The sequence below is a fragment of the Colossoma macropomum genome, unplaced genomic scaffold (genome assembly GCF_904425465.1).
Source record: "Colossoma macropomum unplaced genomic scaffold, Colossoma_macropomum, whole genome shotgun sequence".
NCBI lineage: Eukaryota > Metazoa > Chordata > Actinopteri > Characiformes > Serrasalmidae > Colossoma > Colossoma macropomum.
In genome coordinates this window covers 41,208,542-41,352,720 of record NW_023494787.1, presented here as the reverse complement: position 1 = coordinate 41,352,720, position 144,179 = coordinate 41,208,542, and the positions used below count along the sequence as shown (strand labels likewise).

Genomic DNA, 144,179 nt, shown 5'->3' with positions numbered 1-144,179 from the left:
CCAAAAAAGTTACACTTCGGACTAGTCTGTCCATAGGATATCATTCCAAAAGGTTTAGGGTTTGCCCGGGTGCCATTTTTGTGCATATGAGATTAGCACTGACACCTTTTCTGGTTAGCAGCATTTTCTGCCTTGCTGCTCTTCCATGAATGCTACTTTTACCAAGTTACTTTCTTATTGTGGAGTCATGAGGACGGCCCATAGCTGAGGATAGAGAGAACTGCAATTCCTTGGATGTTCTCCTGAATGTTTCGTGACCTCCCCAGTGTTTGGCCTCTGTACCTTTGGGGACATTTTGGCAGGCTGGCCACTTCTAAGAGAGCTCATCAATGTTCTTAAGGTTTTTGCAGATAATGTCACCGTGGTTCGCTGTGTGCTAGAACCTTAGAAATGGTTGTGTTACACATTCCAGACTGATATATTTCAACTTTGGACTCTTTGTTTCCTGATATCTTTTGGAGTTCTATTGATTGCAAAAATACTGTGGTGCATCCATCACTCTGACGGTAAGCTTGTAAGGCTGGCTGTGTTCAGTCAGCTGACTCTCATCATCAGTTACATTTGGTTAATTTGTTGCTTGAGTAACTAAGGGGTCAATTACTTTTTCACACGGGTGATTCGCTTTGCTCCTTTAATAAATGAAATAATAATTCATAAAGTGTGCTTTGTTTTTAATATTGTTCTCTTTACTGAATATTAGACAAATATTTTTTATTCTAAAAATATTCACTGTGACAAATACGCAGTAATATAGAAGATAAGGAAGGGGGTCAATACTTTTTCACAGTACTATATGTTTTGAATGTCATCATCTCAAAATTCCATTGTAAAATGGAAGTGACAAAGTCTCAAAGCAGCAGTAGACCATGCAAACTTACAGAGCAGGGCCACTGAATGCTGAAGCACGTAGTGTGAAAAAATCACCTGTCCTTTGTTGCATCACTAATCCAAACTGACTCTGACAGCAATATCAGCAGAAGAGCTGTGCAGCGAAAGGCTGAGCAGCTTCTCACAAGGTTAAGATCACTATGCGCAATGCCAAGTGCCAGCTGGAGTGGTGTAAAGCCGCCAGTGGGCTATGGAACAGTAGAAAAATGTTCTCTGGAGTCATGAATCATGCTAAAGTTTGGTGGAGGAGGGATAATGGTCTGGGGCTGTTTTTCAGGTTTTGGTCCCCTTGGTTCCAGTGAAGAGTAATGTTAATGCTGCAGTAAACAAACACATTTTCAACTATTATATGCTTCCTACCTTGTGGCAGAGGTTTGGCGAAGGCCTTTTCCTGTTCCAGCATGACTGTGCCGCTGTGCACAAAGTGAGGTCCATGAAGACATGTTTTGATGAGTTTGGTGTGGAGGAACTCCAGTGGCCAACACAGAGCCCTGAGCACAACCCCACTGAACTTTGGGATAAACTGTAATGTCAATTGTCAGCCAGGCATTCTCATCCAACATCAGTGTCTGACCTCACAAATGCTCTTTTGACTGAATGGGCACAAATTCCCACAGACACACTCCAAAATCTTATGGAAAGCTTTCCAGAAGAGTAAAGGCTGTTATAGCTGCAAAGGTGGGACCAACTCTATATTAATGTGCATGATTTTGTAAAGGTGTGATGTGATGGTCAGGTGTCCCCATACTTTTGGCCATATAGTGTAGTACTGTATCCTGGTATGTTCTGGATTTAATACAACGCTTTCAAACATAATCGTCAATCTGTAATCTTTCTGAAGTACTACTATATTATTTAGAGTGGAAGTACATCATTTTCAGGCCCTTCCAGTGCACAACTTGAATTCTGCCATATTTGACTTTGGCATAAACACAGATTGGAGCACACTTGCACTGGAGGCCAGAATCCAACACATGGCAAGTGTTCTAGTTTGAACATAAGTACACTTATTGGAGCACAGTCAAAGCTCTGCAGGCCTTCACCACGTGCAAGCTCTTGTTTCACCAATGGAAGAAAATAGACCAATCAAATGGGATGAGCAGGTTGAAAAATGTAATTAAAGTGCAGTATGGCCCCCTCGTTTAATTAAATCACCTTTTAGATACTCACATTTCTTCTTTTAATAGCTCCCTCCTTCTCTGCTCCATATTCAATTTTGACCTGCTGAGTTTGCCCCCACCATTCTCTTTAACCCACTCACACGCGAGCTATTAATTCTGACTTTTGAGACACTACATTTTTTTTTTACGTTCTTCTATTTTTCTTTGCCCATATTCGAGGAAATCTTATGAGCTATTAATAATATTATGAGTGTAGAACAGCCTGTACTGCCTTCTTCTTTTTGGTGTAATGTGGATGTGACATGACATGAGGAAGAAGGTTTCTGATCTTGCCTTATGCTCAAATGAAACATATTTTTTTAAATTTTAAAGATAACAAAATTCATCAAATTTTCCTCTTCTGTTTTTCTTTCTTCTCTTCATTTTTTTTTAACATAGTCATGTCCAATTCCCACCAATTAGCTGGGTCTCCCCATCACACAAACCTACCGAGTTGGGAGGGTGAGGACTGGCTGGCGCAATATCATTGAACAGCTCAGTCTGCTTGGAGTAGAATGCTAACAGCTAATTCTGTAACATCAATGGACACTGGCATTAGCTAGCATCATACTGATTTTCTTAAAGTGAATGTGCTAGCTCTTTCAGAGCACAGTTCTGATTGGTAAGCAGTTACTATTGATTCATTTAATCAGCGTAACAATAAAACACGACTGACATGTGACTTCAAAAATGTAGTTTGTGAGGAAAATGACAAAAATCTACAAAAATTCATCATCTCAAACCGCTTAATCGAGATAAGATCGTGATAGCATTTGGGAGAGCAGAGAATCCCAGATGACCTTGTCCCCCACAACTTCCTCCAGCTCATTCCGAGGCACCAAGCCGCTCCCAGGCCAACTTGGAGATATAATCCCTCTAGTGGGTTCTAGATGGCCCTGGGGTCTCGTCCCAATAGGCCATGCCTGGTAAACCCCCACCGGGAGGTGTCCAGGGGGCATCCTGATCAGATGCCCGAACCACCTCAGCTGGCTCCTCTCAATGTGGAGGAGTGGCAGCTCTACTTTGAGCTCATCCCGGATGACCGAGCTCCTCACCCTATCAAGTAGAGTGTAGCCCACCACCCTGCGAGGAAAGCTTATTTCCGCCGTTTATTTGCGTGATCTCATTCTTTCGGTCATTGCCCACAACTCATGACCATAGTTGAGGATTGGGATGTAGACCAACCAGTAAACAGAGAGCTCTGCTTAATGGCTCAGCCCCCTCTTCACCACCACGGTACAGTGACCGCATCACTGCTGCCACCTGTCCCAGCCTGGGGCCGATCTCACGATCCCTCTTCCCATCACTTTTGAACAGGTGCCCTGAGATACTTAAGTATAAATGCAAAAATCAATTAACTACAATAACAGCACCGAGAAACAGCATTACTATCGGAGAACAGTGATTAAACAGCAGAAATAGCCCTATTTTTGCATCCACCTGAAAGGGTTAACAGTGTAGTTCCACACAAATGTAGGTCTCCTCCAGAACAGCAAACTTGTATAAGAGAGAAAAAGAAAGAGAACATTACCGAGGCAGGCAGGCCGTCCCGTGGCAGGCGACTGCAGCAGCGGCCCAGTAGCGTCCCGCGGGACAGGACTGATTGGAACGTGAACACGGCGCGGTGCAGGCGAGCTGCAGTCAATCTTCACCGGCCCCTTTGCGAGTCTTATTACAGGCTGATTGATCGCCAGGTCCAGCAGCATCAGTCCTGCTCTACAGTAGGTAATTACACTGTAAAAATAATAATAATTTACTCAAACACACAGACCCCAGGCGACACCTCCGCTCACAAGCCTTTCTGAGAGGAAACAGCAACAGGGTGAAGACTTCTCACCCCAAACTCTACCACAGAAACTCCACAGCAACTCAGTAATAAGATTACACTGCAGCAGCCAAAGTGAGTCTTAAAGTGATAATTCAGCCAAAAATCAAATTTGGCAATGGAATGGAAAAGGAAGTAATCAGCACTGAGCAAACTGCATGCCAAAATCTTTAAACAGCAGCCTCAGACTGTATAGAGTTATTAAGTAATCTCAAGTAGACTTGTTTATGTGGTTTCTGACACCATATGACATACTGTTCTTTATATAAATGGACAAAATTGGGGACAAAATTAAGGTTTCAAGATGGCTGCTACAGTTTTAGCAGTGGGGAACCCTCAGGGCTTTCTAGGCCTTTATAAAAAGACCTAATGATTTCTGGCAACTGTAATTTTTAGTTCATTATCATGTAATAGGATCAGTATATTTGCAGCATTCAAACTGCAAGCATTACTGTGTTACTCCTATTGAGTGTGTTTACATGCACTTAATAATCTGATAACTGCAGAAAATCAGATCATGTCAGTAATCTGATCAACGCGTTTACATGCACTTGAGTAATCAGATGATGGGAAACTCCAGGTTTACATGAGCCAGGCAGTAATCATATTTCTGCTTTGCAACCAGCCCATAAACTCACAGAAGAAGAGGTGACGTAAGCATAATGTAAAACACAAACTTAATGCTGCGGCTTATTTTTGATCAGATTATGATCAGATTATTGAGTACATGTAAACACACTGATTGTTAGGCTCTGGTTGGAAATAAAATTAATTGAACGCCAAATGGAAAATGATCCAGTCAGTAATTATTTTTCTGTGGTTTCTAGCTGAATTCATCCAACCAATCGTTCCCATTGGTTAAGACTTGAACTGAAGGCCCTACATGTTAGATTAACTACCAGCATTAATAGGGACTGATAATGAAATACCTTTAGTACTTCTGGAAGGCTTAGATATGGAAAATAAGAGCAATAGTCTAACCAGGTTTCAGTCAGTTGTTAGAAATGGAAAACAGGGGCAGCGGATCTATGCCAGAGCTCTTTACTGAAAGAATCACTGTAAAACAGCTACATAGTGGGTAAAATATATGTTAAAAGCTTCATGTAAAACATATGGAGTGTCTTTTACAAGCTTCAAATATCCAAGCTCCATCTAAAACAGCCAAAGAATGTGCACCAGCAACATATTAGAAATCTCACAAGGATAGCAGAGATGAGCATTAACATAGGGATTTTTTTGGCAGAGTTCTGACATTTATGGCCTACATTGAAGCTCTAATGTCATGGTTTACTTTTGTCCATTTTTATAGATAACGGTATGTTTATAGATGCAGTGTCAGGAACCACATAAGTCTATTTCAGATTACTTAACAGTTTGACACAGTTTGTAAACAGCGTGCAAGGATGCTAACTGTATAAGCTTCCATTGCCTATTAGCCACATTAACCTTCTAGCTCCAGTTCAAAACTAAAGAAGCAGACAAAAATGCCAAAAATGCTTTGGCTGATGAACTACATACATACATTATGTGGGAAAATTGTGTGTAACTTTTTGATGAACTATCACTTTAACACACTGCTGCTTAGCTGCAGTCTTGTGGAGATGCACAGTGCTGGAGCTGTACATTCAGGCATACAGCTCAATATTTGAGATGTAGCTTGGTCAAACTGTAATTGTGTGAAGTCATTGTACTCCAAATGGCACATTATGAACTTTACAACGGATTCCTCACTTTTAATTGAGCATTTCTTATGAAATCACTTGCTCATGACCCAACACTGCAGATCTAGTTATGCACAAATTAGACTTTTTTCCTGTTGTTTTGTGTTGCAGACTAAAGTAATTATAATATAAAACCATTGCAGTCGTTCCTCAGCATTGGTATTCTACCTCTGTGCAGTCTGATACCACAGTAAATTGACTCATTGTTGACTTAGTGTGGGAGGAGAATGAATTTCATTGTATTATAAACATTCATTTTGCTTTTTTTTTTTTTTCCCCCTCACAATACAACAGCACTTTTAATGGGTGGTGCATGCGTTTAGATGAAAAGGATGAGCGAAGTATGAACCTGAGCGTAATCATTTTATGAATGTAAATTCATGCAAGATTTTACATTTCTGTACCCTTTCCTCAATCCCCCAGCTATCCTTTCTTAGTTACAAAATTAGTTATTCATGAGTGAAACCTTTGGAAAAGGTGACAGAAATGCATTATTAATGGCCGCTAGGTCCGTATACCTATAGTACACTTCCTGCACCAATCCCCCACTCCAACATAATTAATTAGTCAATGAGGTGTCATAAATAAGCAGTATTAATGGACCGCTCAGTCTTACTGCTACTACATACTAATTACCCAATCAGCCACATCTTAATTAATTATTCCGGTCACGAAGGGAAAGAATGGTTCGAGAAAAACTCACGCTGAGAGTTTGAATACATTGGAACCCCAGGGCTGGGGCCAGGGGCGTAGCTCAGGGCTTATGGGCCATCTTTCAAAGAACTTATGTGGAGTGAAAAGCCCAGCCAAGCGCCTTGGTCTGCTGCTGCTGGGCGTGGTGGGGATTTTAGATAAAGTGCGGGTGCGTCTGGTGTTACTAAAGTGCCTGTAGAATGGCGGACAGGACTGAGGGATGAAGGATTTTGTGAGCGAAGGCCGGAGAGGATTTAGAAAGAGGAAGAGCTCTGAGCGAATCGCTTTACTGGTTCAATTGCGAGTTTTGTTTCGTGTGATTCATCACTCAGAGTGAGCAAGCAGAAATGTTGTGCGTGTTTGAGATATTGTGCTGCAATTTTGATCTTGACACTCTTGAAAAGGGGCCGTTAAGAGAGGAGAAAATGTGTAATCATGATAACAGCAGGCTAACAAAGAACAGGGTTCTACAGTTAGCATTTTGCCAAGGAGCACTGGTGCTCCAGTATGGTAAACAGGAGCACATAGAAAAATCGTTGAGTTGAAATTTCATATGAATGTTTTTATTTTCTCTTCTTTCTTTATTCCTTGTATCAGTCAGAGACGATGTTTAATTCAGCTATCAGATTTTTCCTACATTGTCCAAGCCCTTAAGGATTATCTGAATGACTGTCATTTTCAGTCATTCAGTATTTTTATGTCCTTTTCTGGCAGTTTCCGTCATTTTATCTGCTTTCCTTTTTTTTTTTTTACATAATTAACACAATCTATGTTGTTGTACAAGCAGTTCTTAGAGTTAACTTGTGAAGATGTTAAACCCTGTGAAGAGGATTTTGGGTTTTTCGTGTGGCTTACTGGTAAGGTCTGCGAGGGTGAGCCAACCAATAGGATGAGCAAGACTAAAAGTAGAGTGCACAAACAAGTAGTTTATTTACACGATGTGAAAACAGGAAACAAAAACTGTACAAATGAAAAATAAACGGAAAGTAAAGTATTTACAATATATACTAAGCGTCAGGCTTAGTCATGGCATGGGAAGCAGCCGCGAGGCTGGGTCCCAACTCCCTTTATAACTTCCCCCACACCATTACTTCAGACCCTACAAGCTGCTAGTGTTTTTCTGTGGCAAACAGAGTCATGGGAAGAAGCAGCCTTCTCTCTTAGTCCAAAGCCCCGCCTTCGGAGATCCCATTCCCCACCATGAGGTTACAACAGTGTGGTTTACACATGAAACAAATGATAGCGTTATATACAAACAACCTAGGTTAAACAATTCGTTACCGGTATATACATTGTCTGGGCCCATTAACTTCTAACAACTTAATTATTTTCTTTTTCCTCCCACAGGATATTAGATGAGGAATAGACCCGCCTCCCCCTTCTCCCCATCGGTGGATCCTCCCGATAAGGATAAGGTATGTAGGTCTCCCTGCTGTCCCCCTTTTGCTAACTCTCCTTTCACAGGCAGACACAGGTAAGTACATCTATACACACACATATTTTATAGTGGAAGGGATGGTATTCACTGGTGATGGGGTAGGCCTCGCCTTACCACATCACATAACTTAAAGTTAAGACTGGCCTGTAAGCCTGTTTGCTGGACAGCCATGTCTGACTGTGATGTCTTGATTGCTTCACATTTATTAAATTAGTGTTTTATAATATAATGCAGTTCTTTTTAGTGTGTCGACTTAAAATTAAATGTTTTTAAAATTGAGTTTAAACTGTAAAAAGTGTTTTATCAGTTCAACCTAAAAAAACTAGTGAGAAGCAATTAAACTAACATGTTGAACTGACAAGCCATTTTTTACAGTGTAGCTAATTTTGGAATTAAAGAAACTCACAATGAAAATGACATAACCGAGTTCAAATCAGACAGTTGAGATGTACAAAGATGAGGTTAAAATACCAAAACATAATGACTCTAGGCTAAAGTGTACTGGCACAGCAGGTCAAAAGAAGAAGAACAAGAACAAGCCAAACTCCAGGGCATATTCAGGACAGCATAGAGGATAGTCTGCCAACGCTTCAGGACATCTGCAACAGCAGGGTGATGAAGCATGCTGGCAAAATTACAGCTGACCCCTCTCATCCTGGATATCACCTCTTCCATCCACCTCCCTCTGGTAGAAGATTCAGGGCCAACAAAACCAGCACAACCAGACATGCTAACAGCTTTTTCCCCAGAGCTGTAGATCTCATTAACCACAGTGGACACTATAAACTTAAACTGAACTCCCCTCACTGTATCACAGTATAACTCCTTCTGTAACATAATGCTATACATTTATATATTATACATGTATTATTGTATTTTTACTTTATTTGTCCCTTATGGAAATATTTGTTAATATTCTGTGTGCTTGTCTGGTCTGCTCAGGATGTCACATCATAAATGTGTGCACTCACCAAGACAAATGCCTTGTATGTGTAACATACTTGTTAAAATAAAGCGATTCTGATTCTGTTAGTACCAAAGTTGCTGAAAACTGCCTATTTTTAAAACTAGTTTTTGGCCTTAAAAATGGGCAGAAGAGGCACATACTCCACGGGACAGAACTTTTAAACATCCCCAGTTACATCTTTTAACCACAACTGATGCTTCAAATTCAAACACTGGCACGCTGATAATAAACTGGCTTGAGGCAATGATGGACAGAGACGTTGCTAAGCAGCGATTAAAGGGTTGTGAAAAGAAAGCAGAGCTTGGAGGAGAGCATAATGATTTGATTGGCGATGATACAATGACAGCACTCCTAGTTTGAATTTCATTATCTCAAAAAAAATTCGGCTTAATAAATATTCTTTCTCCATTTGTTTGGGTAGGCCTGTGATAAATCAGGGTAGGCCAAGCCTGCCAATGGCTAAACCCCTGGTATGTAAAGAGCCGTTTAGCTGCTGATTGTTTAGCTTAGCATCCATTTTGGTAGCCTGTTTAAATGGTAGTGCGAAATCAACACTTTTGGCTTTAATTTGATTGGCTAATAATCTAATAAGTCCAGTATTCGCTGTCTCTGTGATGCCCTTATGCAGCATGCAGTAAAGCTTAACCAGTGAAATTTACATTCACTGCTGTAAGACCACAGCAAAGGCAAAATACATGAGTTTCAAGGAAAACCTGCAGTTCTTGACTATGAGACCTGACAGCTATGCAAGTTGGTTATGTAGCAAGTTTGTTAGGCTTTTTGTGAAATACACAATGAGCCATATAGACTCATTTTCTCATCATGTCCTGTAAATATAGAAGCATTCGGTCATATAGAAGTAATAGGTCAAACTCTATTCTAGTATGGGTGGTTCTGAATTTAAATTCTGCTCATAATTAGCAGCAAGCATTTTGTTGCACTGTGGAACCTCGAACATGAATAAATACTTGCACGAACAGCCATTTTAACAGCTGCTAGCATTGGTTGGCTTGTGGCTAGTGTTATGACCTGTCTAGGGGTTTGTGATGATCATAACATAAAAAAAGACAAAAGAGAGCCAGATGACAAGAGAAAAGAGAGCTCTTTTGTGTACACGACACAGGACAGCATCAGAATGGGTATGCGTCAAAACAACAAACATAACCAGCCTAGCTAGAGATTTTAGAGAACTAACTTAACTATGTAAAAATAAAGAAACAAAAATACAGCCAGACCTCCCTAACTCCCAAACTAAGCCTAAAACAGGAGAAAACAAAGTCAAAAGAAATGGCACCCACTCCTACAACCTGGTTGGCAGAAGAGTGAAAGTTTACAGAGAAAGATCATGAGCTTACTGCTAAACAGTAGAAGTAACCGGGTAGAGAACAAAAGGTAAAGCCAAGCTATTTCATTTGAGATGAGGACAGACAATACACTAGCCATAAAAACAAACATTTCTGAGCTGCGGTTCAGATCTAAAAACAATGGCCCAAGTCGCCATGGAGGAAAGCCTCGATGACATCCGGCGCGGCCTTCGAAGAAATACTCCAGGCAATCGCAGCCAGCCAATCAGATGCAAGCATCATCACGGGACTCCAGACAATCACACGCACGAGTGGGCGGGTTCCTAATAAGCGAGAGTGAGAGAGAGAGAGAACGAAAGAAAAGTTTTGAGATGTTTGCAACTGCTGCAACTGAGTTTCAAGTATGCAAATCAAAAGAAATTAAAAGTAATATTGCACAGAAATTTCACCATGAAAAGGCAACCAAAGAATCCAATGCTGAGATACAAATCAAAACAATGAGGAATTTTTCCATGGAAAATACGTGCAAACAAAACTCTAATTCTTGTAGACGATACAAACTTTAGATTCATTTCTACTTGAACTGATTCACCCAACTCGCTTAAAAGAGTCGTTCGAAAAAGAACAAACCGTTCAGTACATTCAGTGCACTGCAATACAGCATGGGCCCTAAGCCCTGAGGGGTGAGAGAGAGAGAGATATGCTGGGGAGATGGTGGTGCTAGGTTGTGATGACTTATGGAATTGAATAAACGGGAACTGATGGATGGCAGCTCACACTCCAACAGACATGGCCACTGATTGAGTCTCACTAGCCCACACTACACACACCCGCAGACACGCGCGCACACATACACACACTCTAATGAAAGGTTAAGCCGATTCTCTTACAATCCTGAGAGAAGAAAAAGCCAGAGGATGTATCATTTGAAAAATTCCCTGTAATTACAGCGCTCGCTATGTAATCGTAAGAGAAAGGTAGCCACGGAGAGCAAAAGTCTATAATTTATGTCAAAACACCACAACATGTATAGATTTTTTTATACTTTTGCGTTCTCAGCAGCACTGGAATCCATTAATGAAATTTGACCCGCTTTTTTACAGCAAACCACAAATTGCCACTAGAAGTAGCTGCTGTGGTGAGCGTGGTGGCCCCTCCTGCCAGGCTGGTTCGCCTAGAGCAGGGGTCAGCAACATGCAGCTGCGAAGCTGCAGGCAACTCTTTTACTGCAGCTCCACGGCAGAATTAGATTTTTAGGTAACAATAAAATAATCCTCCTTTGCAGTAAAATAAAGCTCTGCTGATCTTTCTAACACAGTTTTAACAATAAATGGTCTTAAACGCTGGAGTTAACGTACAACTGCTAATTCACTGACCTTTAACTCTGAAGGTTGGTGCACAGACTGCCGGTTACTATAGCGGCGCAGACAATAATCTTGCCTAGCTGTCAGCTAACAAAAGGCAAAGAGAAAGATTTAAGACAAACATCGATAATTTGGAGACAACTGGACTTATTTACATTTAGAATCATTAAACTGGTTTCCTGATACGTTTAATATGCAGCGAGAAACTGTCAAACACTAAAGTCGCAAAGCTGAAGTCGCTTCTCATTTGCCAATTTCTTGTTCACATTTTCCCCAGTCCACCTTAACTGGTGCCTGAGATGGCAGAATGTAACCAGATGCACCATCTAAGTTTGAACAGGAACAAGAAGGAACAAGAAGCTGGCGAATGAGAAGCTGACTTCAGTCTCGTAAAAAGTCAAAAGTTGAGGGACATTTTACAAGGAACTATTCTACTTTTGTGGAAAACTTTCCTGCTGGAGATGTGAAAAAAAGCAGCTATAGCTGAGCTAAAGCTTAAAGCAGAGTAAAGTCTGCGTTTTCATTTATGTAATATTTTTTAGCCTGTACTAGTATATTAGCACAAGCAATTATATTAGCACAAGCAATTATATTAGCACAAGCAATTATTAGCAAGAAGGTAAAATGGACATAAACTGTTGTGGCTCCCAAGGTGGTTTGATTTTTGTTGAAAGGATAAAATGGCTCTTCTTAACATTTGGTTGCCAAACCCTGGCCTAGCATCTAGTTCTACTGGCTAAAATCATTCATGTGGTTACCTGCATTGCTCACATGAATGTCAGAGACTGAAAAAAACATTTGACTTATTACTAAGAACATGCTTTTGTGCTTTCTGTAGTGCTGCTATGAAATGCTAGGTAGCTTACATTACTTGCTATGGGAGGACATTTGGGGGAAGCACAACTAGTAGCATTTAGCTAGCTTGGTAGCATCCTTTTATAAGATTGTGACAACCTCTGGGTTATGGTTCATTTCAAGGAAGACCTGGGGAAGGTATAGTTGGGATAAATGTTAGCTAAACAGAGATCTTGTGTCTAATCTAATTTATATCACTGTAAAAAATAAAAGCTCAACTTAAAATCAACTCAACCACCTCAAACTTATACATAAACTTCATTTTTAGTTCTGACCTCAGTTAGACAAACAAAAACTATAATATAATGCGAGTTTAACATACTGTAAATAATAAATATGACAAAACTTTTACACAGGCCACATTTTACATTTTTGAAGTGTGTTCTCTGTAGGGGTTGTGTTAACTTATTTTCACTTAAACAAAACATATCATTTGACTAGGAGAGTAAGGATTATCAAAGCACAGAAAATGTGTCTGTCAGTAGTCACTTAAAATCTTTTTTTTTCTAAATGTTTCTTCATCGTCCCCATGTTAAATGTTTCTGCACTGCTCCAAACGTTGTTGTTATTCTGCCGTTTTCTATTTTATGTTTACTTTAACGGCCATACATGAGTGAGAAAATGGCTTAAACTAACATTACAGACTTTAATTAATTATTAATTATTTTCTTTGCCTCACATTGATGCAAAAATGCATTTCATAGTGATTGCCTTAACAGCATATAACTCGAGGTGAAATAAATCCATTTTAAGTCATAACCATTTTACGTTTTAAGGCAAGTACTTAAGTAAAAATACTGATTCTCCAGTTCAGGGATAGGGTTGCTATGACATACAGAGATTAAATTAATCTATGTGTCACAGCAATAGTTTTGAATTTGAGGTCCAGTATTTTTCTGATCAGCGTCTGACAAATGGGGTCTGTTATTGTTATTAATATCGTAACACAGCAAATGGAAATTAGACTTATTTTAAAATATGCCACTGTTATCATTATTCTAATGTGCTTTATGTCTCTTTGTCAGGAAGAGGCAAAGCAATGTGGAGGACGTTTTCCACAAAAGAACACAATCTTTTTCTCTGATGTTGAAAAAGTATAATCTATTTTGTTTTTCAGTGGTTCAATGTCATCTCTGTCTCAGTCTTTCTCTCACTCTCTGTCTCTCTGTTCAGTTGTCAAGAAATGTTGATGGAAATTTCATGTGCAGTCCTGGTTGTGAAATCAGTTTCCTGTTTTAGGGTGTATGCTCTGAGATTAGGGACTAGTTTTAAATTAAATACAGGTTTGGGCCTACCTATTTCCAAATGAGCCAACCTGTTACAAGGAACAGCGTATTCATACTCCACTAGTATTCAGTATTTTCCACTTAACTCTTGTGTTTGTATATGTGTGTATATGTGTGAGGGTGGACAACTTGGACAGGCTGCTGACTGGCTACAGTCTAAAGGAGAACCCTACGCTGACCACTGACATTTTAAACATCTGGTATTTTTACATAATTTTATTTTATGGCTATATTGATTTAAAAAAAACAATAATGCAGTGGGTTCATCTGACCCACTGAGTAACAAACACATGAACCCCACACAAGGGTTAAATTGTGATTTATTGTCTTGTTGCTTGGCTTTCAATTTTTCAGTGGGGTAAATTTAGAATGAATGAAGAATTATTTGCTAATATTCAGTGTACTTCACTTATTACTATGTTGTAGTGAGTCTGATCTCAAGTAATTTGATCTAAAAAAACAGCCCTTTCTACTTATTTCAAACCTCTGAACACTCATCAGAGTCTACTTATTTCTAGACTGGATCCAACTTCTTTTAAGATTTCTTCTCTAGTAAAGTTATCTTGCCGCATAAACAGATAACTTCACTTGTATTAAGTCATTTTCTCTTCAAATTCATGTTAATTTCTTGTATTTTAGCTAATGTTTTTGCAGGGTAAAAACTCATTATCCAAAATAATCCAAGTTTACAAATGGATATACAGTATTTTTTAATTAAACTTTTTGTTTGGTATTCAGTTATTTTAAAATTTAAGTCAGCCAGAAATCAATTAAAACTAAATTTATAAAAAATTTGATAGGTTTAATGTGTTCATAATATTGGGACCAATTTTGTTGGACTGACTAAAATGAGCATTTTAACCCAATATTTTAAAAATTCTTTGTTCAAGTAACAAATAAATGCTTAAACAGATTTAAGTTTAAATTCTATTTAGTGAAATGTTACTCTTACATTTTTTTTTACAGACGACATGGTAAAAAATACACAACTTTTTAACAAAAAAGTGAGAAAATAAACCTGGTACGTTAATTGAACTTCAAATGATACGTTAACAAATGTAAACACAAACTATAGCTCTCTTAATTTAATATAAGAAGTTAAGTGAATTCAAAAAATCAACCAGGTTTACTTACTTTTTCAGTTAAGAAAACTACATAATTTATACAGTGTAGCGAAATTCCATTTAGCTACAGCTGCTGTCCCCAATAATCCCACATTAGATGATGTCAGGGTGGGCCAGCTTGGCCAGGGGGACCACGACGACCGTCACACCGGAAATTTTGTCTGCGTATGACGGAAGTTTAGGGGGAAATAAAGGACGTTAATTAAATTTTGGGCACCAAGACGAGCTCCGTATGTTTTGGAGTGATATTTTTCTGATTCAGTGCGTTTCGCGAAGGCTCATGAAGCTCTTAAGGTAGTTTTACAGAGGGGCGAGTTTGCCGCTAATCCCCGAAACACACCGGGCCGCTCGTGCTCGGCGGAACGCGGTATTGGAGCAGGGGCTTAGGCCCAAAGCCCCAGCCTTTTTTCCTCCTGAGCGCGTTTTTTCCTCTCGCCGCACTGTCGTGCTGTTGGACGCGTGTATTTCGGGGATTAGTGGCTTAATCGACCTTGTAATGGGGGAGATCAGAGCGCGTGCAGGCATGGAGAGGAGCGCGCACACTCCGGTACGCTCACACAGGCACACACACATATGTCCCAACTAAAACTAATATACACGTTTCAACCACACACACACACACACACTCACACACATACACACACATGTGTCCGAACAATCGCCAGAGATGTGTGTAGCCTGGAGGCACGAGAGATGAGGTCAGTTCTGAAGCGCATGCATATTTCACTCCATGCGCATTGCTAACATAGAACCCTAACCCCTCTGGAGGAGTTAGCACTAAATGCCTGCACAGAGCTCGGCCCGGCCCCGCCGCCGGCACTGTGTGTGTGTGCGTGTGTTAATGTGCGTTAATGTGTGTGTTTGAGTGTGTGGGCGGATGCTGCAGCACTGAGGGCAGCGCCCTCGTGAGAGGGGTCACCGTAATGTCTCGCGCTAGCTGCCGAGGGGCTCCGGCTAATACTTCCACGTGGGACTGCAGGCGGGCATGGAGGAACGGATGCTAAAGCTATTCTCTGATTCTCTGTTTCACTGTAGCTCTTTTTCTCTTTCTTCACTCTCTTTCAATTCAGCATAGCTTTACTGGCATCACTGTGTAACAAAGTTGCCAAAGTATAGTGAAGTTTAGATGTTTATAGCTGAACAGAGTCTGTAGAAGCATTAGCAGTCAAAGAGTTTCTCACTTTCTCTCTCTCTTTCTCTGGTCTGTCTCACTCTTTCTGAGTGGACAGTATAAGGCCTTGCAACTCCTCTCCCTTTCTGACCAATTACACTGACCAATTACTTTATAAGGAATACTAAATTAATACTGGGCAGGGCCTTCCTTTGCTCTCAAAACAGCCTTCATTCTTCATGGCATGGATTCCACAAGATGGTGGAAACATTCCTTTGACATTCTGGTCCATGTTAACATTATTGCATCATGCAGTTCCTGCAGATTTTTCAGGTGCGTTTTCATGCTGTGCATCTCCAGTTCTACTGCATCCTGAAGGTGTTCTATTGGATTCAGATTCAGAGACTGGGAAGGTCACTGAAAAACACTCAACCGGTTTGAGGCGACCTTTGCTTTGTGACATGGTGCACTATCATGCAGGAAGTTGACATTAGAAGATGGTAAACTGTGGTCATGAAGGGACGCGCATGGTCAGCAACAATATTCAAATGGGCTGTGGCATTCAAGCAACGATTGATTGGTATTAACAGGCCAAAAGTGTGCCAAGAAAACATTCCCCACACCGTTACAACACCTCCACCAGCCTGGACTGTTGACACAAGGCAGGTTGAGTCCGTGGATTAATGCTAATTCTGACTCTACCATCTGTGTGCCTCAGCAGAAATTGAGATTCATCAGACCAGGCTATGTTTTTCAGACAGAAACACCGGTGGATTTTTCCAGTCTCCACTGTCTCATCTGATGGTGATAGTTTTGGTGGTCTTCTGAGTCTTGCACAGTTGTTTGGCGTCCCATTTCCCATCTTTGAATGATTTTTGAATGCCATTCTTGGAATCTCCTGTTTTTCCACTTATTTTAGTTTCCCCTTCCTTGTGCAAGGAAGGCTGTTTTAACTGAATTAATTAAATGAAGAGTGATCTCTGACTTTTGTCACTGTATATTTTATGTACACCCTTTAAAATAATGGCTTTTCAAGTGTTCTTTAGTATTGGCAATGGTCCTATTTAAAACCTGTGTATAGTTCTGTGTATAATCATTTGCATAATTGTATGGTTCTTTGCATGGCAAAATTCTTTCAGATGGATGGGAATGTGTTGTGTATAGTTCCATATAACACACAAAAAAAAATGGTTCTCCTATTGTTACAAGGTTGACATTAGTAGCAGAACCCTTTTTGGTGCTATATGGAACCATGTACATCACATTCTCCATCTAGCTGAAGAACCATTTCACAATGCAAAGACCCATTTAATCATGCAAATGATTCTATACAGAACTCAAGGCTCTAACCCTTGCTTTTTACTAAAGAACCATTGAAGAACTATCTTGTTTAAGTGTGTAGCAAAGTGAATTAGTAACATTGCTGGCTTGGCTAGTCTTGCTAACTGCTACTCACAGTATGCCCACTACTTCAGACTGGACTACATCAATGGGTTGTGTCCAGCCACTGCTGGGATGGGCATGTGTGTGTGTGTTGGAGTGTTAGTTATGTCCAGCCTCTGTTGGAGTGTGTGTGTGTGTGTGTGTGTGTGTGTGTGTGTGTGTGTGTGTGTGTTGGAGTGTTGGTTATGTCCAGCCTCTGTTGGAGTGTGTGAGTGTGTGTGTGTGTAATCCATGTGTTATCTCATATCGATGGTGTGTCAGGGATTGGGTGCAGCAGGGATGATAAGCTGAATAAACAGTGCAGATCATTAGAGCGAAGACGTTGTGTAATCATCACTCTAATCTCCATCTAATCCCTACATCTACAACCAGACCACACACACATACACACAGATCCACCTGCCAGTGCGAGAGACCTCACTGCACTCACTCCAACACAAACACACACACAGTGTTTCAAACATGCACACAAACACATGGGCTCTCTCACATCTCATTCAAACACACACATTACAGCACGCCTGGCTGTTGTAAGGAAAAAAGTTGACGTTGTCAAAGGTTGTCATGAGATTCTTATAGGGTCAACTAGCAGACCTTGAAATATTTGTTTACATAGTTTAATATTACTTAAAGCATCTGTTCACATAAACTGGTTAAAAAGTTCAGTCTCCTTTAACTCTATGCACAGATCAGACTAGAAGGTCTAATAATCCAGCCATAAATACATTACATGGCTAAAAAGTCAAGAAAAAGTATGTGGACAACCCTCTGAATTAGTTCAGATGTTTCAGTTGCACTCATTGCTAACAGGTGTGTAAAATGTATAAATCAAGTACATAGTCATGCAATCTCCATACATAAACACTGACAGTAGAACAGGCCACACTGAAGAGCTCAGAAACATGGCACTGTCGTAGGAGACTACCTTTGCCACAAATCAGTTTATGAAATTTCTGCCCTGCTAAATCTGCCCCAGTCAATTGTAGGTGTTAATATTGTGAAATGGAAGCATATATTAGCAGCAACAGCTCAGCCACAAAGTGGTAGCCCATACAAACTTACAGAGCGAGGCTGAGGACTGCTGAAGTGTCCATAATGCACAAAAATGCCTATTCTATGTGGCATCACTCAGTACAGAGTTCCAAACTGTCTCTTGAAACAACATCAGCGCAAGAACTGTGTGTCGTGAGCTTCATGAAATGGATTTCTATGGCCAAGCGGCTGCACACAAGCCTGAAAACTCTATGTGCAATGCCAACTGTCGGCTGGAGTGGTGTGAAGTATGCTAACACTGGTATCTGGAGCAGGGGAAATGTTTCCTCTGGAGTGATGAATCACACTTCACTATCTGTCAGTCTGATGGACGAATCCGGGTTTGCTGATTGCCAGGAGACAATCATACGCTTCCAACATTGTGGTAACCATTTGGTTAATGCTGTTCCTGTTCCAGCATGACTGTGCCACTCTGCACAAATCAAGGTCCATAAGGACATAGTTTGATGAGTGTGGAGGACCTCCAGTGGCCTGCACAGAGCCCTGACCTCAACCCTACTGAACACCTTTGGGACAAATTGGAACATTGATTAAGAGCCAGGCCTTCTTATCTAACAACAGTGGTTGACCTCACAAATGCTATTTCTGACTGAATTGACACAAATTCCCATGGAAAGCCTTGCCAGAAGAGTGAAGGCTGTTATAGCTGCAAAGAAGGGGCCAACTTCAAATTACTGCCCATGGTTTTGGAACAGGATGTCCAACAGACTCATGTAGGTGTGGCCATACAGTGTAACTAGTGTGATCATTACGCATGCTTTTATTCAGCATCTTACTCAGCATGACATTGGTAATCTTTACAAGAGAGCTGATGCCCTCATGTCAGCCAGTCTTGACAAGGCCTTAGCAAAGGAGCCAACATTAGCTCAGTTGTAATATTTCGTGTTTGCAAGCTGTGCTCACTGATAGACCTGAGGCACTTTCAAAGGTTTTATACTCTTTATCCTGTACAGTTTGGTTATATGTTCATTTTCTTGTTTTCTTCATGGTGTTTTAAGTTAAGACTTGAGTGTTGCAGCTAGAATACATACAAGCTTAGTTTTGTTCACAAATATGCTAATGAGAAGGCTGTTCAAAGCAAGTTCCCAACAGCTCCCAACGTTCACATGAAGGGCCGGCTCTTTGAGCCAACTCGTTCACAAACAGCACACAAACAGCTAGAGATCATGACTTCCTTGAACACCTATGTTGCTTCTTCGTACATTCGAGTTCTTGACACAATATCTTAAGTAAATGTCAAAGTTATAAACACAAAGTTATGAGTGATCTCATTCCTACATATTTTGCGATGTGTGGTGTGAGGGGAGTGTTATATTTACAGAGTTTGTGTTGACAGGGCTCCATAACTCCAATACCCAGAAGCACCAGACTATCTTAATCTGGCCCTGAGCAGCAGCCTTCACTCCACTCACTCACATTCTTAATCACTTTACTTTTTTTTGTTGTCAGTTACTCTGTATTGTCTCGTCCTCTCTTTATTTCTACTCTCACTCTCCGTTTCTCTCGTCCTCCTCCTCCTCCTCTTCATCTCTCTTCCTCTCTCTGCATGCTGGTTTTTTGTGTCTATAAACTAATAATAGAAGGGGCTCACACAGACCACCCAGGAGGAAAAAAGAAATCGATACTCTCTCCCACAAAATCACCATTGCTTTAATCCTCCCTCTCTCTCTCTCTCTCTCTCTCTCTCTCTCTCTGACTGATACTCTCTCACTCTTTCACTCTGTCTCTTTGTCTCACTCTCTCTTTTTTTAATTTTCTTCTTACATTCTCTATCTTGTATTTATTTTGCTTGTATTTATATAAAGCACTTGAACTGCCTTTGTGTATGAAAAATAGATAAATAAACTTGCCTTGCCTGTCTCTTTTGCTCTCTTCTGTTCTCTATTTCTTATTTTTTCTCTGTTCTTTCTTTCTTTCTTTCTTTCTTTCTTTTGCTCTCTTTTCTGTTCTCTCGCTCCCTCTCTTTCTGCTGTCTAGTCCTCAGAGTACAGTGCACTGGACCTCTGTCTCCACATATAGTGTCTGTCGCTTTTGATCGATTCATATAATAAGCTGTTTCCTCTCCGCTGTAGGCCTCTTAGCACAGCTCTATGGCTGAGTCACCTCTCACCTTGTCTTGGGTCTTCCAGAGGGCAGGCGTCCACAGTAAAGGCCCAGTCACACCAGCTTTCTGACAGCGAAACTTTCCAAGTTCAATTCTATAAATTTTGATGGAAATTGTCACAATCATGGGTTTTGCCAATGAAATTTTGTGAGCAAGTGGCATAAAACTACAGCTTAATAAGTTATTTATGTTATTATGTTAATATGTTATTTGTTGTGTTACAGTTCTTTAGCACTGCAGCATATTTCTCAGCTTTTTTGACAGAATTCAATACAATACAATACAATTTTATATTGTTTTCATGTTTTTGTTCGTCAAAGTTTTCTCACTACAATACCCAGCATGCATTACACAAATACATGATACAGCCATTGGGAATCCCTCTGGTGTCAACCAATCCTGACTACTTCTCTAGCCACTAACCTGTAGGCTAATACAGTAGACTCAGTGCTTAGTTTCTGACCACAAAGCCAATTTTTAGGTGGATGACCACAGTCGACCTAACAGTGAGGAGGAAGTAGAACGTAGGGGCTTCTAAAAAAGTGGACAGTAAGTGTAGAGCTGGACAAGAGAGGAAGAATAAACTAGAGAAAATTGCATGCTAGGAGAGGCGGAGGTGGTGTTCTCTCCCTCCTCTCCCCCTCTCTCTGTGCCCCTCTCTGTCTTTTCTCTCTCTTTCTTCTTCCTTTCTCCTTCTGTCCCTCACTGCTTTTCTCCCCTCTCTGTCTTTTTCTCTTCATCTCGCTCTTTCTGCTCCCTCTTTCTCTCTCTATTTCTCCATCTCTCCCTCTCCTCCTCTCTCCTCTCTCCTCTTTCCTCTCTTCCTCTCTTTACTCCCTCTCTCCCTCACTCTTTTTCTTTCCCCCATTTTCTCTCCTTCCTTCTCTCTCCTCTCCCCCTCTTTTTCTCTGTCTCGCTCTTTCTGCTCCCTCTTCCTCTCTGTCCTCCTTCTCTCTATCTCTCTCATTCTTCTCCCTCTTCCTCTCCTCCTCTTCCTGTCTCTTTCCTCTCTCGCTTTCATTCTTTCTCTCTCTCCCTCACTCTTCTTTCTTTCCCTCATTTTCTCTCCTTCCTTTCTCCCCTCTCCCTTTCTTTTTCTCCATCTCACTTTTTCTGCTCCCTCACCCTCTCTCTCACTTTCCTTCTGTCTCTCATTCTTCTCCCTCTCTCCCTCTCCTGCTCTCTCCTGTCTCTTTCCTCCCTTCCTCTTTTTTCCCTCTCTTTTGTCCCTCACTCTTTTTTCTCCCTCTCTCCTTCTCTCTGCCTCTCTCTTTGCTCTTCCTCTCTTTCCTTTTCCCCTCTCTCTAGCTCCCTCTGTCCCCACTCTTATTCTTTTCCAACTCTCTTTATCTCTCTCCATCCCTTACTCTATTTTCCCTGACTCCCTCTCTTTCACTCGTTCTCTCTCCCTCATACTTTTTCTTCCCCCATTCTCTCTATCTTTTACTCTCTCTCTCTCTCTCTCTCTCTCTCTCTCACTCTTGTTCTTTTTCCTCACTCTGTCTGTCTCTCCCTCCCTCACTCTTTTCTTCCCCCCACTCTCTCTCTGTCTGTCTGTCTCTGTCTGGCTGGTGTGATTATATGCTGGCAGTGAGAGTGTGACGAGACAGAGTGGTGAGGAAGAGAGGCAGGCAGACGCTGAGAGACAGATATTACGCTCCAGGTTGTGTGTGTGTGTGTGTGTGTGTGTGTGTGTGTTTCTAAAAGCTCTGGCAGCACCATAATGCCGCCGTCATGCCAATAAAGCCTGTTTGAAATTAATTGAATTGACAGAGGCAGGCAGTGAAACAAAGAAGGAAGACGCAGAGCGAAAGGGTGTGTTTTAGGGAGAGGAGCCAGGCTGGGGGACGGCAAGAGCTTTCTCTCCGTCTCTGTCTGTCTCCCTCGCTCTCTCATTCTCTCTCTCCTCCTCCTCTTTCCCTTTTTTTATAGATCTCTCATTTTGTCTCTGCAGTTTGTTTTATTTATTTGAAGTTAGTGGCTTAATGAGATCCCAGAGGTACAGAGAGAGAGAGAGAGAAGGAGAGAGATGGGGAGGGAAAGGGAGAGGGAGTGTGAGGGAGAGGGAGGGAGAAGGAGAGTGAGCTAAAGGCTAAAGAGAGGAAGAAGGAGGGAGAGAATAGAAAGGGAGGGAGCTAGAGAGAGAAAGAAAGAGTGAGCTAGGTAGAGAGAAACAAGTAATGAGAGAGGAAGAGGAGAGAGAAAGAGATAGAGGGAGGGAGAGAGGAAGGGAGGGAAGGAGGGAGGGAGAGAAGGAGATAGAGAGGGAGAGTGAGAGCGAGCGAGGGAGAGAGAAAAATAGTGAACTAGGGAGAGAGAGACAAGGAGAGAGAGAAAGAAACAGAAGGAGATGGAGGGAAGAAACGGGTGTGATAGGGAGAGAAAGAGAAAGAATGAGAGAGAGAAAGAGACATGTAGGGAAGGAGATGGAGCCAAAGAGGAGAGGGAGAGAGACAGGAACAAAGAGAGAGAGAGAGAGAGAGAGAGAGAGAGAGAGAGAGAGAGAGAGGGACAGGGAAAGAGAGAGGGAGAGGGAGGGAGAAGTAGAGTGAGCTAAGGGCTAAAGAGAGAAAGAAAGAGGGAGAGAATAGAAAGGGAGGGAGCTAGAGAGAGAAAGAAAGTGAGCTAGGTAGAGAGAAACAAGTAATGAGAGACTAAGGAAAGAGAAAAAGATGGAGGGAGAGGGGAAGGGAGAGAAGGAGATAGAGAGGGAGAGAGAGCGAGCGAGGGAGAGAGAAAAATAGTGAACTAGAGAGAGACAAGGAGAGAGAGAGAGAAAGAAGGAGAGAAAGAAATAGAACGAGATGGAGGGAGGAAAAGGGTGTGATAGGGAGAGAGAGAGAAAGAAGGAAAGAGAGAAAGAGACATGTAGGTAAGGAGATGGAGCCAGAGAGGAGAGGGAGAGAGACAAAGAGATAGACAGGAACAAGGAGAGAGACAGAAAGAGAGAGAGAGGGACAGGGAAATAGAGATAGAGGGGGGAGAAAGGGAAAGAAAGAAAAAGAGCTAGCTAGGCAGAGAGACAACAAGGTAGACAGAAAGAATGAGAGCGAGACACAGAGAGATTGAAGGATGGAGATGGAGCCAGAGAGGGGAGGGAGAAAGGAAAAAGGGTGAGCTAGGGAGAGAGAGACAAAGAGAGAGTCAGAAAGAAGGAGTGAGAGAGAGTGAGAGAGAGAGAGAGGGGGGGGGAGAAAGAAACAAGTGAGCTAGTGAGAGAGAGACAACTAGAGCGAGAGAAAGAGAAGGAGAGGGAGAGAAAGAAAAAGTGAGCTAGGGAGAGAGACAAGGAGAGAGAAAACGAAGGAGAAAAGGAAAAAGAGTGAGTGAGAGAGAGAGAAAGAGACAACAGAGAGAGAGAGAGAGGATGTGGCAAGTAAGAGAGAGAGAGACTGAAGAAGGAAGACAGAGAAGAAGAGAGTGAGGGGAGAGGAAGAGAGAGAATACACAAGAGAGCGAGAGACCTACAAGTAAAATGAGAAGGAGTGTGGAGGGGTGTGGGGGGAGTCAGGAGACAAAGAAAGAGAAAAGATGGAGAGATCACTGAAGAGTAGATAGAGAGAGAGCTTCTCATGCCTCTCTCCTTTCTCTCTCTCTCTCTCTCTCTCTCTCTCTCTCTCTCCTCATCCAAAGCCATCAGATACACATTCACTGCGGGGGGATAGAGAGTGGGGTGGGGTAAGCTGGCTGAGTGTGAGTGTGTGTGTGTGTGTGAGTGTGTGTTTAATGATGCCCACCCATGCTGGAAGGGTCTTGGCCGCGGTGCTGAAACCAGCAGCCAGTGCTCTGCGCATGCAAAGCAAACAGAAGCCAGATGCCACATAAAACACGCTGGCCCGGGCTTTGTTTATTGATTGGTTTGCTGTATTTGCTCGCTCTTTAAACAATACAAACCGCTTCACTGCTCAGTGAAACGTGCCCATCGGAAATGTGCACGATGGAAGTGGGGGGGCATTTTCCCAGTCTGGGCCAAAGTCCCATCCTTTGCTTATTGTATACAGTCCACATCTATCCTGCACACATCCTATACATACATACACTACTAATCTGATTATAACTACACTACATGTCTAAAAGGACGCAAACACCTGCTTTTCCAGCAGTTCTTCTGAAATCAAGGGTATTAATAGTGAATTTGTCCCCCTTTGCTGCAGTAACAGCCTCTACACCTCTGGGAAAGCTTTATGTTTGTTGAAACCTTGCTGTGGGGATTTGATTACATTCAGCCTCAAGATAATTAGTGAGGTCAGCTACTGATTTTGGATAATTAGTTCTGGATCACAAACTTCACTCCAACTCATCCCAAAGGTGTTGGATGGAGCTCAATCACTCCAGAGAACGCAGTTCCACTGCTCCATGGCCCAGTGCTGGGGGGCTTTATATTCTTGTAGCTGATGCTTGGCATTAGGCATGGTGATCTTAGGCTCATGTAGCTGCTCCAGTGCATCCTATTCTATTGCTTTCAATTCAGTGCTTTTCTATGGAGATCATACAAGCTGTGCATGTACATTTGAGCACCTGCATCAGAATTGGGTGCACCTTAAAGAGGCTAAATTCACTAATTAGATGGAGTATCAGGACAATTTTGGAAATATAATGCATATAAGTTGTTTTATCTGTGTTTGTCAGTGTACTCTAGTGTTTTTGTACTACTGAGAATGCTGTGTTGTATTCATATCACTGTTGTCGGAACAATACCTCCATTTTTGTTGTTTTTCAGTTTTTGACAGTACCCAAAGTACCCATTGTCCTTTACACTGACTCTTGTTCATGTCCTGTTGACTGTTTATTAAAGGGGAATTCCACAGATTTTTTTTTAATTTCTGCATAATTGAACAATTCAGACATAAACAATTTTTTTTAAAGTGATTTTATAAAAAATGCACCCATTCTGGGGAAATTTACCAAATCTATTTTTTTTACATTGATGGCAATAGGAACTAGGGGTTGTGATGCCTACAATACAAATACAGCCATTTTATTTACTATCCAAAATTACCGGTGAACCTATAGTGGTAAATCTAATAAAAGTTTTCTTTGGGGACTATTTTGTTGCACCTTGCATGTACTCCTCTGCCACAAGTGTGTTTTAAAGTTTTAGGCCAAAATTTCTTTTGGCAGATAATGTGACGTCTTGGCAAAGAAGGAGACCCAGTGAACACGGCGCATGAATGCTCTTTATTGAACACAGCAGCAGTGGAGAACCACCACCCAGTGCTGCTGAAACAGCCAACTACCCCACAGCCCAGCACAGAACAGCACACGTAGCACATGTACACGTCTTTAAGCTACCAGTAACAACTTATTCACAACATTTTAAGTCCAAACAGGAGTGCAGCGGTCCCAACAGGCTCCGCGCGTGGTTGCTCTGCATGCTCTGCAGTCCCTGCAGCACACTGGTGGATGCACCTAGGGCACACTGTTGGATGCCCCTGGGGCACAGTGGAGGATGCCCGCCATCCAGGCATCCTCCCACTGGGCTCTTTTGCTGGTCCTCTCCACGCTGCTTTTCCATCGTCCTGACTACCTGTCCTTGCCACATTGCTTCTTTTTCCACAGTCCTCGGCCAGGCTCGGTCATCTCCGCTATTCATCTTTGACCTTGTAATAGGGCCACTCTCCTCCAGACCACTGGGGGGCACTATCTCACTTCTGACTGCTTGAGCCAGTACTGGGACGCTACAATAATTTCCAAGAAATCTGCTTCAAATAAGCAAAATTAAAATGAACTCTTATACACTACAATAATTTCATTTGACCATCACCACATTTGACTGATTGTATCAAATGCTTTTCATTGCATGTAGTCCCTTTCCTACCAAACATGACGATGGTGTGCATGACCACATTTGACCAATTTCTCTCATTTCACCAATTCTACTTGTAGTTTCAATGCCATTTTGGAAAGTTCTGCCTCTGCATTTTGTGGCCTGCTGTTGATGGAACTCTTCCAAAAAGCTTCTGGTCATGGGTTTAAACAAATGGGTGAGCTGCACATTTTTATTTTTAAACTGTGTTAAATATCAAAAATATTGGCATTCCCATTATTAATTTGGTGAAGCCTCCTCTGATAAGAATAACAGCACTGAGCTGCTTTCTGTGATGCTTAACAAGGTTGGAGGACACTTGAGGGATCTTGACCACTCCTCCATGCAGAACATTTCCAGTTGCTTACTATCGTTGGGTCTTCTCTTGGGGACTGCCCTCTTCAATACACTCTACAGATTTTCAGTTGGGTTCAAATCTGGAGACTTAGAGGGCCATTGGAGGGCCATGCAGCCATTTCTGTGTGGATTTTTGGGGTCATTATATTGGTGAAAGATCCAACCACTGTTAAGTTTTAGCCTCCTGGCAGAGGCAGGCAGAATTTAGGCCAAAATCTCCTGGTATTTAGTGGAATTCATTATGATATTGATTTTTACAAGAACCCCTGAACCACTAGCAGCAAAACAACTCCAGAGCATCGATGATCATCATATTTGACAGATCGTATCGGATACTTTTCATTGTGTATAGTCCCTTTTTTTTTTTTTACCAAACATAACGATAATAACCAAAAAGTTCAATGTTTGTGTCATTTGACCAATTCTATTTGTAGGTTCAGTGATATTTTGGAAAGGTCAGCTGCCGCATTTTGTGGCCTGCTGTTAGGAAAGGCTTCTTTGGTGGAACTCTTCCAAAAAGCTTCTGGCCATGAAGTAAATTTGAAAACCCCAAGGCTCAACTAAACAATGAAAGTTTGAAACTGTGATCTTTATGTTCCTCCTTTCCTCTCTTACCATTCTTGCACTGTCTCACTGTATGCTCATGCGTCCTCTTTCTGGCAAATTTTCAACTGTTCCATGCTTTTCAACCTTTCTGATTATCACCCTGATTGTGATTAATGGTTTCGACTGCCCACTATCTTTTAGAACTATTTCCTAATCTGTGCAACATTGTGTCTCATTTAATTTAATGGCTTTTTGGTTTTATCTGTGTTGATGGACGACAAATGGGTTTTACGTGTGTGTAACCTCACATTTAAACCCTTAGCATTCAAGCCTTATTACATACTAAGGCTTATTATTCAGTAACTACAGGGACTTCAATGCAAACTAATGGAGCTTTTAGGTTATAGAAGTGTGAAGTACAAGCTTGATAAGAGGTTAAATATACAATAGTGGAGTTCCTGGAGTGTAGAAGCAATGAAAACAAAGATATTGTTCCCCAAAGATGCAAATGTCTTTGGTTTTATTTAAAATATTCTTTAGAGGTGCCAATAATTTTGCCCCTTTGGTTTTTAATGCATTATTCTTAAAATAAAACAAAGCTCTTGTAGGTATGATTTCTTTAGGCTAGATGGAAAGCAGTTTCACCGAACATTTTTGAGGAACATTTGAATCATTGTATTTATTTATTTTAGTTGATATGATTGGTCTTGCCAGGTTTCTTGATGGATGCCAATAATTCTGGAGCTGACTGTGTTGTGAGGTCTACAATACAAATATAGTCATTTTATTTACTATCCAAAATTACCTACATGCATTTTCTGAGATTTCATATGCAATGCTGATAATAGTAAAATTGTGGTAAATATAAATATTTTTTTAGTTTTTATTTTTATAAGTTTTATGCCAAAAAAAAATTTGGCAGATAATTTTCAAGAAATATGGTTTAAAGAAGCAAAATGATCTAAGATAATTTCACTTGACTTAAAAGAATTAAAACATCTAAAAATAAGTTCAATTATCTTATAATGCACTTACAATAATCTCAAAATGACAAATATTAGATTTAGAATGATTTCATTTGCCAAGATATGCCAAGGTTTTTTTACAGTGTGTGACTCACTGTTTCTTTCTAAAGTCAACTTCAGAATTATTGGCACCCCTTAATAAAAAATAAGCTAAAATCAACACATTAAATAAATCACACATGCAGTGATATTTTGGGCTTAAACAAATGGGTAAGCTGCACATTTAGAGAGCACCTTAAAAGTATTGAATACTGAGACTTCTTATTACTTCATGGGAAAAGTAAAGTAATCCCATTACAGTCTGAGGAACCAATTACTGTTATGAGTAACGATCCAAGCACTACTGGTGAGTGAGCTATGAAGCTAAAGAAAGAAACTGCATGAAATAACATTAATACCTGGCTCCAACTATCAAAATTACATTCCTTACAGTGTGAGGGGAAGTGTGTGTGATTATGTGAGAGTGTGTGTGAACTCCTGTCTGTCTGCAAGAAAGTCATGAAGCACAGCCCAAAAATAAACCTCCCACGGCTCTGTCCGTCTCCGCTGATCTGCTGCCCTCGTTAACGAGCGCCAACTCTTCAAATACGTTAATACTGTCATGCTATACACGCACTTACAAAAGTGCTGCTCGAGACCGCTTTGTCCCACTTGAATCCTCCACAGACAGGGGTGGGCTGAGCTCGGACTCAGCAGGGCTCAGACTCCTGCTAACATGGCTAAAGTCACTAATACGGGCCGCTGTGACAGGCCAGTGGTCAGTATAATAACAAGCCTCTCACATAAGACCAGCCAACCAATCAGCTCTCAGTCTCGAGAGAGGGAGAGAGATGGAGAGATGAGAGAGGCTGAGACATGGGGGAGAGAGAATGAGAGAATGGATAGAGAGAAAGTGGAGGGATGGAGAGATGAGCGATGGACAGAGAAAGAGGGACGGGGAGAAAGATGGAGAGAGGGAGATGGATAAATAGAGAGAAATATGGAGAGAGATGGAGAGATGAGAGAGAGAAAGATGGAGAGAAAGATAAATGGAGAAAGATTTAAAGAGAAATTTAAAGAGAGAAGGAAAAAGATGGATAAATGATGGAGAGAGAGAAAGTTGGAGAAGAGGGAGAGATAGAGAGATAAGCGAGGAGATAAGCAGATGGAAATAGAGAGGGTGTGAGAGCTGCAAAGAGATAGAAAGAGAAACAAAAAGACAGAGAGCAAGGAAAGAAAGAAAAAATAAGGTAAAGAAAGGAGAGCGTAAAAAGAGAAAGAATTAGAAAGATGCAGAAGGTGAAGGATTAGAGAAGAGGGAGAAAGAGTGAGAAAGGGAAGAAAAAGTATGAGAGAAGTGGGAAGCGTTGAAGTGAAATAATAATAAGAAACAGAGAACAGAGTCAGAAGAAGTAGAGGGAGAGAAAGAGTGAGAGAGAGAGAGAAAGAGAAAAACTAGAAACAGATGTTGAAAGACAGGCAGAGTGTAGCAAATAGGAAAAAGGAGTAGAGAGAGAGACTATCAGGCCTCCCAGCCGCTCTCCACCTCCACCAGCTCCTCTTAATAAGCCTAATCGGCCTATTTTTACTCCGACACCAATCTCCTATAATGGAAAAGAGCCATTTTCTCTCATAATTGCACTTGATTAAGTGGGCCAGTTTGATGTGATTTTCCCCCCTTGTTCTCGCTCTCTTTCTCCATAAGGGTCACTTGGCCTGGACTTGTGTTTCTGGGGCCAGGAGAACTGACTCTGGTTCCTCTCACAGCTTCCCAGCATACAGGTCCAGACACTCGGTTAATGCTGGATGCCTCTGGCACTCAGACTGCACAGATCTAAACAAAGACGTCATGGGGGAAGGGTCAGGAGGGACAGTGGAGTAAAGCCGTGACCACTTACATTTATTGATATAATATTCTTATTATTAGTAGTAGTAGTGTTACTGATAGTAGTAGTGGTACTGATCCATTGTCTGGAAACTTTAGTCCTTGTTATAACTGACACACAACAGTGAGTTGCATTCATAGCACAGTGTGAGAGTGTGACTCTGGGTTGTTGGTCACTGCACCCTCACCATCTGAAGTGTGGCAGCGATTTTCCTTCTTAATGTTTTGTGTTTCATTGTGATAAAGGGTACAAATAGCCCTATCTATCTATATCTTAAGGCATTTTCTATTTTCTACTGCACCGAGTACCGGAACAGCTGAACTGTGTGAAAATCTGTGTAAACATATGGAACAAAAAGACAACATTTACTGTATTTGTCTTTGTTTACTAAAGCTTTGAGTACACTACATGACTTCTTAACAGATTATCTCACACATCTGACTGGTTTTTGCAGATTTTTTTGGGTGACTAAAATATTAGGGATCACACACTACTCAACTTTTCAGCTGTTGCTGAATCAAATGGAACTCACTGAACTCTCGTGTTCTCCCGTTACTAGGAGACCCCAATAAACAAAAGTGGAGCTGCTCGCTGCTGCTGCTGTTTGCTCTGCTGTTGCGTTGTCACAGTAAAGAAGCAGCAGGTAAACATGTTTAATTGAGGCTCATGGATTTAAAAATGTGATCCGTGTGGTACTTTTTTAGAGTTTTAAACGTTCATGAACTCGATTGTGCTCCTGCCTTAAACTCAGCTCATTAAAAGCTTCGCTCCACACGTGAGTGACTTTTTGCCATTTTTCTTTGTTTACTTGTATTTTCTTCTTTTGCCCTCTCAGTTTTCATTGGCTGTTGCAGGAATCAGGTCAGACTGAGTGTTCATCAGTTTAAACTACTAGATTACTATAATATATATATATATATATATATATATATATATATATATATATATATATATATATATAATTAATATATTCTGATTTACACAAACAGCTCAGTAACCAGAAAAATTGTGTTGGAAAAAAAAAGGCTTACATGCCCTGAAATCACTCTTTGGCACAGATCTCTTTAAAACACTGATAAATCACTCTGAATTTTCATGGGAGACTGTGGCTAGGAAATAAAAAGACCATGTTAATTTGTGCCCTGCATTAGGTTGTTCTCTGCACTCCCCTACATCACCAATACGTGCGCCAGAAAGTAAACTAGAATGGTACACCGATGTGTTGATTGCTAATATTAAAATGATTACCTTGTAAGAAGTTCACTAAAGTGGCATTAGCTAGAAGCTAACACTTTTAGCATTTATGCTAGCCTCCACAGAACAAGTGTTTTTGCGCATATTGTATAAAATATATAAGCTTTGCTTGATTGTACACACAGTTCTGGGTTAACACTGAGTAAATGTGAGTATATGAGCATTGAACAGTGCAGCATAATATAAAGCAAGGCAGCTAATTAGCCAAATTAGACTCTATAAGCATGACAAACAGATCAAATGCACTGTGTTGTCTTGCTAGCAACATGTGAGGTACAGTGTCTGCTACGAAACAAAATTAGTGACTTCACTGCAAAAATGACTATCCTAGCAAGTAAAATTATCTTAAGTCTACTCAATATATCTTGTTTTTTGCAAATCTTTTTATTGTTTTTAATAAACATGCAACTAAGTGCAAGGTACAAACACCAAAGAGCAAGAAAACGAGAAAAATAAGTAAATAAAAAATCAATACATTAAAAATATGGATCCATTATTAGCTAAGTCATGGTTCTACAACCCTGATGTAAATAAATGTAAATAAAAACAGAATGCAATGATTTGCAAATATCATAGAACAATATTTTATTCACAATAAAACATATAACACATACCAGATGTTGAAAGTGAGACATTTTACCATTTCATGAAAAACATTAACTCATTTAGAACTTGATGGCAGTAACGCATCTCAAAAAAGTTGGGACAGGGCCACGTCTACCATTGTGTAGCATCCCCTCTTCTTTTAGCAACATTCTGTAAACGTCTGGGAAGTAAGGAGACCAGTTTCTGGAGTTTTGGGAGAGGAATGTTGTCCCATTCTTGTCTGATGTAGGATTCTAGCTGCTCAACTGTGCACTGATAACAAGCTGGATTGTCCCTCTCCTCTTGAGTCTGCAGGACACTGCGTCTGTGGTTTCCAAAAAGAATTTCAAATTTTGATTCTGACCATAGAACAGTTTCCCATGTTGCCTCAGTCCATTTTAAATAAATTTTGACCCAGAGAAGACGGCAGCATTTCTGGATCATGTCGACTAGGGGTGGGAATCTCTAGGCACCTCAAGATTCGATTCGATTACGATTCAGAGGGCTGCGATGCGATTATAAAACGATTATCGATGCATCTCGATGCATCTTTTTTTTCTATAAAACATTTATATTTTCTCACTGTGTGAGCTCAAGTTTCGAGTTCAAGTTTCAAGTTTATTTGTCATTTGCACATGTCAGGACATTTATGCATTGAAATGCTCCTGGTGAGGCTCTAATCACTCTACAGAAAGTAAATAAGTAAAAATAAAAATACAAGAAAAACCAACTGAAATATATTAAATATACACAAAATATATACAGAATATAGAGACAATATACATTTTAAAGTGACTAAGTGGCTTGGTGGTATTGTTATTTAAAGTGACTTGGTACCTTTAAAGCAAAGTATTTGTAATGATCCATAATGAATTTACTTCCAATATCTTTTTTAATAAAACAGATGGAAGTGATGTGGTAAGTGAACTAGAAGGCTCTCATTCAGTGCTCTTGTTTGGAGCATGAGAAGCTGCTGCTACTCATCTGCGATAAAATGCGCAGTTACGGTGAAATAAGATCCAGTGGTGATGGATGTCCACGCAGCACGTTACAGCTATTCTACCCGTTTTCTTTAGTGATTTTATAACTTCAGTTTTGGTCTCGTTGTAGAGACGGGGGGATCGCTGTGTCAGTAAAGTATCTTTGAGACGAGATGTGTGCAACATAGCGCGAAAGCCCTGTTTCGCAGCGACTGAGAACTGGCGTGCAGACTGTAGGTCACTTAGCAATGATGTGTTATTCGCATTTATAAGCAGCGCATTTGGTTTCCTGGTACGTTAAATCTGCAACGAGAGACTGTCACACACTAAAAAGTGGCGAAGCTAAAGTCAGCTTCTTTTTCGAATTCTCCCGGTCCACCTTAAATGGTGCCGCATTTACATTCGGCTCCTCAGTTAGAATTTAAGGTGGAACGGGTAAATTCGAACAAGAAGCTGGAGAATAAGAAGCGACTTCAGCCTTGTAGAACAGTCATTGAGAGACATTTTACAAGAAACTGATCTACTTCTGAGGAAAAGTTTTCTGCCGGAGATGGGAGGAAAGCGGCTGTAGCTGAGCTAAAGCTTAAAGCAGAGCAAAGTAAATCTGCGCTCTCGTTTATATTGTTTAGCCTATGCTAGGACATTAGCACACACCGACACATACATGTTGTGCCTCCCAAGGTGGTTTGATTTTTGTTGAAAGGACAAAATGGCTCTTCTTATTATTTGGGTTGTGACTCCTGACCTAACCTGGCTTTAATGCAGAGGGAGCCGGTCGGATTTCTCACTCATCCAGTAGTGTTTTTGTTGTGTGCTGTCACGGACTGTCTGGACGCTGCACTTTCGCACTTCCAAGTTCCACCTTTTGCGTTCCGTCAACGATTAGAAAATCGATTTTTGACATTTGTGAATCGATTCAGAATCATTCACGTCCGCATCGCGATGCATCTAAGAATCGATTTTCCCGCACCCCTAATGTCGACATATGACTTCTTCTTAGCATGATGCAGCTTTAACTGGCATTTGTGGATTGCGCGTTGTGTTCACAGACAATGATTTATGGAAGTGCTTCTGAGCCCATGCAGTGATTTCCAGTACAGAATCATGCCTGTTTTAAATGCAGTGCCACCTGAGGTCCCGAATATCATGAGCATCCAATATTGACTGTCAGCCTTTTCCCTTGCATACAGGGATTTCTCCAGATTCTCTGAATCTTTTGATGATATTATGTACCGTATATGGTGGGATATTCAAAGTTTTCACAATTTTACGTTGAGGAACATTTTTCTGAAATTCTTCCTCAATTTTTAGAGGCAGTTTTTCGCAGATTGGTGAACCTCTGCCCATCTCTGCTTCTGAGAGACTCTGCCTCTCTAAAATGCTCTTTTCATACCCAGTCATGTGAGTTAGTTGCAAATTGCTCCTCCAGCTGTTTTTTTATTAGTATCACTTACTTTTCCAGCCTTTTGTTGCTCCTGTCCCAACTTTTTTGAGATGCACTGCTGCCATCATCTTAAAGAGTTAATGTTTTTCATGAAATGGTAAAATGTCTCACTTTCAACATCTGATATGTGTTCTATGTTCTATGGTGAATAAAATATGGGTCTATGAGATTTGCAAATCATTGCATTCTGTTTTTATTAACACTTATTTACATTTTACACAGCGTCCAAACTTTTTTTTGAATTGGGGTTGCAGTATGAATGAGAATATTCTATGTATCTTAGAAATAGGGGAGGGAAAAAAAAGAAATGGCATGCATTTAGAGGGGATCAGATAGCCCTTTAGTTAGAAATCAGTGGATGCGTAAACGTTCTGGTACAATTATTAAATCTTACTCAGGGACAGTAAGGTTGGGAAGTTCTTTCACATAGGTAAAAAAGCATTGCCATATTCCATTAAATCTTAGAACCTTTTAAAGTCAGTTGAATACGTTCAAGGGTAGCATGATGAAGTGGATCCTTAATCCAAAGAGAATGAGTTGGGGGGGCAGGCGACTTCCAATTTAGCACCATAAGGCGTCTGGCCAAAAGGGTCAGAAGTGCCACAAAATTGGACTTAATATTGGGGGTTGCTTCTATAAGGGGGAGAATTCCAAACAGCACTGTAATCCCACTAAATTTGCATTACACCTTCAAAACCTCTGATATCGTTGAAAAAAGTGATAGACAAGACCAAAGCATGTGAATTAGAGAGGCTGGAGCTGAATGACAGTGATCACTGAGTGAGTCTACTTCTGGGGAAATCTTCTTGAATCTGACCTTGGTCCAATAAATTCAGTGAAGAATTTTACATTGAATAATTCCGTGTTTGGCTCAAACAGAAGATGAAGGCACTCTTTCAAGAATTTCTTCCCACTCTCTCTCTCTGTGAGATTAATCTGTAAATCTTCTTCCCACAAAGATTTAATTCCCTCCAACAAGTCAACTTGAATGGAGTGAATTAATTCATGAAGTTGAGATATTATTCTTTTACTAGTCAATATATCTAAAATTTCTCATTTTGAGATAATTGTAAGGATATTATAAGATTGAGTTATTTCTATATGTATTTTCTTATTCAAGTAATTTTATCAAGTGAAATTATCTCACTGAATTGGCAGATCATTTTGCATGTTTCAAGCATATTTTTTAAAACGAGCAAAATTATCTGACAACATAGTAAGATAACTTCACTTGAAAAACGTGAAAACAATGACCAATTATGTATGGTGGAGGCATGAGAGAGAGCAAGAAAATGAGAGATACTAAAATGAAACAGCATGTTCAGCACATATGCATATCAGACATAAATGCCACATTATATATGTGTGTGTGTTTATACATATATCAAATGTTGAAACTAAGAATTTTAATTGTTTTTTGAAAAATATATGCCCATTTTGAATTTGATGCCAACAACACATTTCAGAAAAGTTGAGCATTTTTACCACTGTTTCATCACCTCTTCTTTTAACAACACTCTGTTAGCATTTGGGAAATGAGGAGACACTGCTGTAGTTTTGAAAGTGAAATGTTTCCCCATTCTTGTTTGATATAGGATTTGAGCTGCTCATCAGTTTGGGGGCTCATTTGTCTCATTTTTCATTTCATAATGCACCAAATGTTTTCATTGGTGACTGGTCTGGGCTGTAGGCAGGCCAGTTTAGACCCAGACTCCTTTAATAAGGAGCAATGCTGTTGTAATAAATGCAGAATGTGGTTTGACATTGTCTTGCTGAAATAAGTAAGGCTTTCCCTGAAAAAGATGTTGTCTGGATAGCAACACACATTGCCAAAACATGTATATATCATTTAGCATTAATGGTGCCTTCACAGATATGCACGTCACCCATACCATGTGCACTAATGCACCGCTATACCATCATGAATACTGGCTTTTGAACTGTGCACTGATAACAAGCTGAGTGGTCTTTAGCCCAGAGGACACAGTGTCCATGATTTCCAAAAAGAACTTTAAATGTTGATTTGTCGGACCACAGAACACTTTTCCACTTCCCCTCAGTCCATTTTAAATGAGCGCGGGCCCAGAGAAGGTGGCAGCGTTTCTGGATCCTGTTTATGTACAGTTTCTTCTTTGCATTTAACTTGCATTTGTGGATGCAGTGATGAACAGTTTTCACAGACAGTGGTTGTCAGAAGTGTTCCTGAGCCCATGCAGTGATTTCCACTACAGAATCATGCCTGTTTTAAATGCAGTGCCGCCTGAGGGTCCAAAGATCATGGCCAGCAAATACTGGCTTTTGGCCTTGTCCCTTGCATACAGAGATTTCTCCAGATTCTGTGAATCTTTTAATATCATTATGTACCGTAGATGATGGATAGCAAAAGTTCCTTTCTATTTTATGTTGAGAAACATTATTATTGAATTGTTGCACTATTTCCTCGTGTAGTCTTTCACAGAGTGGTGAACCCCTCCTCATCTTTATTTCTGAAAGACTCAGCCTCTCTGGGATGATTTTTTATAACCAATCATGTTACTGACCTGTTGCCAATTAACCACCAGGTGTGTAAATATATATTTACACACCTGGTGGTTACAACCCCATGTATATACATACACATCTTTGAGTTTGTTGAAGTGCTGGAACTATTGCCACAAAGTTGGAAGCATATAATTGCTTTAAGTGCCCTGGTATGTTGCAACACTAGCATCACCCTTCACTGGAACTAAGGGGTCGAGCGAAAACCTGAGCTGGTGGTGCCTCTTCACTCTATTCACTAGGGGCCAGTACTGTTTTCAACATACTCTTGCCACTCACAGCACAAGGGGTGGGGAAGCATCCGGCAGTGGATTTTTCAAACAGAACAAACTTCAGGTTTAGTTAGCCATCAGGCACATGCACAGCCATCAGGCACATGCACAGATAGACCCCAGGGGGGATTGAGCCCCTGTCCTTGGACTGAACAAGTGCCCCCTTGTTAGTGTGTATAACAACTGTAGATTAGTTTGCCTCCTCCATTCTACAAGATCTTTTTTCTTCAAAATGAGGCTTAGTCTCATCCTGGGAATAGAGCTTGTGGGTTGGCTTGGGTTCTCTGGTGCAGTACCAACCTGTCACTCATCACCACTGCACTGCGAATCCCTCCACACTGGTCTCTTTATGAAAGCGTCAGTTTCTATAATGTGGCTCTTTTGAACAACAACCAAACATAATGTCAGCAATAAGGGCCGTTAATAACTTGCTACACCAAGTTTTTGTTACTGTAAAAACAGAGATTTATAGGAGGCTCTGTGGAGCTCTTTAATAGAAATTACTACATAGACATTAAATAAGTGCGTAATGCTAACCAACAGGCTAGCAGAGTTAAGTAATGAAGTTACCTTAGCAGTCTATAATAGATTTAGTTTTATGCCACTAAAGTGTTAGTTTGAACATAGTAAATCGAATTTTCCAGTTTTGAAATATGAAAGATTTTAAAGTCCTTTATTGCTGTTACTTATGAACAGCTTTATCTGCCATTTTTGGGGGGGGGGTTCTTCTGCTGAAGTCGACACTTGTGTTCACTCAATCCTTCACCCTCCAAGGGCTCATCTAACACACTTCACTAGAGTTAATAAAGTAATGGAAGGCCCTTAGGATGGTGTTGGGGGTTCCACCGAGGGGACATGGCGAGGCAATGTTGACGAGAGCAAGTTAAAATGATTACTGAAGTGAGCGGGTAGAGTCTAACATGAACGACACAGCATGTGCCTCTTTCTGTCTTTGTGCTGTATTTCCATTGATCTGTATCTCAATCTGGCTGTTCAGTGGTGCGATTAGGCCCTTATGGGATCTGGTGCAAGAAAAACCCCTAAAAAGTGATGATGTACTTATTGCACTGCGCGCAACAAATAAGTTTGAAATATGAGAGGGAGACAATGTGAAAACAGCCATACCAGCAGGTAACAAGGTAAGCAGCTTACAAGGTAAGTTAGCCAAGCTTTCATTATTCTCATACCAATGTTAAGGTTAGCTGCATGAGAAACTGCCACAACAAAATCATGTGACTGATTTGAAAAAAAATCTGGGAAATATAATATTTATTTTTGCCTTTGTTTATCTGATTATCACTGAAATGATAATGTGAACTGCCTTCTACAAATCTTTATGGGATTTGCAATGTTATGGTGGCACCAGTCTACTGGTGTACATTCACTTTTCCACACAGAGTTTAAAATTAATTATGGCAACTCTGACTTAAACGTGATGAGTTAGAAACGTAATGCCAAACAATACTTTTAATAGGTAAACAATACCGAACAGTGCTTTTAATAAGAAAACAGTACCACACAGTACTTTTAATGGGTATGTAGTACCGAACAGTACTTTTAATGAGTAAACAGTAATGAACAGTACTTTTAATTTGTAAACAGTTTCAAATAGTGCTTTTAATGAGTAAACAGTACTGAACAGTTTTTTTCACATATGAAAACAGTACCAAACGGTACTTTTAATGGGAAAACAGTTTAAAAAGTACTTTTAATGGATAAACAGTACTGAATAGTTCATTTAATAAGTAAACAGTACCAAACAGTACTTTTAATGGGTAAACAATACCAAGCAGTACTTTTAACTTGTAAACAGTATTAAACAGGGCTAATGGGTAAATATATCCACAGTTCTTTTAATGGGTAATGGGTGTACAATTGTGTAAATGTATAAGGGGTCAAATTAAGACAAAAAGAAAGAAAGGGGTAACACACTCTGAGCTGCACTGTAATTGCCCCGCCTGCCCTGCAGTTAGTTACACCAAAGGTGCACCATTCTGAAGCATTTTTAAACTTTTTCACCATGGGAACCCAGTAAATGTCTCCGCAATATCAAAATGTTCAAAATTCTCCTATCATTGTAAAGACATTTGAGCTAAGTATCCTACATGACCACATAGACAGTCTGTGTATGGAAATCGATGTGTGTGTGTGTTGAGTGTCGTCCACGGCTCCGTGTCAGGATGATGGTGGGCCTGGAGCACTAGCTTCCTGTTGCACTGTGAGACTATTACATGGTCTAGCAGAGCCTAACTAATAACCTCGACCAGATCACCCAATTCCCTCTGCCTCTCAGATCAGCATGTCATAGGGCTCTCCTACCTCACTCCCTCTCTCCCACTTCTACACACACACACCCTCATGCACAATATAAACCCGTCGTATGTTGACGCTGGTCAGTGAGCTGCCACTCACAGTTTGAGTTCGGTCTCTGCGGGTGTTTTTTTGTCTTTGATTTGTGTGTGCATTTTCCTCTTGTCTGGCTGTTAATCCGTTTGACGTTGTTTTTGAAAGCTTTCCAATGGGCTCCCAATTCAGCGTCTCATGACTGAGCACACAGCTGTCTCTTACACTACAAACCCCACTCACGCAGAAACCCAACATACACACACAATGTTTGTATTCATACATTTTCAAGAAAACCGACAGAAACCTGGTAAAGTGCTTGTCACAAAAGCTTCATTTTATAAGACTGAGGTGAAGCTATTTTAATATTTATACACATTATACACATACACAGGTACTTACACATATATAGTCATATGAAAAAGTTTGAACACACCCAGTCAAATGATATGTTTCTTGTTGATTTTCTAAGTGAGAATAAGTTATCACATCCTCTACAGCAGGGGTGTCAAACTCAACCACTAAAGGGGCCATATTAAAAAATCTCAACAACTCCATGGGCCAGAAGAAAAAAAAGTTTATATAGCATTTTAATTAATGTTGTGCTATAACATGAACTGGCAATTGTTTATTCAAATTACACAAAAACGTAAGCAGTAAAATATAGGCACTTGTAGTTGACCTTGAAATATTACATGAGTACTTAATAGTCCAAATTTAAATGTCCCCAATAGCTCAGTCTTTTAAACCTACCTATTTGCTTGAACTAGACACCTGGCATCATTTCTTTGCCGCAAGTGCATTAATACTTTGGCTCAATTTCTGAGCTGCTGAGCTGACGTTAAGTGCTCATACTGGTTGAACTGCAGCTGAAATGCAGCTAGTTTGTTTGGTGATATGACAGGTGTGGAGCTGTGTGTTATTAAGGCGTAAATGCTGTCCTATAGGTTGCTGTTGGGGTTGGAGAGTCAGAGCGCACGTTACGTTGCAGTGCATGCTGGGGATTGTAGTGCAGCGCATTGTGAAACGGGCTAAAATTAATTGAGAATTAAAATACTTTTGCAGGCCGGATAGGATTGTGTGGTGGGCCTGAAATGGCCTGCGGGCCTTGTGTTTGACACATGAGCTCTACAGAGAACACATGTCTGCACATTTTAATGCACAATTGCTGTCAATTTGTTGAACATATTTAACATGCTAGGAAAAAAAAAACAAAATTGCAGAAAAAAGCCATATTTGTTTGTTCACTAAGAATGTGTGTGTGTGACCATGTACACACACACACACATACATACACACACACATACGTACTCAGATGGGGCCCTACATCCTAAAGTATAATACAAAAGCTGTGTGTATGTGTGTTTCTTTTATGATGTGTGAGCACAGAGTGAACTCATTGTTATTTAATTGCTCAGTTATGTGTCTTCTCCTACATTAGCACTAATTGAGTCGAAGCTATTGACTGCTTCGGTGATGAAGAGAACACTTATGTGTGAAAATGACTGCGTCTACCTCCATAATCTCATTGACTTCCTTTATGGTATCACTGCAGCCATGCAACAGCAAATCATCCTGCCAGTGTTGCCTTTTTGAATGAACTCAAGCCGTTTACTAGCGGTGGAAGAATGTAGGCTAATCTCTGGGGGAAGCTGAGTACTGCGTTAGCCGGTTGCTAACCCTGCTGACAGCTGTTTTGAAGCTGGGTGGGTGTGCCCATCTGTGGGCTTCCACTGGATGACACCGGGAGAGATGGGGGGGAAGCGTAGGTGTTTTTTGGCAGCGTGTGCTTTCTTTTGGGATAGCTTTTGGGCTCCAGAGGAGAAAAACTCTCACCAGACACCAGGCCCAGCAGCAACGGGGGGTGAGGGGGGGTGTATTACACACCCGCTGTGCTCTCACCACAATGAGCATTTTTACACCACCATCACACCCATCGGCAAGCGTGTGTGTGTGTGTCTGATTTGCTCATACACACGCTGGCAAAAACAGTCCTTCACTCGCCCCTGTCAATTCTCCTCCCCTCGCCCCACTCCTCCGTTTTTTCCCTCCATCAATTCAGTGACGTTCAGCACTGAGCCGTGACATTACAGAAAAGCAGAGAGGGGGAGAGAGAGAGAGAGAATAGAAGTGAAAGAAAGTGACAGTGACAAAGAGTACAGGGGGAGGGAGACAGTGAACGAGTGAATTAAACTATTGTGTGTTGTGTGTGTGAGATCTCCTGCTTGTCACTCTGACACCGAACATGATGACCAGAGGCCGAGGAACAGTGGACGACCTACACTGACCAATGGCTGTGAAGGAAGGAAGAAAAAGAAAGAAAGAAAAAGACAGAAGACATACGGAAACAAACAGAGCGAGAAACAAAAAGCAAGTGAAACAATGTCAGAGAGAGAGAGAGAGAGAGAGAGGGGCATACAGAGACAAAAAGGGAGATAGAAAGAAGCAGCGAAAAACGAGAGAGTGGAGGGAGGGAGAGAGAGAGACAAAAAGAGGGAGAGAGAAGCAGTGAAAAACAGAAGAAAGTGAATATGAGAGAGAGAGAGAGAGAGAGAGAGGCATACAGATACAAAAAGAGGGAAAGAGAGAAGCAGCAAAAAACAGAAGAGTGAATGAGATAGAGAGAGAGAGAAAGAAATAAAAACAGTGAAAGGGACAGAGTGCGAAAGAGATGAACAAAAGAAATAGAGAGGGAAAGAGGGAGGCAGAGCGAGCGAGAAATAAAAAAAAAGTGAAATGGTCAGAGATAAACGGGGAGAGAGAGAAAGGAAAAAGAAGAAAAAGTGAAGCAGAGAAACAAACAGAAAGATATGCAGACATTGTGTGTGTGTGTGTGTGTGTGTGTGTGTGTGTGTGTGTGAGTGAGTGAGAGAGATTTAAAGCATTTTAAGGTGTTCTAGTTGTTTCAGGGGTGCTCTGGCAGTCTGGTCTCTGAATCTGGCCGCACCAGTACAGCTGAAATAGAGAAATACAGAGAGATACACAGCCGGGAAACAGTAACACAGACAGGTTAGGAAGATAGTAGGTTAGTGCGAAATCGGGCGTTTCTTCACGGTGTGAGTGCACAAGCTGGAAATGAGCGCTGTTTTGTTGAGAGAGTAATGAAGCCCTCTGGTCGTGTTGGACCTGCAGTTTCTCACTTTCTCGCCGCATTATTCTCCTCTTCTTCTCTCCTCTTCTTCTCTTATCGCGCCTCATTAGAGAGCCTCACTCAGAGCGCACTCAACATTACTGCTGGAGCACCAGCGCCGAGAACACCCGGCATTCGTCATTCCGGCGACACGGCCATCTTCGCTCCTCAAGCTGTGTTTAGGTGTAATGAACGACACAAAGACATCACGCGCTTTTCCACGAGTCCTGTGCAAGTATGGGGTCACTGCGCCACCTACTGGGCAGATATCACTCAGACACAGTGCTGAGCAGTTCAGTTAGATGTCGGTGTTTCTTCACTGTTTCAAAGGGAGTTCGGCTCAGTTAATAGCATGGACTGTATCTGTAGAAGCCCTGAGTGTTTTAAGCCAGTAATTATTTCTTATTGCTTTAGAAACTAAAGTCACGTAAAGAGCTGTGACGTCATGACGCAGTGTCTTATGTGTGAGCTGCCATTTTGGCAGGGTTCTGGCTGGTTCTTCTCTTCCTACCTGCTTTCCTTTATTTTAGCTACCTGATCTGCAGCCCATGGACTCACTAAATACTTTGGCTGAGCAGAATGGATGTGGATCCACATGGTTACCAGATCAGTCAATCAAAAAGTGCGTTTATATGCACTTAATCTGATAAAGAAAATCAGATTGTCAGTAATTCGTTCAATGTATTTACATGCACTTGGGTAACCAGATAACGGGGAAACTCCAGGTCTATATGAGTCAGCCAGTAGTCGGTTTTCTGTTTAACTAATCAAACTAACAAAAACATGCCCTACACTGTTGGAAATAAAGGTTCTGTGCAGGTACATTTGTCATTCGTCAAGATACAAACAATGTAACTGTTCCCTCAAAAGGTACAACAGTGGTTTTAAGGTCTAATTGTGAACCTTAAATAAGTTTTTCCCAAGTGAAAAGTACATATTTGTATCTTTTCATAACCTAATGTTTTAAAACAGAATAAAACAAAAAGCCTGGAGATGAGACAGGGTGTGTGGAGCAAATACAACTTAAATATAATTTCAATGGATTACGATACAATTATATCCCCTGACTAAAGGTACTGAGATGTACCCTTGAGGGTACCACCCCAGTGCCAAGAGGGGTACTGCCCCAGTGACAGTTTTGTACCTTTTTTCCTGAGAGTGTAGCTGGTGGACCAGCATAAGGTCTATTTTTGCCTAGTCCAGCAGTATGTCCAGCTGGTCAACCACCATGACTATCAAAGACCAGCTGAGACCATCTGAAGCCAGCTACCAGCAAAAGCCAGTCTTGGCTGTATGAGCCTGCTGGTTAATATGGGTAGAAACAGGCACATAATAATGGTTTTGAAAATGTGTTGTAGGAAAATAAAATATAAATAATAAATAAATACTGCTCAAGTTCTGATGTCTGCCAGTTTACTTTATTTACTTCAGAGGTTTTTCCTTCATTATAATGTCTAATGTGTCCATGATTGTTGGTGTCTATTAAGGTAACTCTGGTCAAATGGAAAAAGGCTACAAGCCTGTAGCATAATTCAGTCTGCAGAAAGCTACAGACACACTGATCGTTACAAAGATGAAGTACACATTTCCTTAATTATTGTTTGCATTTATTTTTGTTTACCTCATTGTGACCATCTGCAAACCAATGTCTTTGTTTAAATAGACCATCCCTCCAGCCATTGAATACAGCAGAAACAAAACGTGTTCTCACCAACTTATTTTTTTCAACAAGAACAATCAACATTCATCAGTCTTCAGGGTAAGACCTGACGCAGTACCTGCACACCTGGCAGAACAAGTTAGCTTGCACTAAATTGTTCAGCCGATAGATACATAAACAAATGAAGTCTCACAGTAATAAGTAAATGAGAATGTGTGTGATGGAGAGAACACAGACAAAACATCTCAAACAGCCAATCAGATTATGGCAGTTTCCAAGCGATTCATGACAGCTGGAATCGATGCAAAATCTGTGGCAGGCAACCCCAACACCACAACCCACCCGAAAAAAAAAAAACACACAACACACTTAATACATAAAAATAAATGAACAAAAACAGTTATACTGCACACAACACAAATAAACCCTAGCAAGAAAATGACTGATCTTGCAAAAATGTGAACACCCCTGGTCAAATGATATATATATATTGATATATATATATATATATATATATATATATATACACACACACACACACACACATACACACACATATAGTGAAAATAAGTGAAGACATCTACAGAGAACACACAAATGCAGCATTTTCTACAAATTTTAGTGCGCAATTTCTATTCATTTGCTGTGTATACAGGGCGCTATAACTTTTACACAGGCCCAGAAATGTTAAATTTAGCAAATAAAAAGTATTTCTGCATTAAAATGTGCAGAATGTGTTCCCTGTAGAGAACATGTTCTCATTTTCCACGTAGAAAATCAACAAAACGTAAGTGTGACCAGAGATGCCCAAACTTTTGCACACAACTGTACATACTACATGTGCTACAAACATTTGGAAGCCTCTTCCTGCTACATAGAGGGGAACAACCCCCCTCCCACCCCGGTCCGTTTATCTGTAAAAACTGATATAGCGTCTTAAAATAATGACTTTTGTTCATGTTGGGTGTCTTGAAATTTAGTGTGTTGAAATAATTAAATAATTTGAATTATTTTCTTGAAATATCGAAGTAATACCTCAAAATAATGCCTAATTTAAGTGTTGGAAATCCATGTCAAAATGAGTTATTCATTTTCAAGAAGGCAAGTAATTATCTCAGGATAAGTCATTATTACAAGAAATTTCATTATTTTGACATAGCAAGTGATTGTCTTCTCAAAATATTGATTCAATGTGTCAATATTTTTGACATACTGGAAACAGAAGGAAGGGGGGGGCGTAGTGAGGGGGACCGCATACACCACTGAGATGACTGTCTGCTCTACCTGGTGGTAAGCGGCCTCCATAGAAAAGTCCTCTGCTGTTGAAGAGTGCTTGTACAAGACCGCTAGTAAAAGAAAAGAGGCATGTCATGTCCTTTACTGCCATCCCAGAACCACTGATACAGATTTCTCAGCACTTGGTACCCCTTGTTGCGTCGAATGTACTCGCAAGAGTGGCAAGCATGTTCTACTGGAAAGGAAGAGGTCTTTGCTTCAAAGTGTTTCCTCCATCTGAAGTACCTGTGATACAGTGCTTCATTTTCATGCAGTAGGTAAAGGTACTTAGCCAGAGCTCTCACAGAGGGAAAGTCTTCCACATGGATAAAAGCATCGCTGGGCACAAGACGCTCGTAGTTCTCCCTGGAAGGGCCAAAGGCTATCGGCACAGCCCCCAGAGCCAGAGCGTTGAACAGTTTTTCGGTGACGTAGTCCTTATCCACAGAGTTCTCAAAGGAGAGGTAAAATTTGCAGCTTGCAATGATCTCCTTGTATTCTTCCACAGAGAGGTGCCGGTCGAAGTAATCCCCATAGACGTGAACCCGGATGTACTTCTGCAGCTCTCTGAAGTAATACACTCTCCTGTGCTCTGGCTTGTAGTTACTAACTATCCAGCACACTATTTTGTTTTTTTCCGGAGGCACAAAATGCTTCAGCTCCTTCTCGAGGGGAACCACCCACCCATAAGGCATGCTAATATCTGCATCTTTACGGTAACTCAGCGAAACGTTAAACAGCCCATCTAGGCTGGGGATTTGGGCCGTGTTGGACGGCGACTCAGAATTCATCCAGATCCACTTCTGGTGAGGTGGCCGAGGAGATTTGGGTAAATTGGACAAATCCCAAACGATGTCCCTGTGGTGGATGAGAACAGCGTCAGCTTTACCGTACAGTGTCCGATCCGCTGTTAGCAGGCAGCCCTCTATGTTGAACTGGGATTTGCAGATGTCAAGCTTAAAGGTGGTGTTAAAAGGCCAGAGCCAGACTAGCACTACAACATGGAGGGGTTCTTGGTGGACAGGTTCAAGTTGCTGGGTCAGGCAGCGAAATGAAGGGGTGTAGTACATAGAACCTGTTAGCAGGACAGCTACTAACAGAATAGCATAGCGCAGCAGACGTAGAACGTTACGGCCTGGTTCAGACGCCATCACTGGGCCTGCAAACAGAAATGAAGAAGCGGTCATTTGTAGTAGCCAGAAATACAAAAAAGGTACCTTTCCAGGTCATTGAAATGACTGATGTAGCAAGCTTGACAGTGTTTACAGATACTAGCATGTATGGTACACTGTCAGTATACATGTGCTAGAGTCATTAAAGGGCCCATATCATGGAAAACTGAATTTCCCTTGCTTTTTTGACTACCGTGTAAAATTTTTTAAAATTTCAAACCTGTTTACTGTCCTGTTCATAGTATCTATACCACGTGTCCTTGCAGGTCAAAACACTGCACACGTCAGCCCGCTGCCTCAATAAACATTTACATTTACATCATTTAGCAGACGCTCTTATCCAGAGCGACTTACAAAAGGTGCTTTGTCTCTCCAGAGAAAGAATCTTCGCTAGCTACCAATAGGTTAGAACACACCTGATTCAGTTCATCAGCTAATTAGCAAGGCCTTCATGAACAGAGTGTTAGAGCAGGGTAAACGCTGATCTCCACAGCACTTTGGCCCAAAAGGTCCCCAGTTTGACATGCCTGGTCTATACACTGCAAAAAGATATCTTAGCATGTGAAAACATGTTAAATGTAGTAAATATTTGTAAGATTATTAAACCCATTTTTACTTGTTTTAAGTAATTTATTCTACTGAAAGTGTCCAATTCCATTAGCAGTTAATTTAACTTCATCTTCAAGAAATAATGCTTTACAACTAAAATTGTCTACCAATGGAACAAGACAGTTTAATGAGATACAGTGAATAAAGACAGGTCTAAAAATAAGTTAAACAATCTTAATATTGTTACAACAAACCTATAACGAGAAATTAGATATGCTGAGTAGATGCAAGACGTATTTATTTGCCAAGATAGCTTTTTCGCAGTGTATATGGACACTAAGCTGCAAAAACAGCCTCCTTTGAATGCATGTTTGTGACATCACAAAAGCAAATACATTTCCATGCAGCATTGTGCAAAAGCCTTAGACAACTTTTTAGGTACATTTCTAAAACTATATAATTTCAGCAGTAAGTGTTGTTGCCAGTGAGTGCTCTATAAATAAGAATAAATCCAAACAAACACAGTTAAAAGTAATGAGAATTTCATGTTTTTTTTTAAAAAAAAAAAAAGGCTTTTTTACTTTCCATTATCAGCAGACCTGATCTAATTTAATCAAGTTTTGATTAGCCAAACCAGGTACTGGATGATAACTACAAATACTGGGCAGCTCAAATGATACAGCTTTTTAAATATATAATCTCAGGTGCCTAAAACTTTTGCACAGTACTGTAGCCCTCTATTCAGCCTACAGTGGTTTAGCCCCATGTACACTAAAGTTCTAGGAAGCACTACAGTCTGCATTACTTTTTGAATAAGGAGCAATAAAGGGCATCCAATCAGACCAGACATTATACACATCTATTTTAAAGGGGAATTTTACTTGTTTAATCTGTATAAATCTGTGTAATGAAATGGTTAAGAGTGATTCATGGTGGATCCACGTGAAACGCTATGTTCTAGAGAAACTTACCTAGTCAGAATTTTCCACAGTGGTGGTGATAGGAACCAGACATCTGATTCCAGACAACCAGACAAGTTCAAAGCCTGTAAAATCTACCTTAAAAAAAAAGCTATTGCATGAATTGGTTCTAAAATGCTCAATGCACGAGACATTGCCTTATGACCGTTTTAAGATATGAATTTGGCCTAAAAATTTATTTTTAAAAGCCATTTAGGCTGGAGATGTACATGCAGGCAGTTATGAGGCAAAATACAAGCCAAAGATGACTTTTTTCCCCTAATTCACCACTATTTTACCATTATCAGCATTGCAAACAAAACCCAGATGTGTGGATTCACTGCTTATTTTGGACAGTAAATAAAATGGCTATATTTTTCTTGTAGACCTCTTGCTGGTCACCATCACCACCACTGTAAAGAAATTTGAGTCAGTAAGTTAACAATGAAGCTTTTCACATCAAACTATGAATGACTTTACATTAACCATTTAATAATGCAGATATTTCATAGGAAAGAAAGAAAAATGAGAGCTCAAACAATGGCCATGCAGAAATTAACTAAACTGTTTGGTACATAAAAACATACAAATGTTACAAGTGGACCTCAGGGGGAAAAAAGGAAATACAAAATAAATAAATAAAATGTAGGACGTGGGCCCTTTAAAGTGTTGAGGCTCAGCACTTTAATAATCCAGGCGTTTACTCTTTAACCCTCAGGCTCACATGAATGCGTTTCAATAAAACAAATCATGTGATGTACTGGTTAACAACTCATTGGCCCCAAACCTTACGTGACTTCTCAAAAAGGTAAGTTTGTTATTAAATGGGATATTTAAGATATGATGCTGGCATTATTCAGAGGAGAGGATTCGTGTCTGACTCACATTTATGGCAGCATGTTTATCCTTAATATTTAGCCTTATGGTACTACTACTAGCCACAAAAAAAACCAAAAAAAAAACCACACAACTGTTGTTAAAGGGTATACTGCAGTCTTTTTCTACCTAATCACAGACAATAATGTAGACATGTTCTCCTATGCTTCGATCAATATTTTTGTTTACAGGAAAACTCCTTTAATAAGGACTGTCCATATGGATTTGTATCACTGATCTTTAGAATAATATAGAACTGAAGTCACTTAAGTACTCAAGGAGTCTGGCAAGATCCCAGAGAGCAAATTTAAAATGTTTTCTGTGACATGGGCCTTTTACGCTCACTTCTCCTTTAATATGACTTGAAATGTTGTGTCAATGATACATGTTAAAATTTCAAAGCATACTGTCCACATATTGAAACAAATGGCAAAAGCAGCCCCATTTTGAAATGTTTTCAATTCAATTTGTGACGTCACAAAAAACCATCACATTTACATATATCCACCTATTCAACCTACTGCAGTTTAGCCACACCCACTCACACTAAAGTTATAATAAGATTCAGCCAGGACTGCTTTTTGCATGAGGTGCAAAACAGCGTAGCCAATCAGAACAGAGCTCATTTACATATATCTGTCTTAAAAGAAACAAAACAGCCTCTTTAATATTAAGACAAAGAAAAGTTGGAAATGTATTTTTACATGACCATTTAGGACCGTTTTTGGTTCACAAAAACCACAAATGCCATAAGTAGATCTCAAATAACAGATGTAGGATATGGACCTTTTAAAGCTAAAAACTGAGAAGTAATAAGCAAAAATCAGAGAAATTAACTATATATTTGAGTAAACAACTTTTCATATAAAAATTAGCCCATGTGTTGCTCCTTACTATGAGCAGGGCAGGTAAATATTACAACAGAAATCAAATACATTGTGTTACACCACAGTAATTCTCTCCAAAGGATATTACTTCAGAAAACAGTATAAATACATCATAAACACTCAGGATCATTGCAGATCATTTGGTTTTTTTTTTTTAAAAAAGCAGTTTTTGCAATGACCCAAGTGCTTTAAATTTGGACCCAGTGTCACAAAATCACAACCACTGCACACGCTCATTGTACTCCATTACCACAGCATAAAAACCCTGGTTGAGACCGTATGTTTTGCCAGAAAATGGCCATAAGTTTTACCAAACTTATTCCACTGAAAATGGACAGTCTACTTACCTTTTTGACCTTATGTTTCATCATGTAACTCCAGACTCCTGTTGTAATCATACATTATGCCAAAAAAAAAAGTGAAATCTGAATAAAGTAACATCTGCTGCAAAACCGCTGACTTACCTTCGTTGCCTTCCCCCACGAAAACATTAACTAGTGGAGAGGTCTTCTGCTGACCTGTCCACAATTCCACACCCATAAACACAAGCCCATATACTGCAACTGCATGACAGCAGATGCTTTGTACACCAGACACCTGCCCTCTGTGTCTGAACGCTGCGCACCCTCACTGGCCAACAACAGGAAATGAAGCAGAGTAAGCCGTCAGTGTGTTTAATTACACCACTCCTGGGACCACTTGGATCATAATTGTGGTTCTCGACTGATTAGCATACTGCAGAACGTCTACTTGAAAAATCACAACTCAATCACAAATGTCACAGTCATAATCAGGATAAGCTGTGGAAATGGGATGGAAAGGACATCTCAAATACTGTAATTAAATATCACTAGATACCCTCCGGGAGCACTTCGCTGAAGTCGATAATAATTTTGTAATGATTCTTAAATACAATGTCAGCGTCAGATTGTGAAAAGCTTATCGCAACAAGGCCCTGGGTTTGGTTGAGGTGAGGTGAGTGCAAAGATCAGGCTCTAGGACAAGATAGCTTATCATCTGCATGTCATTACAAAGCTGTGCTATGGAATTGAAATTGAAATACAGTTCACAGCTTGGCAAAAAAGGGATCCTGCTGGTCTCTCAGAGAAATATAGTAATATGCAGTTAATCATTGGCCAAGCCAGAATCAAATCAGACAGATTAGCTCTCAGAAGCTAACAAGCTCATGTAGAAGTTGTAAAACAGTGCTATTCCAAAAGGCTATGATGGAGGTTAAATTATTAGAAGCAGCAAAACTGAGTCATGCTCATGGCTTCTCACAGTAAATGCAGTAAATCATTAGCACAATCAAATCCTGCATTTTGCATCGCCACATGTAGGCTACATGTCTCTTTGTAGTTTGCATGAAGAACAGAGCTAGTATTACTTAAATACATCCACTTACAACTGTACTTTTGTTTGATCTGTGCCTGAAGTCAATGCTATCTCCACTCTCTTAGATAAGCTGCAAGGTCCTAAATATATTATTCAAATACAGAGGATTATAGATCAGTTCAGTTTCAGTGGGGGCAACCAAAAGAGCACGCTTTGTAAGGATGTTTGATAAGCTAGGTGACAATTTCTTGGTCATAGGGACATATTTTCTCAGTTTACATTATATATTCTTACACACACACACACACACACACACAAAATTGTGGGTTTTTGGTCGTCTTATGGTCTCGTCTCAGTTTTCTATAGCTTTGTTGATGTACGTGTCCATTGATAAAATATTCATTTGTTTATTACATTATTTCAAGGAACAGCAACTATACATTCAAGTTATATTCCACAATCCTCTTATCAAAAATAACATGAAAAGAAAAAAACCTGAATAATAAATAGGAAATTACATCAGAAGAAAAGCGTCACCTGTCCCAAAACCCTTCATAGTGTGGGTTTTCTTAACAGGGTTGCACAGACAGGATGGTGTAGGAGAGAGTGGGAGTAGCATGGACTTTTGTATAATTAAACAGATTCAAGTAGAAAATGCTTTGTGATCTTATAGTCCCATAGCAACATAATCTGAAAATTCATAAATCAATTATTTCTGCATATTTACCTGAAGACAAAAGGTAGATGTTAAAGGCACAGTTTTTCAATCCATTTAATTCCTTTTTGGTGACTGTAATGTAGTAGTGTTTTGAAACAATCTCTCTCAGTGAGAGCTAACCAGGCTAAAGTACAGCCCCCCCTCACAGCAGGGTTGGTTTAACAACTCATTAACACTAAATTAAAGATTATATAAACCACCCAAGGGGAACGAACGAACAAACAACCCACACACACACCCCATGTCATGTCATGTCACTTTAAGGAAACATTAAGGATATTCGTGCAATATTACTGGGACTTTTATTATGACACGTGACTACTACAACTCAACCATAACAATTTGTTCGACAGTAACGTGTGAAGAGTCCTGCTGGGCATTTCGGACATTTCCTCAGATACCAGAATAGCTCGGATTCTTCCGGAAACAAAAGCTGCAGGCCTGGTTCCCGGTGTGTGACGAGTCTGCTGTCCGGTATGGAGGCTCTGCTGAAGCGGGAGTTAGGCACCTCCACTCTGAAAGCCGCCGGACACGCGGGGGGAGGCTGCATCAGCGACGGCCTCAGCTACGACACTGACTCGGGCAGAGTGTTCGTCAAGATAAACCATAAGAGCCAGGTGCTTACCGCGACACATTCACTGCTAAATAACTAAGGCGGATACATGCAGTGACTGGCAGACAGTTGTGCTTTTGGACACCTGCTCTGCACATTTCACTGTTATTCCTGCTCCAGCACACCCGCTTCAGCTCAGGGAGGGTCTGTTAAAATCAGGCGATTAGCTGGATCAGGAGTGCTGGGAGCAGGGAAGAGACTAAATATGCAGGGCAGAGCTAGTCCAGCATCAGGATTGGGTTCTCTGTTGTTCCAAAAGGCCTCATCCAGCTGATAGGATTAAATGAATGCTGTGCCTACAGGATGGGTAAAATAGTTACAGCTGTAGGGTGGATTCTGATACATCTCCCACAGTATGAAAGAAAGATGAAGCCATTCTTTTTGTCTGTTTTCCACGAAAAAAATAAGGTCTGTAATTGAATATGACTGCTTACATTCACATCCAACACTAGGGTTGGGAACCAGTGCTCATGTTGCTCCAGGTTGGAGGCAAATAGGGTATGTAAACATTTGCAGAGCACAATAGGATGAATTCAGATATAGTGGGACAGCATGTATAACAAAGTGTGTTGGGTGTAATAAGTCATGCGTGTTATAGACCAGTGTTTTGCAACCCTGGTCCAGGAGGCCCACTGCCCTGCCCTATTTTCCCTGCTGTCAACACACCTAATCCAACTAATCAGCTCATTAACAGCCCATTGTTAAATTGAAGTTAGTATGTTGAACTAGGAAAAGCACTAACATGTGCAGGGCAGTGGGCTTCCACGACCAGGTTTGAAAAAATATATATATATACATACATATATACACACACACACACACACACCTTTATTTTTTCAGTTTTCACAATAAAATTAGCTATATTTTACAGCTTAAAATCATCATGTGCAGTAGATACAGTTAAAAAAAACCCAAGTCAATGGCAGGTAAAATTGGAATAAACAAGGTTTGTTTGTGTCCCACTTTACCTGATGGCTTATCTGGATTCACCCTTGTATCCTGAATGCACAACATGTGTGTAGATTTTTGTTAGGTACATTTTGAAATGTCCAGAGAATGCTATTCTACTGACAGGACAGGTAGAGCTTATTAGAAGACTGTAGAATGTCCCTTGGACTTCTGCTGTATGCAAAAGTTTGGCCACCCCGGTCAGACTACATTTGTTGTTGATTTTGTGAGGTGAAAGTAAGGACATCCTCTACAGAGAACACACTTTTGCACATCTTAATGCAATAGAATTACTTTTTTGCTGAATTTAACATATTGGAAAAACCAAAAGATATTGTAGCCTGGGCAAAAGTTATGCCACATTATTATATAATATTTTAATACTTATATTAAATAAAGTTTGACCTGGGGTTTTTAAAAATTTTGCATACAACTAGATGTGCATATGTGCACTAAATTGTGTCCCCTGTTCCAACACCTAGGCCAGAAAGATGTTTGATGGAGAGAAAGCGAGCTTGGAAGCCATCTTGGCTACAAATACAGTTAAAGTCCCAAGACCAGTGAAGGTTGTTGATCTGGAAGGAGGTGGAGCTGTGTTCATTATGGAGCACATAGACATGAGATCCCTGAATAGGTAGGTGCTCTGCACCATCACATGCCCCAAGCTCACATAATGTTACAAGGAAAAAGAAATACTAATCATAATTAAAAATATTCAAAGATGGAGTCAAGCTGTTTAGTATAGGCTTCATTGCTTAAGGCCTAGGCACATTGCACAGAGGTGCCTTAAAAAGTCAAGGGTTTTAATCCTTGCTAATGGCTGCTGAGTAAAATGCTTCACCCCAAGTTGCTCAAAAGGTTGTCATTCGCTTGGCTTAATAGCTGCTATGAATCTCTTTGGGCAAAAGCAAGTAAATAATTTTCTGTATACTGTCCATAAAGGTACTCTGCTCGTTTGGGGGAGCAGCTAGCTGACCTGCACCTACATAATAAAAGACAGAAAGAGAAACAGAACAAGGCTGAGCAGACTGTTGGTAAGAGACCACAATAATGCACTGTTCCATAAACGACTTCAAGGACCAGTGGTAATGTTAGAGAACTGTTCTCAAAGTCCAGACTAGAGGGAAACATCACACTGTTCTGTAGGAAATACATGCCTGTCAATTAATACATAATCACCTGATCTGAACTGTCATCTTCACAAATCACAACAATCACGTTTGTTGCAGCAAACAGAAAGTAAATTGGCCACATTTCCATCAGTTGAGTTCAGTGTAATTTATAAAAAAAAGGCTGTAATTGTGTGCCATAAGTGAACAGAAGGAAGACAGTTTTAATGTTTAAAATCATTTAAAAAATAAATGTGACATTTAGAAAGTAAGAATAAGAGAAACACTGACAATTTTTAAAGCTTTTATGTTGCAAAATGTCCTTATTATGCCATGTTTTGTTTTAATTGGGCTGATCATTATGTAATTTGACAGTACATCCAATTTAGCAGAAGCTTAGCAGGGCATAAGGTGGACTCCCGTTTGTTTTGACAGGGCAGTCAGGTTTCATTTACTGTGCAGCTGCATGTTAAACCCCTGAAGTTACCAGTTTAGCCAAACTGGTATTAGGTGAAGACTAAACTACTGCTAAACTAATGACAGAGCAATAGCATCATTGGATTTGGAAAAAAAAAAAAAAGAAAAAACACACACAACAAAAGTTCTAACTACTGTCTTGGTCCTATAGTACATCTACAGAGCAGCAGTGAATAAAGTTTGTTTACTTGAGCTGATTGTCATCACTTTGGAGCTACCAAGTATTGACAGCTAGGAAGCAAGACAGGAAGCAAATCAGCTAAATTTAGCCCCTTTAGGCATGTAATTGTTGGATACATTTTTTTTTCCCTATGGCAATTGATTGTAAGCTAAAATGTATGTGCCCCCAATCTTACCTTGCAGATGATACTATAGTAATTAGTATGATTACCATTGGAATATTACAGTTGAGAAAATCAACACTAGATAAATTGCATTTGTTAAGGATTTTAATGTTAGAAACACTTTATATAGGCATCAATGACAGTACAGTTTGTAGGCTGTGAACATAAAGGTTTACTGTGTAGAGGTGGAAACTGAAGAAGTTCCATTGGTATGACAAGTGATGGTGTGAGGAAACAGAAGCCATGTCACCCCCTTTACTTCCTGTAGGGTACTACAGTCTGTCACAGTGACCATGTGCATCATAAGAACAGTATAGAGCGCTTTTGTTTAAGTAAACCGTGTGTAGACTTTGTTCCACAGACATCAATGACTGACTTTGTTGACTAATTGGTGCAGCTCTAATGTTGAGGGTCAGAGAACCTGGCAAAACTGTAGTAGTCATTTAATACTGGACTTTGAGAACCAAGCATTAGAGATTTTTAGATGTTCTAAAACTTCTTGTCAGGGAGTTCATTTTCTGGTGTGAACTAATGAAAACTAAACATGAAAACCCTTTTAATTTTTTCATGTTTACTTAAGGAAAAATATCAAGAAACACCTAGAAAATACTGATATGTGCAGTACAAGTGGAGGAAATGCTGGTTTAATGTAACAGCATTACCGTTTTGCAGGAAAAGGCCAAAGTGACATTCCTGTCATTGACAAGTTTGGGTTCCATACAGAAACATGCTGCGGCTACTTGCCTCAGGTAACAGCTGTAGTCTAGCCAATACGAGATTAAAGATAAAACATTGGTCAGGTAAACCCATCTCTGATTACGATCAGTGTTTTGATGCTTCCCTTGCCTTCATCTCTGCAGGTGAATGATTGGCAGGCTGACTGGGTGTCATTTTATACCCAGCAAAGACTTCAGCACCAGCTTGGCTTAGTGGAGCAGTCTTATGGGGACAGAGAAGTCAGGGAATTGTGGGCCAGCCTCCAGGTAGTGCAACTACAGTCAGTCCATTATTAAAAACAGCAAAAAGTGATTCACATGAGCATAAAGCAATGTTTAGCCAATGAAAATCCAATAACGTGAATACTGACCGTTTTCAGCATTAATAACATGACTGGTATGGACTGGTTTTGTCTGTTAAACCCTGAATGTGCTCACTGTTGTAATGACACCAGATCCCTCTAACCCTTTCTAATCCTTCAATGCTTTTCATGATCTGTTCAGCTGAAGATCCCTCAACTGTTTGCTGGTATAGAGGTGGAGCCAGCGCTGCTTCATGGGGACCTGTGGAGCGGTAACGTGGCCGAGTGCTCGGACGGCCCAATCATCTTTGACCCTTCTTCATTTTACGGCCATTCAGAATTTGAGCTAGCTATTGCAGGAATGTTCGGCGGCTTCGGTAAACACTTTTACAATGCCTACCATGAGAAGATCCCAAAGGCCCCGGGGTTTGAAAAGAGGCTACAGCTGTACCAGCTCTTCCACTACCTTAACCACTGGAATCACTTTGGCAGCAGTTACAGGGGCTCCTCACTACGGATCATGAAAGATCTTTCCAAGTAGACGCGACTTGATTTCCAGTACTGATAGTCAGTTTTGTTGCTATTGATTCTGCTTGCTCTTCTAACTTCTGAATGCTATAGAATTTTTTTTGCTAAATATCTAGCAATAACATTTAGTTTGTCATTGATCGTCTTTAATTGACATTTGTCTTTTTTCCATTTTTAATTAAACAGGGTAACACTGGTTAGTTTAAAGACACTTTAGTTCATGTACTGATTTGATCTTCAAGGAATAAGATGCCGTGTTAACATACAGTAACATTTACTTTCATGATTTTTGGGGCTACATGCTAGATCATACACAATAGTTTTGTAAAGCCAAGCTGACATCAAATCACAACTGCTTTGCTAAAAACATTTACAGGTAAAGGATTATAGGATTTTTAAATTTAAATTTATATACAGTACTGTGCAAAAGTTTTAGGTGTTCTGATTCCCATCAGGCAAAGGGGGAAGAAAAGGGTTAAAAAAATTAAATTACTACATTAACAAAACATAATTCCTTGTTCTTTTTCCTGGCAGCAGTATCTCAAACTTACTTGGTATCTCAGACCCCCCCCCAGTATATTGGCTTACTATGCTAAAATCATGATTTTTCTTAAATTTGTAATTTCTGTGCTGAAATAACTTCTCTATTTTCCTTCCTTTTACTTAATTTAAAATAATGACTTGCCCCCAAAAAATTACTTACTTTTTTTGAAATTTAATACATCATTCTAACATAGTAGGCTAATTTACTCACTCAAAAAAGTGAAATTATGAAAATTACTACAACAATGCCAGTTAAAATTGAGGAAAAAAAGTTATTATTTTGAGATACCAAGTCAATTTTTATATGCTGCTGTCTGGAAGGAGGAAACCAAAAAAAAAGTCAGAACACTGACCATAATACATTTAAAAAAAAAAAATGAATGGTCAATGTCAGTTAAAGTATGTTAATTGACTTTTTTTGTAATTATACTCAAGTTTTCCCAGGCAATAACACTACTGACTACATACTTTTAAACAATGTTCATTGCTGCCAAAAACCTTTACACAGTACTGTAGCTTTAAGAAAAATCAGTTAAATGAAAGGACCTGAATTTACAGATTGAATGTCAAAACTACATTCCACTGACATACTGGCATTCTGTTACACAGCTGAACTCTCTACAGAACTTAACATAAACTAAATGGTTGAACTTGTGCATCAGCATCGCTGCATGTGTTAGTAAAGCACCTGTCTTGCATACTGTGTTGTGAAATCAAACCAGTCACTGAATAATTCAGAATACTTGCGCAGTTTCTTGATGGAATGCAGTTGCTCTCTTAACAGACAAGTCTTAACATCAGAGTGGACTTATGTATGTGTACATGACTAAATAAAGAACTCTGAAATCTGTCTCCATTTGCATTGGGTTACCACACAGTTTTGAGAGAAGATTGATATAAAATGTATGATCCATTCATGCAGGATGCTTTAGGATAAAACAATGCATAAAGAAATTACTAAATTATTTACCACTATTTAATCCCCATCAACATTACATAAGCACTCCGAAGTCACATGTAGGTTCCCTGGTCATTTTGAATAGTAAATAAAATAGCTATACTTGCATTGCAGACAAGGCAGCCTCTGGTTCCTATCAACAACATTGCAAACAAAATCTGGATGAGTAAGCTTCTGTACAAAGAACAATTTAACATTAAACCAATCTGAATTACTTTGCATTTCCCTGCTTAAATTTTGCAGACAGTTTGAAAAAAATCGGAGGAATTTCCCTTCAACCGTAAACGTTGAATATAAGGTTTTACAGTAGGCAGCAGCGACACTGATGATGGAGAAAAGCGAAACGCCTTTTCCTCAGCGCCCACTGTCTGAACCCTCCGGCTTTCCGTAAGAAAGCATGGAGGGCGCATCATCCTGCGTCTCATCGCCTGTTATCATTTAAGATACAGCTAAAAAAGGAAAACGCATGAAACGTGAAGGAAGAAGATAGAAAGTAAACTCAGAACGAGTAGGTCTCGTAGACAAACTGAAAAACAGCTGCAGTAAAAGTCGGTTTTAGAAGTTTAAAGAGTTGAGAGACGCTCGTCAGACCCTGTTGTGTTATTGTAGAATAGCAGCTTTAAGGTTGGACTTTAAATCATTTACTTTGTGGACTTTGTCTACAAAAACAGCACCGGCTACATCTGCGTTTTCCACCCGACCTTCTTTCAGAGCAGTGAGTCAAACCATCCGTCTGAAAATGTGGCAAATAGCCGAAGAGCTAGGTTATGGGTTAGCTGTTAGCTAACTCCTGTCTCTGCACTGTCACGAGCCTGAAGTCAGTTTCTTATTCGAATTTTTACGTTCCACCTTAAAACTGTGTCTCAGCGTTACCGCATATGTTAGAGGTTTGGAGTGTAACTGCTCCATTTAAGGTGGAACGGGAAAATTCAGCCAAGAAGCTGGTGAGCAGAAAATTGACTTCAGCCTAATCCCTCTCTTTTGGTTTTGGTCACTACACCCCACAAACGTTGGTTGCCGGTGGGTAGTACAGTGCTTTACGGCTCTTCTATGAATGTTTATGTTCCAGGTGTTGCAGTAATGTGACACATCGACGTTTTTACAGCGTTTTTTGACTTGAATTCAGAAATGCAGAGGGGAAACGATTTGCATCGACGAGGTTTGGTCAGTCAGCTATAACAGCTAACTGTAGCATCAGATATTTCCTCAATAATAGTAATAATAATAAAAAAATGTATTTTATTATTATTATTATTATTATTATTATTATTATTATTATTGAGAGATATCTAGTTTGAGGATTGAAATGATCCAGTACCAACATGTAGATCTGTAAAATGCTGTCAGTCAGCTCCACTCTCTCTGTGGATGAACATAAACCCATGTTCTCCAGTAAAGGGATGAGACCATGGGTTAAGGGGATGAGCTCCAATATAGGCACTTAAGATTAAATGTGATATTCAGTGGCAATTGCTTCAACCCAGACCTCACCTTCAGCTTCATGGTGGTTAAATCTGTTATAGGGTCTAAGGGAGAGTGTGGTATGGTTTTGTAGTAGGTGCCATACTATTAAACCATGGTAGTCATTGCACACTGAGCACACTTACCTTTTGTTTTCACAGAGAACCAATGGCACCAGCAGGTGAGGTAGATGTTAATGGAGACGAAGGAGAAGCAGATGTCATTGCAAACGGAAGCCTACTGGCCGGGTTCAGCGAAAGCGCAGAGATCAAGTCCCTTCTCGCTAGCCTGCCGGACCTGCATGAGGACAGTGTGAGCAGGGAGACTGGAACAGAGAGGTTTCTGGGTGAGGAGGAGGTTTCTGGATTTATCACAGTGCTCATCAGCCCTCCTCATGGAGATCTGTTCCTTCAACCTCAATCTCACACACCTGACCCAGCTAATCAAGGACTGAAGACAATCTGGAGCTGGATCAGGTGTAGTGGATGAGGGTTGGAGCTACCTTCAGTGGTGTGACCTTCAGTCCAGATCTTATTTTGATCAGAGACTAGTATGGTTGTTCCACTCCTGGGTGCACAGATTCATCACAGTTTGGTTATTTCCCTACTCAAACACACTTGCTTCAACATATCAGTTAATTATCAGGCTTAATAGGTGTATTAGTGCAGGTAAAATCACCAAACTGTGTTGGACTCCAGGACTCGAGTGGGGCTCCCTTGGTTTAGAAACGTGTTTCTCAACCCAGTTTTCCACACGTACCAGATTGTCCACATTTTCACTCCAACCTAAAGTAAAGTGCAAATAATAGAGATCAAAACAGCCATAAAGTACATGTTATTCATTTTTCAGGAGATATTTCTGAGAAGATCTGATATAAGATAATCCACTAGCACACCTAGGGACATAATAAAAAACTGTTTCTAAAACTGGAATTCAAAAGTTATTAAAAGAAAGCAAGCAATCCCTGCTGTTTCTTTCATCTAGCACGAAACCTGGTTCAACTAATTAACAATGAGCTATTTACTAAATATTTATGCACTGGCTCATACGTGTCAAGCATGGGGTCACCTGGTCTAGGATCGGGGATTCCTGATGTAGGAATAATGTCTGTCAAGCTGTCAAGAAGCTATTACGGAGAAAAGGAAACAGACCAAAAAGAAGAACGTGCAAATCAAACAAAGAAGCTGCTGTGGTTCTTAGAGCAATGCAGAGTCCAGACCTCAACATCACTGAATGTTTTTGTGGTGACTGATTGTGAGAAGCAGAAAATACAACCAGCATTGAAGACTGAACTTTGGAGGTGTGGAAAAATATCTCTGCAAATTTCTGTGAAAAGCTGAAAGCAAGTCTGTTGAAAAGAATGTAAGCAGTAATAAAGCCAAAGAGTGGACGCACAAGTACTAAAAACGGTATTAGATTTAATCGTTGAGGCTTCTGTGTAATTTTCTGTTGCTTAAATATTTTCTGTTTTTTCCCTGATGCTGAAAAATAAATAACTTGTACTTAATGTCCATTTTGACTGGAAATTAAATAAGTGATGGGTGGTCTCTGACTTTTGTGCAGTACTGTAGCTCTGAGCGTTCCTGAATGCTCAGTTAAGAACCCTGAATACGTGGTTCATATATACTGTGAGCTAGATTAGGGCAAAAATATGGACTCTTCCAAGGACTTTGATAGAGCAATTGGCGTGGAGAGTACTTATTAATGAGTGAAGATGCTCCAAACTATGTCTCTGATTTAAGGTTTGATTTAAGTCTGCTAAGTGAAAACTGAAAGAACTGTTTTATGCTTCACTACAGTTATAATGGACCGCTATCAGGAGCAGCCACATCTTCTGGACCCTCACCTAGGTAAGGAGCTCTTGTTCATCAAACACAAATGTGGTATGTTAGTGGTATGTCATGCTCTGTGATGACATGTGGATAATTCTAATGTGTTTCTCAGAATGGATGCTGAACATGCTGTTGAAACTCATCCGGGATGAGAAATCTCCCCCTCTGCTTGTTCATTTAGGCTTTAAATTTCTCTACATCATCTCAAAGGCGAGAATGTTTTTAATATCACTGAGCCACATTAAAGTACTCTTATGCAGTATGCATATCTTGCAGGTTTCTAACCTTCCTCATATGTGTTTTTTCCAGGTCAGAGGCTACAAGACCTTCATGCAGCTTTTCCCACATGAGGTGGCAGATGTGCAGCCAGTTCTGGATCTGTTGTGCAGGCAGGATCCAAAGGACACAGAGGTGAGATACCACTAAGGCTTGTCCAGATAATTCAACTATTTGGGTATTTGTTTGTTACGTTGGTATTTGTCCCTGTATTTAGTATTCGGAAGCTTCGGCTTCGACTTTTATTACGAATCTCGCAAATGCTCATTGAGGGACGTTGTCCTTAAACAGCTGGACTATTTGCTCATGCATTTTTTTGGCAAAGTGATGAGTCCCGACCCATCCTTAGTCATCAAGGACCTTTGCTCGATATTCGTTTTATACCCAAGCATGATTACATCACCTCTTGCAAAGTGTTTTATAAGCAGTTTCTGAACATATTTTCCAATGTGCATGTTTCCCAAACACTTCACATTTTTAAGAGTTATTTTACGAACAAGTTTTCAAGTGCTTATTCATTAATGTCAACGAATACTGGAAGCCTGTGAATTGCTGTTAGGGCCAGTTCTAGGCACCATTGATACAGTCAGAGAGCAGGGCCCTTCTGATCAGCCTAGTACACCTGCATGAGGACAGTGTAACCAGGAGGACCACAAGAGAGAGGTTCCCTCTGTCCTCAGATACCCTCATACATTTTGGTTCTGTTCTTGTTAAAACTATTCTTGTTCAGGTTTAAAATTTTTCAGAGACTTGTGTTGCATGGCTGAAGTAAAATTAACTAATCCTGATGTCTTAGAGGACAGGAGATGGGGAATTTCCATGAATCTCCATGCTGCTCTGCTGTAAAGTAGTTTTTACCATCTCTAGTTTTTGTTTCCCTGCTCTAACACACCTGTATCATTTTATCATATCATGGCTAAGTGAGCTGTGCCATACAGTTGTGAACAAATACACCCAATTAAATATTTAGTTCTTTATTAAAATTATGGACATTATCATTATTTGATTTTTTTTTTGTCCTCAAGCACACTCTGATACAATAAAGAATTCATAGTTAATGATTGAAAGAAAAAACTGAATCTTGTCATGAAATATATATTTTTTCTTAAATCTATATGTGCCACAGAAATTATTAAGAGTAAAATCTAAGTAAAGTTTATTCCTTTTATTTATTCATGTTTTACGTTTTGAAGTTCACCTGAACGATTAGGAGCACTTAAATGGTGTGCAATGACTTCCTGTTTCATTAGGAAATATATATGAGATGAAACACAAATGCCCTCAACCATCCATCACTGTGAGAAAGACCAGAAAATACAGCAGTGATGTGACAAAAGGTTGTTGAGCTGCACAAATCAGGAAATGGCTACAAGAAAATAGCTAAACAGTTGAAAATGCCAATTTCCACCTACAGTTCCTACAGTGTGCCTAACGTTTTGGAACTTTTAGGGGGACTGTGTTCTGTGATCAGGTTAGACCAAAATAGCGAGGTATGGTGGTGGAAAAAAATCTAATGAGCTGAAGACAAGAGTCCACAGTGTGGACCCCCAAATCTTAAGGATTTGGAGAGGTCTGAGATCTTTTGCCATGTGTTTTCCAGTCTCATGAAGCATTTATAGAAGAAGACTCTGAGCTGTTGTCTTTGCAAAGGGAGGTTGCACAAAGTATTAAATGAAAGGCTTCCACACACAAATTTAAGAAGAATATTTCCTGATAAATATTTATTTCTTTAATATTTTAAAGATCATTCAATCATTGTACTTCAAATGAAGGTTAGATTTTCATTAGTATTTTGAACGAAAGATCAAAAGAAAAAGCAATAAAGAATTTTGCTCATGTTTACAAGGGGTGCTGATATTCGTGGATTGCACTGTACACACAAGTTCATTAAAGTTAGCTTTGCTGTCTATTCACAGACATGGGAGACTCGTTACATGCTTCTCCTGTGGCTCTCCATGACCTGCCTCATTCCATTTGACCTCTCTCGCCTGGACGGCCATCTGAACTCTGAACCTGGCCTGAACAGAGAGCCTATCATGGACCGTATCCTGACTGTGGCCAAGGTAATGATTGTGTGTTGGTTGAGTTGTTTTCTGCCCCAAAACTTAGTGAAGAATTGAAGGTTTTGTTGCCTCTAATGACATTTTGAGGGCTTGTTTTCCAAGCAATAATTAGGCCTTCCTATTGATAAAAATCCAGCATCAATAGTTATATTTACATTATAAATGTTCTTTAGTCCCATCAGATTTTAGCTGATGGTGCCAGTAGATTGTTAAACATGGAAAGCCGTGAATATATAAGAAATGTTATGTTTCCTACAGCAGTGGTTCTCATTCTAATCTTCAAGGATCCACAGATTTTTACTCCAACCCAAATCACAACACTTAAGGACAGAGCAAAAATGTGGACCATCTGGGAGTCCCTGAAGACCAGTTTGAGAACCACTGACTTCATATATTATTTTTCTACTACATTCAGTCCAAGAGTATTTTCTGATTTAATGGGACACTTTTTAATATTTTGTTTCTAATCAGCAGTCATGTTGTTTGTGCATGTTCTTTTCAGTCTTACCTTCGAGTTAGTGACAAATCAAGGGATGCTGCATCAGTACTTGTCTCAAAGTAAGCCGACGATTCCTTGTTCATCCAATTCAGTTTATATAATATTATACGTTCCTCAATGGTAATGAAAGTATCTCTGTATGGACAGTTGCTTGTATGGCCTCTGTATGAATGATTGCTTTTCCCAGTTCTGTAGCTGTAGGTGTTCTGTAGATGTAATTTGTGTTCCTGACCAGCAGAGGCCAGGCTGTTACCTACCTGTTCACCTACTCCCTTTGAATGTATCTAACCCTTTGGCCTTTTGTGGCATGTGACATAGTTAATACACAAGGCAACTGGACCATATACTTTAGCAAGTATTCTGTGATGTCACATTATCTGCTTTACTTAATCTGTTTATCAGCATTAGCAGTGCATTTTTGTTATCATCTTAAAACTATGCATAACACTAAACTGAACTGATGCAAATGAGCTGTTTTACTTGTTTGTGCAGGTTTGTGACCCGGCCAGATGTAAAGCAGAAGCGGCTAGGGGACTTCCTCGACTGGACCCTCACGACAATATCTCAGGCCAGTGACATGACCATGGAGGGAACTGTGGCCTTGGATGGAGCTTTGCAGTCTCTGGTAAACCTCTACTGAACCTCAACTTAGTCAGCCAAGTGTAGCTCTGCTCTCTTCAGTCTGCTCTGCTGTTTTTGTTTTTCTTTGTGTCTCCTGTTACTTTACAGCTCACAATTACTATTGTCAGAAGATTGAGAAGCTTGTGTGGAAATCTAGTGTTATTCATTAATTTAAAATAATAGTTTGGACAAAAGTACATCTCAGCAGTAGTAATAGTAGTAAAAAGCCTGAATTTTCTCTGTCATTTTTTATGGATAACTGTGTCAGAAATCACATAAGGAAGTATAAAAATCTGAAATTGCTTAACTCAATGTGGTTCGAAGCAAGTATGTGATGATTTAGGCAAGCAGTTTGCGCAGTTCTAATCGGTGTGCCTTAATCTTCTGTTACTTGTTGGCTACATTAGCCTCGTAGCTCCAGTGCAACACCAAGCAGAATTCAAGCACCAGACATGTCTTGGCTGATGGTAGAAAATCTGATTTTTGGGTGAGCTATTGCTTTAAGGTGGGAATGCAATTTTTGGCAAATTCTTTAGATCATTATTAGTCAGAGATTGTTAATGCTAAGCCTAAGAAAAGGACGTTGCCTGTCAAAATATCGATTATGAAACAAATAGATCCTGTTCTGAAAACTGATTGGCTGAGCCACATTTAAAATCATTATTAAATTATTAAACTTACGAGGTCAGAATTGTTTACAGTGGTAGTGATAGGAACCAGACTGAAGAGTTTAATGCCTCTACAAGCTTCCCTACAGACATTATTACACAAAATGGTTATAAATATGCTGCCTGATGCCTAAGATATGATTTCACAATGGATTTGAGAAACTTTTGGCCTAAAGCATGTTTTTGTCCATTCATGGTGGAGAGGTACATACAGGGTGATGTCAGGCATAATAGTACCTAAAAAAACATATTTGTTCAGATTTACTGCTCTTTTACCAATATCAACATTCTATGTAAAAACTCAGAAGAAACGTGTAGGTCATTTTGGATAATAAGTATATACTGGCCAGCCACTTCATTAAGTACATCTCCTTATATCTGCAATCTTTGTTCATTTTATCAGCTCCACTTACCATATAGGTGCACTGTACAGTAATTTACTGTAATTGTGGAACTATAGTCACCATGTTTTTGTGCATACTTTGTTAGCCCTGTTGGCTGGTGGACTACTCTCTGTCCATCAGTGACACTGAGGTGTTTAAAAACTCCAGCAGCACTGCTGTGTCTGATCCACTCATACCAGCACACCACCACTACAACAGTGTCACTGCAGTGCTGAGAATGATCTACCACCCATGTGATAACTGCTCTGTGGTGGTCCTGTGGGGTTCCTTACCATTGATGAACAGGGTAAAAGGGGGCTAACAAAGCATGCAGAGAAACAGATGGACTGCAGTCTCTAATTGTAGAACCACCAAGTGCACCTATATGCTGAGTGGAGCTGAAAAATAGACAGTGAGGTGGACTTAATGAAGTGGCGGGACAGTGTATATTTACTATATTTGTTTTGTGGCCAGAAATTGTACAGAAATTGTGAAGACCTTTTCACATCAAAACATTACATCCTATAAAGTGATTGATGAAGTTGCTCCCTGATGTTCGACCAGCAGGGGGTGCAGGTTAGCTACTGTACTGACAAATTATGATCTCCAATAAAAAGACGCTGTTAAAAGTGTGTTGGCCTATTGAAACTTATCATTCCTCTGCTCTGTAAAAGGGCACCTTGCAAACATTCATATGATGTAATCTGTAGTAATTCTGTGTGTTTACATGCAGGTGCTTTTCCAGTGGTGATTTGAGCTGTTTACCTTTTGAGCAATAATTACTAGAAAGGCTCTGGCAGGTGTTCTTCCACCTGTTGAGCAAGCACATGAAACCAGCGTCTGTTATAAAGGAGAAAAGGTTACTCTCCTCATGTTGTTATCAGCTACAGCTGGGTGCTATGATAATTTTTATTGTGATGAATTAAGTCACAGGGTACTTTTCTTTTAGTGTCATGGATATCATCAGTACTTAAAGAACACTGATCAACTCCATGTTTAAGAAAAAAAGAGCATAATTAGTCCTGTTTCGTTAGTGCAGTACAGTGTGAATACTAATAGTTTGATTCATATTATTATCATTATAATTTTTTATTTTTTAAACGTGGCACCACTTTGTGCCAAATAAAGATAAATAAGATAAATATCATGATGTGTTGTGAAAACTTAGAATATTTTGATATTACATATTACCCACCTCTACCATTAGTTGACCCTCACCCTGTTTGTACAGGTTTGTTTTTCTAATTCTCACAGCATTAGTAATACGATAGATGTGGCTGATTGCCTTAGTTATTGTGATTATCAGAGTTTTTGCTCTTGGCTCTCAAACTTGTCATGCGTGTTTTGAGAAAGTAATAGAGAGAGAGAGCAAGCGAGCGAGCAGTGGTGCTGCTTATTGTCAGCTGTGATGCATCTCTGATGCCTCGGGCTTTCAAAACTGGCTCAGTGTGTCTGAAACGCCTGGGGAGACAAAACCGCCATCAGAGTTTTGCGTGTTGTTAAATGTCACCAGGCTATGGCTTTGGCAAGCAAAGACAAGTTATGCATTCTCTAAAGGTTGCTAATTACAAATGGCTGTTGCTGGCTGTAGATATAACTGTTCGATCCAGTTAGAACAAATTTGGTTGGTGTTTAGAAATTTTTGTTTTTCCACCCACTTAAAATGATCAGATTGGTATGTTCAGACAAGTTACTGGTAAATAACCCTTTCTGAACAGCTTCAGTCAAATCAGTGTGTAAACAAATCAGGAACAGATCAGTTACAGTATGTGTTTGAAATATAAGCTGCTACATTACTGCCTGGTTTAGTGGAATCATTGCTGTGGAATGAGCCCTTCACCTTGAAGGGCATTGGTAATTGTTTTTCTAGTGAATCACAGGTCCATACAGATGGGTGACACAGTAAAAACCTGAATGAGTGAGTTGAAAAACATGACTAGTGCAGAGGCATCCAGACAAGTGCGTGTGGATCACTGCTGAGGAGGGCCAGCTGACCTCGTTTTAGATCAAGACAGCAAGTGGAAAAGATAGAAGTGACTTTAAAAAAGAATATTTCATTACTCAAAATATTTCTCACAAAATGTTCTATAGTTAAATCAGTAAAAAACTGAAATGCTGAACCTTGTTAATAAAATTCAGAGAAAGCTGCTTTGTGGGATACAGTCAGTCTGTTATCACCTGTTTGTACGTCATGATTGGAAAACAGGTAGGGATTCAAAAGGCAGTTAAATATCATTAAGCTGAGGCAGCACTTTCTGCTTTCTGATACGGAGACTACTTTCAAATAAACCTTCTTTATTCACCAGGCCCAGCTCTTCAAGCATGGCAAGCGAGAGGACTTCCTGCAATATGGTGTGTATCACTTATACCTGCCCAGTTTACTGCTCTGGTTTGAGAAACAAATTGTTCGCTCATCTCGATGTGACCTTCTTGCCTTTATGTGGCAGCTCCCACCGTGCTTCAGTGCCTGGACCAGAAGAAGATAGCGGAAAGCAGCCAGGCCATGCTGAGGAAACTAGGGGTGAAGGTGGTGCAGAGACTAGGTCTGACCTTTCTTAAACCCCGCCTGGCTAAGTGGAGGTGAGAGGTGTACACGGGAAAAATTTAACCTAAAAAATGTACTTCATGTGGTAACAAGCAGGTTAACTGGTTTTATATAGCTCTTATACAGTTTAATTAAAGTGAGACAAAGCAGAATAACAACACAGGTGACCAAAAAGTTTACTGGTAAATCCAACATTAATTTACATGAGCACATTCTAGGCTTGAGTCAATTCAGAAAAGGCGCCACCTGCAGCTTTAAGATGATCAAAAAGTAAACCATATTTGTCTTATTTTACCTTTTATAACTTCCTTTACTTGTACACTTGAAAGATTTTGATGTGGTAGGATTGAATTGGTTAAACAAATAAGAACAATTTAGTAAAGCCCAGCCAAATAGCATAATAACAATAAATGGCTACAGTAAATGTAGTCTGTTTGGCTAAATTAACACAGTCAGTGTAAGCCATTTGATTATTTTAACAAGATGTTATTTATAGTAAAAGCTAAAGTTATTAAACATACATCAAGAACTACCAAACCACACCAGGAACAAAGTTACCCTACAAGTTTCTGACCAGTTTCCAGTTTCTCTGGTTCAACCACACTTCTCTGTGGCTTCTACTTGCCATGCTGAAACAGGTTATTGAAGGAAAGTGCCATGAATATCAATGGAGAGGCTCGTCAGCCTGTAGGTTAGGGCAAATTCTCCTTTTCTAATCTCACTAGTTAGGGTTTGTAGCAGCAGTTCAGTTAGCGCCTTTCTCCTATGTGTGATGAAAACATGCTCTGACATTATGCATTTGGTACACATACACAGACATTTTGGTAATATTTTAATACATATGCCTGCTCCATATCACAGGCCTGACCATGCCATATACTTGCCATGGCAGATGTTGTTATGCTATCAAGAGTTATTATGACAGATTATGTCAACAGTAATTGTCATGACAGAAGCCATAATGTTTGATGTCATGACAGCATGATAATGTCACTTGCTATTTGCTGTTAAATGTACTCTAGTTAGCTGTCATGACGTCAAATATTATGATACGTGACATGGTTATGTCTGTGTTATGTAGCAGGGTTTTGATAAAGTGTTACTGATGTTTCTTCAGGAGTACGAAAGCTCTCTTTTGCCTGTTGCCACACACCTCTTGTGATGCCTAAGGGATGCTTTTGGACAATGTTATCCTACACACTGCATTTCTGTGGCCTCTCCAGGACACATTCTGAGTAACAGTGCAGTCCTTGGAGACTGATAATACAGTGCCTAGATATTAAAAGAACATTACGCCCTAAAGCCACAATTTAGAATATTTCTTTTTTACAGAGAAAACAGCTAGGATTCGCAGTGCCCTCTGTGAGTGTGAAATGCGCTAGTAGTGAATTTGTGGTTTGGAATAGAAAAGTATTAGAAAGTCTTGCTTGCTAAACATACTCCATGAGGTATAGTCCAAAAGTTAGCACTTGTCTAATATTTAAGCTAAAATTATACCAAAACATCATATACCACCATATTGTGTATGGGAGTAAACTAATTCACCATTAGGTTCTTTTCCAGCTGTAGCTGTGGATCTGCAGTAAGAAGTTATGGATGGTGGGTGGTCTTCTTAGAGGGCTTGGGAAATGCAAGATGCTCAAAAAGAGTTTGTTAACAAATTAGCTCTTGCCATCCAGGTACCAGAGAGGAAGCCGCTCTCTGGCAGTGAACCTTGCGCAGTCTGCAGCTGCTGGAATAGTGTTGGATGCAAAACCTGAGCTGGAGTCTGGAAGCCTGGAGGAGGATTACGACATACCTGAGGAGGTGGAAAATGTCATTGGTAAGTGCTCGTCTGTTCTCTCACCCCATTTCTTCTATAGTGTTGGTCAGTGAAGTTATTTCAACCAAAAATCCTATGATTGCCAACAATGATTTGAAGTAATTTGGGAACACTTATCATAACACTTATCGTATCGTTTCTACGCTCATTGTTCATTTTATCAGCTCCACTTACTATATAGGTGCATTTTGTAGTTCTACAATTACAGATTGCATTTGGTTCTCAGTACAATTTGTTAGCCCCCTTTTACCCTGTTCTTCAAAGGTTAGGACCCCCACAGGACCACCACAGAGCAGGTATCACATGGGTGGTAGATCATTCTCAGCACTGCAGTGACACTGTTGTAGTGGTGGTGTGTTAGTGTGTGTTGTGCTGGTAAGAGTGGATCAGACACAGCAGTGCTGCTGGAGTTTTTAAACACTGTGTCCACTCACTGTCCTCTCTGTTAAACACTCCTACCTTGTCAGTCCACCTTGTAGATGTAAAGTCAGAGACGATAGCTCCTCTTCTGCTGCACAGTTTGTGTTGGTCATCCTCTAGTCCTTCATCAGTGTTCACAGGATGCTGCCCACAGGACGCTGTTGGCTGGATATTTTTGGTTGGTGGACTATTCTCAGTCCAGCAGTGACACTGAGGTGTTTAAAAACCCATGGGGGTCCTGACCACTGAGGAACAGGGTAAAAGGGGACTAACAAAGTATGCAGAGAAACAGATGGATGACAGACTGTAATTGTAAACTACAAAGTGCACCTATATACTAAGTGGAGCTGATAAGATAGACAATGAGGGTAGAAACAAGGAGGTGGTCATAATGTTATGCCTGATCAGTGTATGTGATTCTAATGGGCCACTATGGACTTCAATTCTTTGAAAGCTTTTTTGGCTGCTATATTTGTTGTGTTTTTTTTTTTGTATTGTCATTATGGCTCCTATTTGCTAATGTTTTTTTGTAGAACAACTGCTGGGGGGATTGAAAGACAAGGAGACAATAGTGCGCTGGTCTGCAGCTAAAGGGTAAGAACATTTCGTCAAGTTTATGAATGTTTTAGACCTAACCAAACATAGCAAAGTGTCTTGCAATAGGTATTGGAGCGTAGTCTCCAGGAGCCACACTATATGGCCAAAAGTATGCAGACACCCCTAATAATAATTGAATTCAGGTGTGTACAAAATAAAGCATATAGCCATGCATTCATAGATGAACATTGACAGTAAAATGGGTCATACTGAAGAGCTCGGTGACTTTAAATGTGGCACTTTAATAGGATGCCACCTTTGCCACAAGTCATTTTGTGATTTTGCCTTAAGTGATCTGTCAAATGTAAGTGCTATTATTGCAAAATGAAAGCAGTTAGGAGCAACAACAGCTCAGCCACAAAGTAATTGACCATACACACTCTCACAGCAGGGCCACTAAGTGCTGAATCATGTTGCGCATAAAAATTGCCTATCCTCTGTTGCATCTCTTAGTGCAGAGTTTCAGACTGCCTCAGGAAGTAGCATCAGCACAAGAACCGGGTGTCAGGAGCTTCATGAATTGGGTTTCCATGGCCGAGCAGATGCACACAAGCGTGAGATCATTATGTGCAGTGTTAAGCAACGGTTGGAGTGGTGTAAACTTGGGTAGCCGTGGAAACGTGTTCTCTGCAGTGTTGAATCATGCTTCACTGGCATCATCCAGCAGTCTGATTGACAAATCTGGGTAGCTATGCACAGTGCCCACAGTAAAGTTTGGTGGAGGAGGAATAATGATCTTTACAGGGTTTGGACTAGGCCCCTTAGCTCCAGTGAGGCGTAATCCCACAGCATACAAAGACATTTTATTATATGCTTCAAATGATGTGGCAACAGTTTGAGGACGGCCTTTTCATTTTCCAGCATGACTGTGCTCCTGTGTGCAAAGCGAGGTCCATAAAGACATGATTTGATGAGTTTGGTGTGGAGGACCTCCAGTGGTTAGCACAGAGCCCTGACCCCATTAAACAACTGTGGAATGAATTGGAATATCCGTTGTGAGCCAGACCTTCTTGTTCAAAATCAGTGCCTGACCCCACAAATACTTTTTTGACATGGAGGCTGTAATGTCCTCAGTGAGAGGGCCAACTCAATATTAATTCTCATGGTTTTGGAATGAGATGTCCAACAAGTTTATGTAGGTATGCTGGTCAAACTTTTGGCCATATAGTGTGTTATGTCCAGACATTTACAGTTATGTAATTTTTCAAAATGAAAAGATTTGTACAATTATTTCTTATTGTCTTTTCTTAACCATTCATAGTATTGGGAGAGTGACTGGAAGGCTGCCCAAGGAGCTGGCAGATGATGTTGTTGGCTCAGTCTTGGACTGTTTCAGGTGAGTTTCAAAATTAATCAATGCGTTTCATGGGCACCATACAGTTTTCTGATATTCAAGAAACATAGTGCAAAGCATTTGTACCTGGAGTTTGTTTGTTTGTTTATTTATTTATTTATTTGTTTATTTGTCTTACTTGTCTCAAGATGTCTTACATGTCATAAATGAGTCAGTCAGCTACAAGGAAGGCTGACCCATGCATCAGTAGGAATGCAGTTGTGGAAGGTCATCTTTGATTAGCTCTCCTACACTTGAGCTGTGTTGTGTGTGTGTGTGTGTGTGTGTGTGTGTGTGTGTGTGTGTGTGTGTGTGTGTGTGTTTCAGCTTTCAGGAGACTGACAATGCATGGCATGGGGGCTGCCTTGCCCTTGCAGAACTTGGCCGCAGAGGACTGCTACTTCCTTCACGCCTGACGGATGGTGGGTCTCACTCTGTCTAAAATGAATTCTACTTCTAACTTGAGCTTGTAAAAATTATTATAATTACTAAGGTATTTTTTTCTTGTCCTTTATTTGCATCATCTTATTTATGCTATAACACTGTATGAAACTGTGTGAATTAGTATTTCTTTATTTAAAAAATCCTTTCTATTTGTAAGTCAGAAAAGTTTTAGTCTTGGAAAGCATACAAAAATAGGATTTTACAAACATTTTATTCATTTACTGCAGTTTTGAGAAGAGTAAAGTTGACATCATTTATACTGCTTGAATATATAACAATACAGTCAGCACGAAGACATAATGTATGTACAGATATTTTGTGTTTCAAAACACTACAGAAAGACTCCTTAAAGAGTAGAACTGAAGCTTTGTTTTCCTTGTAGTGCATGAAGACATACAATTTATACAGGATTTTTCCACCAAAGCTATATTGAATACAGAAATGGTATAAACACAGTTAAACAAAAGTATTATAATAGGTGTCCTCAATTAAGCTGTTCATTTTTTGTCTGAAATGTCTTTGAGTGTGTTAGAATTCTGTTTAACAGAATGTAATAGAATATAATACATCTTCCCAAATGTTATTCTTACTTTTATTGAGCTGCGGCATCATGGGTGAGCTAGAGAAAATGTTAATCAGCTCAGAACTGAAATATGAATTGAGTGGACCCTTAACCCTGTTTTTTCATTGACCCTGTAAATGAGAGATCAGCAGTTTTGTATCCTTTTTCTCTGGACTCGAACAGGCTCTTTCACTCTTGCCCTCTTGGTGGTCTTCTTTGTGTTCCCATCGCTTGGTCGTTTCTGCCCCTGGGCTGGAGCTTTCTCTTTGGGTTCATCCATGTGTACAGAGTCTTGGATAGCCGCTTGATTTTGGGCTGGAAGTTGCAGGCAGCTCGGGGTCTGGATATTCTCTTGTGGAACTGATGTAGGATCAGAGGCATTGATATTACTGGAGCTGGCCAACTGACAGAGGGCAAAAGCTGCTGAGTGTCTGCGTTCACACTGATCTCGTTCAGTTGGACTGGTGAACAGTTGCCTGTCGGCCTGAGCATTCTTGCTGCCCAGTTGTCCTGATACCTCAGACTGGGCCTGGCTGCTGGATTTTGCACGGAGACAGAGGTTGAGAGGAACGTCCTCTTCATCACTGCTCCCTGAGCTGGAGTCGATCTCAGATTCATGGCTGACTGGGGACATGAGTGTGTTCTGGTCCCTCTTCGACAGGTTAAGAGGAGCACCTTCGTCATTGCTCTCCTCATCCTCCGCTTCCTCTGATGAGTAGCCAGAGTGCCTCTCTAAACTGGTGCTTTGCATGTCGTCTCTGAAAAGAGAAATAAAATGCCTTTTTTAGTGGGGTTAAATGATACACTATTGTATTGTGCCTGTTCTTCCTTACTACACATTTTTGCAATGCACTTTCCTACAGTGCATTCAGTTCTGATATGTGATTGTATGTAATGTAACTTTCCTTACCTTCCTTGCTTTTGTGTGCCAGTCTCTTTCCTTTGGCTACGCGGACTCCTAGACGAGTCTGTGATCGGCCCTCTCCTTAGAGTGGTGCAGTCTGATTGTGGTTCTCTGTGGGTGATGTGCTCAAGGTTGGTGGGGTGCTTCTGAGTAAACTCAACAGTACTCGGCCTGTCTGGGGACCCAGATGCAGCACAGCCAGCCAAGGGGCTCTGGCGCGTTGTCCGGTCTCCTCCATGCTGCTGGTTCCCCCTTGCCTCTGGCTGCCTGCTGTAGGAACCCGGATGGAGATAGCTGTACCCTCCATAGACCCTGGGATCAAACCCATGGGGATATATCTCGACAGGGAGATACCTCAGAGACTGCAACGTTGAAGTGTGTTCAGGGGGTGGATAAAGGTTGTAAGGCAGCTGTGGGACTGGGAGAAAGGAGTGGCTGTATCTGTAGTGGTAAGGATGGAGGAGGGATGGATTGGGAGGGAGTAGAGGTGCTGGTACTAGTGGTCTGTGATGCTCTAGGAGAGTCAGGCGATGGGAGTTGCTTTGGCTTGGCATGTAGGGTTGGTAGAGGGCATGAGGACGTCTTTCAGGAAGAATATATGGAGGGTAGTCTGCAACTGAGTTGGTTACAGGGGGTTTGAGAGGTACAGGGGTGGCCTGCTGACCCCAGATTGTTGGTTTGTGGAAGGAAAGAGGAGCTTGCAGCGGGGGCTGCTCTGCTTTATAGGGTAGTAAAGGCTGAGACTCGCTTTCGCTCTTTCGTGGGACAGGAGAGAAGGCAGACATCGAGGTGTGCTTGATCCCGGCCTCAACTACTTCCAGCGCTTTGCTTTCACTGTTGATCAACTCAGGGCTAGGTTCTGGGCTTTTCTTCGTGGGACTCTCAGTTTCTACTCTCTGTTCTCCATCCTCCAACTCCTGACAAGCTGGATCTTTAGTCAATTCCACCTTTCTGGCTTTGTTGCCTGGCCAGACTGGGCTGGATTTAGCAGGTGTTGGCATCCCTTCAGTGATTTGGGTGGTGGAGTTGCTGTGCTGAGGAGCTCTGGAAGGTCTTGCTGACTGCTCCCCGCGCTGGGACACCAGAGAGATGGAGTTCTTGCACAGGTTGTACTTCATGTGGTTGAAGAGATGGGACTTGATGTTACAAGTGAAGGGACACTGGAAGCACTGGTATTTGAAGGGCTTGCCAGGAGGACGGGGAATGTAGTGGGGTTTCTTTGGTTTTCTCTCTGGAGGAGTTTCCATGTTGGCACTGTTGTGCTTTATCAATCCTAAATGAGATGAAAATAAAATAAAGTAAAATGACTTTGAAAAGTACAGTGATACTATTAACCATACCCTTCAGGCTAACTTGAGTTTTTTTGCCTGCGGTGCAGTTTGGCGGTTAAGTTAAGAAAACAGCTCCGCATTCAAACTCAGAGCCAGCTTTGCATACATTGAGGCAATTTTTTTTACGGTCTTCTTGGCTTATGCCTCTGATTGTTTGATGCGCCATGCGCCCTTGGCTGAGATGCAGCGACAGGTAAGAGCAGTTCTGATGAAGACACCGTAGGCCTGTGGAGACTTGTGCCTCTCCCTTCGAACCCTCTGCTGATGGCGTGGGAAACCACAGACACCTGCTTCCCATGACCCCACCTGCAGGCCGCACAAACACACGCACTCTCTTTCTCGCTGACTGATGATCTCACCTGCGCTGAATACTAGAGGAGGCAGCTTGGCTGCTGTGGATGAATGATCATAACGGTATTTCTTGGGTATCAAGTAGCTAGCTTTGCCTGTCAGCTCACCCAAATGATCACTGTTTCTTCTTGGGCTTCTGCACTTTCTTGTTCTAGAGGGCCACAGTACTGCAGAGTTTCAGATTTTTCTGATTCTAAGACACCTGACCTGAATTCACAAAAGCCTTCAAAATGAGCTTGTGAGTTGTATCAGGCAGGCTAAGCAGCAAGGTAAACAGCACGGATGCAAAACTGCATTGAGGTGGCAATCCAGCACTTAAGCTGCACATCCCTGTTTTGAAAGCCTGAAAGCTCGAAGACAGCTGAAGATTTAGAAGCTCCAGGGTTAGTATTGAAAGGGCAAGGATCTTTTTTTTTTTTTCTTTCTTTCTGGAGAAGTATTGCCGTGAGGGTTCTCTGTTGCTGTATAGGACTCCACCCTAAGGAACCTGCTTGTCATCTACTGTCGCAACAGGTTGTCGGTCCAGTTTTGGCTTGGTTTGTCGCAAATGCTGCTGCTCCCTCCCAAGGAGTAGAATCAAGAACTTTCTGTTGTGAAATGCCTTTTTTTTCTCGTGTCCTGAAACTACGTTTTCTTTGTCTGCGGATATCTTGTTATAATAGCATAAAGAGAAATACGTTATATACTGTATACTCAAAATAATGGCTGTGAATAACTATGGTAAAATTAACTATTTTTATGTAGATCCCCAGCCACATGGATACCGTTGTTGTTGTTGTTGTTGTTGTTGTTGTTATTATTATTATTATTATTATTATTATTGGTAGTAGTAGTAGTAGTAGTAGTATTGTCATTGTTTTGTCCCACTTATAAAGTTGATTGTGCCAGTTTCTTCGTACCCTCTAGGCATGGTGTAGTTTTCTCAGAATGATAAAACTCTAAAGTTTCATTGCCTTCATTTTTCTTGATAATTAAATCAGAACTAGATTGCCAACATGTCTTTCTTCTGTCCTGCTGTTTTGTACCAGAGTTGTAATTTCTATTAGTGTCGTATGCCATACAGCACACAGGTAACAGGTGTGTTACAAAAACACCTGCTGCTTCCTAAGAAATAAATTGCCACATTTCCAAAATAAATTCTAACCTCTCTAATAAGTTCACAGAAGATAGATTTTAAAAAATGTCTCTGTTATTGAAAGATATTAATATATCATAGAGTCAGTAAAATAAATCTGTTAATTTGTAGGCAACACCATGACTGGGTTAGTGCTGAGTAAGTAGATAATGCTTACCTGTTGTCCGCTGTTACCGGCACTAGATGTTTGGTCCAGAGATTTTTGAGATGTGGTGTGTACAGTGTCGATGCGTCTGTGTGTCCTGCTGTCATGGACAAGTTTCTCTCTCTCTCTCTCTTCCTCCCTTTCTGTCTCACTGAACTGGTAGCTATCAGTGGGGTGGAGTCTATGCCCAGGTAGAGCCCTCAGGCAGCACCTATTAGTCAGGCCCCAAGCCACAATTCACAAACACTTACTTCCTCTCTGCCCATGCGGCCATCAGGGTGGCCTGAACGCTTTATCACAGCCACCATCTACTACAGCTGGATGCGAGTTGGGAAAGGTCGAGGGGTGTTGGGGCTGAGATGGTTCACTGGCGAGATTTGCATGCTAAAATTCTGTTTTGCCTGACGTCTTTTGCTGCGAGCAGCTAGACAAACATGGAGTGTGCATGCCAATGCGGTGGGAGTGCCTCGCCGGGAATTTGAATATTGAATAACAGATGTATTTACAGTCACCTACTGAAACATCTGCTCTGAGCAAAATTAGACCTATTATATTTCCTGTGTATGCACAGTATAAAGGTTTAATCACACCTGATTTGGATCCAAAGGCTTGTGTTTAAATGCTTAAAATTTGTGAAAGGGAAACAAAGTGTAAAATTGCATATGTTTGATTTGATTACCAAAACAAACATTTTTGATGTGAAACAAGAAGTTTCAGTGTTACGTATAGAAAAATCCCTCTGTGAGGAGATGCATTTAAAATGGACTTCCTTCTGATTCCTTTGGTTCCTTACGATTCCATCATTGCATAATGGGTTATACTCCATTCCATTCCATTGTTCCATTTTCTTAGTTTTTAGGGGATTTCCAGTGACTAGTAAGTCCTTGCTCACATTGAGCCCTAGAGAGTGGTTTATAAAGGCTTATTCATTACGATGTAATGAATCGTATGGGTTTGGGTGTATTTGTTGTGAACTTAATGTGTCTATAATGTGCTGAGCAATATTTTACACACCTGTGAAAATTATATAATTAAAAACTAAGCATTTATTTGCTCAGAAAAATTCAAATACTGTAATAAGTACAAATAACATACAGTAAGTAAGGACTGTATGTACGTCAGTGTGTTCGCTTAATCATTTTCAAACCTTAAGGAAACCTAATTGAAGTTATCATCCGGTACCTACTTTGACTAATCAGTGCTTAAAATTTTCTGCAAATTTTAGTGCACAATTGCAATTTATTTGTGTAACATATTGGCATACATAAAGCTATTTTTAATATGTCAAAATTAGCAAATAAACTGTAATTGTCCATTAAACGTGTTTTGTTTGTTGAGGATGTGTTAACTTATTTTCACTTAGAAAATCAACACAGTATAATATGACCAGGGTCACCCAAACCTTTGCACACAACTGTATATTGCAGGATATTTAGTTTTAATATGAGTCTGTGCATACTCTTTCAGTTGTACCAGTGATTCTGAAGGCTCTAACGTATGATGAGAAGAGAGGAGCCTGCAGTTTGGGCTCAAATGTCCGGGACGCTGCCTGCTATGTCTGCTGGGCTTTCGCTCGTGCCTACGACCCCAGCGAGCTGAAACCATACGTCAACCAGATTGCCAGGTAATGAGTGTTTTTAAAGAGCATTCTTAAAATTCTCATTTGACTGATGCCAAAGACCCTTTAAGTGGATTGATGACAATTTTCTAAAATTGTCAACTTCAAAGAATAATGCTTGAAAGAACCCTTAAACTGATAAATTTTACATTATGTTAAGCTCTTTATACCTTTATATAAAGTCCCACATCAGTGGGATATAGCCAGAATTTTACAGGGGATCTAGTTACAAATTAGGCAACTAGTAAACGTCCCAGAAACATCTAGATGGTGAGGTCAAAAGCCAGCAGCTAGCCTCGTCACTGTATTACCTAGAGGAAACTGGTGAGTGTAACAACTGAAAGCATGTGATGACGGGCAAAGGCTAATTAATCAGAAGACTACATTCTACAGGTATAGACATAGATGTTTAAGGTGAATTGTTGCTATGTTCTCATTTTTTAGTATTGAACTGGGTTTCCATTACCATGGTCCGACACTGATAGCTTAACTAGCTAGGAAGAAGAGAAATAGTCAAGTAGGGTAATGCTGCATTTGCACAATTCAGTTTCCATATCTTATTATATGGCACAATGCAGCCATGTAAACACATCTGCCGAAGACTGGTGATGAGCTTCAGTAATCTGTTTTATTAAAGAGGCATAAAAGACAATAACTCTTATAATGAGCATATGAGCACATCATTATTGACATGGGCAGATTTCAAGCATATGGGCCAAATCCCACAGATCTAGATGTCTTTAAGATTATGAAAAGCATACATGCAACCTAGTGTGTCCAGACTTGAGTGATACTGTATATCTGAAATGTTTAATGTAACTATACTAACATTTTTGGCAGCTTTACAGAGTTAATAGCCATGTTATGTTGGTTTCTACTGTAGATCTAACATTGTGGTGAAAATGAAAGCTTCATGTAAATGCTTGACCTTCAGCTTCGCTTTTGCTATCGTTTCTTCAGCCATTGAGTAACAACGGTGTTTTTCTGGACTTGACAGTGATGGGTGGAATTCAATATGTAAACCTGGCATCAAGTTCACATCCCACATACTGTGGGTTTGTATTATTTAGTCAGCACGCCCCCCGAGTCTCCTTACTTGTTTGCTTAAGCCCAGCACAAATGGTTTTCATGTTGTCCCCCAGTGTCAGTCCCCTCAGGTCATTCAGTGCCTTTTACTGCCATGACTTTAAAGCTATACAGCCAGGCCATAGCTCGTGTGTATAAATGTTGACCTAATTAGATGGTGGTATGACAATGAATTTTATACTGTTTTTATTCAGTGGTGGTACAGAAACAAAAAGCTCCTATGAAAAGCTCTTGTGCAGTTTGTTTCGGAAGAATGCCTGTTGAAGAATTCTTGTTCGCCCTGCTGTGGCATTTGATGTTTATTGCCCAAAACCAGTTTCAATGCCTCTCCCAGTTCTTAGTCTCTTCTTCACACCCTGCTATTTATACCATGACTGGTTTGTGTGTCTGTGTGTGTGTGGCAAAGTAAGGCAAAATAATGATCAAATGCTTTTCAAAGCAATATAAATGAATTGTGGTAGGCAGATTGTTTACCTTTGATCCTGTATAGATGCTGTTTAAATGTTAATACTTATTATCTGCTACTAGATCAAAACAGTGCACTCAACACTATGAGTCTGAAAGGATATGTGAGAAAAGAAAACAGAAAAGAAAAAAATTTGCTCATCGAGCAAAAGTTGCAGGCATTCTTAGAACAAAGGACTGACCACCTCAACTATCTATCCATCCATCCATCCATCCATCCAAAGTGTAGCATTTGCTGTAAATCAAAGTGTAGGTTATCATCTGTTAAAAAAAATCATAGGCATTTCCCCACCTGGTCATTGGGGCCCACCAGACAGTCCACATTTTTGCTCCACCACAACATGTAAAACACAAGGATGAAGTAAAAAATGTGGGCCATGTGGGGGCCCTCAGGACTGAGTTGGGAAACACATCTTTAGGCAGTAGGGCTGGGTTTTATAGTACTGACCAAATAGCTTTGGTGCTACCGAGTATCAAACAGTTCAACCCCAGATTTCAGTGGTCAGTAATATCAGCATCATTGAGCCATTCCAAAATCTAGATTGCTGTCTAAATTACGTTCGGTATGCATGCTGTTAAGGTCAGTGCTTCTTGATTACTCTGCAGTCAGTAAATATACCCAATTCCAGCTCCTTACCTTCATTTGCGGTTTGATCCATTCCCATTTTTCTGTTTGTAATTAAAAAGAGGTCATCAAAGAAGTATTGTTCACAAATTGGTTTTGAAGTCAAAATATCGGTATTAGTATTGACACATTTTGAACAATACCCGGCCTTACTAGGGGGCATTGTCCAGACCAGAAAGTACAGAAGGCAGCTTTTTGTGATATTTTCAATATAATTGTTTGTAACATCGCACTTCTTCTGCTAGCCAACACTCAAACCAGCTGTATTAAGATTTTTGGTTGGGGTCGAGTATTGCTTAGGCCTTGTCCCACCCAAACACTACCGGATAGCCAGTCAGTGTTCGCTTGACATAGAGCTCTGCAGATTCGCTTGATGTGTAGTTGGAGGTGGTGTGGAGGAGTTTGCACATTGTGGCCCCTGGAAGCCCTCCACAAGCTGCGCTTACCTCATTAACCCCTTCTCTGTATCTAGTTACACTTAGAAGTATAAATAAACCATTGAAGATACAACACTTTAATAAAACACTGCATAGAAACCCCGCCCCCCCCGTAGAGAGTTAGTGTGATTAACTGTGGTAGGTGGGCGTGCAGTGAGTGCAGGTGAACCACCTAAAGAAGTTTATGTAGTTGTCACTCTTTTTTTTATGACAGTCTGGCTGTAATGATGTAGAGTAAAGATGATGATTTATTGAAATGATGCCATCTAATTCAACTTTCCTCCCTCCTCCCTTCCCGGGGCAAGTGTGGGCCTATCCATAACTGACTGTGCAGTTTGCTTCAGTTTGTCAGGGGCCCCCGCCCTCCCCTTTCACCGTTACGCTGCCAGGTTTCGGCTTTGTTGCCGTGGTTTCGGTCACCCTCTCGCTGAAGTGGCGGGCCTGTCGGGTCCTGTTGTCATTTCCCAGCAGTAGCGTTGTGCATGCGCTCCGTCTGCACGAGTTTCAACTGTTGTTGGGTCATTTCCCAGCAGCAGGAAGCCTTTACCCACTTGCACATGCACCACAGCCTACAAATGCAAAAGTGCATCAGCTTTAAGTTTGTGATTGAATTGCACTGATTTTTGGAACGTTAGCATAAATATTCAATCAGGTATGTATTATGAATGGTGATGTGGAATTCAGACCACCCTATGAACAATAACAAGATCATGTTATAATAATAGTAATAATAATAACTCATGTTTTAAGAAGATTACCACTGTAGATTAGTACATTATGCAATGTTAAATACCTCATAGAAAAGTGATAATGTGCTTCAACATTGTCAAAAGTAGTGTAAATGTTTTAAATTATGTTTTACACTTATTATTTAAATGATTTGTGTTTAATTTGTCTTGGGGGGGGCAGAGCTGTTTGGTTCACTGTTTCTGAGCTTATCACAGTATGGCTTAACTAAAAAATCATTGAGGTCTCAACAGCTAAATGTAATATCAAATTTTGTCAGTATTTAGTGGGTCCACATTTCACCTTTATTACAGCTTCCATTCTTTTCAGAAGACTTGCTTTCAGTTTTTCAAAGAAAGGTTGCAGGATATTTTTCCACCCCTCCAAAGTTCAGTCTTAGAAGTTGGTTGTGTTTTCTGCTTTTCATGATCCAGGTAATTCTAAACACATTCAGTGATGTTGAAGTCTGGACTCTGGGGTGGTCAGTCTGTTTTTCTGAAAACACCAGCAGCTTCATTTGATTTCTTCATTTCTGTCTGTTTTCTTTTCTAAGTGAAGACCTCTTGACAGCCATAGTGCTGAGTTGTCCTCTTACAGTGGAATATTTTTCAGACCTGAAAAGACAAAAGCTGTAAGTTCTGTTTATGTAATGGTGACAGTTTTGGTGGTCTTCCAGGTCTTACACGGTTGTTAGGCGTCTTCTCCATTTCCTTTAATAACTTTAATACATTTTTTTGAACTCCTGTTTTGGTAATTCTCCTTTTTTTCTTGTATTTTCCCTTCCCATTTCTTATACAAGTGCACTTATATTTAAACTCGTAAATATCTCCTGAAAAATAAATAACTTGTACATTGTACATGACCCAGAAAATGCAACCAACTTCTAAGACTGGACTCTGGAGATGTGGACTCTGCAGATTTTTTTGAAAAGCTAAAGCAAGACTCTTTAAAAGAATGGAAACTGTAGTGAAGGTAAAAGGTGGACGCAGTAAATACTAAAAAATTATGTTTAGTTGTTGAGGCTTCTGTGTTATTTTGTTATGTATGTATTTTTTGCTTTTTTTCCTGGTGCTAGAAAATGAATAACTTGTACTTAATGGCTGTTTTGACTGAAAATGATATAAATGAAGGGTCGTCTTTGACTTTTGCACAGCCCTGTACCTCTTATGTGCAGAATATGCGGTATGTCCAGTCTTTGGCCAAACTAATTCACAGGCTCTTTTCAAGTGCAGAAACCTCTCAAAAAATCTTGATTTTGTTTTCCCCACTATGTGTATTTTTGTAGTGTTTTTAAAAATGACCTTGGTACAATTAAGAAACAGAATCGTGATGAAGTTTGAGATTTAATGCATCGCATTCCTGAGAAATTGTAATCAAACGGAATCATTGAGATTTAAACTCTACCATGAGCTCCATACCATGATCTAAGCAAGACAGTGCCTGTGTTCATGAGATAGCCATCTGAACTTCTGAATAAATGAACTACAGGGTTGAAGATTTGAATAAGCTTTATAGCATCACTGCTGTAAAAGAGGCTAACATTTTTATGCGAAAGAGTAACACTGCAGAAGTGCATGTATATTGCAAGTAGATAAAATCTCCGCCTGTTTTCTGTTGCTCCAGGCCATTGTCAGTTCATCGAAACCATCACGAACATGTTAAGTAGGTTTATAGGAGCATGTGTGTGAGCACGGCAGCGCCAGCAGCACATAATTCTCTCAGGCTGTTTGCATTTTGGTGGGAATCCCTCTCAGGCATGTTCACACACCTTGTCAGCATGGAAGAGGAGGAGTGGAGGAGCAGCTAGAAAACAGACAAAGCAGGGCAATGGGGGCGCTAAGGGAAAAAAAGCCAGCAGTGAGGGAAAACTTCATGCACAATCGGAGCTAAATACATCGCTGGGGGAGAGTTATTGTAGCTTGTCATATAGCGAGTGTGAAATAGGTTGCCCAACTGATCCCAGGTGCTGAAACTGATTAATACGTATGGGATTAAGTCATGGTTTCTGTGTTGCGCTAAAGGCTTGGTTTCCCTTGAGTGAAATGAATACTCAGCACTTTTTATGAAGGCTGTATTTGTCAATAGTTATAAATGTGCCTGTAACTTTTTGTAATTTGGTATCAATGCATTGTAAGCATACGCATAAACCCTAATAATGCCTCATAAGGCTGTAAAAAAGGAACTATAATTCTTTGATTATTTATAAACATGTTGTAACACAAGTGTCACTGCTTATTTTAACACCTTTTAGATGGATATTATAATTAAAACATTGTTTAAAATGCCATCACTGAGGGCTTCAGGTAAAGTGATTGATACTTTAGGTTATTTACGTTTGGATGTTAAATGTGACACGTACTGTGTGTGTCTGTCAGCGTGAGCTCTATAATATAGTTTATAATGTCACTGTCCGAAGAAAAAAATGTCTCCAATATCTCCAAAATGGCATTTTGGCATTTTAAAGCATTTCTATTGATACATTCATCATGAAACTTTCACACAATGTAAAGTGCACTTATGTTCAAATCATTTGAAGAATGAAAATCAACAAAAAAAGAGATGCTTTTTTTTTTTGTTTGTTTTTTGTTTTGTTTTGTTTTTGACAGCGATGATATCTTTTATTATTCCAGGTTCTGCTGGGAGAGGAAGGTCAAATAGGTGACACTAACATATTCTGGTCATATTCTGGCATTGTAGCACAAACAAATGTCCAAAACAAGTGTTCTTACCGTACAAAACAGTTGTGATTACTTTTTTAAAGTAACTTTAATTAACAAATTAACATTTTTAAATAACAATAATGTGTCTAGGTTTTTGTGATTAATTTGGAGTTAAGCGTTTCCAGTCCTTTAACTTGATACACCCAATGATGGCAGATTAAATGTTTATATTGTTTTTATAATTCTTTTTATAGGTGTTTTATAATTATACACAGGACATTATCCATTTAAAAGTCATTATAATGAATCGTGACACTTGTGTTACTACATGTTTAAAAGTCACCAAAGAATTAATATAGTTCATTCTTAGATCCTCATGAAGTATTATTGTTTATAAATATGTTTAGAAAGCATTTGGACCTCCTTCACCAATGTTACCAAGTTTTTTGTTAAGTGTGTTCTTGAGAAAGGTCCTGAGAAAAAGTCTATGTCAGATTCGTGACGTGTTCTTAAAGAGCAGAATTGTTTGCACCTTTGTGCTCTTGAGTGTGTGTAGATTCTGTTCTTACCTAAAGACAAATCCCAAATAAGAAAACACTGGTGAATGTCAAGAATCTTTGTGAAAACTATGTAAGTGTGTTTGTAAGTGAATGAGGCCCTTTGTTACCAAGTTACAGATCGCATTTATAATGGATTATGAATAGGGTCTTCAGATATAGTGTTAGCTAAACATCACAATGCATAGAGTTGTTTAGTAATCATAAATAGACTTGCTTATGTTGTTTCTGACACCGTATTACAGCACAGTTCGCACAGTTCTTCCATTACTTATTAGCCACATCAACCTGTAGCTTCGGGACAAAACTAAGGGATCAGACTTTAGATACCAGTCATGTCTTGGCCACAGTAGGACATTAAGTGGAAAATAGTGTAAATTAGATGTTTTTTAAGTAATACATTTCTTTATGTCTTATACTGCAAACTTTGAATGGGCTAGTCTAAATTAAATGGTTTATTTGAAAACTTTGTTTCTTTTTCTTTCTTCCTCTTCTCAGCGCACTGGTGATCACAGCCATTTTTGACCGCAACGTCACATGTAGGAAGGCTGCCTCAGTAAGTTCTCCACTGCCTTTAACACCAGTCATCTTTAGTACATACTACGTGGTGTAGAAGTACTGAAGTAAAACTCTCTTTTCTGTTTTGCAGGCCGCTTTCCAAGAAAATGTAGGCAGGCAGGTAAGATCAGAGATAAAATATCACACTAGCATCAGTTCTTGGGTTACATTCAGTTGCATTTTTATTTGTCATGCTTATATATGCATGATATGACTACTGAAGCGTATCAGTATCAAATTTAAAATGAAAATATAATATGTAAAATGGCAGTGTACAAACACAGTTTGTATGTTTGTATTTAAATTCCTCACTCATGTATGCAAAGTTAAGCTCACAATGAAATTTCAAATTCAGTACTGAGATTTTAATTTGCCATTTGGTTTAGTAGTATTGACATTTCATTTACTGCATATTTATGGTTAATGTGATTATGCAATAATGGTGTCAAAATGATAATTAAAATGTAATTTATCTTATATGCATTTTCATTTTCTATTAATGCATTTTAAATTGAGTTATGAAAGAGAACATAATACATAATACATTTTCATTTTAGTTTTGATAGTGATATGCTTCCATATATGACAAGGACACTTATTTATTTTAATGCCTTTGGTGAGGCCTAGGTAATCTACTCTATAAATATTTAAAAGGCAAAAAAACAAAAAATAGACAAAAAAAATAGAGACAAAGTAGAGACAACCCAAACAGCTTAGGAAGAGTTATTAAATGCAGACTATATATATTTTAATTTTATTTCACTGGTTCATTCTATGCATCTATTGAAGTACAAGCCAAAAGTGGCCAAATTGGCTTAATCTTGTTTCCTAGCTTGGTTTCCAAGGAGCTAACACTGGTTGTACTGTTAAACTGGTACACCACATTGGTGGGTGAGCACACACTCTGACACAAATGTCTCAGTTACACAGAATCATGTGTTGAGTCAAAGTACATATTTTTTCTTGAGAGTGAAAATATAAGCAGATAAAACCTTTCATTCTCCTAGCATGTCTGCCAAAAACATTAGAATTAGTGACATAAGTAACAAATATAACAAACATGCTGCCATCTAAATGTGTTACAGCACCAAGTTAGAAGTTACCTTTTTGTTTTGAATTGTGAAATCTAATGAAAATGATCATCCCAAATAAGTGCGATTAGGTGATTGTATAATAATTGTGACAAGCCAAGTCAAAGGAAAAGAAGTGAAAATCAGGAGTTCAAGAAACAAGTTTAAGTTATATAGGAAATGGAACACTCAACAACCATGCAAGACCCAGTAGACCACCGAACCGTCACCTTTACTTGAATTTTGATGGCGTAGAAAACATCCCTGCAGATTTCTTTGAAAAACTGAAGGCAAGTCTCCTGAAAAGAGTGGAAGCTGTAATAAAGGCAAAAGGTGGAGACACCAAATACTGAAAAAAAAATACTACTTTTAGTTGTTGAGGCTTCTGTGTAATTTTCTGTTAAGTATAATTGTTCGAGTAATAACTTGTGCTTAACATGTTTTTACTGGAAGTGAAATAAGTGAAGGGTGGTCTCTGACGTTTACAGTGTTGTATTAGACACAAGGTTGAGTCTGTAACTGTGATGTGATTTAATTACCCAGAGATTCATGAGGAGCTCACAGGCACTCACTGATAACGGTTGAAAATATAATCGCTTGTTGAATTTCACTGTGTAGCAGAGTTTTGTTAGCAGCCATATGTTCCTGGTTTAGCAAGTCTCTAAGCTTGTACGGGTGCTGACCCTAACTCTGAGATTTCTCTCCGCAGGGCACATTCCCCCACGGTATAGATATCTTAACAGCTGCAGATTACTTCGCTGTTGGGAACCTGAATAACTGCTACCTGACGATCAGGTAAGGGATTAACCCCTTAAAGTCTTGGCTCGTTATTAGAGGTGGGCAATGTGATGATGTGTTATTGTTATCATGATAAATTACATCACAGTATGCTTTTCTGAGGATATCATGAGCATCGTCAGTACTTCAACAACTGCATGTGTTATAAAAAAAAAAGACTAGATTTAGAGAATTTTTTACCCTGTTTCTTCTTAAATAGTTTTATTTCTGCAAATGTTTCACTAAAAAGTAGCCCTCGTGGTTTTGCATAGACTTTCTTTTATATGTTTGCTGATGCGTTGTCCGTTCCAAACCTCAGAAATGAAAATATTGATACATTCATAAAGGCATCTTAATATATAATGATGTGATATTTTTGCCTTATCGCTCTGTTATCATTATTATTCTTATTGTTGTCATTATTAAAACTTAGTATTCATTGACCACTTAAAATATATTTTGCAAATTGTAAAGGTGGACAAACCCACAAATGGGCTGCTGGTAAGAGGCAGTGAAACAATGCTGGATTGTGATTAGATCTGATTAGCATATAGGATTAAATGCTGCTGTCAGTCTGTATCTGTATCTCTGGTTTCATCATCAGGTTCCTCAGGTTGTTCTTTTATCAGACAGCTGCATTGTTTTTAGGCTACAGAGTACTGTGATATTGAAATGTCTGTGGCGTGTCTGGGGTTCTTGAAGAAGGAAACTATTAGGTGCTTTGCATACTAGCAGTTTTGAAATGCATGTCTATGAAAAGGCATGCATTTAAGCACAGAAAAGGGCCCACCCTCCGCTGAAATGCCACCAGGCAGCTCGTCGAGATGCCGTCTTGAAAGAGAAGAGGAACAATGTGGAAAATGCTTGCCTCGGGGAGCAGAGTGCCACTCTTGCAGATCACTTCCCGTCTTTTTTTATATGCATTGCATTGAAATCACTCTTTACAGGGTGTCTGTGCGTCCTTAAAATTATATGAAATTAACCTTAACACAAACATCTTAAATGTGAATTCATGTGGTCTTTTATTTAAGGACGTAGACAAGTGCCATTGAATCATTTGAAACTTGGTCTTTAGTGGCTGTAATTCACTCATCATACTGGATTAATTTCCCCCCACAATTATTACTGTTAGACTGTAAAAACTACACACATTGCAGATTCATACTGGATTAAAATCACTCCACAAAAATTACTGTCAGACACTAGAGCTGCAGATTCATAGGGGATTAAAAACACTCCACAGTTGTTACTGCTTTACTATTGTAACTACACACCATCCGGATTCATACTGGATTAAAATCACTCCACATTTATTACTGTCAGACTCTAAAAACTGTAGATTCATACTGGATTAAAATCACTCCACAGTTATTACTAGCATGCTGTTATAGCTTCACACACTGCAGGTACAGTCAGAACGTAAAACCTACATACTCTGCAGATTCATCCTGACTTAAAATTGCAGAAATAGTTGGTAATGGCCTAAATTGCTGAAACACACATCAGTCTTTGTGTCTTTAAATGCTAGTGCTGCTGTTGCTTAATAAAAGCCTCGCTGGCATTCGTTTTTAGCCGCATTATAATTTTAGGAGGAAGTTTTCCTGTACACAGCGCTGCCGTTTTGAGTAATTTCTCTTCCTCTTTTCACCCCCAAGTGTCTATATAGCAGGTTTTGAGGAGTACACAAAGCCAATGATTGACCACTTGGTGGCCAGGAAAATCAACCACTGGGATGGGTAAGGACAGTTTCATTTGCTCATCCTGTTGTGGCTTAAAACGTATATCAATAAGGTGTCTAACTGAAATGCTCTCCTTTTGTGTTCAGAGCGATCCGTGATCTGGCCACTAAAGCTCTGCATAACCTGACCCCTCAGGCCCCAGATTACATGGCTAACACAGGTGAGAGCAGGCATTATGCACAGAATATGAGAATGGGAGGATGAGGTGATGCCCTAGAGGCAGAAAAACACCCTGTTGTAACACTAACACTGTGTTAATAGTAGAAGGTTTTGGCGCCTTGGTATACAAAATGTTAACAGCTACCTAGTGTTAGCTCAGCATCTGCCATGTTTATCAAATTTCCAAGCTTTGAGTAGCTGTTCCTTATCCACTTTGCTCTGCATTGTGGAATGACAAGTTGGCCATTAAAGTGGTTTACATGGGTCTGCAAAGCGCTTACATTGTGTGTAAAGGTAAATATTACTGCACTCATACACACATGCCATTCTTTGTATTGTTTCATCAATGTTTGATGAGACGTCATATAAAAGTCGGCGAGTCTTCCTCAGCAAATAACACTGCTCTAACTCCAGTGTTAGCTTTAGCATTAGCGCATGCAACGGTTCGCTTCTGTCACTAAAAGCGTCCTTGTTTGTTAGACACGAAAAATGTTTTTTTCTGGTTTGATTCGTTTAAACATAATGTACAGAATTCTTTTTTTCATTCACTTTAAACTGGACATCATTGGCTGTGTTTACATGCAAAGATTTTTGTCAGTCCGATTGAATACATTCCGATTATAGGTTCAGACTGAGATGTTTATATGCCCAATATAGTCAACAATCTGATGGAAAATCTCTGTTTACATGCACACTGCAAGTAATCTGATCCAAAATGATATGGATGATTAGAGCACCACTTAGTGTAGATGTTACCATGACAACGAGCATCATGTGAGTCCAGTCACAGTGAGAAGAGCAGCAGTGAGCAGTGCTTGTGTTTTTAATTACTTTGAAATTATGTCACACTCAGGAAAACTTCACCTGTACTTATTAAAGAAGGGCGAAAGGAAGACATCATGTTCTGAGACACATAAACTGGACGCCCGTCCCACCAACATCTTTATTTACAGAATTACCCACCTCGTTCAATCGGATAGAAATTGTATTCCAAAAGGCCTCAATCTGACTACTTTACACTGATTGAGGTGTATACATGGACATATTCTATTCCGATTGAGCTATTAGTCGGATTATTAATCAATTTTCAGGCTAAATGTGGCTATTCATGTTCTATCACATGTTCTCATATATACTCTTCTGTGTGATTCTAAATTTTCCTTTGTACTACTGATCTTTTTAGTCTGTTAGTACAGGTGCTATGAATGCTACCAGGTAGCTTGAACAATAAGTTTGATTGAGGTAGCAACAATAACTAACGGAGGCGTGACTTAGAATGTTACAAATGATCATTACAGTCACAGTGAAAGTGTTATGAATTGTGCTGCAGAGATGGTTTTGAGATGGTTTTAGAGGCAGCTTTACTAAGAGAGGTGCTAATTACAGTCTGCTTACAGTTTGCGCTGGTAGGAGTGGTCAGTTTAGCAGGTTATCTACTAAGAACTTCCATGTAAATGAACATATAACCAGTGCTACATAACCCTGTGTTCAGCTTGCATGCAATTTGTATGAAAGCCTGTTTTACCCGTTAGGAGAAAAAAAGACTTTTTATCTGTCTTTTTGAGGTTCAAACTGTGACACATTAGGTCAAAATAATTACTTATTTTTTCATCTGATTCTTCTTATTACTATTCATCTTATTATTACTCATCTGTTACACTAGTAAACCCGCCCCTTTATTCTCATACATGCGGACTTCATGAGAAGTCATGCCAAGTTCTTATGACTTCATGACTTTATAGTTACTGGGCCAAATGGATCTAATGAATTCATGAGCATGTTATAAGATATTATTTACAGGTGCCAACAGATATTCATCATCACTTTCATCTGTTAGTTGTTCCACAGCTTTTGTCAATGGCAACAGGAATGGACCTGCATGGCCGTCATGGGGCGATACTGGCCTGTGCTGAGATCACTCACGCCCTCTATAAAGTGGGAGCTCAAAGCAACAGGTAAATTATAATTCTAAAAATTAAAAATAAAAATAATGTTAGAATAAATACAAATAGCATTAACACAATACATAGTGACTTTATGTGTGTCAGTGAGTTTGATTACCATTTCCAAGCCTTTCCTTGTGACAGCCCAATATTATTTAGTGTTATTTAGTTCCAGAACCTTGTTTGGCTAATCAGTACTTTGTTATTGTAAATGAAGTGTGCTGGTGATAGATTTTAAGAAATCTATATGATGGCCCAAACCATCCAGGAGACATCTGGAGGCAAAATTTGTTCTTCAGTTTAGCTCACATAATATCAACTATGTTTTTAAAAATAGGGAATTCTTTCTACGGGAACTTTGTATTGTATTTATATTTATTTGCATCTGTTCTAATGATACATGGTGTTTTACTGGAAAAAGTACATAGTGTATACTATATTATAAACTGTACGTTAAGTTAAATCAGCTTTATCCTTTCACCATGCACTTCGTCTGTATTGCACTCTGATTTACTGCTTGCACCTTGAAATCTACCAAAAGGAATCAAATATGCCTGTAAAAGGTGTTTGTTGTTGCAGTAAGCTCTGTGTGGATGATTTTGTGATGTTACAAGGAGATCTCTAGTAGAGTCATGAGTTAAACGAAAGGATGGGGGAATCATGAGACAGGTATTGCATCAGGTGACACAGCTGCAGTAATTTAACCTCAAAATTCTGACAGTTGGAGATTTCCATAAGCTGAAGAGCTGCGCCAGTTATTACAGGATTACAGTAGGGATCTGCACAGAGTTTCATTTGGACCTGGTTCAGAAGGGGAGGGAAGGTGGGGAGTCAAGGCTTTATGAGTAAGATTAAAGTAACTAGTTCTTCTGAAGGTGGTGACTTGCACACTGCTTCAAAAGACTAAGCTGTCACGATAAGTGAAGTCAGAATTTTGGAATACTCTCGAAATATTAGTACATTAGAATAGTAAATTAGGATTTTTGATAAGCAAATTAGCTTCTGTCTAAAGGCTATCGCACACCACACTGAGCAGCAGCTGTATCACATTGAATCCATCACACAACTAAAATATGAGAGTCAGAGGAGAGGTCTGATCGTTTACTTGTCCAGATCTATCTGAAATAGTCCAGCCAATGCCAGCCTGGGCCATGTCTTAATCATGCTAAGCTTATCTTATTTATCTTATTATCTTAAATTATTTAGACTCACAATCTTAGACTAATATTGAGTCATCTAAAACATCTAAACATAGTTACTGTGTTTAAAAAAAATACAAAATGCATTATACCTTGTTTTGTAAGTGACAGCGCCTTCTTGCTAAGTATCAACCTGCCCATTAACCTCATACAGGAAGATGCAGTGCATCTCACTGGGAGTTTCACCGTGTTCCAGCCAAATTATTACTTCTTTATTTGGATCAATTTTAAAGGGATCTTCTGCAGAGTTAAACTTTTAAGATGTGAAGAAAGTCATTCATTCAAAGTCACACAATGTGAAATGGTGCATACAGTGGTAATGACAGGAACCAGACATCTGAAGTGTTTATTTCCTCTAAAAGCTCCTTCACAGAAAGGGATTAAATGAACCCTGCCTGATGCCTGAGACATTGTTTCATGATAGTTTTGAGAGAAACCTTTAGCCTAAAACACATTCAATGGCACAATAATACATGCAGGGCACTGTAAGACAAAATAGTCCCAAAAGATTTTACCACCGTTCGTGGTATTCTGATGATGTCGTGCGGCCCCCTTTTTGGTAGAAAACTTCAAGTTCTTTCAGCAGCACATTGGTGGTTTGTTATGAGATATCAAAGCCATAACTGATCCAGTAAGGGCAGTAAATACTCAGTTTAAAACTAATTTTTAAAGCGTATTAACCAGTACATTTATGTTTCTTGCCTTGATCATATTGGATTTACTGCTGTGTTGAATGTGGAACTCTAAGTGGCTGAGATTTTCAGCTGTGTTACTTCTGCTGCGTCCCAATCTGCAGCACACTAAATAGTATGTAAAAAATAGTGCCCTATCAGAAGTGCACTCATTAGGATAGTGGGTGAAGTACAAAAATGTGTGGTTTGCAGCACAGCATTAGATCAGCCAATGAGATGAGTTTAACATCATAGCAGCTCCAGTGGCTGTTTATAGCTTTCCTGTGCTGCTTGTTAGCTGGTTATTAAAAATTCCAAGCAGAAGTTTAGTGGCATGTTCATATACAGTGAAATTGCTACAAATTTGTTTGTTGCAAAATATTTCTTACCTTATATGTAACAAGACAGATGTTAGTTTCTTATTTGACAGCCGCTTTTTTGAATGCCGCTGAATAAGAAGCCAACTTCAGCTTCATATATATTATTCAAGATCTTTGGTAGCTGTGTTTGTTAGTTTGTGTACAATCTCAGGCATTTTCTGAACTTGATATGTGTTCAGGTTATATGGATCCAGTCCATTAATCAAGCTAATCTTCTACTCACAGCATTTTCTAGTGACTACATCTAAATCGTCAACATATCTTTTCGTCTTTTTTCACGGTCATTCTGGTCTGTTTCGCTTGGCGTTCATCCACCTGCAGGGTTGTAGATGCAGCAACAGTGATGAGATAAGCAATGTCCTAATTGCAGCTTGCCCACTAAAATTGCAGCAGGGCGTTATTAAATAAAATGGCTATATTTGCGCTGTAGATATCACAATCTCTGCTCCTCATCACCACCACTGTACAGAAATCAGAGTCTGTATGTTTCCCTACAGTGCAACATTTCACATCAAACCACTCCGAATAATTTTGTTTGTATCTGAACGATTGAATTGTGCAGAAATTTTGGACAATTGGTGGAATTCCCCTTGAAGACTTCTTTTTTTATAGTAAATTGGAACAGAAATTCCCATCCAAAAGAGATTGAGAGTTTCACAAAGTTTGTTATTTCACTTTTGTAAAACCCTGTTAAATCTGTCACGATTGTTTTCAGGCCGGTCACAGACTTGCTATCCTCAGACTCCATCCAGGGTCTCAAGGGCATTCATCAGAAGGTGAGCAAAAGTTTAATTTTTTCCATATTTATATTTTTCCTTATATTTCCCCTGAATTTACATTCTATTTAAAGGTCCTTTTATTTATTTACGTGTTGTTAATTGCCAACATCTCAAGCCGTAAGCCTGTATTCTAACATAGGATGCCAAATATCTCTTCATTCACAGCTGTCTGACAGAAAGCAGTACAGGTGAGCTTCTCTTCTGCTGACACACAGGCACGAGGGCATAAATGGGGTAAACTGCTTAAGAACAAAAGACAAATTGCACAGTAATCTTCTTTTTTCCCCGCAGGGGTTTTGGTGGAGAATTAATGAGACCAGCAGGTAAAGCTATGAATCATTCTTCACCTTCTAAACCTTCTAAGCTCTCGGCTACGGGTCTCTAGGAGCACGTTAAGAAACTGATGATGTACAAATCTGTCACCTGTCGTGTTTATTTTTACAAAAAGATGAAGCAACTTTTGCAGATGCTCATCTGAGGATTCTTGGAAAAGGGTTGTTGTGCTGGACCCGTATGTCATAGTTGTGGCTGAAAAATAGCTTTATGGTGATGGGGTCATAATAAAAAAGACTTTTTAGAGGCGAGCAAAAGTCATTTAATTTTGATGAAATGTTACAGGAAAAATAGGAATTCTTTTAAATGATATAAACCATGCTTATGTGACCATGAAAATGTGAAATAACGAGGCAAAAATATCCATTTTGATTTCAGCTTGACTTTCTACAAATACAGTTAATGCAAAACTAGAAGAACTATTTGCAAAATAGTGGAATATAGACAACACTATACACCAGGCTTTTTAAATAGCAGAATTTATTAGCAAGATTAGAACATACTTATATTGAATTTTTCTTAGTGTAGGAGTTGATTTGAATATTACAAAATAAATCAGTATCAGTCATCACCTTCAGATTAAAGCATCCCGATTTGTTCATGTCTAAAAGACATATTTCTATACTGAGCAGTCTTTCATTTAATGAAAAAACAAAAGGGCTGATGCTGCACCTACAGGGTGTGTTAGTTCAGAGGAACAATCTCTTAAATATTTTAAGGGCAGAGGAACCTGCATACCAAGTAATCAGGCAAGTAAAATGGAAAAGATGTTGTGAAAATAGTAAACTGATACTAGTACATTCAACCAAAATCGAAACTAAGTGCTCAGAAGTGCAAAATAAAAAGGAGGGGAAAAAGAAAAAGATTTAAAGGTAGAAAGACAGCAAACATTTTAGTCTGTTAGGGGTGGGCGATATGGTAAAAATATATCACAATATTTTGACACACATACAAAATGCACTAGTAGTGCCACAGTTAAAAACTGTCATCAAAAGTCCACTGTTACAATGTTTTTTTTTTTATTCATTGTTTCACACACTGTGCTGCATTGCATCAAATTAAATAGGACTCTAATTAGAGGTGGGCAATATGACAAAAAAATTGCATCATGATACTTCCAAGACATTTTTTCATGATAAATGTTATACATCACAATATTTAGTTTTTGTGAGATTTAATAAGTTAGAACAGACAAAGAACCCGTAAAATACTAAAAAATAAAAATAAAAAAATACTATAATAATAACAACAATAAACCTACAAATGCAATGATTTTTTATGCAGTGTTTTATAAACTGTACTGCATTAAGTCCAGTTAAACCAGACTACTTATGCGCTCTTTGTAATGCAGCATGTAGTTTCTCAGTGTTCTACTGATGACACTGATGATAAAAGCATGTTATGACAGTTTATCATGATAATGAAAATATATTATCATATCGCCCACCCCTAACTCTGCTTATGTTCCTTTTCAATTAAACATCTAGTTAGTCAGTGTTGTTTAAGTACTGACAATGTCCACAATATGCTCAGAAAAGCATGGTAATGATAAAATATCATCATATTGCCCAACTCTACTTGTCAACTTAACATTTTTTTCATTTAGCAAAGAATTACTTATGTCTAGTGGGGGATGTAATAAAGTTTTAGTTTGTAGTTTATCACAGCACACTGACTGACTCTTTGCCCTTCTCTGCCTGCAGTCTGTGCACTTATTGAAAAGCTGTCCCTCTCCAAGATGCCCTTTAAAGAGGACCCTGTCATAAGTAAGTTAACACAATAGAGGAGCACAGTTCTGTAGAAGATTAATTGCTGTTTGCAGTCACCTATTACACAGACAACTTTAAAGGATGTCTTTCATCAGTTCTTCATTCACCCATCCTCCATTTCCAATTACTGTGTACAGAATACATTGCTAACAGTTTTGGCACAAAATCAGATCAACATTTCTCTCATTTTTTTCCTGAATGTCAACAACAATAGAGCAGTTGATCGAATTGTATGTGTATTTATTAATTCATCAATTACATTATTAATATTTTTTTTATTTTAATTAAGCAGATTAACGTCAGATGGACACTAACATAAACTGTGTAAAGGTTTGCTGTGCTAAAGTTATGATGTTCTTAGTATAAACCATGCATGTTAAATAGCTTCCACAGTCATGTTAAAAGGTCTTTATATGCAAACCCTCTGCCCTGTTGATATGACCTTCAGAAAGAATAAAGTAGATGGACTGATCTGTTATGGCAGAACTGTTATATAAGGGGAGCTGATTAATATGAGTCATTGTGTTTTAGGTGGATGGCAGTCGCTGATAGACGACAGTTTGAATGCCAAGCAGAACGTCCAGGTACAGTGACTCCACCCACTACTGACACAAGAATAGTTCAGTTGTTACATATGGTAATGTTGCTAACAATCAGTGAAAGAGTACCCACCACTGCAAATAATATCATGCTAACTAGTAGTTACTACACTATACAGCCCAGTCCTGGAGGGCTTTATCCTACTGTTGTTAGCATTGGGTTAGGTGACCTTTAGGCTCATGTGTTGCTGCTCATAGAGCATCCTATTCCATTGGTCAGTGCTTTTCTATGGAGATTATTACACAAGCTGTGAACAGTTGAACGCCTGAGACAGCAATAGGAAAACCTCAAATTCAGTAATTAAAATGAGTGTCTGGATATTTTTGGACATACAGTGTATCTTCTACTTCTATAGTGTATTCAGTGGACCTCATTCATGAAATCATCATAAAAATATGAGCAATGCAAGCAAATTACAAATAAAATGGACCTTGCCAAACACTTTCTGCTGGATTCACATATACTGCATAAACACCAGATTTGTTAGAACGTATAATTAGAAACCAATAGGCCCCCCCTTTCACTGTAAAATGATTTGTATTTTTAACTTAATAAAGAGTAGGTAAGCCTGCCTTCCCTAAAGTTTTGATTTTATTGAATGTAAATAATAGGTCAGTTAATTCTGAGTTATTTTGTTTCTATTTGTGGTTCAGAGTTCATTTTTTTAAATTAAAACCTCATTTTATACAGTGTGCAAGTGCACAAATCTTCTAAAAAATCATATGGTAAATTACATGAATTGAATTGTGCTGTTTTTTAATTAGTTCACCACTAATGTCGCTACGAAGGCATATTTTTTTCCAATCAAGACAGCAATGGCAAGATCATGCACATGCTAACGAGAGCACAGGTTAATATAAACCCAACAACCAATGCAACACTTCTCAATAAGGCATGCAGATTTACCCTATAAAGCACAACATTTACCCCAATGAGGACGACACATTAAAATCAAACAGCTGAAGTTCATGAAGGCCGTGCTAATTAGCTGATGAGCTGAATCAGGTGTGTTTAATGAGGCGGCGTGCTGAAGTCTGCAGTGTTTTGGCCCACGAAGACTGAAGCCTGACACATATGATTTAGATCCTACCTCTGATGACTTGTGCAGAAGTAGAGAGTTCACAGATATTTGGCTCTGAAAATGGCCATCCTCTACTCTGTTGAAGTTTCAGCTCTCACTTTTACAGATCTCACAGGCACATCTTCTGAATGTCTGGAGCTTCAAATTCTGAGTACATTCAAAAGAACGCTATCTCGCTGCTAAAAAAACTGAAAGCTTGGAGGTAATGGCAGATAGTGGAATGGTTCCTAAGCAGTGATTGGAGGAGAAAGTGAAGCAATTGGAGGGATGTGGAGAGTGTCAAAATTATGATTGGCCGTAATGCAATGACCAATTTAATATTCGTTCGTTTTTTTCTCACTATGGCATTAGTACAGTTCCCTTTGTGAGTCAAAACGGCTGTTAAGATTTTCTCACAAGGGTTGATGAGTGGCTTGGGCCTCTAGGGCACGCACCCATAAAACCCATGGGATGATCTGGGCCTGCCGAGAATTAGGGGGAAAGCAGTTATATTGGTGCTAGTTAGTATAACTGCAGGCTTTCAGGTTTGGTGACTGTAGTACAGACGGGTATGGAACTGACGCGGTAACGCAACCTCTCGCGAGACAGCGTGCGACCGGCAAGATGGCGGCCCCCAGCATCTAACCAAAACACAAACGGTATCACTGGAATATTTTTGGATTATCTGCTTTCTTTCTTATGAAATATCACATCCCAACGACCTGGAAGCCCTAGAAGAACTCATCGACCTGTACTACCACCAATTTTGCAGCATGAATTCAGACATGAATTCGCAGAAAGGAGAAGAAAAAAACACAGGAAAAATGAAAGCTACACCTACCTCAAAAAGACCACGTCCACTCAGTTCACCCAAAGACTCGGAGCAACAAATATCTAAGTCCAGCACAGAGGTTAGTGACATCCTAATCTCCATCGACAACAAACTAGCGAGAATCTCGCTAGTTGAAATCCTGCACAAAGAATTCCAAGCGCTTTCACCGCGCCCACCGAACAGGAAGAAAAAACACTGAAAACAGACATCCAAGACGGATCGTGGCCAAAGTCGAACATTATAAGCACAAACAGCTTATACTCAGCAAAGGAAGAGAACTCAAAGGAACGGATTTGGGCATCAACGAACAGGAGAAACTTCTCGCTATGAGAAAACAGCTCATAAAAATGAGGGAAAAAAAAGCAGTTTTATCCGTTGACAAGCTTTACGTTGACGGTCAGCTATACAGAGGCAAGGATATTACACTTTGGCTGTTCTGAAACCCATCGTCGTGAAGATCGGATAAGCGGATACGAAACCTGACAATCTGATATGTCTGTCTATCTATCTATCTATCTATCTATCTATCTATCTATCTATCCATCCATCCATCCATCCATCCATCCGTCCATCCATCCATCTATTTGTCTACCTGCCGCCTAAGAGGTACAAACTAGGCCACCATATAAAGAGCATGTATATACATACTGCTGTGTGTATATGTAACTAATACATCGCACTGTGTCCTCATTACAACATACGTCTAAAGCAGGAGAGTAACTCCTGGCATTCCTGTCTATAACTGTAGATTTTCTGCACTTTTGTTGTTTTTGTTCTTTTCTTTCCTTGTTTCTCTCTCTTTCTCCCTCCGTATGACTATGTATATCTGTGCAATTTACTTTTTTACTTTCCCCAATATCAATACGTATTTTTTTTAAACCTTATATTAATTTGCTCACACACAAGCTTTCAACCACTAATTTGTTTATAACAAATTATTTCTATCTACACAGAATCATCTTCATAGAAGCACACACACCTACACACAAACATTCAGGAAACCAGTGAACACTTAACATTATCATGTCACAGTTTAATTTTATTACATGGAATATATGTGGTATTGGCTCTCAAGATAAAAAAAAAAAAATCAAAATACTCCAACATCTCAACCGATTAAAAGCTGACACATGCCTCCTACAAGAAACACATTTAACAGAATCTGACAAAAATAAACTAAAATCAGTTGACTATACCCACATATTTACTGCCAACTTCTAGACAGAGGTGTAGCTATTCTAATAAATAAAAAAATTACATTTTTATAATGCCACAATTACAGACCCAGAAGGACGATTTATCATAATAAATATCACTATTAACAACATTTTCACCATTGCAAGTGTCTATGGCCCAAATACGAATAACCCCACATTCTTACATGACTTCTTCACACAGGTTTTCAACATATCTAATTCCTCAGTAATAATAGGTGGTGATTTTAATACAGTTCTAGACTCATCCTTGGATAGATCAGCCCATACTTACATTACGCATTGTTGGAACTCCGCTGAAACAATAAAACAGTTCTTGCTTGATTTTGGTCTTGGCGATGGATGGCGACTAAGACATCCTAATACCAAAGAATTCGCCTTCCATTCTTCAGCATATAATTCTTTCTCACACATCGACTATTTTCTAATTAGTAACTCATTGATGTCAAACATCTCACGTACACAAATTCACCCTGTCACCACGCCCCCGTCTCAATCATATGGAATGGAAACCAACGACTCAAAACAACCTTTACATGGCGCTTTAACACATCATTACTCAACGATCAGGAATTCAGTAACTACATCAAAAGAGAGTGGGCATCCTTTTTAGAAATAAATGATTTTCCAGAAATCTCGTCATCGCTGTTATGGGAGACAGGCAAAGCAGTATTAAGAGGAAAAATAATATCATATGCTACTAACAAGAAAAAGAAACAGAAAATGAAGTAAATCTAGAATCAAAAATTAAAGAATTGGAGAACATGATCATCAACTACACATCTGAAGACAAACAAAATATGTTAAGAGAACTTAAATATGAGCTTAATGAATTGACATATAGAAAACCAAATTCCTGATACAAAGACTCAGACATGAAAACATTGAATACACTAACAAATCAGGAAAGCACTTGGCAAATCTCATTAAGCGAAATAAAGAAAAAAACAATAATTCCAGTTACAAAAAACTTGGCAGGAGAAATTGTACATACACCTGAAGAAATTAACAATACTTTCCGAGTTTTTTTTTTGAAAAGGTATATTCAACAGATCAAGAACCTAAATTAGAAGACATTAATAAATCCCTGAATAATATCAATCTACCAAAATTAACAGACGAACAAAAACAAGCACTTGACGAACCAATATCGCAAGAAGAATTCTATAATGCCCTAAATCACATGCCTAACAACAAAGCGCTTGGCCCGATGGATTCCCTGCCGAGTTTTATAAACATTTCTGGCCAGTCCTAGCCCCACTTTTTCACAGAATGGTATCAGAAATAAAAAAAAAAAACATGATATTACCAGCTAACATGAATACTGCATGCATCTCCCTTCACCTCAAAACAAACAAAGACCCTATTTTATCCTCTAGCTATAGACCACTATCACTCATGAATTCAGACACAAACATTTTAAGTAAAGCACTAGCCAACAGAATTGAAACTGTAATACATGATTTAATACATCTCGACCAAACAGGCTTCATCAAAGGCCGTCATTCAACTACCAAAATGCGCAGAATGTTAAATCTAATTGACTACACCTCTCACCAAAAAATACCAACAGCAATTATAACACTGGATGCCAAAAAAGCTTTTGACAGAGTAAACAGGAAATTCCTATTTACCACACTGTGTAAGATGGGATTTGGAAAATCATTTATTAAATGGATCCAGATATTATACACCTCGCCCAAAGCCACAGTCAATACTAACGGGGTAATATCACAACCTATCACACTGCACTGAGGTACTAGACAAGGAAGCTCACTCTCTCCATACCTTTTCTCTGTCTTTTTTGAACCACTATGAGCCACAGTACGTCAAAACATAAATATAAAAGGAATACAAACATCTAACATGGAACACAAAATTAGCCTGTATGCTGATGATATCTTGCTTTTCTTACAAAACTTAATCACATAAATAACAGAAACTATTCAAACTATCGAAACTTATTAAAAAATCTCAGAATATTCCATCAGTTGGTCAAAATCCACAATCCTTCCATTAAATATGAATAAGCTTAATGATAACATTAAAACACTACCCATCCCGGTATGCACTAATTACATCACATATCTGGGTATTAACATTCCCCCAAGCTGTCAGAGTTGTTTAAACTTAACTTTAATCCATTAACCAAAACAATAACCGATGACCTTCAACGCTGGACAAACCTTCCCCTTTCCCTTCTCGGTAGAATAGCTGCAATCAAAATGACAGTATTACCTAAAATTAACTATTTATTTTCAGTCATCCCCATTCAACCCCTACCTGTTTGGTTCAAATCTGTGGACACTACAATAACCAGATTTTATTGGAAAAATAAACCACCCAGAATTAAACTCTCCACATTACAAAATTCAAAGTCTCACGGCGGCCTAGAAGCCCCAAACTTCTTCCACTATTTCCTTGCAAATCAGCTCCAATACATACTAAAATGGAAAACCCCCAACATAACAGACAGATCATGGATCGAAATAGAACAGGCATTATGCAAAGACATCCAAATATTCGATTTACCATTTATCAGTCAGTCAATTAAAAAACATCCATGTTTTAACAGTATAACAGTGGCAACAACTCTGACAGCTTGGTGGTCACTTCACAAGATAACAAATTCAGTCCTCACACCAACTATCCACGCTCCCATCTGGTATAACCCGGACTTTATCATCAATAAAAAAACATTAAACCTCTCCACCTGGATGGAAAAAGGCATCACACATCTTAAACACGTTTATCACAACGATACCTTTATGTCACTCCCACAACTAATCCAGAAATATGACATCAGGAGCACTCAGTTTTTACAATACCAACAATTAAGATCAGTAATATGTCCAAAAATCAACTCAAAAACACTAGACTTAACGATTCCAATCTCAGAATTTATTAACATCACCACTACTAAAAAACTACTATCCAAAATATGTCTAATAATAGCTAAATCAAGCCACACAATTACTCTACAATGGGAGGAAGACTTATCATTAGCTCCTGATGCAGATTTCTGGATTCAGACATGCAATAATAATCACCACATGATCAAGAGCACCAACCTACAACTCACAGCAGTCTGTACACAATGCACCCAAAACACAAACGACAGCAATATCCATGCCATGTGGCACTGCACACCCGTTCATCAGTTTTGGCAAGAAATCATCACCTTCCTATCCCACGCCTTTGTCAGCCACATCCAACCATTACCATCACTCTGCCTGCTAGGAGACATATCAACAACCAATATGACAAAAGAAAATAATAGAATGCTTTTCATAGCGTTAACCATCGCCAAGAAAACCGTACTCATAAACTGGAAAACAAAACATAACATTAGAATTAACCACTGGAAAAACCAATTAATAGATTATATATCCATGGAAAAACTCTCAGAATCCATCAATATCAAAAACAATAACCCAGAGCCAGCCTGGACACTTCTGATAAAAACCCTGCAAAGCCCTACAGTAACCTCCAAAACTACTAGTCACAAGATTTAACCCCCCAGAGCCATCCCACAAACTAGAAACCCCCCATACGATCACATATTGGAATACATACATACACACACACGCACACACACAAAGCTAGCAAAGGACAATGCTATTAATTGAGCTGTACTACTAGAAATATGGTGTACCTAAGTGTTTTTTTTTCCCTTCTCTTCCTTTTTTGCTCTCTGATTTGTATCACTATTATTTTTTTTTTGTTTCCCTTCCCCCCACTTATGATTGTACCTACATGCGTTTGTAATATTTTATAATATTACAAAATAAATAACAAAGTCCTAATAGTCCTCCGAAGAGGGCGGGTGGTTGGCGGGAACAAAAAAAAAGGAAAAAAAGTATAACTGCAGGCTATAAAGAATGCTCTTAATAATGTGCTATACATGCACTTTTACGCATGATTAGCAGGGGTGAATGTTATTTGTACTCAAAAACATTCATAATCATAAATATTTTGCGACCACTAAAACTGTATAAGGTGTTTTACTAATAATTTATGCATTTGTTCTGCTCGTGTTTCATGAATGAGGCCCAGTAATATTCATATCAGTATTTTTGTTTGAGCTCTTATTTAATCTCTGTGTATGTATATGTTCTCTACAGGAGGCTGCAGTATCAGCTCTAGCACCTCTGTGTGAGGAATACTACCAGGTCCAGCCAGGGGTGGCTGATACACACATGCAAGGTACCTAACTGTGTTATCTGGTTTACTGTCTTTGTCCAGGAACAAACTAAGAGAGTCTAAAGCTTTCTGTTGGTTACAGCGGTTAAGGTTAGTAGGGGCCATAGGTGTGGAAACAGTAGTATTTACAGGCCTACATACACTACCATTCTCAAGTTTGACATCATTTGTCATAAGTCATTTTCCATACAGTAGTTAGTTGTACAGTGAAGATTTTAATATTGTAAACTAGACCAGAGGTTCCCAACTATTGGGCCATGATCCCGTACCAGGCTTTTTTGTGGATGTTTTGATAGCAGGCCACAGTAGTGGACAGTGAGCATGGGGTGTTAGTAGCCTAATTTAAATAATTTTTTGTTATTACTAACGTAAGTAATATTATTGTAATAGTATTTTTTATTTATTTGCATACATCATATCGCTGTATGATATCCAGGGCAGAATATGGTCTCAGAATAGTCACATGCATGCATATATGTTGATTTAGGCTGGTTTTTGTTCTTTAGCATCTGTGATAAAATCAAAAATTAAGACACTCATAACACTAACGGGCTTTCATTGGGGTGGCAAAGAAAAACCCCATAGAAGACAAAAACAAAAATGAAACCAAGATATTAAAAAATAACATAAACAAAAATATGATGACATGCGCACATCCATGCAGCAGATAAAGCAGCTAAGGAAAAAGAAGTCGAAAGCACGTGTCTAGGGCTGCACATTGAGCAGAGAATCAACAGGAGAGCCATATTTGCAGCGTATCACCAAATATCTACCAGTTCAGGAAATATCTGCTGTGCACAGTGATCCATGTAAACTGTCCTGTTTTAATGGACATAGCCATTTATTCTGAGTGTGCAGAGCAAACAGTGCATTAGTTTTACAGTTTTTTGTTGCTAGCTACTATACAAGCAGGTACAAAGTAGGTTTAGTAGAATGTGAAGATTACCACTGAGCGGCCCTGGTCAAATGACATATTTTTGTTGATTTTCTAAGTGAAAGATAAGTTCACACATCTGCATTCTTCTTTCAGTGCACAATTACTGTTTATTTGTTGAACTTAACCTATAGGGGAAAAAAATGAAATATAAAATGTGGCCTGGGCAAAAGTTATGGCACAAATATTTTATGTTTTATTTTTTCCAATTTGTTAAAGTCAGCAGATAAAAAAATGGCATTTATAATTTGCAGAAAACTGACATATTTAAGTTTTTGTTCCCTGTAGAGAATGTGTTACATGAACTTACATTTTCTTCAACAAAATCAACAAAACATATCATTTTGATCGAAGATGTCCAAATGTTTGCAAACAACTGTATATTATATATATATATAGAAAATGGATCCAACTCCTTGGTGATTGTAGCCTCTCTAATTCATACAAATTTTTGGATTCTTGTTACATTGGAGGCTCTCAGAGCGAACTGGAGCTTTCCACTTTGTTATTGTTTTTTTTGTTAGTTTGCTAATCATTGATTTATCCATAGGTCTATGGTGAGCATTGTTTCGTGTGCCAAAGGTAAATGGCTAAATGCCATTAAAAAGGCTATTTAAAAGCTGTATTTGAAAGAGAGGGCTGCAGTCACGGCTTAAAGTGCATGAGCAGTTGGGGTTCAGCCTGTGCTGCTACAGATGGTTCAAAGGGTCAAAGCAGGAAATGCTATTGTTGTCAATAATTTAGCGTGTTAATAACATGTTAATCTTGACAACCCTATAGTTTATTATAATTTTTTAGGAAATTATGTGCCACAAATTTGTTCACAAATTTGTTCACAACTTTGGGAATACAAGACATTAAAGATAATGATTTTATTATAATTAATTCTTGATAGTATACAGGTTAATTTAAGTAATACAGGATAATACCGGGTAATTTAATACAGGATAATTTAATACAGGATAATTTAAGTACCATCTACAGCTCTCTTCATCACAATCACAACATATTTTAAATTTTGTCATTTATTTTACAGTTTCCTACTAATTATTCAAAATGTCAATCAGAATCATTTTATTCATGTATATGTAACAAAATTATCATCATATAATGTATATAGCGATTCCAAGCTGTTGAACACTAGTGCAGGTGTTTGTGTGTGCACATTATCTGATTTTGGCTGTTTTCCAGCAGACTATGATTCCAGACAGACGTTTTTTGTCTGTAAATGTTTTTCTGTGTGTATGTGTGCACAGAGCAGTTGGTGAGTCAGTATCTGGCAGCACTGCGGAGTCCAGAGGTTTTGACCCGCTGTGGCTCCGCGCTGGCTCTGGGCTCCCTCCCACGCTTCATGATCCACAGTAAACTCCAACAGGTAGTAGCCCACGTCCATACTCTCACATACATAGACGAGAGCAGTTACAATATAATTTCTTTTTCTCCATGAGTCGAAGAGAATAAGAGAAAGTTGCAGATATTTTTCGCCTCCTGTAACTTACCATATACCATGTATCATGTATGACACTGTAATGGCAAGTGCAGGATTGTCATGGGGTTACAACATGTCCTGGACAAGTTTGGCTACTCAAAATGTTGTCTTTAGACTCTGTACTATTTACACTGTTCATCTAAAGCTTTGGGACATGTAGCTTTTCAAAATGCTTTAAATAGATGAGATTACAGAATCAGAATACATTTCTGAGTGAAAATAAGGTAATACATCATCTACAGGGAGGTTCAGCAAATGAATAGAACTAAAAATAGCAGACAAATGTCATATTTAAGTTTGTTCCCTGTAAACCATGGGTTAAACTATTTGCCTATAGATATAATAAATATAAATAGATAGGTCATATTTATAAGCTATATGTCTAAGTAAACAGGCCACCTTTTTTGGCACTAATGGAGGCAGACGTGAAAGTGACAGCACTTGTGTCCCTGCTAAATTCCCAAGCAATCAAAGAACGCTCATATTGGTGCAGTGTTTGGTGCATAATTTGGTGCATTTTAATTGTTGTGGTATGAAACCAGCTTATCCATGTGAAAAAGATACAGTGCCACAAAAAGCCAAACTCAGTGTGAACTGTAGCATAGAAATTAGGTGTAAAAAATGTTTTTAATGTTTTAACTCTGGTCCTAAAGTTCCCAAAATAAATGCCCATAATAAAGCCTGATGAAAGCATTTCTCTCTAATTTAACCCGAGAAGTCTAGAGCTATCACTGTCGTTGTGCTGTATTAGAAAAATGTAATTACATAACTAATTACATGGTTACATAAAATTTACATTTACATTTTGTATTGACAGGCTGGACTCACTTCTGTCATTATATTTGTCATATTTTCAATGAGAAGATACATTTGTAAAGTATGGATTTTCTTTCCACAAAACAAGACTGTACACACAAAAATAACTTTTCTACAAATTTAAATCATATGACAACAAAGCTTCTAATTAAGATTGCAAATGTACTTCCTTTTTCCAATATTTCATAAAATGATTTTGAATATTCAGATATCCTATGAGAAAAATAAAAGCTCAAGACATGTTTCACTTTAATAAATAAATAATTAATTGCTACAGGTTTTTGTAATTGATATTATAATTATCATCATGATTTGTATAAATTTCTAGTATTGTTTTTTTATTTATTTATTTATTTTTTTTTAATTTTTAATAAAACTTACTTAAAATGCTACACAGGAATGAAAAAACATCACTGATGCGCACACAATTGCCTTGAAATAACTGAGGATCCCAATCTGACAGCCCTGAGCAGGTTGCTGGCTCTGTTTGAACAGCGGTGAGTGGTTTAGGAGAGCAGCGTCTTTTTAACTCTTGTCTTAAAAATGAAAACTTTGGCTGACTCTTGTTAGTGAACAGGAGAGTGATCAAGGATTTGAATCTGCTCAAAACCTTTTTATACCACTTTGCCTTTATACCACTACCAAAAATCTGCACTGTTTAAAATGGCAAAAATGGCCTTTTTTCCTCGCAAAACAAGACTATATGTTATGGCTGTTGCAAGGCCAGTTTTAGGAGGACTTTCGCCCCGTCCAAATGTTCTTTAGCCCTCTAAATAAATGTATTTTGTTTAAATCCTAATTTTTTCAGTGTTCAGCTGTGCTGTCGTGTCTCTAAATTCTAACCATACAATATACCAACAGTCAAAAGAGCTAGAAATAACAAACCAACTTGACAAAATAGTTATTTTGTGATTGATTTTACACCTATTACTACTCAAAAAAATCATGATGAATCTGAAAAAATTGTATTTACTTTATTTCTCCTTGGCTTCAGACCTCCCAGTAAAGGTTTAGACCCCTATACATAAATCTCTAGCGAAGCCCCTACTGTACACTCAACAATAACTTTTCATCAAATTCAAATCATATTTAAGTACAGTGAGGTGTTTCAGATGCTTTTGTTTTTAAAAATACTTTCAGTGTATAAATCCACATCAAATTTGTAAACATAATGTCTTTTGACCCAAATATGAACAAAACAAGTATGCATTTATAAAAATTGACAAAGGTGTGTTTAAAAAATGATAATGATATGAAAAATAGTGTTCAGACACAAATTAAGAACAGTAGAACTTTGTTGCAAAGCAGTTATTGGCAGTTACAGCTTCAAAACATCTGCAGGACAAAGTCATGGGTTTTTTGCAGCATTTGTGGTTCATTCTGGCCCATTCCTCTTAGCAAACTGTCTTCAGCCTTATGAGGGTCCTTTTGATAGACTCAAAATTTCAAAATCCAAATAAATTTTACATTTTAGGAGATTGGCCAGGCAATGCAAGCATCTTTACCTCTGTCTTGAGTTATTTTGGCATTGTATTTGGGATCATTGTCTTCTCATCATCCATCTCCTCCCCAGATTTAGTTTCTTGGTCAGTGAGATGAAATTTTCCTCCAGTATGTTCTGGTAGATCACTCCATTCATGTTTCCTTTGAAACTGTAATGCCCCAGTGCAGAAAAGCGGCTTCATATCATGATGCACAAGAGTTGTTTATTATTTTTATTTTTTATGTTTTTGTTTTTGCAGCATTAATATTTTTAACTATTACGTATGTATATTTTAATGTTTATGAATGTGCTAATGAATATGTACCTTTTACATATTCGTAAGTAGAAATTCAAAAGACATTACGTGTAAATTTGATGTGGATATACACACTGGAAGTATAGTAAATAACAAAAACAAAAGTGTCTGAATACTTATTTCCCTTTACTGTTTCTTATCCAACACTTACAGACATTAATATTGCATAAATTAAAATTTTAATTTTCAGTGAAACCTGCACTTTCCACAGAATTTCTCTGGTTGTTTCTGTGAGATATAAATTAGAAATAATTACACCACACTTTTGGTGTTACGGGTGATAACTGTGACTTCTGTTGGCTAATGTGGCTGCCCCTGTGTGTGTTTTTCAGATTTTAGATGGCCTCCAGGAAGCCTGCAGAATGACACAGAAGGAAGGAGGTTTCACTGAGGCCAGGAGAGACGCAGCCACAGCGATTGCCCGGTGAGTCACCTACTGCCTCCTCCCCTTCTGTCTCCTCTTCATTCTTCTTGCACCCTCATCTGTCTCATTCTCCTCTGTGGTCTGCTGGATTTTGGGAAGAGCAAACACAATTAACGTCTGCCACACTTACCGGCCCAACCTGAAATTCATGATTTCTCTACATGATGTATCACGATCAGTTTCAGGCCAGTGCTTTTGTCTAAACTCACATCTGTGCGTGTGTGTCTCCTTCTCTCTCAGGGTGTGTGTAACAGCAGGAGTGAGGGCTCAGGGCAGTCCAGACAGTGTTGTGTGTGAGAAAAACGTGACCGGCGTGTATGAAGCACTACTGGACTGCATGAACGACTACACTACGGACAGCCGAGGGGATGTGGGGGCCTGGTTAGTGACCAAATACAGTTTTATTCCTCCGTCAGTTCAAAGCACTGCACATTTTGTATATTTTCCTTGCCAACACTCCTGACTCGATTCATCCACTAATGTCCTAGCCCTTTATTAGCTGTGTCAGGTGTGTTGGAGCTAAAAAAATACAAAACTGTGCGATGGTGGTGTACACTCCTTAAAATGCAGTAATCCAATTTTTTAGTTTCTCAGTATGGTAGCATTATAACATATGTAGTACTTTCTCTGTAGTTGACCAATATATGTATGTTTAAATATTTTTTTCATAGAAAATTCTTTGTGCTGAACAGAAAATTAAATAATTAAAAAAGTCGACAGATAATTTATAGAGTATATAAAGTAGAATTTAAGTATAGCCTGGTGTAGTGGAATATTCAGTACTGTGGGAAAGTCAGCGACCACTTAAATTTTCTTTCGTTTCCAGTCAAAACAGGCTTTAAGTGCAAGTTATTTATTTTTCAGTGTCTGGAAAAAAAAACTAAACAGAAAGCATATTTAACCACCTCAACAACTACATAAAACATCATTTTTTTCAGTGTTTATTGTGTCCACTTTTACCTTTATTACAGCTTTCATTCTTATTAGGAGACTTGCTTTTTTGCCGTTTTTTAAAGAAATCGGCAGGGATATTTTTCTACACCTTCAAAGTTCAGTCTTAGAAGTTGGTTACAAAGTAATTCCAAAACACATTCCGTGATGCCGTCTTCTGCACTGCAACAGATCTTTGTTTGATTTGTAAATGTTCTTCTTTTCTGTCTATTTCCTTTTTCTCAGTAAGAGCTTCTTAAAAACTATACATCCTTTTCGGACTCATAGTGTTCAGTTGTCTTCTCGCAGTGGATGGACAGAAACACCTGTGGATTTTTTTCAGTTCTGAAGCAAGAGTGGAGTTTCCTCCTCTCTCTCAAAGATGAAAGTTTCAAGTACCAAGTTTGAGTGCCATTTCCTCAAAACACTAGTTTTGGAAACTCCTGTTTTTCCTATGGCTTTCTCATTCCTTGTGCAAGTGGAATATCTAATATCTGATGACCTCCTTTAGCTCCTTTAGCCATTTTAGATGCACATGAGAAAGAAATTTGAATGCAGCAAAAGTGTAGTGAGAGTTTTGGAAACTGCTTTTGTTTGGAGCTGTACCTGGTTGATTTTAACATTGGGAGGATGAGTTGAAGTGGCAGTGGCACAAAAGTAAAGAATGGACAAATACTGGTAGATTTGATGTACATAGTGTTGGAGGCTTTCGTGAAATATTTTGTTGAATATGTTGCCTGCTTCTTTTTCTGAACTTGGAAAAATATGCAACTCGTACTTATTGGCCATTTTGATTAGTTAATGTATAAACAAACGTGGTCTCTGACTTTTACAGTCCTGTAAGTAATATGACAAAGAAGTGAATGAATAAAAACTTGCTGTTTAAAGGAGTGGAGGCACACTGCGCTAATGGCTTCCTACAGTGCATGCACACACAAAAACATACATGCGCACATGCACACACACCCCTGTCACACCCTAGGGCCATGCTTATTACCTGCAATATCAACCTGCATTCCTCACTGCAGCAGAGCGGAAATCAAAACAAAGAAATACAGGCTGGACAAACAAAGCCTCAGCAAACCAGGTCATGTCCCCGGCACACGTTCAGATCACAGCACATCCACATCAAACACAGCAAAAAGAAGAGGAAATGAAAAGCCTGCTTTGATGGAGTGATCATGTTTTGATAAAAGCCTGAATCTGCAATTTGTTCCATCATTCTGATAACCATATACAGTACTGGGCAGAAATCAGAGACCACATTTCCATTTCATTTCTAGTCCAAACAGTCATTAATTATACTATTCATTTTTCAGAAGATATTTCAAGCTCCTCTCTTGCTTCAGATCTGAAAAAAATACCCAGGTGTTTCTGTCCATCCTTCCACTGTGAGAAGACGACTCAATGCTGTGGCTCTGAAAGGATGCATAGCTGTCAAGAAACCATTATTATAGCCAGAAATAGACCAGAAAGAAGAAAATTGGTAAAGCAAACAAGCTGCTGAGGTTCTCAGAAGCAGCTGATGTTTTCAGAACATTGGACTAACCACCCCAGAGACTAGACCTCAGAATCACTGAGTTTGGGATGATTTGGATCAGAAAATGCAAAGCTTTTAAGACTAAACTTTGGAGGTGTGACAAAATATTCCTACAGATTCTTCTGAAAAACTGAAAGCAAGAACCTGAAAAGAATGGAAATGATGATAAAGGCAAAGGCTGGACACACTAAATACTGAAAAAAAATAGTTACAGTGTAGTTATAGAGGCTTCTGTGTAATTTTAAATGTTTTCTGCTTTTTTAACGCTGAAAAATGAATAATAGTTGTTTTGACTGGAAATTTTTAAATATATAAAGATTGTCTGACTGAAAGATTGACTGTATTGTGTTTCATTTTACGTTTGACCCCTTTCTCCTGTTTTGTTTCAGGGTTCGGGCGGCGGCTATGACAGGCTTGTTTGACGTGACGCTGCAGGTGGCTGGATCCGCACCTGAGCTCCTGTCTCCTGCCATGTGAGTCACACTGAGTGAAAGAGTAGCTCAGCTTTCTAGTGCAGCCGCCTCTGTCCTACTGAGTTTCTGTTTGAGCCCTGTAGCTCTGCACTACATAGCTTAGTGTTCTCCCTTACAGTGATAAAGGGATTTTTCCACTTGCCACAAACGCAGTTGAACAGCCAAGACATGTTTAGTGTCTGATGTTTGCTGATTAAGAAGCCTGAATGAGTCTTGAAGTCTGATGTTGTCCATACTTTTGTCCATTTTTGTAGATAACAGCTTGTACAGTGTCAGAAACATTACCAGTATCACATTAGCAAGTCTTTTGGCAATTACTTAACTCAGATTGGTTTGAGGTAAGTGATATAGTCATGCAGTGCACAGTGCTAACTAGTGGGTATACGCTTCCATTGCTTGTTAGCTACATTAGTCTCATAGCTCTTGTACAAAACTAAAGTAGCAAATGTCAGACACCAAACGTCTTGGGCCACATTTGTGGTAAGTTGAAAATTAGAAAAGTTTTCCAACTGTAACAAACCTGATTGAGATCACTAAAGGCTTTATAAGCAGTTGATGAGGTCAGCAGGCAGGGAAAATATTATAATGTACAGTGCAAGGTGGTTTCGTAATAGCCATTCGTAATAGCCAGAATAGCTATTTGACATAATAAACAAACATGTCCGAGTTTGCCTTAGTTGATGTTGCCATGGCCATATGCACCTTTGTGAATACAGAGTAAGACAAGTTTGAGTTTTTCAGCTGCTACATTGTTGGATTAGCATTAGATTATGTTGTTTTCTAGCGTTAGATTATGTTATGACAATGCTCAGATTTAACTGAAGTTTATGAATTTACCATTTTTCCTAAATTTAGTCTTGGCAAAATCCACCCCTGTCACACAATACTAACAAGCTTAGGGGCTAACATGTGCATGAAAAACACTGCATCTTTTTGAACGGCTGAGCAACATAAACCTCAAAACACTTTGAGGAGAAAATACTGCCAGTTCTGTTACATCAGCTAACGGAAGCTTACATTGGCCAACATCACGCTGAGTAATGGAGGGGGATGCTTTCTTGTACCCCCTGCCACAGATGGCTGTGACATCCATTGTGACAGAACTTGTGATTACCACATAGTAGCTCCAACATGTACACAGCTGTGCCACTCAAGAGCCGTCAAAAGGAGTTTCTTAAGCTTCCTGACAACACAGAATTGAAATTTTTCAGAAGTAATTTTTAACAGTCCATCTTGATTTATTACTCTGTCTCTCTGTTGCTCTTCTTCCTATCTGTCTAGTTGCCAGAGGATGATGTGCTGTCTGGCCCAGCAAGCTGCAGAGAAGATTGACCGCTACAGAGCCCACGCTGGCAGTGTGTTCCTCCGGCTGCTCCATAGCACACAGCCTGTAGTACCTCACATCCCCCACAGGGAGGAACTCCTGAGCATCTTCCCTCCGTAAGTGCCTGAGGGGACCCTTCTCACTGTCCAGGTCCTCTGTGATCGCACACGTGTGTATGAGTGCGTGTATGTTTCTGTGTGCACAAAAAAGATATTTATTTATAGAATATATTATTATTTGTTTAATTATGAAAGTATTATAATTATTCAGGTTATAGGCTTAATTAACCTATTTATAGACATTTTTGCTTATTTTAAGTCATTTTTTTAAGTAAAATTATCTGACTGTGCTAGTGTAATTTTGCTTTTTTGTAGAAATAATGCTAAAAGGAAAAAAAATAAGATAATTTCAATAGACATAACTTCCTTTAAGTAAAATGTCTAGAAATAGGCTGAATAGTCTCAAATTGGGAAATATACAGCACTGTGTGAAAGTCAGAAACCACCCATTCATTTATTTAATTTCCACTCAAAGCAGCTATTAAGTACAAGTTAATTATTTTACATTATCAGAAAAAAGCAGGAAGCATATATTTAATAGAAAATGACACAAAATCCTCCAACACAAGTATAATAACAAATCTATCTGTGTTTAATTTGTCTATTTTTTATTTACCTACTCCCACTTTAACTCCTGCCAATCTTAAAACTAGCACTATCTAGTTTCCAGCTTTCATCTTTAAGAGATAGGCAAAAATACTAAGAAGACATTTCAACACCATGGGTGTTAAAGAATATGTAGCTGTCAAGAAGTCATACCCTACGAACTATGCCTACACCCATCAGTCAAGCATGCTGAGGGATCAGTGCCAGTTTGGGGATCAACATCTGGAATTTGACGGCATCATAAGTCGAAACACTTTTTAAAACATCACTCAGTGCGCTGTGGAAAACATTTGATTTTATTCTACAGCAAGATAACAACCCCAAGCACACCCAAGATCAAGGTGTACTTAACAAGCAACGAAGCTGCTGGTGCTCTCAGAACAATGGACTGACCACTTCAGAGTCCAGACCCCAGCATCATTGAATATTTTCAGGAAGCAGAAAATGTAACCAACATCGAAGACTGAAATTTCGAGGTGTGGAAAAACATCCATGCAGATTTCATTGAAAAGCTCAAAGGAAGAAACTGAAAAAAATGCAAGCTGTAATAAAAGCAAAGCATTTACACAATAAATACTGAAAAATAATCTATAATATGTAGATCTTTTTGGCTTCTGTGTTAATTTCTGTTAAATATGTGTTTCTGTTAAATATATGTTTCAGCTTTTTTCCTGATGCTGAAAAATGAATTGCTTGTACTTAATGGCCATTTTGACTGAAGGGTGATCTCTGACATTTGCACAGTTCTGTACATACTGTCTATGTATGCACCAAGACTGTAATTTATGTTGTACAGAGTAAATATTCTCTGAAATCTAAAATCTATGGAGAATGCTGTGATTGTACAATACTGTGATTAATTATCTAACATAACTGCTGCTATACTTTTTCAGGATTTCAGAAACAGAAACATATGCTATTACACTACTGTTTTCTCCCTGTTCAGCTCTTATCTGGAGCAGGTGTTGAGGCGGAAGATGAAGTAGACTTGGCCGTATCCACAGTGCATTCTGCTGCTTATTACTTCTGTCATAGAGCTGAGTGTGTTATTACTTTCTCAGGCTGCTGCAGGTCAGCAGAATAAGGACCAGGCTTTCAACACACACTGAAATTTGTTTCTTCAGTGGCAGATTTCTCCATGGTTTGGGTTTGATTCCATGAATTTGTGAGGTGTGGAAAGTTTGTTTTTGCTTCATGTCCATAAGGGTGTGAAGTGATGCCCTTATCAGTGGTTAATCTGTGTGTTTGTGTTTGGTGTTGTTACTCTGGAACTTTTTTTTTTCAAAGAACACAATCAAAAACAGAAACAAAGTCTATGTAGCTATTTTAAAATGTCAACTAGTTCATAAGTTTATTTTGCTCCAGTTAAATTTGGCAGATTACATCGCAAACCAAATTTTTCATTTTGGTTTGAACATAAACAGTATTTTTTTCTTTTCTCCTCCAGATGGTAACCAGTTTTAAAAAATAGTCTTTTATTGTGTTTCTGCAACTGTGGGCACTTTTAGGTGTTGGCATTTTTAGAAAATGAAGCAAAATTCATTTTTAATAACAGTGTCTTCAATGCAAATAAAGTGTATATAAGGCCTAGTAAAACAACATCACCAAATTAATCACCAGTGCATTTTTCAAACATGCATAGTGAACAAAACAATAGCATTATTAACTGGTTGATCACATGTTAAAATAAAGTTTTCACTCTGTAAGTGGAAAGTGATTTTCTGTTTTTGATTATGTTCTATGAAAAACACTCTTTTCGATTTTTTGTTTTCTGTATTGTTTCTAATCCCGAGTCCTGACGGTTGTGTTGCAGGGACAGTGCGGAGTCTCTGAACTGGAATGCAGCGTCTCAGGCTTTCCCTCACGTTTCTCAGCTCTTGCGACTGCCAGTCTACCAGTACCACACGCTGCTGGGCCTGGCTGTGTCTGTGGGTGGCCTCACTGAGAGCACAGTAGGTGTCATTACACAACACACTGCCACAACACAACTGTTAAAGCTAAAAATGTCCTGATCAAGCTTTTTCCCCGATTCTGAACCGAGTAATTTAAAGAACCAATATTCCACGTTTTCTTGTATGAAGTCTACTTTTAATATTTGTGTAAGTTTATTTACCAAAAACAGTCAATATAGATTTTTACATGACCTCTCTCTCTTTAAACCTTTACTAAAAAGCAGGCTGTTCTTGTCTCCATGCACGGTACTGAAAATTATATACACTGGGTGGCCAAAAGTATGTGGACACCCTCCTAATTCTCGAGTTCACATGTTTCAGCATCATCTATTGCTAACAGGTGAACAAAATGCAATCTCTGTAGATAAACACTGACAGTAGAATGGGTCATGCTGTAGAGTTCAGTGACTTTAAATGCAGCACTGTCATAGGATGCCACCTTTGCCACAGGTCAGTTCATGAAATTTCTGACCTGCTAGATCTGCCACAGTCAACTGTGTGTGCTATCATTGTAAAGTTGAAGCATCTAGGAGCAGCAACAGGTCTGCCATGAAGTAGTAGACCACGCAAACTCAGAGTGAGGCAGAGGAATGCTGAAGTACATAGCACGTAAAAAACATCTGTGCTCTGTTGCATCACTCACTTACTTCCAAACTGACATCAGCACAAAAACTGTGCGTCTTAAGCTTCATAAAATAGCTTTTCATGGCCGAGCAGCTGCACACATACCTAAAATCGCTAGCGTCGGCTGGAGAGATGCAAAGCACGCGTCCACTCAATATTGCAGCAGTGGAAACATGTTTTCTGGAGTGATTAATCATGCTTCACTATATGGCAGTTTGTTGGACAAATCTGAGTTTGGCAGTAAAGTTTGGTGGAGGAGGGATAATGGTCTGGAGCTATTTTAGTTCCCGTGAAGGGTGATGTTAATGCTACAGCATACAAAGACATTTTGGATAATTATATGCTTCGTGGCATAAGCAACTTTGCGGCAACAGTTTGGGGGAACCTTTTCTGTTCCAACAGGACTGTGCCCCTGTGCACAAAAAGGTCCATAAAGACATGGTTTGACGAGTTAAGTGAGGAGGAATTCCCGTGGCCAGCACAGAGCCGTGACCTCAACCTCACTGAAAACCTTTGGGATGAATTGGAGCATCGATTGCGAGCCAGGCCTTCTCATCCAACATGCCTGACTTCACAAATACTCTTTTGAATGGGCATTGAAGGAAATTAGAGTCGCCAAGTTTCTCTGCAGTGAACCATTTTGCACCAAACCACTCTGAGTGACTTCGTTTACCTCTCAACCACTGAAGTATGCAAAATTTCAAAAAAAGTGATGGAATTCCCCTTTAAAGCACCATATTTACATCTTCACTTTCCCTTTTTTCCTTCATGAAAACCTCCATAGAGTTGGCTTCTTAATACAAACCCTCCCACAACACAACCAGATCTTAACCATTACACCGCCACAGTATAAACACATGAAGCCAGTGGAGCAGGCCTGAGGCCAGTGAAGGGGAGAGCACAAGGGGACAAACACACAGCACAGGTCTATAGAGGGCCTTTCTTTTTGAAGTCCTTTACAAAATGTTACGAGTGCACAAATTGTTAACAAACTATCTGGTGAAACAGCATTAGGATTAGGATTAGAACCAAGGTTAGGGTTAGAGTGAGTGTAATGTTTCAGGTTGGGGAAAAATCAAGGACAGTTGGACCCCTTAAACCCAAAGGGCTCGTATGTTGGTACACACTTCATTTCCTCTCTCTAATAAATACAGAACTTACACATTAGTGTAGTTACTGTGAAGTTAAAGTTAGTTAATAAATAAAACATTTTAAGATTGAAGAGGATTTCCACTGATTTTTTTTTCACAATTTCCACACAGTTCAAATTATTAAAATGTATGCAAAGTCTTTCCGAGTGTTTTAAAGTGAAATGATCCATTCTAGAAAAACGTACTAAGTAGAAATTGTTCACAGTGATGGTGATAGGAACCAGACGTCCAAAGCATTTAAAGCCTCTAAAAGCAACCTCACCGAAAGATATTTCATGAAATGGTTATGATAATCCTGCCTGATGCCTGAATCATTGTTTTACGAAAAATCTTGGCTTCATATGTAATTTTTTTTAATCCATTAATTAAGAGGTACATGCAGGGCATTAAAAGACAAAATAGTGACAAAAGCAAACTTTTTATTTTGGATTTTACTTCTATTTAATTATCATCTATATGAAAATGAAAAAACATGTACATTCACTTGTTGTTTTGGATAGTAAATAAAATGGCTTTATTTTGACTCTCATCACCATTGTAAAGAAACAGAGTCAGTATTTCACAATGAGGTGGTGTAGATCACTGTGGTTGAAATATGCAGAGATTTGGAAAAATCAATGGAATTTTGACTGTTAACTGAATAATAAGCCTGGACTTTACAGGGTTAATTGAGTTGAAGGTTGTTTAAAGGAAAAAAGGAGTGTCTACAAAGCTTCTCCAGTGGACAGTCAGTCTGAAGTGTAACAGAAATTACTCTAGATTCTAATCTTGGCCCTCCAAGTTTTCAGGTGACTTCTAAAAATGTTTTTGTTATACGATACGCTGCCTTTTCCCATTCAGGCCTCAAGCCTGCCTGCTTTTTATAAAGTGTTCCAAGACTAGAAGCTCAGCACAAACAATGGGCCAGAGCTCATTCAGCACCAATGGAGCTGGAGTAGAGTGAGTGGAGCTGGCAGGATCTGAGGTCCAGCATTTCAGGGACGAACAAGGAGCTTCTGGAGCACATCTGCTCTTCACTACAACTCTCTCTCTCTCGCGCGCGCTCTCTCTCTCTCTCTCTCTCTCTCTCTCTCTCTCTCTCTCTCTCTCTCTCTCTCTCGTTTCACTCTTTCGTTCTTTTCACTTTTCATTTCTTACCCCGTTTTTTGGGCCATTTTCCCATTCTTGTTTTTTTTCTTTCTCACTCTCCATCCCCTCTTCTTTCTCTTTCTCTTTGTTCATAATTTTCTCTTTGCTCTTTTTCTCTTGCACTTTCTATCTTTTTTGTTTCACTCTTTCATTCTTTTCACTTTTCCTTTCTTACTCTGTTTAGTTCTTACCAGTTTCCCATTCTTGTTTTTTTTCTCTTCCCTCATCTTTCTCTTTCTGCTTGCAGTTCTCTCTCTCTCTCTCCCTTTTTCTCTAAAAATATTTTATTTTACTCTCGCACTTTCTCTCTCTAAAATATTTTTAAACTCTCTCCCCCCCCCTCTCACTTTCACTCTCTTCCTTTTCACTTTTCCATTCTTTGTTTTTTTTTGTTTTTTGTTTTTTTTCCTGGGCAAGTTTCCCATTCTTTTTTTTTCTTTCTCACTTTCTTCATCCCATCATTGTTCTATTTCTGCATCCTCATAAAAATCCTCTCTCTCCCTCTCGCTATCTCTCTCTCCCTCTCGCTCTTTCTATCTCTCTCCCTCCCTTGTTCTCTCTCTCTCTCGCTCTGTTTTTTTGAGCCAGTTTCCCATTTATTGTTTGTTTTTGTTGTTGCTTTCTCATCCCTTCATCCCCTCATCTTTCTTTCTTTCTGCTTCCTCACAAGTCCTGTCTCTTTCTCTCTTTCTCTCTCCCTCTCTCTCTCCTCTCACTCCTCTAAACTCTGTTAAAATCTCAGACTGTTCTGGTCAGTTTGGTGCCCGTGGGGGGAAATTATTCAGTGTGATTTATGGCTCTTTTGCTGTTTATAACTTCCAGTGTTTGTCAATGTAATCAAGAAAAATAAGGTGAAGGGTTTTAATAGGTGCTGGGAGCTCACTCAGCTCCAGCTCATCTGGCAGCAGTGCCCATAAATGAATTGCCCGAGAGGCCGCAAAGACTTTTCTCCGTTTCTCTCTCTCTCTTTCTCTCTCTCTCCCTCTCTCTGTGGGCCAATCAGGTCTACCTTGGTGAGTGTGGAAGAGTGTGGCCTGGCTGAGCCAGCACTGGCGGATGTGTGAAATGTTCCCACGGTTGAAACTCTGCATGATAGAAAGCTGGAGTGCAGTAAACATGACCTCCACACTGGAGCCTGCCTCAGGATCTGCTTCGGACTTGGGCTGGGCGATAATGCCAAAAGAAGATATGTTGTAAAATGTAATCTGTTTTTTCAGTGTGAATCAGAAATCGTGATGCATTTCTTTCTGCACCATGACATATTTTGGAAGGATCTCTGAGCAGCTTAAACATGATATTACTGGTTAATATTACGTTTCCTCACCTTCTGGTGCACAAAATTGGTGCTGAAAATCAGGAGACATTATAGAGGCAGGCAGAAATCACCGTGTTGGAAGGTTACAGAAAATCAAGTGTTTTGACATTTAAATGATATGATGGTTTAGGCTTTAATGTGATCAGGGACAAGAACTAAATAATAAAAAGAGGTTCATTTTAAGTGTGTGTGTGTTTCCACAGGTGCGTTATTCCTCCCACTCTCTGTTCGAGCACCTAAAGAGTATTCAGCAGGACAGCGCAGCTCTGCAGCAGTTTGGAGACGCTCTCCTGTGTATCTTTAGAGACAACCTCCGCAATGACAGGTAGAGCCACACTGAAGCCCAATCAGCTCCACCACTGATCAGGACAAACAGGAATAAAGTCACGCCTTACTGTTTGTGCATAACGGTGTTATGATTGTGCATAACAGTGCATATTTCCATTTCAAACGTGTAATTTATTCATTAGTATAATCAAAGATTGTTAAAAACGTTAAAAAACTAAATAAATCGAGGGGAAAAAATCCGATTAAAATGAAAAATATTTCTAGAAGGTTGTGTGCAAGTTATTCTTGCAGCATGAAGTGCCAAGTTTTCATCCTTTCAGTAGAGTTTAGTTGCAATCCAGATTGTGCAGCAAAGTTCCCAAGTTCACAGAGTTGAAGTGAACATAGAATTAGGGCTGGACAATATGACAGTATCTTTCATTACTGTAAAAAATTACATCACAAAGTGTCACCATATGCTTTCTTCAGCATATTGTGGATATCGCCAGTACTAAAAACACTTTCGAACTGCAAAGCAAGCATAATTAGTTCTGTTCAATTGGATGTAGTGCAGTGCTATATGTGCATTCATAAGTTTTTATAGTAATTTTTAAATGCAGCACTACTGTGGCGTTTCCGTTTTTATCAGATGTCAGAAAAAAATATTTTGACATCATTTATCATGAAAAGTTCTTGAAGTATCATGATATTACCTTTGTGCTATAATGCCCAGCTCTACATAGAAGTATATAAGAGTAGTTCACAGTGTATTTTATTTTTGCATCCATTAATATCTGTATCTGATTTTCAAATCCATATGGTTCATATGGTCTATAAGCTTGTCAAAGCACAAAAATGAACAAATCTTCATATTGATTCAACTGTGTGGTTAAAACTCAAGTTTTATCACTATCACACAGTTTATCATATTCAGTTTTACATTTCTTTTTAATTACAGGGGACTACTGTTTTTGTTTTTTTTTATAAAAGTTGCCTATAATAAATCACATAAATACTGCTGATGTTCATGGAAAGTATAATGTAATAAGTTCTGTGGCATTTTTCCTTATCATAATAAATGTGGTTGATGGACAGGGATAGGTTGAGAGTTCTGTACTAGGCTATGTTTATTGGAATGATTGTGGTCTCACCTTTAAAATTAGCTTTAGACAAATGTCCAAACATTTATGTTACTCTTTTAATACCCTGGTACTGAAATACCGTTTTTCCTTTGCCAACAGAGTGTCTGTCCCCTTTCTGAAGATGCTGGACCAAATGCTGGCTAACAGTTGCTTTGAGCTCTTTGTCAGTGTGGAGAAGTGAGTAGGGCAGGAGGCTGATCTTCCACTGCACACCAGCACAGACACCAGATCATTTCTCTTCTCAAACACACCAACTAAACCTGAAAGTTAGAGTTGAATCAAGTGTTTCGAAGCAAGAAAATCACCAAGACTCATTGTTTGTCATTTTTATTCTCTCTTTGTCTGACTCTCTCTCTCTCTCTCCCCTTAGTCACCCATTCTGTGTGGAGTTGTTGTCATTGTGTAAAGAGGAGATTAAGAAATCGAAAGACATTCAGAAACTGCGCTCCTGCATAGCTGTGTAAGTGCTGATGCATTTCCTCATGCAGACTGGTACACACACGCGCGCACACACACACACGCGCGCGCGCGCACACACACACACACACCTCTTTTGCACTGTTTAGTTGACTCTTTAGTTTTGCACTGGAGCTCTGAGGCTAATAAAGCTAACAAACAGTAGTAGAAACAAGTCACTGAGATGCAAGTAACAAGTAAGGCCCAATCCCATTTCACCCCTTGCCCCTACCACTTAGCACTTACCCCTCCATTTTGCGCATTCAGCCCTAGGGGAAGAGCAGGGGTGTCCAGTATTATCCGCAAAGGGCCAGTGTGGCAGCAAACACTATTCAAACATTTCATCAGGTGACCTCCTGCTTTGTTGGAGTGAAAACCTTCAACCGCACCAGCCCTTTGCAGATAAGATTGGACATCCCTGGGGTAGGGTGTCCCAGGGAGCGTAAAAATACAAACGAGAAGCTGGTGAATAGCTGACTTCATATCACTGAGGAATTAGGGGTGGGTGATAATAAATAATTGGTGCACCCCCTTCTCTGAAGGCATATGATGCCCTAAATATAACTAAAGCCCAGCAGCGAAGTAGCTGAACCTCACCCTCCTCTGCTATCACTGCAGACTGTCAGGGTCACCTGCACAGCACCGCTAGTAGCCTGTTAATGAAGTGCTGTTCTTTTTATTTGAGGTTTGTCCCATTTCGTACCGGATGATTTCAACCACTACCCCTTATAACTCAAGTTGACCCTTGAAAACAGGGGTAGGGGTAAAAATAAGAAATGGGATTGGGCCTAAGTCTCAGGTCTTGACACTTCAAATCAAGTTCCAAGTAAAGATACTTTGTTTAAGTCTCAAATCGAGGCCCAAGTCAATACAGGTAAATCTCAAAACAAAGCCTGAGTCAGTATAGTTAAGTGTCAAGTCGAGTCCCGAGTTAGTAGAAGTCTGAAGTTGAGTCCCAGGTCAATACAGGCAAGTCAAAGTCTGAGTTAATACAGGTCTCAAATTAAGTGCTGAGTCAATAGAGGTAAGTCTCAGGTCAAGGCCCGAGTCAATACAGGTACATCTCAAGACGAAGCCTGAGGCAGTACAGTTAAGTCTGAAGTTGGGGCCCGAGTCAGTAGAAGTGTCCAGTCAAGTCCCAGGTCAATACAGGTCTCAAGTTGAGCCCTAAGTCAATAGAGGCAAGTCTCAAGTCAAGGTCTGAGTCAGTGAAGTCAAGTCTCAGTTCGAGGCCTGTATATAAGGGAGTAAAAGCAAAAGTTGTATAAATTTCATTTTGGGACAAACCGTCACTTCCATGAAGGAAAACTTGCCGAGGTAGAGCTGAGCAATGTCCTTTCCCCCCTTTTAAAGAGTAGTTCTTTTGACTGTTTACTGATTTCCTCTCTCAGGTACTGTGGGCTCATCCAGTTTCAGGGTGATGTAAGGAAGAAGATTTTGGTGCAGTTGATGCTGCTGCTGTGTCACCCCTTCCCTGTGGTGAGTGAGTGTGTGTGTGTGTGTGTGTGTGTGTGTGTGTGTGTGTGTGTGTGTGTGTGTGTGTGTGTGTGTATGACCCTTTCCCTTTCAACCTCAGGCTCTGATATGCGCTGCATATCTAAAATGCAAGTCTATGGGGAGATATTGCACATGACATTATTTGTGCAACTGTGGCACTGACACCCTGTGGGTCCTTTCATAAAACATCTTAAAGCCCCAGGGGCTTGTTTTATTTCTATAAGTAGGTTGTGTTATAACCTATAAGCAGGTTTATCTTGTTCTTGTGGACACACAGTATACATGTACAAAATATGTGCTGTGAAAAACTTTCCAGTGTCCAGTAAATGGCTGATGTATTTTGCCATCAGCAAACTGTGTTGCCCTTATAGTGTCTGTGTGTTCAAGACCTATAAACTTACTACAAGAAAGCTAACTACAAGCATAACTGAGATAGCGAGAACATCCATTTATCCCTTCACTCAGTCAGCGAGACATCCCAGCATTCTCTAGACGCACTTTCGGCAGTAAAGTGAATAAGAACCTTACCTTCTATAAAAGCTGGAGTGTTTTGAATGAGCCGCGGTCGCAGCGGCGTCTACACCACCACCTGTTTCACTCATTTCACTTGCAGTGTTGTGTTTAGTACTGCTTGAGTGACGTAACAGGCTGTGTTGGACTGCAGGCTGTCAATCACATGTGCTCATTAGAATATTAGGGCCACACCCTGACAGTTCTTAGGTAGGTCTGATAAGTATTTTTTTTTTTTTTATGCCAGGTTTTCTTTTAATTCCATCTTCTTTTTTTTACATTCAAACTTTGCTGGATGTTTAATATAACACTCAATTTTAGTATCACACAAACATTTTTAAACCTTATTTATTTATGTTGTGTCCTATGGGGCTTTAGGTATTCATCTCAAGGTAAATACTTAAGGGATACTTTTAAAGCTGTACATTTAAAATTCAAATTTACAGCTGAACCTTTAACTTAGGGTCTAAAACTCAAATTACAATTATAATTCCCCTCATTTCCCACAGCTCATATAAGGTAAAGGAAAGATTTAAAGCTAAAATTCACTTAAGATGTTTTATGCAAGTGGTCTCTGAAGCTGCCTCTCTCTCTCTCTCTGTAGATCAGAAAGGCCACCGCCAGTCAGGTGTATGAGATGCTGCTGACCTATGATGATGTCATAGATGCAGCGGTGCTGGATGATGTCATGACCGTGCTGAGTGACACTAACTGGTGAGTGTTTTCTCTGGTCTCATTGAGGATGATCTCAATCTCTAAGTCCTGTGACTTTATGCCACTCTTCTTTAATTCCCTCTCTCAGGGAGAGTGACCTCACCACAGTGCGCACACACAGGAACCAGCTCTGCGATTGGCTGGGAGTGCCGCGACCCACTGTACTGGCCAAGGTACTACAGTGAGTCTTCAGTCTTGTAGCAGTTCTTTTGCTGATTTTATTTATGCTGTCATACATTGTTCCTCTGCTGAAAAGGGCTGATGAAGACTTTATTCTGTTATTAACAGTGACAAACCATGACTGTTAGAGCTTGGCATTTAAAACTCTGTCAAAAACTAGCCCCCATGACATTTTTTCTTGAAATTGTTCTCGCTCACTGGAGATCAAAACGTGAACGGTTGATTTCACTGTCACTTCCTAATCATGTTGGTGGTTAATCTGACCTGTTAGGTCTTCCGTTCAGCTCCTGAAGTCCTAACCAATGGGAGAGCTCACTTGGCTTTATCTGCCACAGAGAAAAAAATACCCTGATTTGATTATTTTCTGATGAGCATTTGAAGAATTTCACACTTTTGTTTCCAGCCTGAACCTAAAAATGTGCTTCCAGAGTTTAAATAGAACAAGTATGATAGCTGTATAAAATAAAAATTAAGTAAATGATCTCACAGCAATCATTATGCTCTTTCTAAAGGCATAGAAGGCCCGCAGGGTTCCCCACTGATTATTAATAATTTATAAGTTTACAGTACCGTTCAAAAGTTTGGAATCACTGTTTTTGATGATAAACGTTTTGCTGCAGATAAATATATCTTTGCTGTCCAAAGAAAAACATGTATCTCCAAAATGGTAACGTTATAGGAGAGGGCAAAAATTGTCTTATATTTAACTTTAAATTTAAATTTTTATTATTTCACACAATGTAAAGGGCTGCGTTCAAATGATGTAGAAAAATAAAAATTGAAAAAAAGGAGGTTTGTGTTTTTCTTTGGAAAGCAACAATATAATATGACTCTAATATCTCTGGTATTAGCTTCTGTACAACCGTATTGCTTTCAAATATGTAGTAGAAAGCTGTAAAACTGCAGTAGCATAAACGTTTTATATTGTATATTTGTATTTTAGCTAACATGGCTCACTATGATTGGTTATTTGGTTAATTTCTGCTACATTAAAAAGTCTTGATCAATTATGTAATGCAAATTCATTTTAATGTTATTTTTTGTAAAGTCATTCTAAAAACTATGGTTTATGAAGCTGGTTTGGGTGCGTTTCCTGCTACAGTGGGGTATTCATTGTGTCTGACTTGCCCAAATATAGCACTGTTATATTATTGTAAGGTTAAAAATAAGTGGTGTTTTAATTTCACTGTGAAATTATTATATATTCATCTGTCAGTGTCCGTACACGCTACTAATGTGGTGTTTACTTAATCATGCATGTTTTTTTCTCAATCATTTTGGACCTTCCTGTCTGACGTAGTCTCTCTCTTTAAAGGTCATTTCTGCATTCTTAGTCCAGGAAATGTCAATGGGCGGCACAGCCTGGATCTCTTACTCCCCCCCCCCACCCCCCGTGCTCTCATTCACTGCACTAATAGTGTTCAGTAGTTCACTTTTTCTTCACATTCTCACCTGTTCTCTCTCTGCCATTTCCTTCAGCTCTGATTTCTCTGTTTCTTCCAACACCTCCACCCTCTCCTCCTCTCTTCTGCTTTTAGTCTCAGCCTCATTTCTCTGCATTGGAAATGCTTGTGGTTGGCATCATAGGAGTCTTTATAAAGGGCTTGTCTCACTTTATAGGCCATTTTAAGAATACAACTGGCCTTACCTGTAACCTGAACCCTACTGACCAAACTCTTTGTACTACTGATCTGCTGATATCTTTGTTTGTTTGTGTTTTTCTAAGCACAGCACCAAGTTATGGTGACATTTCAAAATGTTCCAGTTCCGCTGAATGGAATATTAACATCTGTCACTCTGTTGTAGGAGTCTGTCTAGAGTTGTATGCAAATGTTTGAACACCTCTGGTCAAATTACATGTTTTGTTTGTTTTTTTTTTTTGCTGTGAAAATAAGTTAATACATTTGCTACAGAGAACATTTATCTGTGACATTTTTTCTGCAAATTTTAGGGCACAATTTACAGTTTATATTCCATCCAATAATATATACAAGAATTGGCCTTGCATTCTTGATGGGTTGGACGGTCAGCCCTCTCCTCCAGTCACTCAGCATGTAGTCTCAGCTTCAGATGCTCCACTCCTATGTAACTGAACATTTAATAACCTTTGCATGTTGATCTGGTCACTATTGGGAGTTTGTCAGTTCCAGTCTGACTGGTTGTCCGCATGTTTATGTAGTCGCTTGCTCTGTGTGGCCTGACTGAGCCTTTTGGAGCGTGATGTAGTAGCTGAACTGACAAATGTTTTTAACATTCTTGACATAAGATCTTTAAAAGTTATTCAAGAGTGTTCTTTGAAGCATTTAGGAGCTTTTAAGTGAGATATCCTTGCAAAATTACTAACCTAACAGTTTGTTTCGCATGGGATGCCCTGTTTTGAAAATCACCTGCTCCTATACGTCGCGCTAAAACAGTGTGTGGATGATTGTTTTGCATATTAGTTAAACAGCTATTTCATGTCGAAGTAGACGACTCTTCGCCACGTTAAGAGATGAAGCGAAAATCCCAGGTGGTTGCTACGTTGTTGCTGTGGTATCCAGGTGGTTGCTAAGAGTTGCTAAGCCATTGCTGTATTATCCCAGGTAATTGCTAAGGTGTTGCTAGGCCATTGCTTTGGTATCCCAGGCGGTTGCTAAGGTGTTGCTAGGCCATTGCTTTGGTATCCCAGATAGTTGCTGAGGTGTTGCTAGGCCGTTGTTATGGTGTCTCTGGTGGTTGCTAGGGCACTTCTGTGGTATCCTAGGTGGTTGGTAATGTGTTACCAGGCTCTTACTATCATATCCCATGTCGTTGCGTAGGTGTTGCTGTGCCATTACTATGGTATTCCGGTGGGTTGCTAAGGTGTTGCTAGGCCATTGTTATGGTGTCCCAGGTGGTTGCTGAGGTGTTGCTAGGCCATTGTAATGGTGTCTCTGGTGGTTGCTAGGGCATTGCTATGGTATCCTAGGTTGTTGGTAAGGTGTTATTAGGCTCTTCCTTACGTATCCCATGTGGTTGCTTAGGTGTTGCTATGCCATTACTATGGTATCCCAGCGGGTTGCTAAGGTGTTTCTAGGCAATTGTTATGGTGTCCCAGGTGTATGTTAAGGTGTTTCTAGGACATTGCTGTGGTATCTCAGGTGGTTGCTAAGGTGTTGATAGGCCATTGTTATGGTGTCCCAGGCGGTTGCTGATGTGTTGCTATGGCATTCCTGTGCATCCTAGCTGGTTGGTAAGGTGATGCTAGGCAATTGCTAAAAAACGTACGTTCAGTTGGTCCCAAAAGTATAAGCACATTATTCTCATATACAATCTGTGTGTGTGTGTGTGTGTGTGTGTGTGTGTGTGTGTGTGGTCCCAAAAGCACAAGCACACCATTCTCACAAAAATGGTACCAAAAAAGCATAGAATAATAAAACAAAGAACAGTAAGTTGGCTTTGTCAAGCCAACTTAATAAATAGCATTCCTGTGGCCTGTAATTGCAGTAATGTGTTTATCGGACACTGGACACAGGCCTAGTACTTTATTTTATTTGATATTGGAAGTTAATTGGTGCTCAGATGGCAAACTCCTCTAAGCCTTCCCATTATGATCATAAAGGGAGTGTGTGTTGGCTTTATCATTTTGAGGTAAGCACAATGGTCATGTTTGTTGGTTCGTACTAATTCCAGATACCACAGATTTTTCCTCACCAGGTCTTTTTTCCACTTTATTTTATCAAAGGATTGCCTGCTACAAATGGTTCCAAGCAAAGGTTTTAGTTTACAGTCTATTCATATCTCTTTCTGCTTGTGCTTTCCAGAGTCCAGCCCAGTAGCTGCGTCCAGCCAAAATGAAGCTGCAGCTTCTGGACATCTGTCATCTTGTGGCACACTTCCACTCCTCCACACTGCACCTTTCTTTTTTTCTTCTGATCAGCCGGGTTTGTCATGTCAGATAACATTCTGATTGATGTTGAACGTGTTTTAAACCTCTAACGTTGCTGTCTGTCAATAAAAAAAAGGACAAATGTTTTCATAGTGGTGGTGTTCCATTTGATTTGGTGCCTTTCATACACTTGATTTAGTCTCAAATTGTGAACCCATCCAGTGTAGAGTAAGTGGTAAGACTTGTTTATACAAGATACTCTACGTCCCTTCCAGTTACGTACACTAGACAGTACTTTTTCAGGTTAGATTGGATGGAGCTATAGCTCATATTTATCTCATGAAGCATTGGGTTTATAGCTCTTGAGGAATTTCCTCTTCTCAGGCGCACACCCACGATGTAGTAATTGGGTTAAGAGAACACAAGTGTATTGGGGGCAGTTGGATTACATACCCCTCCCACACCCCTTAACAATTAGCAAGCCAGCTCAGTTCCACTGCTATGGAAGAGCCAGGGCAACACTGCTCGAGAGAAACAACTTAGGACTGAAACTCAATCTAATCCTCCTCACTGTGCTCCAGGGAAAGTGTTAACATTTAGTTGGAGAGGCACTTCGCCTGGTCATGGCAGTTAAAGTGGTGGGTCAGCCAAAAATCTCATTTACACAGCCCTAAAATGTAGTTCATCAGCCAAGACGTGCTTCCTGTGTGACGTTGCCTTCTTTCGTTTTGCGCTGTGGCTGTGAGTTTAATGTAGCTCACAAGTAATAGAACCTTATGCTCAACAATTAGCATTATGTAAACTGGATGCCTAAACAGACACTCACTTCCCACCATGTCGAGTTGTAATGTCAAATAGGCCTGTTTGTGATTTCTGACACTGTATGAATAAACATGGACAAAAGTACAGACAAAACTTGGAAAATGGCTGCTACTATTTACACTATATGGCCAAAAGTATGTGGTGTTTTGGCCACACCCGTTTGCTAACAGCTGTATAAAATCAAGCACATAGCCATGTAATCTCTAAAGACAAACATTGAAGAGCTCAGTGACTTTAAACGTGGCATTGTCATAGGATGCCACAAGTGAAATTTCAGCCCTGCAAGATCTGCCCTGGACAACTGTAAGTGCTATTAGCATGAAATTGAAGCATCCAGGAGCAACAGCAGCTCATCCATAAAGTGGTAGACCATGCAAACTCAGAGCAGGGCCTCTGAGTGCTGAAGTGCATAGCACATAAAAATCACCAATGCTCTGCTCTGTTGCATGGTCCACTACAGAGTCCCAGACTGCCTCTGGAAGCAATATAAAGCACACTGCCACTGAACTCTGGAGCAGTGGAAACGTGTTTTCTGAAGTGAAGAATCACGGTTCACTATATGGTCTAGTCTAAAGGATGAATCTGGGTTTGGCAGATGCCAGGGGAACGCTATGTACCAGAATACAAAGTGCCTACAGTAATATTTTGTGGACAAGGGATAATGATTTGGAGCTATTTTAATTCTAGTGAGAGGTAAGATTAATGCTACAGCATACCAAGACATTTTAGACAATTATATGCTTCCAATTTTGTGGCAACAGTTTGGAGAAGGCCCTTTCCTGTTCCAGCTTGACTGCGCCCCTGTGCAGAGCGAGGTCCATAAACCTGGACCTAGAGGAACTTCAGTGGCCTGCACAAAGCCCTAACCGAACAACCCAACACCACTGAACACCTCTGGGATGAACTGGAACATTAATTGTGAGCCAGGGTTTCTAGTCCAAGATCAATGCCTGACCTCTCAAATGCTCTTTTGACTGAATGGGCAAGAATTCCCACAGACACGTTCCAAAAACTTGTGGAAAGCTTTCCCAGAAGCGTGGTGGAAAGGTGGGTGGGGGGTACAACTCCATATTTAAAATGTTTTTGGAATGGGATGTCTAAGAAGCGGTTAAAGGTGTGATGGTCATTTGTCCACATACTTTTGGCCATGTAATTATTAACCAAGGTTGCCAGTGTAATTATTGGAAACCTTTATAAAGATAGATAAAAAAAAAAGATCATTTGCCAGCATAACAGCAATGAGTGTTCTCCTGTAATGCCTAATGAGATTTACAGAATCTCTCCAGACCTTCAGGGTCCTAGGTCCTCTCATATTTTCATGGGGTTTAGGACAGGGACTGGGATGACCAAGGCAAAAGCTTGATTGTGTGTTCATTGAACCATTTCTGTGAGGATGTATGTTTTGGATCTTTGACCTGGTAGAACATCCAACCACAACCTAGTTTTAGCCTTTTGGCAGAGGCAGATGGATTTTCATTTGAAATCTCCTGGAACTTCTTGAAGTCCATGATGCCATATGTTCTAACAAGGTTCCCAGGACCTTTAGAGGGAAAACAGCCACAAAGCATCACATAACCACACTTAGCAGTAAGGATGGAGTTCTTTTCTGAATAACCGTCCTTTTTTGTGCCAGATCTAGCATGAGTGTTGCCAAAAAGCTCTGATTTGGTCTCATCTGACCATAGCACCCAGTTCCAGTAGCGTCTAAAGAACTCCAAGTGCTTTACATCTGTGATTAGATCACAGAAAAGGCTTTCTTCATAAAGTTTGTGAGCAAGAAGTTTGCATATAGTTTTGGAGACTTGGTGACCCCAAAATGCTTCCATCTTCTGCAAATTGCAAATCTCCATCTGTGATCCTTGGAGAATCACATCTCTCATTTTTGCCTCTCTAACAGTCCTACTCTCATAGTGCATGTGCAGAGGAGACAGAATGCAATTGTGTCCCCTTCCAGGCAGGTTCACTACAGTTCTTGTTGTTTTAAACTTAATTATTGCCCTTATAGTGGCTTTCAGCACCTTTTCATAACCATGTTGTAAAACAGAGCAATAAAATAAAAAGCCTGGAGTCTAGACAAGGTGTGTGGTGTCAATACAACTTTAAAAAAATCTCATTTCAATGTAATATGGTACAATTATGTTTCCTAATAAAGGTACTTGAGACAAACCCTGTAGGGTACCGTGCCAGAGACAGTATTACAGTATGAATTTGTAGCAGTGCCAATAATTGTGAGACATTTTGTTAAAAATGTGTTTTTTGATCAGATTTGTTTTCGTAGGCTAAATTTACTTCAGTGAAAGAGAAGATTTCTCTCATATTTCCAGTGTGAGATTGAGCTAATTAACCACAAGGACATTATGACCTTTGGGGCAAGGGGAACACTGTGAAAATGTGAGTTTTTGGCCAAACCACTAATTTAAGCTGCTCCCCCAGCTGGCCATGCCAGCTCGATGTTGACCGGAGGTGCCAGAGGCAGCCTAGGAGGCCTGGCCATAAGCAGAGAGATGTAACTCTATTACTCTCACTTTTTCACTACAGACCCAGGCTGCAGTCAAGTCCCAGAGAACGGCTTGCATTGTTTTGCCCTGCACAAGATTTTTCGCAGAGAAAAACAAAGGGCCCATTGTTGAGCTCAGGCCAGCCTGGATGGGCCTTATACTGGTGCAGAGAGGTAGACGAAGTAGCGTGATGTGGCCTGCTATCACATGGCTGACTCGGCCTTGGACTCAGCCTCACTCTGTCCTCATGTTCCCCCCCGTGGCAGCCAGCAGGCTTCCTGTAAATCTGATATATCTTCACCTTGCACTTTCTTCCAGCAACTCCAGGCACGGCTTTTAGTTGATCGCCTTACGTCGACATTGGTCGTGTGTCATGAATCAGTTAACCCTGCTAGCTCCCTAACAAGATAACATGACCTGAAAAATGTATTCTTATTGAATTATGAATATTTGATTTGTTGCAAGTATTCTGATTGGGTAGTATAACGATGACTGGTAGGCCATTCTTAGTGAATGTAACTGAATTTTCCAGGCATTATCATGGCCGATGTATACAGCTATTGAAACAATAGAGCAGAATATGTCATCTCTGAAATGAAATTAGTAATGACGCCAGTTCACACTGATGCAAGCTGCTTGCAAGATGTCCTTCTGATTGAAAGAGCTGTGCAGTCTATATTTTACAAAAGGAGAGGAAGAGGTTCAAAACGAGGTTCAGTGAGATTCAGCCTGTTCTGGGTGGTTTCAATTCATTTCAATTTAATTCTAATGCGCTATACTGTTACATTATACACTGTGCTTTACTGGATTTTTATAGGATAATATCATCTTAAACAGAATAAAATATTTTGCACTGAAGCGAATTGACAAACCACTACATCATACCTAACATCATTGAATCATACCTAGGTTAATAGTTTAGCAAGCTAAAGTTAGCTGTAAAATAACATGCAAGTTAGCTGGTAACAGGATTCTGAAATAAATCTTTAGGGCATATATCCCAGTAGGCTACACAAATTACATTACAGTAATGCATTTAATAATCAAATCTATTTTTGTTTATTGGTATTTTCTAACTAAATTTTGAAAGTGTCACATTGCAGCTTCCTCTTCCAATACTTAGCTGACCTGAGTGCAAACAGTGTGCAAAGGTCCACACTCATTTTACATTTTACAGAGGTAAAATGGCCGCACATGCGTAGAGTACCACTTAGTGTAGACGTTACCATGACAACGAGCATCACGTGAATCCAATCAGAGTGAGACAAGCACCAGTGTTTTCAGTTGGCGCGCTTGTGTTTTAATTACTTTAAAATTATTAAAGACTCAGGAAAATGTACTTCACCTGTACTTATTAAAGAAGGCCGAGACGAAGACGTCGTGCTCTGAGACACATAAGCTGGACGTCCGTCCCACCGCCATCTTTTAAAGCTCAGAGCATAAACTGCGTCTCCTCTGTAGACCAGTTTCTGCTCCTGCAATGTTGAACGTTATAAACGTTCGCTATGACGTGACACACATGTGCAGAATGTACTTACACTTTCCGATTGGGAATGTAATCGGATACAGGTGTTTACATGGATATTATTCTTCTATTTAATGGGTTATTTACAGGATTACCCACTTTGTTCAATCGGATAGAAATTGAATTCCGAATGGCCTTAATCGGACTAGACTATTCCAATTGAGGTGTTTACATGGACGTATTCTATTCTGATTGAGCTATTAGTCAGATTATTAACTGACTGTGAGGCTGCATGTGAACGTGGCAATAGAGACGCAATTTATGCCACAGATTTAGTAGCTGAAATATGTGCTAATTGCTTTAGTAAAATTTGCCCCTGTGACCGTATCTATGTGTGTAAACATGTTAAAAGGGCCCGCTGTTCTGAGCTGTAGTATTCAGTCGGAAAGTCACCTTTAATGGGATTTATTGTCGTTTCTATTAAAAAGCTCCTCCGTTGCTGCAGTCTGTCTGAGCGTAGGCTAAAGCAAAGCTGTCTCCATACACCTTCCCCCCAGCCCGGGGTGTTTGGTTTGTCTGGGGTTTCACGTTCCCCTCCGTTCTGTAATTCGATTTTAATTAATGTGGAAGGCTAGATGGAAATTCCTGTTTTTGCAAAGACACGGGGTGTGTGTTTTTTTTTATATCTCAGCAGATCGGTGGTAAACGGAGCGGCTTCGCTACAGTGCACGGCATCAGCAAGAATGCTAATAATTCTAAAGGGCTTACAGTTGGACCACAGTAGCCATGGCAATGGCCTGCTCACAAAGGAGGCCTTTTAGAGCTCAGGAGAAGGATGGGGGGATCGCATGGACTCCCTCCACTGCGATATTAGGACAAATCTGCTTCCCCTGTTTCCCCCTGAGCCGTTTGTTATGGGATTACGTGGTGCCCATAGTGATTCACACCGCTGCTGGATTATGCAGCCTAACTGTGCTTTAATAAAGTACAAGTTATGGACTGCTCTCTTTATTTGGAGAGAAAAAGTGCACTGTTCAAAAAATGTGCTTGGGAGTGAATGAATATACTATTACAATGTCCTGTACCATTTCTTCATCATGTTCAAGGTATTAGCTGACATAGCTGGCATTTTCTAGACTGAATGGCAATAAAGCAGTAAGCAGTAAACAATGAAAACCTTGGTGTACTTTGGCATCCCAGTCATTGATCTTTCATCAGGATAATATCATCCTGTAACTCATCAACTCATTTGCATCATTTATAGCCATTATATAACAATGATGGAAAGAATTTGTCCCCTTGGAATTATAAGGTTATTGAGTTATTCACATATTCTTAACTAATTTGTTTTTTAAATTGTGTGCATTTTTGGACTCTTTATCTAAAAAACAAAAGGGTTCTGTCTCCAAAGTCAAACTCGAACTTAGTTCTATACGGTTCTATCTGCGCTCAGCACTTTAATGTCGTCACGCTGCTCAGCGCCTGCGGGAAAAGTTTATAAGACTTTATGAAATATGAAAACATATTGCTGAAAATATTTGAATTGATGGGGTCTTAATTACAACATAAACATTAATTTCATTCTTCTTTCTCCCAAAATAAGACATTTTGGTGCAGAAGAATCAACATTTCTGATTTAAACAAAACCTCACACTGCCTTTATACTGATCTGCCACACTGGACAAAACATTTAGCATGTCCATCATGCTTAGCGTGATCTATCAATCAGTGCTTTTTTGAATAAGAAAAAGATGATTTGTCTTAAAACAAGAAAAAAATGTCATTAAACATGAATAAATAATAAAAATAAATGTCATAAAAGTGTCATAGAAAGCATTAAATTTAACTTTCTGATTCATATAGACACTCTATTACTCGACAACCATTGCTTCTTTTCATGTTTCTGTATGTTTCAAGGTTCTATCTGCTTTTGAACTGTTCCAAAAAAAACATTTATGAATTTGATAGGATTTTGATTTTGTATATTTAGAATACATTTAGGGTGTCAGTCATTATCATGTATGAAAGAGGCATGTTCCACATGTCAGTTCTGCTATTTGGAATTCAAAATCTTTGAAGCTCAATATCTCAAAACTGTTAGAACCTTATGATCCCAAGGGGATGAATTATTACCATTTGAAAACACCTGCTGCCCGTTGCATTGGGTGAACATATAACATATGGACCAATAGAAATGGTCCAATTTCTACGCATAAATTCTCTTTATGTTAACTTAACCTTAAGAATGTTTTCCTTTTGCTATGAAGTTTTCTTTTGCTAGTTGCTGTAGTGCAATGGTCGTGTATATTGTGTATATGTGTATATATTTAGAGTTTGTGTTTATATATTTCTTTTTTCTTATATATATATATATATATATATATATATATATATATATATATATATATATCACTTTACATCTGTGTAAATGTGATGTGACAATAAACGTGATTTGATTTGATTTCTTAGACATGACATTGTGCTTTTAATACATACTTCTTTTTAAATATTTATTTTTTATTTCGGCATAAATCAATTTTTGAGATTGTAAACAAAATCACTCAGAGTGTTTTTGATTGTTGTTTTGTTTTGAAATGGTTCATTGTAGAGAAACTTACCAACTCAGATGTTATTTAGAGTGGTGGTGATAGAGGTCATGATATCTGCTTCACAAATACAGCCATTTTATTTACTATCCAAAATGACTAGTGAACCTACACATATTCAAAATGGTTATATAGTGATAAATCTGAAAAAAAGAGTCCTTTGGGGACTTTTTGGCTTCATAGCACCCAGCATATAACTAGAAGCATTTAACTCTTCAAACGTCTCGCTCCCATCACCACCACTGTGAATAATTTTGACTTTGTAAGTTTCTAGAACAGAGCATTTCACATCAAACCAGTCTGAATCAGTTTGTTTACATCTTCAGGATTAAATTATGCAGACCTTTTTGAAATTTTGAAATGCAGACTTTTTTGGATTTCCCCTTTTTGTTAATGATATCACAGAAAGGAGAGGACTGCTACACAGCCATGCAAAGGCACTTGTGCCTCTGCTACCCAGAAGCTCTAGACCTTGTGATTCTGATCGTTTTTCTATTTCTATTTGTCTCCTGAGTCGTGGTGAGTAGGCTCACATTAAAGAGAACATTGTGCTCTCCTGTGTTAGAGGGGTTTGTGCAGCAGTGTCAGCAGTTTTACTCTGATAAATTAGCACCGTAGAGAGAGGCTGGTATGCAGTATTTATTGTATATTCCGAAGCTACTCTTGCAATCAAACGTTATCCTGGACACTTTGAAATACCATCACTACAGTTTAGTCACACAAGCTCCAAAGACCTTTATAGAGAGGCAGAGCAGTCTCTCTCACTGTGCTCTCATGCTCTGTTTATGTGATCAAATTCCTCCTCTGAGCGGAGCTTGCAAAGGCATGCAGCCACAGCACAGCAGAAGGAGGAGCAGGGAACTTTTTCTCCCTCAGAACAGGTAAGTAAGGCATCCACAGTTTGCTCAGGAAGTACATTCAGAAGTTCAGTCACAAACTTCATATGCATGAAGTAAAAGGCACAAAGCACACGAAGCTTAACCTAAGATGTTTTGTTTATCAAGCAGTGCAGCAGACTGCTAATGGGGTTTAGGCGAATCCACTAATACCTACAGTTAAGCTAGTTGAAAGTTTAAATATCTACTAAATGAACAGGAATATACAAAGTACAAAAGGTTATCTGAAAGCTGAATTTGTTCAAAATCTGTGTCTAACATAGAATAGAAAATCTCATGTTCCCTCTAGTAGAATTTAGCATTGTTGTTGCAATGTATATAAATTGACTTTATTTGACATTTTTTCTGAGAGAAACAGGATAATCAGGCAGGATATTTTATGATTAACAGGGGCAACCAATCCAGCGTCTTCTGTAGTCTACTTGCTTAAAAATACAGGTAAATATACAGTGGCATGCCCATGTCTAACACCAAGGCCCTGTGTATGACAGTTGCAAATGTCAAATTACATATTTAGTTGATTTTTGAAGTGAAAAGAAGCAAACTTAGCAATGTATTTGAAAAAAAATTCAGTAAATGTTTTTTTCTTTAAAGGTATTTCTGAAAGAACCAGGACAATCAGGCAGGAAATAGCTGTGGGAGGGATATGATTTCATTGTTCATGATTTGATTGGACTGTGAAAAATGAACATGGCCCCAGACTCTGTTGGTCAGCAGAATCTGTTGTGGGTGTTTTTTGATAAACAGAGGCTACTAAAGTTTCCATATAAAGTTTCCTCAAGACTGGCACAGAATGTCCATTATAATTGTATGATACAGCACAGTATATGCCATTTTTATGGTTGTACTGTACAGCTGCTCGTAGCAATTTCCATGCTGTATTTTACGGAGCAGCTTCACAGGTCTTGATAAAGATCAGTGCTCTGTGGCAAGGTTTGTAACTGTTGTCCTAACTGCAAGAATCCTGTATGATAATGAGCCACAGTGAGCATCATTATGTGGACAGTCTTTTATTTTTATTTTGATTGATTATTTTGTTGTAAACATTGCACACTTAAAACCGCTGCTTTAAAAAAGACCTGCAGAATGTATATTTAAAAAATCTACTTTTAATGCAGTATCATGATAAGATGTGTGATAAAAGGTTAGGTAAATATTTTGATATTTTTCTTTGTTTATATACCCACTCATGCCTAATCATGACGGAACTCCAAATGCCAGAGCCAACTGTCAGTGACATGAATTATGTAAACCTTAATTACACAGTTATTATTTGACAAAGTAAGTGATTTATAATAACAGACTGTATATATTGGCCCATGCAGGGGTTGGTTCATCCAAGCCCTGGAGACATCTACAAGGAATTATTACAATTCCAATTAGCGTCTTGTATGATTTTGAATTGATTCTTGTCGTCCGTATTTCATGCCTGGTCAATTCACATATAGTATTCATGGTCATTTCTGTTGAGAGCAGCACTTAGCAAAGAAGGGGTACGCCTTAGACTTGGGCCCAGGTGCTAATGCTAAGCCCTCAGGCGATGGCTCCTGTGTGGGCCTGGTGTAATTGTAAAGTTGTTATGAGGGGTGTTTGTATGTTGCCTGGTGTAACTGCTGCAGTCCAGGCAGACACTCAACGCTTTCACCTCATTACAGTCTAATAGGCCCAGGTTTGTTAGCAAAGCCTGGGTGCTAATGGCCTGCAATATATGGAGTCTAGTTAGGCCCTGAAGGCTACTTCACAGGAGTGTGAGTACATGACGGAACAGTGTCATGTGTAGTGTATTTGCGTAAAAATGCATTTACTCAGCAGCGGCGTTCCCCAGTTTAACACCAAGGCCCTGTGTATGAGAGCTGTATGCAAAAGTCAACTTACATATTTTGTTGATTTTGCAGGTGAAACACGATAATCAGGCAGGAAATAACTGGGCGGGATATGATTTTATTGTTCATGATTTGATTGGAGTGTGAAAAAAGGAGTTGGACTCTGATGGTCAGCAGAATCTGTCTGTTCTGCAGAAAAGCCAAAGAAAAAACAATAAACAGATTTTGTCAAATAAAGTACTACAATATTTTTATGTGTATTTTCTGTAGTTTCTGAAACATACACACACACACACACACACATTTTCTAAGCTGCTTATTCCTCTGGGTTGTGGTAGGAGCTGGAGTCTATCCTAGCAGTCATCGTGTGGAAGGCAGGAAACACCCTAAACAGGGCAGGTTTCTGAAACATGATTCATTAATTGTTAAAAGCTTGATTTAACCATGTATTTTTTGTATTTTTTAAGATGTAGATGTGAAAAAGTGCTGGTTAGACGGCCAATCTCTTCATACTTAAAAATATGGTTCTCCAAGGGTTTTTCAGTAAAGAAAATGGTTTATAGAATCATGAACAATTAAAGAACCCTTTGCATGATTAAAAGGTTCTTTACGTCATTAAAGTGTTCTTCAGATTCATGGAGAATGTGCTGTGGATGGTTCTATATAGTACCTTTTTGAAAAGGGTTTTTCTATTGTTACAGGCTTTACAGCCTTTTTGCTGCTATATAGAACCCTTTTCAAAAACGTGTTATATAGAACCATATACAGCACATTCTCCATTAGGCTTAAGAACCCTTTAATGATGCAAAGAACTATTTAATCATGCAGAGGGTTCCATGATTGTTCATGGTTCTATAAAGAACCATTTCCTTTACTTATGAATGTGTGCGTGTGTGTGTGTGCCTCCCCTCAAAGTGTCTCAGCCTCACAGCCTGGCAGATATTTGAACTGCCCACTCGTGTTAACATGAACCAGGGGGTTGCCAGCGTTAACTAACCAAAATAGCTCATAAGTGATTACTTCACAACTGGTCCACAAACTGGCCCGGCAGTGAGAGAGTAAAGTGTTGAGAATAAAAGAGGTTGTCTGCTGACATACATGTATGTGCAGGTGGGAGTGGAGGTGATGATGGGTGTTTTTGATGATTGGTCAGAGTGGCAGGGGGGGGAGGGAAAACATGCTATTATTGGTTAGTATAATTTTTCCCCGCCTACTGGAGCACAATGATGCAGCTTGCACAATGTTAATTGGGGTATATAAGCTTTCATTAATTGCAAGCAATATTAGCCTCGTAGCTCCAGTTCAAAATTAAAAAAGCAAACTTTGGACAGCAAATATGACCTGGCTGATGGACTACATCTGGGATAAGGGGTGAAATTGTGTAAATTGTCTTAACTATTGCTTTAAATCCATTTAAAGAGCAGCAGAAATATTAGGACTGGAATTTAAAACCTCTGCTCTGGATACTGCTCAGTGACACTGGTTTAGGCTGAAACAGGACCGTGACAAAGGACGTGTCATGTCTTCATGTCCTAATATTCTCATGTTATCTGCACGTGTCTTTGTTTCTAGTACGTTCTTTGCTCCTACTGTTTTCAGTCACTCATCACTACTTGACTTTCCAAGCCTTTACTTCTAGGCCATGGACTGTGTGGATATATATATATATATATATATATATATATATAGATATATATATATAGATATATATATATATATAGAGAGAGAGAGAGAGAGAGAGAGAGAGAGAGAGAGAGAGACACAGAGCCACAGTTTCACGCCAGCTGTTTCACTCTAGCCGACACTTGTTTTGGTTTTTCTTAGCAAGTTTTAGGCTAATCAACATTTCAGACGTTTTATGCAGATTTCCAATAAATTTGTGATAAAATTTTTTTGGGCTAACGTTATATTTTAAGCTTTATTCTAAAACACACTTTGGTTTGAACGCATATAGAGATTCACAGAGTAAATATTACACAAACTACATCTTATGTGGCCTGGGTGAACTAATGGGTTATGTAGTCAATAACTTACCCTTAATACGAGGCTTTATGTGTACACTTACGTTACATGTGCAGGAATAAAACTTTACCTTAATCAGGCTTAAACTGAGCATAATATTAAGATTTAGACTAAAACAAACTTTAGTTTTTGAACATATCTCTGCTGAAAAAACTCACAGAAACCATTAAGTGTTTCTTCTGGTTTCTGATGGTTTTGTAATGTGTTTTGGCTTATAGTTTATCCGGTTAGCAATGGTTGATTCATATATTGGTAATGATATCCCTTTCTGAATGGTAATATGCACGGTGACACATACAACCAGCACAAACAGTCACTGTTTACTTAAGAGACATTATAAATAAGGACACCGGCCACTTCTTGAAATATGAATGGGACGCTCGGAATGCTCAACTTTCCTATAAGGACTTTGTTTACATGGCACAATCGCGCTGTCCTACTGCGCATGTGTTCCACTGGCCTGAAACCACTATATGTGCATATATACAGGCCCTTTAAAATCTACCTGAAGCACTTCCTTTACAGAGAACACACCTCTGCACATTTTAAGGCAAAATTAAAGTTTATTTCCTTAATATAATATATTGGAGAACAAAATAAAACATAAAATGTGGCCTTTGCAAAAGTAGTGGTACATTGTATATTTTATTTTTTCCAATATTCTAAATTAATATGCAAACAAACTGTACCCCAAAACCTGCAGAAAAATTGCCATGTTTAAGTTTGTTCCCTGTAGAGGATGTGTTAACTTATTCTCACTTAGAAAATCAACTAAACATATAATTTAAGCAGGGGATTTAAACTTTTGCATACGACTGTATATCAGCCTTAAAGACACAGTAACAAAAGGTTTGAAAAGGTCATGTACAACTGAATTATAACTGTTTTTGGTGCAGGGAACAACATAAACGTCATAAGCAGAGTTGGAAAATAAATCAAATACAAGAAAAATGTAGGATATGACCCCCTTAAGCCATCAAAATTCAAAACATTAATAAAAAGAAAAAAGGAATGTTCCTGTCTTGCTGAGAAACAGGGGAAGTCCACTAATAAAGGGATTTGGAGAACATGAAAGAACGAAATAATCAGCTGCGTGCCATCTGAGAGAGATTTGGGTTTGAAAGCAGCATTGATTTTGAGCATGTTTTTACTAATGCGCTTGTTTACAGAGATTTCCCTTCCACAAGAAGGCTATATTTGAAAAACCTAATCCTGTGTGTGGTAGGCCTGTCCAAAATGCGGTAAAGTCTCTGCTGAGCAGCGGTCAGGAATGTTTTTGCTCTCTGGACTTCAAGCTAAATAGATATATTAAATCCCCCTTCATCTTTCATTTTTTATCTACCATCAAAGTCTGCTGTTTCTGTGTTTAGCCAGGAAAGAGAACAGCATTTATCAAACATGGACCCCAAAAGCCAACTATGTGCACGATCCGGAAGATATATTTGTGGACCTAGGCAATTTTTTATGTTCTGTAGACAGAAAAGGGTTACAAAAAGAGAACTTTCAGTGGAAATAGCCAAATAATGTAATTATATGATTGATAGAAATAGCAGAGATATTGTAGCCAT

General features: G+C 39.3%; 4 protein-coding genes across 7 annotated transcripts; 2 read left to right on the top strand and 2 right to left on the bottom strand.

Moving 5' to 3' along the window:
- Positions 1-44,875: 44,875 nt before the first annotated feature.
- LOC118806077 (4-galactosyl-N-acetylglucosaminide 3-alpha-L-fucosyltransferase 9-like) lies at positions 44,876-50,512 on the bottom strand. Of its 2 annotated transcripts, none has more exons than XM_036567394.1 (2): positions 50,324-50,512; positions 44,876-46,575 (listed from the first exon to the last, which is right to left on the bottom strand). In XM_036567394.1, exons 1-2 carry the CDS (start codon positions 50,397-50,399, stop codon positions 45,488-45,490), a joined length of 1,164 nt encoding a protein of 387 aa, XP_036423287.1. In that variant the 5' UTR covers positions 50,400-50,512; the 3' UTR covers positions 44,876-45,487. The 2 variants fall into 2 exon arrangements, with proteins under 2 accessions (XP_036423287.1, XP_036423288.1); XM_036567395.1 differs by having other exon boundaries at positions 50,207-50,441.
- A 1,710-nt stretch (positions 50,513-52,222) lies between these two features.
- Positions 52,223-57,612, top strand: LOC118806076 (fructosamine 3 kinase related protein). Its single transcript, XM_036567393.1, has 6 exons — positions 52,223-52,529; positions 53,956-54,107; positions 54,416-54,507; positions 56,076-56,152; positions 56,264-56,386; positions 56,624-57,612. The coding sequence occupies exons 1-6, from the start codon at positions 52,389-52,391 to the stop codon at positions 56,960-56,962; spliced, it is 924 nt and encodes a 307-aa protein (XP_036423286.1). The 5' UTR covers positions 52,223-52,388; the 3' UTR covers positions 56,963-57,612.
- Positions 57,613-58,837: 1,225 nt separating this feature from the next.
- On the top strand, positions 58,838-130,634 carry tbcd (tubulin folding cofactor D). Of its 3 annotated transcripts, none has more exons than XM_036567390.1 (40): positions 58,838-58,958; positions 60,073-60,257; positions 61,711-61,761; positions 61,856-61,953; positions 62,053-62,154; positions 63,936-64,082; positions 64,585-64,640; positions 65,074-65,206; positions 68,560-68,605; positions 68,701-68,833; positions 70,478-70,620; positions 71,574-71,634; positions 72,899-72,973; positions 73,298-73,392; positions 79,310-79,466; positions 86,515-86,572; positions 86,666-86,695; positions 88,354-88,439; positions 90,077-90,157; positions 90,247-90,320; positions 92,157-92,274; positions 95,228-95,288; positions 95,457-95,479; positions 95,583-95,614; positions 97,328-97,390; positions 97,925-97,977; positions 105,224-105,305; positions 107,493-107,611; positions 110,673-110,764; positions 111,005-111,145; positions 113,624-113,707; positions 114,989-115,147; positions 117,510-117,648; positions 122,070-122,191; positions 123,375-123,452; positions 123,646-123,735; positions 125,123-125,210; positions 126,343-126,452; positions 126,541-126,625; positions 130,415-130,634. In XM_036567390.1, the coding sequence occupies exons 2-40, from the start codon at positions 60,080-60,082 to the stop codon at positions 130,427-130,429; spliced, it is 3,558 nt and encodes a 1,185-aa protein (XP_036423283.1). In that variant the 5' UTR covers positions 58,838-58,958; positions 60,073-60,079; the 3' UTR covers positions 130,430-130,634. The 3 variants fall into 3 exon arrangements, with proteins under 3 accessions (XP_036423283.1, XP_036423281.1, XP_036423284.1); XM_036567388.1 differs by having other exon boundaries at positions 58,838-59,165; XM_036567391.1 differs by lacking the exon at positions 58,838-58,958 and adding an exon at positions 59,258-59,470.
- On the bottom strand, positions 73,621-78,261 carry znf750 (zinc finger protein 750). Its single transcript, XM_036567392.1, has 3 exons — positions 77,855-78,261; positions 74,887-76,153; positions 73,621-74,734 (listed from the first exon to the last, which is right to left on the bottom strand). Exons 2-3 carry the CDS (start codon positions 76,125-76,127, stop codon positions 74,122-74,124), a joined length of 1,854 nt encoding a protein of 617 aa, XP_036423285.1. The 5' UTR covers positions 76,128-76,153; positions 77,855-78,261; the 3' UTR covers positions 73,621-74,121.
- Positions 130,635-144,179: the final 13,545 nt, after the last annotated feature.

Coding starts and splice junctions, on each gene's coding strand:
- LOC118806077 (XM_036567394.1), bottom strand. CDS start 50,399: ATGGGTGTGGAATTGTGGACAGGTCAGCAGAAGACCTCTCCACTAGTT. Junction 46,576..50,323: donor CGTGGGGGAAGGCAACGAAG/GTAAGTCAGCGG, acceptor TTCTGTTTGCAG/GCCCAGTGATGGCGTCTGAA.
- LOC118806076 (XM_036567393.1), top strand. CDS start 52,389: ATGGAGGCTCTGCTGAAGCGGGAGTTAGGCACCTCCACTCTGAAAGCC. Junction 54,108..54,415: donor GACATGAGATCCCTGAATAG/GTAGGTGCTCTG, acceptor CTGTCCATAAAG/GTACTCTGCTCGTTTGGGGG. Junction 54,508..56,075: donor CAAGGCTGAGCAGACTGTTG/GTAAGAGACCAC, acceptor ACCGTTTTGCAG/GAAAAGGCCAAAGTGACATT.
- tbcd (XM_036567390.1), top strand. CDS start 60,080: ATGGCACCAGCAGGTGAGGTAGATGTTAATGGAGACGAAGGAGAAGCA. Junction 65,207..68,559: donor ATGGAGCTTTGCAGTCTCTG/GTAAACCTCTAC, acceptor TTTATTCACCAG/GCCCAGCTCTTCAAGCATGG. Junction 113,708..114,988: donor GAGCTCCTGTCTCCTGCCAT/GTGAGTCACACT, acceptor CTATCTGTCTAG/TTGCCAGAGGATGATGTGCT.
- znf750 (XM_036567392.1), bottom strand. CDS start 76,127: ATGGAAACTCCTCCAGAGAGAAAACCAAAGAAACCCCACTACATTCCC. Junction 74,735..74,886: donor GGCACACAAAAGCAAGGAAG/GTAAGGAAAGTT, acceptor TTCTCTTTTCAG/AGACGACATGCAAAGCACCA.